At 40.7% G+C, this 144,179-nt stretch overlaps 2 protein-coding genes and 1 long non-coding RNA gene across 5 annotated transcripts in view; 2 read left to right on the forward strand and 1 right to left on the reverse strand.

Annotated features, from left to right (window-relative positions):
* The first annotated feature begins 1,143 nt into the window (after positions 1-1,143).
* Positions 1,144-117,710, forward strand: mark4a (MAP/microtubule affinity-regulating kinase 4a). 2 transcript variants are annotated; one of them, XM_062048334.1, is made up of 18 exons: positions 1,144-1,767; positions 56,748-56,945; positions 63,249-63,302; positions 77,891-77,939; positions 78,039-78,104; positions 80,234-80,304; positions 80,427-80,483; positions 89,589-89,825; positions 93,707-93,826; positions 96,111-96,210; positions 96,344-96,453; positions 98,161-98,347; positions 101,604-101,815; positions 102,121-102,224; positions 103,428-103,712; positions 105,429-105,511; positions 113,284-113,328; positions 113,419-113,629. In XM_062048334.1, the coding sequence occupies exons 1-18, from the start codon at positions 1,714-1,716 to the stop codon at positions 113,481-113,483; spliced, it is 2,097 nt and encodes a 698-aa protein (XP_061904318.1). In that variant the 5' UTR covers positions 1,144-1,713; the 3' UTR covers positions 113,484-113,629. The 2 variants fall into 2 exon arrangements, with proteins under 2 accessions (XP_061904318.1, XP_061904317.1); XM_062048333.1 differs by lacking the exon at positions 105,429-105,511 and having other exon boundaries at positions 113,419-117,710.
* Positions 29,499-32,271, forward strand: LOC133649768 (uncharacterized). Of its 2 annotated transcripts, XR_009826142.1 has the most exons (10): positions 29,521-29,565; positions 29,671-29,697; positions 29,816-30,006; positions 30,209-30,326; positions 30,480-30,571; positions 30,687-30,764; positions 30,854-30,928; positions 31,028-31,168; positions 31,372-31,442; positions 32,119-32,271. It is a non-coding gene; the product is annotated as an uncharacterized LOC133649768 (long non-coding RNA). The 2 variants fall into 2 exon arrangements; XR_009826141.1 differs by having other exon boundaries at positions 29,499-29,697.
* A 24,737-nt stretch (positions 117,711-142,447) lies between the features above and the next one.
* ckma (creatine kinase, muscle a) overlaps positions 142,448-144,179 on the reverse strand; it is a 10,172-nt gene continuing 8,440 nt past the window's right edge. The window contains exons 6-8 of the mRNA XM_062046426.1: positions 143,245-143,368; positions 142,981-143,170; positions 142,448-142,910 (exon numbers count right to left, since the gene is read on the reverse strand). Coding sequence (XP_061902410.1) covers positions 142,732-142,910; positions 142,981-143,170; positions 143,245-143,368 — 493 coding nt within the window. The 3' untranslated portion in view covers positions 142,448-142,731. The remainder of the gene's footprint in view (positions 142,911-142,980; positions 143,171-143,244; positions 143,369-144,179) is intronic.

Consider the following 144,179-nt stretch of genomic DNA (forward strand, 5'->3'; position numbering starts at 1 on the left):
TTAATGGGGGAGCAAATACAATTCGAGGGGTGGCCCTGTTTAGATAGATAGATAGATAGATAGATAGATAGATAGATAGATAGATAGATAGATAGATAGATAGATAGATAGATAGATAGATAGATAGATAGATAGATAGTACTTTATTGATACCTTCAGGAGGGTTCTCTCAGGAAAATTTAAATTCCAGCAGCAGTGTACAGAATTGAGATAGAATTTTTAAAAGTAAACAATGGAGCTATAAATGGTAATAAAATAGAAAATATAACAATAAGAATAAAAATCAAAAGTAACAATAAGAATACAAGTATAACAGTAAAAATAAGAATATAACAAGAGAAACTAGGCACTAGTGACCATGTTATCCCAGAGAGGAGTTGTACAGTCTGATGGCGTGTGGACAAAGGAGTTTTTTAGTCTATTAGTCCTGCACTTGGGATGAAGCAGTCTATCACTGAATAGGCTCCTCTGGCTACTGATAACGGTATGCAGAGGGTGACTGGCATCATTCATGATGCTCAGCATAGTTTTTCTACAGTCCTCTTCTCTGCCACCGTCACCAGTGAGTCCAGTTTTATTCCCGATCGTAGAGCTGGCCCGCCTGATCAGTTTCTCCTGTCTGGAGCTGTCCTTCTTAGCATTGTTCAATATTGCTAAATGTTACTAAATTGGCCCTAGTGTGTGAATGTGAGTGTGAATGTTGTCTGTCTATCTGTGGTGGCCCTGCGATGAGGTGGCGACTTGTCCAGGGTGTGCCCCGCCTTCCACCCGAATGCAGCTGAGATAGGCTCCAGCACCCGCTCGCAACCCAGAAAGGGACAAGCGGTAGAAAATGGATGGATGGATGGGTTATTCAAATAATTGTTGACCTTTTTTTGGCCTAAAAATCTGTAACATGTGTTTTATTTTGATTAAATTAAAGGAAAGTCACAAAATCATTCAACAATCTTGAACAAAAAAAAAGTCATTTAAAAGCTAATGGCAATTACTACAAAACTGTCCAGTAACATTTGAACAATTGTGTTCCCCGTCGAGATGTTCAACTTCAAGGTTACCGTTGACCGAGGGGCGGATGTGGTCGACTTAATAGGCTTTTAAGTCTAAATACCAAACCGGAAGTTCAGCCTGTGGTTGTCCTCGGTGATTTAACGGTGCTGCGCAACACAGCGACAGGAGAATACCGATTTCTGTCCACTTAGGCCTTTTTCTTTTCTTTTCTTTCTCTCGGCTGTGTTTCTCGTCAGCTGCTTGATTAAGTGGGGACCAAAAACAAACCTAAAACAATATTTTTTTCGTCCGAGATGACACCGTGTTTGTTCAGTGCGGTGAAATGAGGCAGGGGGCGGACAGTCGCCAAAGAGACGCTGGGCTCCGGCCAAACATTTCCGCATGTCCGATTTGCGTCGCATTGCATTTCATGCATCATCTTCTCTAGTCGTTATATTTATATATTTTTTCATCTGTGTGCAAAGTGCACGGTGGATGGAAGATGCAGCTGCTTTGAGGACAACCCCCCTCCTTTCCCCCTCCTCCTCCTCCTCCTCCTCGGTACATCCATCGCTGCCATGACAGGCGGAGGTCTGCGCCCCACCGCGGCTCGGCCGGCTGGAGAAGAGGCGGATTGATTCGGGCCGGTGGATCTGTCCTGCGGATGTCAAACGTGTGAAAACGTTGCTCGGCCACCGCGATTGTCACTCAGGGAAGAACGCCAACATGTCCTCTCGATCTGCATTACCGTCTGGTAACGACAGGAGCACCGGAGACCACGTAAGTGCGACTGCAGCCTGCATGTCATCATATTATATCTGCTGTGGATTTTTTTTGGCGTGCATGAACAAAACCGGCTAACCTTGAGAGTCCGCGCAGGGGATGGCGTGTGTGCATACAATAAAATGATGGCATATATGCGCAGAAAGAAAGTCTTAAAAGCAGCCGTCACGTCTTATTTAGAAGGCTGGATGCACATGTGTGATGTCATAATCACCCCCATTTTCCCCCCTCCCCCTTTTTTGCTGCTGCTTCCTCTGTCTGCATGCATGCCTTCTGCACTAATCGGATGGGTGTGGGACAAGTGCACAGGCCAAAACAAACGTATGGAGAATATCTGGCCTGTTCGTACTCTGAATCAGGGTGGGGGGGATTACTGCATGAAATGATGAGTGCAGTCCATTGCTGCGCAGCCTGCTTAGCGCCCAACCCCACAGCCAGTGGGTGTCAGACAGCGCCATACATTCATGCATATGAATATCTATCTATCTATCTATCTATCTATCTATCTATCTATCTATCTATCTATCTATCTATCTATCTATCTATCTATCTATCTATCTATCTATCTATCTATCTATCTATCTATCTTTCTATCTTTCTATCTATCTATCTATCTATCTATCTATCTATCTATCTATCTATCTATCTATCTATCTATCTATCTATCTATCTATCTATCTATCTATCTATCTATCTATCCATGATTACTTGTCTTATGACCTATAACTCGGCTCACTTATAAAAAGAGCGGCTCCCCGAATGGCTCCCTCAGATTAATTTGTTCATTAATCTCTCCAATTTTTTATATCTTAGTGCCACTTTTTATTGTAGTCCATTGCTTGGTGTTGGTGTCACTTTTTATGCAAATGACAGTTCATGATAATGAATCTTGTTGGCTTCGAGCCATATGAATGAAGTGCCACTTTTTTATTAGTCCATGACTTGGTGTTACACGGAAGTGATTTCCACCAGAAACAATGACGCTCGCCTGTATATGATCAATCAATCAAGCAATCAATGTTTATTTATATAGCACTAAATCACAAGTGTCTCAAAGGGCTGCACAAGCCACAACGACATCCTCGGTACAGAGCCCACATACGGGCAAGGAAAAACTCACCCCAGTGGGACGTCGATGTGAATGACTATGAGAAACCTTGGAGAGGACCGCATATGTGGGTAACCCCCCCCCCCCCCCCCCCCCTCTAGGGGAGACCGAAAGCAATGGATGTCGAGTGGATCTGACATAATATTGTGAAAGTCCAGTCCACAGTGGATCCAACACATCAGCGAGAGTCCAGTCCATAGTGGGGCCAGCAGGAAACCGTCCCAAGCGGAGACGGGTCAGCAGCGCAGAGATGTCCCCAACCGATGCACAGGCTAGCGGTCCACCCGGGGTCCTGACTCTGGACAGCACTTCATCCATGGCCACCGGACCTGTGCAACCCCCCCTCCAAGGAAGAGGGGAGCAGAGGAGAGAAGAAAAGAAACGGCAGATCAACTGGTCTAAAAAGGGGGTCTATTTAAAGGCTAGAGTATACAAATGAGTTTTAAGATGAGATTTAAATGCTTCTACTGAGGTAGCATCTCTAACTTTTACCGGGAGGGCATTCCATAGTACTGGAGCCCGAACAGAAAACGCTCTATAGCCCGCAGACTTTTTTTTGGCTCTGGGAATCACTAATAAACCGGAGTTCTTTGAACGCAGATTTCTTGTCGGGACATATGGTACAATACAATCGGCGAGATAAGCTGGAGCTAAACCGTGTAGTATTTTATACGTAAGTAACCCATACAGATGATCATTTGTGACAAAATCTGTTATTTAGTGTCAAACATTACTCACACTCACACAAAATGAAGTAAGTAAATTATATACAAATAAATTATACTCCCCCATTACTCTTATTCTATATTATTTTGAGATATGATGATAAATCTGATTTTGAAAACCAATTTTAGGAATATTCAAACCACAAGCACTTAGAACTAAAACTAAACTTTGCCTAGCTTAAAGGGAACCTATTATGCAAAACCAACTTTTATTACCTATTGGTACCTGTTTTTTTGTATTTAGGATGTGCACAAGTACCAAAATGTGAAATCAAACCATGGAGGCATCGCAGAGATATTTACAAAACAATCTTGCCTTCCTTCATACTTCGTTCAAACAAGCCGTTTGGAATTTGTCCCATTTGTGATGTTTTTGCCATGAGTGATGTCATCGGATATCTCCATATATGGTAACGGTTTACCCAAAGAGCTTTGCGCGAGTCCGCCATTGTAGTCCGACGTCAATAAGTCCCTTCTTTTTCTCTATCCTCTTGGCTCGTACAAGTGAAGAACATAATGACCACCACAAAACGGCGCAAGGCTTGAAGATGGTCTGTAAAACATAATCTATGGAAAATGTTGACCAAAGAACCACCATTACATGTTATGTAAACCAGGGGATCTAGACCTTTTGTTGTAAATGTATTTATTCCAGACATAAACCATAGACTTAAGTCAGGCTGATTAGAAAATAAGTACTAACCAAATATACTTCATCAGAAGATGAGACTCATGAAAAATAAATGGGCATAGATGTTGAGCTCAAATAAATAAACACAAATATTAATGAATATGTTTTTAATCTACACAGTCAATAAAATGAAAGTGCATATGAAAATACATCTTTACCACTTTACTCATAATTGTTTTGCTCATCTTAACTTTAGCTCCAGACTTCTTTTTGTTTGATATTGTCATTACTGCCACGAGTGGTTGAAAAGTGTATTACAACTATATACGGACCACAAAGGGGCGATTGCCGCCCAACAAAGGGCCCCGGCATTATGGTTTGAAACACTGATGTAGACCACAAGGAACTGTTTTAAATGTAGAAAAATATCGTAATATAACCCCCATTAAGGGGAACCGCACTTTATTTTTGCAATTTTGCCTATCGTTCACAATCCTTATGGAAAACCAGAACACATTTTTATGCATTCTAATTTCTAACACTAGGCTAGTTCTTGGTAGCTAGTAATGCAATCAATCAAAGTTTACTTATATAGGCCTTAATCGCAAATGTCTCAAAGGGCTGTTATACATCATTTACATTCTGTAACCTGTGTTGTAACCGAGCTGTAGCGACATTGTTATTGTAACTCTGAGGAACTGTTTTTCTAGCTTAGTAACACATCGCCTTGCTAACAGTGACAGTGGCAGTCTCACATTGGTACGACATCAGCAAGAGGAAAGCTGGCTTCTGCATCAGCACCTGATTCGCTTTCGACTTTGTAATGCACAACACAATGCGATAGGACATCAATCTGTACTGATTGAAAAACATGAACAATCATAATACGGTATCTGTAAAGTATTAGCCCACATTTCTTGTTTTGTTTGTACACAGCTAGTTTGACAGTGTATGTAGTTGTAGTTGTACTAGACAGTGTATGTAGTTGTAGTTGTACTAACAAGCATGATGTGCAGCAGGTATCAAGATCAATATTATAGTGATTCACTCGATGGACAGTTGTCCGTTTGGTCTAGCTGGCCGGGGACATTTTGTTCCAGTTGATTTTGGGTTCGTGGAAAAAGTTTTTACCACTGTAGGGTTTGTTAGAACAAGCAGTTCGTCTCTCGTTGTGGTTCCGTTTCCTTGAACAGTGTCATCCTCGTCAGATGCAATAATCTTTTCCATTGGTAATAACACTGTGTGCCACTCAGTGCAGCAGAAGCACTCCATTTCTGTCAGCTTAGCTTCCCAAGCTCCACATTTACAACCCCAAGTCATGCCGGTCTAGAAATATGGCTATAGAACATGCATCATTTGTGTTGAAATGTGTTTTTTAGTTTGACCTGTTTCACACGATTTTATATTATTTTGAAATATTATTTAGAATTTTTTTTTAAGGAAAATTCAAACCACAAGAACTAAAAAATAAAACTAATCTTTGCTTAGCTTAAAGTACCAGTAGAGTGTAAACACAATTTGCCTCTACATTGAAGCTATTATCATGTATGTCTGATGCATGACACTGAAAGACTTACAAAGGTTGCAAGTAAATCCAAAACCCAAAACCAGTGAAGTTGGCACATTGTGTATATCGTAAATAAAAACAGAATGCAATTATTTGCAAATCCTTTTCAACCTATATTCAATTGAATAGACTGCAAAGACAAGATACTTAACGTTCAAACTGGTTATTTTTTGTAAATATTATTTTTTTATTTTTCGTAAATATTAGCTCATTTGGAATTTGATATCTGCAACATGTATCAAAAAAGCTGGCACAAGTGGCAAACAATACTGAGAAAGTTGAGGAATGCTCATCAAACACTTATTTGGAATATCCCACAGGTGAACAGGCTAATTGGGAACAGGTGGGTGCCATGATTGGGTATAAAAGCAGCTTACATGTAATGCACAGTCATTCCAAAACAAGGATGGGGCGAGGGTCACCACTTTGTGAACAAATACGTGAGCAAATTGTCGAACAGTTTAAGAACAACATTTCTCAAAAACCTATTGCAAGGAATTTAGGGATTTCACCATCTATTGTCCGTAATGTCATCAAAAGGTTAGTAGAATCTGAAGAAATCACTGCACGTAAGCGGCAAGGCCAAAAACCAACATTGAATGCCCGTGACCGTCGATCCCTCAGGTGGTACTGCATGAAAAACCGACATCAGTGTGTAAAGGATATCACCACATGGGCTCAGGAACACTTCAGAAAACCACTGTCAGTAACTACAGTTTGTCGCTACATCTGTAAGTGCAAGTTAAAACTACTATGCAAAGCGAAAGCCATTTATCAACAACACCCAGAAACGCTGCCGGCTTTGCTGGGCCCGAGCTCATCTAAGATGGACTGATGCAAAAGGGAAAAGTGTTCTGTGGTCTGACGAGTCCACATTTCAAATTGTTTTTGGAAACTGTGGACGCCGTGACCTCTGGACCAAAGATGAAAAGAACCATCGGGACTGCTATAGGGGCAAAGTTCAAAACCAGCATCTGTGATGGTATGGGGGTGTATTAGTGCCCAAGGCATGGGTAACTTACACATCTGTGAAGGCACCATTAATGCTCAAAGGTACATACAGGTTTTGGAGTAACATATGTTGCCATCCAAGCAACGTCTTGTTCATGCTTATTTCAGCAAGACAATGCCAAGCCACGTGTTACAACAGCGTGGCTTCGTTGTAAAAGTGTGCGGGTACTAGACTGGCCTGCCTGTAGTCCAGACCTGTCTCCCATTGAAAATGTGTGGCGCATTATGAAGCGTAAAATACGACAACAGAGACCCCGGACTGTTGAACAACTTAAGCTGTACATCAAGCAGAAATGGGAAATAATTCCACCTGAAAAGCTTTAAAAAATGGTCTCCTCAGTTCCCAAACGTTTACTGAGTGTTGTAACAAGGAAATGCTATGTAACACAGTGGTAAAAATGCCCATGTGCCAACTTTTTTGCAATGTGTTCCTGCCATTAAATTTTAAGTTAATGGTTATTTGCAAAAAAAACTAAATAAGTTTCTCAGTTTGAACATTAAATATCTTGTCTTTGCAGTGTATTCAATTGAATGCAAGTTGAAAAGAATTTGCAAATCATTGTATTCTGTTTTTATTTTCTTACACCGGCGGTGAGGGATGCCGTCAAGCTGAAGAGGGAGTCCTATCGGGTTATTTTGGCTCATAGGACTCCTGAGGCAGCGGACAGGTACCGACAGGCCAAGCGGTGTGCGGCTTCAGCGGTCGCGGAGGCAAAAACTCGGACATGGGAGGAGTTCGGGGAAGCCATGGAAAACGACTTCCGGACGGCTTCGAAGCGATTCTGGACCACCATCCGCCGCCTCAGGAAGGGGAAGCAGTGCACTATCAACACCGTGTATGTTGAGGATGGTGTTCTGCTGACCTCGACTGCGGATGTTGTGGATCGGTGGAGGGAATACTTCGAAGACCTCCTCAATCCCACCAACACGTCTTCCTATGAGGAAGCAGTGCCTGGGGAATCTGTGGTGGGCTCTCCTATTTCTGGGGCTGAGGTTGCTGAGGTAGTTAAAAAGCTCCTCGGTGGCAAGGCCCCGGGGGTGGATGAGATCCGCCCGGAGTTCCTTAAGGCTCTGGATGCTGTGGGGCTGTCTTGGTTGACAAGACTCTGCAGCATCGCGTGGACATCGGGGGCGGTACCTCTGGATTGGCAGACTGGGGTGGTGGTTCCTCTCTTTAAGAAGGGGAACCGGAGGGTGTGTTCTAACTATCGTGGGATCACACTCCTCAGCCTTCCCGGTAAGGTCTATTCGGGTGTGCTGGAGAGGAGGTTACGCAGGATAGTCGAACCTCGGATTCAGGAGGACAGTGTGGTTTTTGTCCTGGTCGTGGAACTGTGGACCAGCTCTATACTCTCGGCAGGGTCCTTGAGGGTGCATGGGAGTTTGCCCAACCAGTCTACATGTGTTTTGTGGACTTGGAGAAGGCATTCGACCGTGTCCCTCGGGAAGTCCTGTGGGGAGTGCTCAGAGAGTATGGGGTATCGGACTGTCTGATTGTGGCGGTCCGCTCCCTGTATGATCAGTGCCAGAGTTTGGTCCGCATTGCCGGCAGTAAGTCCGACACGTTTCCAGTGAGGGTTGGACTCCGCCAAGGCTGCCCTTTGTCACCGATTCTGTTCATAACTTTTATGGACAGAATTTCTAGGCGCAGTCAAGGCGTTGAGGGGATCTGGTTTGGTGGCTGCAGGATTAGGTCTCTGCTTTTTGCAGATGATGGGGTCCTGATGGCTTCATCTGGCCAGGATCTTCAGCTCTCGCTGGATAGGTTCGCAGCTGAGTGTGAAGCGACTGGGATGAGAATCAGCACCTCCAAGACCGAGTCCATGGTTCTCACCCGGAAAAGGGTGGGGTGCCATCTCCGGGTTGCGGAGGAGACCCTGCCCCAAGTGGAGGAGTTCAAGTACCTTGGAGTCTTGTTCACGAGTGAGGGAAGAGTGGATCGTGAGATTGTCAGGCGGATCGGTGCGGCGTCTTCACTAATGCGGACGCTGTATCGATCCATTGTGGTGAAGAAGGAGCTGAGCCGGAAGGCAAAGCTCTCAATTTACCGGTCGATCTACGTTCCCATCCTCACCTATGGTCATGAGCTTTGGGTTATGACCGAAAGGACAAGATCACGGGTACAAGCGGCCAAAATGAGTTTCCTCCGCCAGGTGGCGGGGCTCTCCCTTAGAGATAGGGTGAGAAGCTCTGCCATCCGGGGGGGACTCAAAGTAAAGCCGCTGCTTCTCCACATCGAGAGGAGCTAGTTGAGGTGATTCGGGCATCTGGTCAGGATGCCACCCGAACGCCTCCCTAGGGAGGTGTTTAGGGCACGTCCGACCGGTAGGAGGCCACGGGGAAGACCCAGGACACGTTGGGAAGACTATGTCTCCCGGCTGGCCTGGAAACGCCTCGGGATCCCCCGGGAAGAGCTGGACGAAGTGGCTGGGGAGAGGGAAGTCTGGGTTTCCCTGCTTAGGCTGCTGCCCCCACCACCCGACCTCGGATAAGCGGAAGAAGATGGATGGATGGATGGATGTATTCTGTTTTTATTTACAATTTACGCAATGTGCCAACTTAATTGGTTTTGGGTTTTGTAGATATGACCGAAATAGTATCAATCTCATATAGATTCCCGAGCCATTTTAAGAGATAATGAGCTAGCCAGTTACGTGATCGCGTGGCGTAGAGGTAGGGACTGCACATCCCTTCCCAACCAACAACAATGCAAATCATGCAGAATTTGTGAGAGCCAACAACGATTACTTTGGAAAAATGATGATCCAGAAACGTATATTGTTGATGCTGAATATAAGGAGAATGATTTACTAGTTTTAGAAGCTCTGCTAAACAGATCCAGCTTTAGTGAAACACTAAGCATCATGTTGCAGTATTGCTAAGTGCTAAACAAGAAATACAAACTACGAACAAAATAAAACGATAGTGTACTGTACAATGTCTGCTCTTACTTCGATGACGACTGATAGGATGTCAATATTGTCCGTACTTTGGCTGCTACGTCAGCGTTCCTGTTCTGTCTCCCTGTTCATTGTTTGTCTAATAATGAACAGAATTGTGCTGTAAACCTGAATATATTAAGTATCTATCTTTTTATATCTTCCCATTTAGATGAATAATGAATCATGATGCACGCAAAGGGTTAACAAGGAAAAGTCTCCCAGCAGACACTGTCTTCAGTTGTGTGTGTTTGTCTCAATATCCATACATTGAATGTCACAGATGAACAACTTCTACATTTATGGCTAAATCCCTTATAATATCCAGATAAGAGACATGATTTGGGCATCTACATCGACTATATGATTTGCCTGAGAAGCTGGACAGGACAAAAAAACAAAAACACAAAAAAAACATTTTATTTTTTAATTATTTTTTTAAATTTGTGGCGGACGTAATTTTTCGTGGCGGGCCGCCACAAATAAATGAATGTGTGGGAAACACTGTGTTCCATAGTGATATTTCTAACAATAAACTGGCTTTATGCTTGAATGCAACATCTGATCTGATTAAGCAAGATGTCATTCAAATCCGAAATTGGCTGGTAATCACAAATTTTACCGTCATAAGACATCATTACAGGAATTTACACTGTATGAGTCAATCATACGGAAAGCGTTATTGTTTCTAGTGGAAATCTTTTCAGTTTAATACCAATATAATGCCCAAACTTTCTGCAGGGTGGGCCGGCTCTGGGGTTCCTGTTGTTGGCCAGCCTGGCTGCGTGGGGCAGGTGGCCCCTGGTTCCCTGGGCGCCACACCTGCTGTTTGTGGGTTGGGCTCTCTGGGTGACTGGGGTCGTACTCTGGCTCCCACACACACTGGGAGTCAAATATATTGTACATACAAATACACATATACTCACGTACACACCGTTATTCATACTACATACATAGGTACTAGGGGTGTGGGAAAAAATCAATTCAAATTTGCATCGCGATTCTCACGTTGTGCGATTCAGATTCGATTTTCATTTTTAAAAAATCGATTTTTTTTATTTTTTTGTAATTATTAAAAAAAAATAAAATAATTTTTTTTAAAACAATTTTTTTTTGATTAATCAATCCAAAAAAACAATACACAGCAATACCATAACAATGCAATCCAATTCCAAAACAGAACCCGACCCAGCAACACTCAGAACTGCAATAAACAGAGCAATTGAGAGGAGACACAAACACGACACAGAACAAACCAAAAATAGTGAAACAAAAATTAATATTATCAACAACAGTATCAATATTAGTTACAATTTCAACATAGCAGCGATTAAAAATAAAAAATCTCTCATTATCATTAGACATTTATAAAAACAAAACAAAAAAAGAATAAAAGTGTCACAGTGGCTTACACTTGCATCGCATCTCATAAGCTTGACAACACACTGTGCCCAATATTTTCACAAAGATAAAATAAGTCATATTTTTGGTTCATTTAATAGTTAAAACAAATTTACATTATTGCAATCAGTTGATAAAACATTGTCCTTTACAATTATAAAAGCTTTTTACAAAAATCTACTTCTCTGCTTGCATGTCAGCAGACTGGGGTAGATCCTGCTGAAATCCTATGTATTGAATGAATAGAGAATCCTTTTGAATCGGGAAAAAAATAGTTTTTGAATCGAGAATCGTGTTGAATTGAAGAAAAAAAAAATCGATTTTGAATCGAATCGTGACCCCAAGAATCGATATTGAATCGAATCGTGGGACACCCAAAGATTCACAGCCCTAATAGGTACCTACGCTCCCACATACATAAACAAATACAGTACATACCTACGTACTCAAAGTTCGTACATCCACACGCACATTCACTGTACAAACATACATATACACATACTGTACATATACATTCACTGTACAAACATACATATACACATACTGTACATATACATTCACTGTACAAACATACATATACACATACTGTACATATACTGTACATTCACTGTACAAACATACATATACACATACTGCACATATACATTCAATGTACAAACATACATATACAAGTACATATACATACATACACTCATGCACATAATCACGTTTCATCAAACATATATTAACGTTGTTGCCCTAGGGGAAACTGGGTAACACATGGCACACTGACAAAGCTTAACCTATTGTTACTATAACAATCTACAAGGTTAATATAGGTTGTTTCTCTTTCTTCCCCTCCATTTTTCTGCATTCTTTTGTTTCTCTAGTTATCATTACGTACGTGTATATGTATTGTTGCGTTTGAACAACTGTATTGTTGATAATAGAGGTAAATTATTGGTATTGTTCATTATCAATAGCGCTATTTCTATTGGTATTTGTATTGCTCCATTTGTATTGTAATAATGCTCATTGTCATTTCTGTATCATTATTTATTTCGCTAACTGCTTCTTTGCTATCACTTTAACGATCATATTCTTACATATCGTATTTGCTGATGTTGCTCTATTGTTGTTGTTGTTGTTAGTGTTGTGTTTGCTGTTGTTGTTTTTGTCTCTCTGTCTAATCCCCCTCTTGTACCCACAATTTCCCCCTCTGTCTTCCTTTTTTTCTCTTTCTATCCCCTCCTGCTCCGGCCCGGCTGCACCAAATGATACTATAAATACATTTAATAAAGTCAAATACAAATAAGGCAACAAGAGAAGTATCCTACACTTCTCTTTTGTAAAGTAAATCTGAACAGCCGATATGGGCATCTACATCAACTATACGATTTGCCTGAGAAGCTGGACAGGACAAAAAAAAAACAACAAAAAAAAAAAACAACGTAATTTTCTTTTCATTCGCATGCTGCTGTGGTGCAGCGGTGACATACAGAGTGTGTGTGTATAAATGTGTGTATAGAAATATACATATTACACACACACACACACACACACACACACACACACACACACACACATAAAAAAACACACATATATATACACATACAGTATATATATATTTATAATGTATATACGTATATATATATATATATATATATATATATATATATATATATATATATATATATATATATATATATATATATATATATATATATATATATATATATATATATATATATATATGTGTGTGTATGTATGAATATTAGGAGTATGTGAAAGTTCAACTCCTACCTTGTTTACTTCCGTGACGACCTCTTTCAAGCTTTGTAATCAATCAGAAATATCAAGCAGCTCGAAGTCAAACATAGATAACTGTGGAGTGTTTTGCATTTTTTCCATCATGCCTTGCAATGGATTTAAATGGGTGTAATTTTAAATTTTTATGCTGTTTGGACGTTATTATAAAAAACACCTTGCCCAGCCAGATTGTTATTTTAACTTGTACCGACTCAAATTGAAGACCCTGGCGGGCCGCACTAGGCCCATAGCCGTATTTGGGACACCCCAGACATAAACCAAAGCAAACCTAAACTCATTTGCACTCTTTTGTCTTATGTACTGTGATTTTTAAACAAATACTTTAATCCATCGTTCATCATTCTCAGTGACTAATTTTACTTTTAAGATAGGGAAACTTTTCCTGACTTTCCATAAATTTCATACACCAACATAAGATTAAATAATGCGTAAAAGGAATTGCAATGTACAGAACATATAATATATAAAATCTATCTATCGATATAATTTAATGTGCATTATCGATCATTCATAATGTCCTACTGGCAAACACTTCTTGCAAGAGCCCACCCCTATCTGTTTGTGAGCAAAGCTTTTAGCATACAGGATTGGTTAAGACATTGTGTGTGTGTGCGTGCGTGTGTGTGTGTTTACAAGGTGCACGATTGATTATAAATTCCGATCCAGTCTTTCCCTTAGTATAATCTGCCTTCATCTCTCCCCTATGACGTGATGATGACAGATAAGCAGCAGCGTAATTGTTGTTGCCCCACCCGACACAGGTGAGGCTTGGATAAACAAGTGCTCAGGCCTCCCACTCTGTAAAAAGTCCCCACTCTGCTTTGGATTTGCCACTGTGTGATTGTAGGGACAGGATTCGAAAATAGGCTCTATAGAAGAGGAATGACAATGCATGAAGGAAGGACTGTCTGAGGGTTTGCATTAAAGGCGACTGTGTTTGTAGAAGTGAGTGTGCATGCTTGTATTTGTGTGTATGAGTAGATAGCATGCTGGGCGAGTGGAAGTGTGATGCCTCAGGGCCTAAAACTGGCCAGGGACCACTGTGTCGGCATCTGCTCCATTTTTTACTATATAACCTCCTTTTATTTGTTTGTCTCTGTGCACCTCAACCACTTATCTCCCTGACATCCTGGTTCCTTTGCCTCCTGGTTTTAGCTTTTGTTTACCAGAGGATGCGTCTGACTGTAACACACAACAGTAGGCTTTACGTGTGTGATTCCCAAACCCCTTCCCTGTTCTTCTTGGTCTTACTGATTGTGTAAAAAAGAAAACTGCACTTTTTTAGAAATGTTGCCCATCGTCCACAATCCCAATGTACGACAAGAGCACACGTGTATTTACCTTTTTGTGCTTTCTAAATAATGAAAAACTGCTCAGGATTTCCCCTACATATACTTGATTGTGGCGGCCTGCCACGATAGAAAAGCCGCCACACCTTAAAAATTAGTTATTTTTTTGTTTTTACGGGAAAACACATTAAAGGCCTACTGAAATGAATTTTTTTTATTTAAACGGGGATAGCAGATCCATTCTATGTGTCATACTTGATCATTTCGCGATATTGCCATATTTTTGCGGAAAGGATTTGGTAGAGAACATCGACAATAAAGTTCACAACTTTTGGTTGCTGATAAAAAAAGCCTTGCCTGTACCGGAAGTAGCATGACGTCGCAGGTTGAAGGGCTCCTCACATTTCCCCATCACACCATCACACCACACCAGCAGCGAGAGCAATTCGGACCGAGAAAGCGACGATTACCTCATTAATTTGAGCGAGGATGAAAAAGATTTGTGGATGAGGAACGTGAGAGTGAAGGACTACAGTGCAGTGCAGGACGTATCTTTTTTCGCTCTGACCGTAACTTAGGTAAAAGGGCTCATTAGATTCCACACTTTCTGCTTTTTCTATTGTGGATCACGGATTTGTATTTTAAACCACCTCGGATACTATATCCTCTTGAAAATGAGAGTAGAGAACGCAAAATGGACATTCACAGTGACTTTTATCTCCACAACAATACATCGGTGAATCACTTTAGCTACGGAGCTAACGTGATAGCATCGTGCTTGAATGCAGATAGAAACAAAAGAAATAAGCCCCTGACTGGAAGGATAGACAGAAGATCAACAATACTACTATCAGGAGACACCGAATCAAACACTGGACCTGTAACCACACGGTTAATGCTGTACCGCCTGTCGAAGCCTAGCAATGCTGTTGCTAATGACGCCATTGAAGCTAACTTAGCTACGGGACCTCGTCAGAGCTATGATAAAAACATTAGCGCTCCACCTACGCCAGCCCTCATCTGCTCATCAACACCCGTGCTCACCTGCGTTCCAGCGATCGACGGCGCGATGAAGGACTTCACCCGATCATAGATGCGGTCGGCGGCTAGCGTCGGATAGCGCGTCTGCTATCCAAGTCAAAGTCCTCCTGGTTGTGTTGCTGTAGCCAGCCGCTAATAGATAATAAAGCTTTCTTCTTTTCAGTCTTCATTGTTCATTAAACAAATTGCAAAAGATTCACCAACACAGATGTCCAGAATACTGTGGAATTTTGCGATGAAAACCGAGCTTTTTGTATTGGATACAATGTGTCCGAATACTTCTGTTTCAGCGATTGACGTCACACGCATACGTCATCATACATAGACGTTTTCAACCGGAAGTTTAGCGGGAAATTTAAAATTGCACTTTATAAGTTAACCCGGCCGTATTGGCATGTGTTGCAATGTTAAGATTTTATCATTGATATATAAACAATCAGACTGCGTGGTCGGTATTAGTGGGTTTCAGTAGGCCTTTAAAGGCCTACTGAAATGAAATTTTTTTATTTAAACGGGGATAGCAGATCTATTCTATGTGTCATACTTGATCATTTCGCGATATTGCCATATTTTTGCTGAAAGGATTTAGTATAGAACAACGACGATAAAGATTGCAACTTTTGGTATCTGATAAAAAAAGGCTTGCCCCTACCGGAAGTAGCGTGACGTAGTCAGTTGAACATATACGCAAAGTTCCCTATTGTTTACAATGATGGCCGCATGAAGTGAGAGAGATTCGGACCGAGAAAGCGACGATTTCCCCATTAATTTGAGCGAGGATGAAGAAAGATTTGTGGATGAGTAAAGTGCAAGTGAAGGACTAGTGGGGAGTGGAAGCGATTCAGATAGGAAAGATGCTGTGAGAGCCGGGGGTGACCTGATATTCAGCTGGAAATTACTAAAACAGTAAATAAACACAAGACATATATATACTCTATTAGCCACAACACAACCAGGCTTATATTTAATATGCCACAAATTAATCCCACATAAAAACACCTAGGTGTTTGTTATGCTAGCTCCTAGCTACTAGCTACTAGCTCGAGCTAGTTATAGCTCGAGTGGGTAATATGGACGGGATCCCGTATATATAACCAGCCAATACAATTCAAACACCTGCACAACACACACACTCACTCAGCCCAAAGAACCGTTCACCTAACCCAAGGTTCATAAAGCTTATATATTTAACCAAAGTTACGTACATGACACGCACGTACGGGCAAGCAATCAAATGTTTGGAAGCGCGCGGGTGGGACCTGATATTCAGCTGGGAATGACTACAACAGTAAATAAACACAAGACATATATATACTCTATTAGCCACAACACAACCAGGCTTATATTTAATATGCCACAAATTAATCCCGCATAACAAACACCTAGCTCCTAGCTCCTAGCTACTAGCTCGAGCTAGTTATAGCAAGCGATCAAATGTTTGGAAGCGTACTCACGGTATTGCGTCTGCGTCTGTTAACGAAGTCAAAGTCCTCCTGGTAAGAGTCTCTGTTGTCCGAGTTCTTCGATCTTGACTGCATCTTTCGGGAATGTAAACAATGAAACACCGACTGTGTTGTGTTGCTGACGTCCCTCGCAAAATACTCCGCTTCGCACCGACTTTCTTCTTTGCTTGCTCAGCTTCTTTCTCCATAATGCAATGAACAAATTGCAACAGATTCACCAACACAGATGTCCAGAATACTGTGGAATAATGAGATGAAAACAGCTATTTCGTATTTGCTTCAATGGGGAAGCCATACCTGTGTTCTACTGGGTACGTCACGCGCATACGTCATCCTCAAAGGCGTTTTGAACCGGAAGTTCCCCGGGAAATTTAAAATTGCACTTTATAAGTTAACCCGGTCGTATTGGCATGTGTTGCAATGTTAAGATTTCATCATTGATATATAAACTATCAGACTGCGTGGTCGGTAGTAGTGGGTTTCAGTAGGCCTTTAAGTTCACATTTTGGAAGTATTTGCAATAATGGTAAATTGATTGTTTGACGCTTTTTTACCTTCAAGGCACTCAAAGCGCTTTGACACTATTTCCACATTCACCCATTCACACACACGGCGGGAGCTGCCATGCAAGGCGCTAACAATGACTCACCATGAGCAAGGGTGAAGTGTGTTGCTCAAGGACACAACGGCCGTGACTAAGGTGGCAGAAGCCGGGGATCAAACCAGGATCCCTTAGGTTGGCACGGCCTCTCTCCCAACCGAGCCACGCTGGTTGGGAGAGCCATAATATAAAAAATTAGTTACATGTGTACAGTATATTGATAAATATTGTAGTAAACACGCCCATAAACTACTTTACATAGTGCACCATTTACATCTGCATTTACTCTTCATATATATATATATATATTGTTGCGTTTGACCAGATGTTCCTCCAAGTGGGATGTAAAACGCTGGTCAGTCCCAAGTTCCTTAGATGACATATAAACTGAACTCAAATGTACCACCAAGCACAGGATAGGTATTTTGTAATTTATTGTCAAATATTTGAGAATAGAGACCGGCCTCGAACAACACATACGAATGCGTAGCCCAAGTTGATCTGACCACATCCCGGAATGCACTCTCCTCTTCAATATCCCCCCCCCCCGCCCTCACGGCCGCACAGATGCCCATTGTGTCCGTTATCTCAAGTCGGCCCGAGAAGGGAAGCAGGGAGGACTCCTCTTCTCTGCCTCCTACTTCAAGGCCGTCCACAGTGCAAGCACTTTGTCATGAGACGATCAAAACAATGAAAAGAGTACAAGATGGAACATTAGCTATTTAAAATATGACTATAGAAATATAGAAAGAAGTAACTCTTAATTATGGATAAATGTGGATATATGCATCCGTCAATTCCCCCTTCAAGATCTTCTAAAAAGATCTTTACCTCTAGTACAACACTTCTAAAGCACGCCCCACATTAAAGTAGGTGCTGTTTTTTTGTAAATTTTTTAACAAGCTAGCAATAAAATAAAAGCATAGCTACATGGGAGATGAATGGAGGGAGTTTATGTCAATGTCGTCATTGTCAGGGAAGGAAACTAGCAAATCTCGAAAGTCTTAAGGTCACCACTTTGCTAGACCCCCTTCAGAGACATAGCAAACCTAGAAACAGGGTGGGGTTGACCTTTGACAGCTCTAACAAAGATGCGGGTGCATGGGCGATAAAGCAACCGCATGAGGCTATAATGGCCAAGAAAACTTTAAAGGAGACTAGGGCAGACTTAATTATGTCAGTCCACCTGCCAAAGGTGGTCTAGAGCCAATCTTTAAATGGGTCAGAGACACCGGAAACTTCAGTAAGTTCCTTAGACAGGGCTTGGAGGCCTTCTAAGGCCTTCTGAACCAAGCCATTTATGTCAGTCAACTTAAAGGGGGCGAGATAAGTGTGGGGAAAGAACGTCCAGCAACACAGTCACCCAGGTTTTGGCTCTTAGCCATGCTAGTCATCCACCTGAGCCATAGGTTGCCTGCACCTGCTCCTAAGGTCAAAGCTACCAGGCCTTCGGTGGTGATGTCATTAGCACGCACAGATGTGAGAGCCTTTGAAACACCACCGAGGTGGGGTGGTACTTTGGATGCTACAGAGGGTGTAGAGGTAGTTAACGCCCTCTCAAGGACATTAATTTTAATAATTCCTTTAGAGTCTGTATCAGTCAGGTCAACCCCCAAAACAACATAAAAGGGACGATGGGAACCACTTACCAGAGTATGTTGTCTGCATCCGACACCAATGGTTCAGGGTTGAGTCGTTACAAATATAGAGGTTATTACCACGGTAATAGCTATTGTGTCCCCCGTAATTAATCACACTGCACAGGTCAAAAAAATAAGTCTTGCTATCCCCTTTGACCCAGTCTATTTAAAGTCCGCTGTATGTTCTAAGACATTTGTCAGTCACTGTCGTCAGGAAGGAAGAACTGAGACACAAAGCCAGTAGAACAAGCCCAAGCAGCAGTCTGTCAGGGAATACTAGTCGGGTGTAACATCCTGCCTTTCGTCTATCAAAATCAGAGTAATTTAGGTAACAAAACGGGGATAAACATCAAACTTTTCACTTAATGTAACGACACAAATAGGTATGCTGCAAACAAGCAAGAGAAATTGGATAACTTCGAGTATAAAGGCTGGTCTCAAATAAGGATATACAATATAGAAATTGAAAAGAGTAATATAGGTAGAAAATCTCTCTCTCAGCGTCGTCTTCTGGGCTGTAGGATTATGTGTGTGTAATTAAAGCCTCGCTCTTCTATGACCTAGAGGGGGAGAGGTTACTAGCACAATCACCCCTTATGTGTGTTACCTCGTTAACACACACACTAAAAATGAGTCGTTTTCTGCTCCCGTTCTTCTTCAGATGCCTCAGGCTCAAAAGGCGCTGCTAGAGGGTCGAGTGGGGCAGATGTAGTGGCGATGTCAGCAATGACATCCGCTGGTAATCTGTCAGGTTCTTCAGCAGGAGTGTAGAGGGAGAGGTGGTACCAGGTGTCCCTTTAACCAGCCAATTGAAGGGCGTGGGACGTCCGTTCCACGACCTTGAAGGGACCAGTCCACCTGGGCTCCGTCCACTTGCGTTTGATGACCTAGATCTTGACCCTCTCAGCGGGCGGAAGGGAATCTGGTTTGGCGGGCTGTCATCCTCGTATCTGTACAGAAGAACTGGCACATAAATTCTGCATTTTTTGTGTAAAATACCATTTTGGTTTTACGCTGAGTCCTCCTTCCATGGGGGGCTGCTGGTCCTGTGAATGGCTGACCTGTATGCAGCTCATAGGGTGAAAAACTCAAAGGGCGGTAAAACAGTTTTATTCACGGACCTTCGAATGATCATTAACGCTAATTGCAACATGTCAATCCAATTAAATTTGGTCTGTGCACAGATTTTAGCCAATTAGTTTTTAATGTTCTGGTCCATCCTTTCAACCTTACCTTGGGACTCAGGATGGTACCCCAAGCCTGTGTTCTAGTCCGAAAGCCTTTTCGACCAAGGCTAAGTGAGTATTTTTTTTTTTTTAATGGTTGCCGTTGTCTGACCTAATCTTTTTGGGGAAACCATGTCGGGGTACTAGGTCATTCACAAGTCATTTAATTACTGATATTGCATCCTCTTTTGAGGTTGTTGTTGCTTCCGGCCAACCACTGTGATTGTCAACACAAGTCAGTACGTACCTTTTCCCTTGTACCGTATTGATCATATCAGTGAAATCAAAGACTATACATGGTTCACCCTCACCTCCTCCATATTCTAAATTTGATTTACTAAACTATTATCGATGTGTAAAATCGCTATTTTGAAATTAAAATTAGTTATAACTTCTTACCCACGGGAAAAACGTTAAAACTATGGAATGTGTCAGAGTCGGATTTATTGTCGATTTTGTTTCAAGGAGTCTGTATCCACCCTCACTCACCCCCTTCTGTTTCTGAAAAAAGGACTGTGTTAGTAATACTATCAATTTCAGAAACATTTAAGAAAAAGGTCAACTAATAGCCAAGTAGCGGAGGACAAGTCATGTTTGAGGTCAATGATAGTCTCTTTAGCCTCTGTGGTCCACTGGGGGGTGTTGTTAGGGTAGGGGACCCCTTAGCAATATCACAAATAACTCAAACTCCACTAAATATGCTTATATTTTATATTGTCACAAATACTAGAAAAATACTACCCTTATGGCGGATGCTTTATCAATAGTATTTTGAAATTTTACCACACCTGGTGGCCCCAATAATTGATTAAGTCAAGCTCATGTTGTAGAAAGTCGAATGATGCGGACACATTTGTTACTGAATACTTTCTATCAGACTTCTGCCATGGCAACTTTGTGTATGTAATGAGCAACTATAATTATTTGATATGCTTAAATGTGTAATGTGTCGTTTTAGCTCAGCTGTTGTGTAGCTGCTAGCTCCTCGTAGCCTACAGGTGTCTAAAGTGCAGCCCATAGTTATGTGTTTAACACAACTATGTGCTAAACCTAAACAATTGAAAATGTGGTATTTGGGTGTCTGTGTAATGTTTGGCAGCTACGCCGTGTCTTATCATTGCACCTAAGTTATTTGGTTTTGTAGGCAAGACAGAGAGCAAGGGAACAATGTGGGACACTATTGTGTCCATCTTATACCATGCTAGCTGTTGCAAAGATAGGTCAACATGAGCAGCCACACCTTGAGTTCCAACATATATAAATAATCATAACATATGGCGAGTTGGGTGGCAGAACACACGGAAGCATCTCAGTCAGTCAGGGTTTTCACTGTTAGAGCAGTTGGATGTCAGCCATTCCTGTTGTTTCAGGCTGTGGTATGAGCTCATGGAGGAGCCTTGGTAGTGGTGTCGCAGCTTGGTGGTTGAGCCGTCAGGTAACACCAGGAAGGTTCCTTCTGTGCGATATTGAATGTCAGGGTACAGTCTGTAAAGGAGGTCATTACCAATCTGGCAGGGTGTGTGCAGGTCAATCACGAAGGGGTGCTTTAGTGTGTGTCCCGCAATCTGAACCGGAAGTGGTTTGGTGACAGGTAACCTTCTTGTGACCCCAGCGAAGCCTTCAACCTTTAAAGAGGAAGCACACAGTTTCTTTGGTACCTCTGCATTCAGAATCGAATGGGTGGCGCCAGTGTCAATCACGAACTGATAACATTGTCCGTTGACACTCATGTCTAGCAGGGGGCCAGTCTGTATCTCCTGCTGGGGCGCCTGCGGTGGGCGTCCTTTGCCACGCTTTTGTGTTCGTTTGTTGGCACTATGGAACATTTCCTGTTCGGAAATGTTCGGACAGTCACGACTCCAGTGACCAGGCTGGTCACAGCCGAAACAGTTTCCACCCCGGACTGGCTTTGAAGCACCGTGTTGTCCACCACCCGAGTCCAACCGTCTGGTCGCACGTCTGTTGAGGATTCTTTCCTCCACCTGTTGGAACTCAGAAGCAAGGTCACCCAGTGCTGAATATACCCTAGCTGATTTTTTACTAATTAGTTCTTTTGACCTTTTATCTTCAGCGATCTGTAAATTAAGGAGTTGTTTCCTTGTTGCTCTGTCATTAGCCCTATTTTGCATGGGATGAATAAAATGTCCTGCCATATATTGTTTTTGGCACCGTGTATATCAGGGTTAACTTTGTCCAAAGTGTTTGCCCAAAGGTTCCCTCCCGGAGGTACAGGTGGGAAAGCAAGGTCAACAATGGCTTGCATGTATGCATCGGCAAGAGACTTATATTGTAGTATGTCCAAAGTGTTAATGTCATGTGTCAAAAATGTCTGCCGGAGAAAATGGTCAGACGTGTACAAGGGGTTAATTTTCGGAGGCAGGATTAATCTTAGAGGGGCCGTGTTAATACCCCCTTCTCTTGTCACTGGAGTAGTAGTAGTCAAAGTCTGGGCGGGTCGTTTGAATTGTCTTGCGCATGTGCGGCAGGCAAAAGACCAATCAATCCATTCTGTCATATTTGTCTCATTAATCATCTGTTCTTTTGCTGCATTTCGTTTTTCCACGTAATCCCCGTTTACTTTTATCACACGCCAAACTCTGAAATTCTCGAGCACCAACCGTGCTCCTTTTTCTCTCGACCTGCCTATTCCATTTTCACCAGCGCACACACACACACACACACATGAGCACGCGCATCCAGCACATGTAAGCACTCACGCACACACACACACTCAGCAGCACACACACACACGAGCACGCGTAAGCACTCCCGCACACACACACTCACACTCAGCAGCACACTCTCTGCGTTTCACTTTACTATAAAACTTCCAGTTACTTTTTTTTTTGTTATTTTTATTTTATTTTACCAGACGTTTGAGTTCACGACTTTTCGAGTATTATAAACTCCCTCTTAACCCTTTCAAGGAACGTTGTCCTTTTTTTCTTTTTTTTTTCTTCCTCTACCTGCTAGTTCCATTGTCGACAACCGTCCATTCAATTGATCATTACACAGTAATGATTAATCATATTTTCCCCAGCTGCCATCACATTCTTGTCTGTCACACTCCTTGGCCATTGTGTCCATTTTTTTTTTCAGGGGCCTCGAACCCCTGAGGGCCTTTAACCCCCAAACCATACGGCGGCCTTTAACCCCGTACTTTTATCATACAATACGCAGCTAGAGCCTCTAACTCTAACCCGTGCAATTTATCGTACAATACGCAGCTAGAGCCTCTAACTCTAACCCGTGCAATTTATCGTACAATACGCAGCTAGAGGCTCTAACTCTAACCCGTTACTCTTTTAGGCGGCGACCAACTACCCAGGGTGAGCCACACCCGACTATTTGCTTACTCGTCAGTGAAGCAGCCCGTCACGGTAATCTTGACACAATGACGTGAGTGGTATTCACAACTTTTATGCAATGGTGGCTACGGCAAAATGCAACCAATCTATCAAAATGCAATCAATCAATCAGAATGCAATCAATCTATCAAAATCACCACTCTGTGTCTGGGGTACAATTCTGTGTTTGACTTACAGACCTCAGGACAGCCTCCTAATGCAGATTTTATCTAAAAAGAAAGGTTCTGCTTACCTTGAATTATGTTTTGGCCATGTGAGTCTGTCCAGAAGATTGCAAGAGAAGGTCCAATTGTCAGCGTGTCATCTCGGACGAAGCCCCCAAATTGTTGCGTTTGACCAGATGTTCCTCCAAGTGGGATGTAAAACGCTGGTCAGTCCCAAGTTCCTTAGATGACATATAAACTGAACTCAAATGTACCACCAAGCACAGGATAGGTATTTTGTAATTTATTGTCAAATATTTGAGAATAGAGACCAGCCTCGAACAACACATACGAATGCATAGCCCAAGTTGATCTGAAAACATCCCGGAATGCCCTCTCCTCTTCAATATCTACCCCCCCCCCCCCCCCCCCCCCGCCTTCACGGCCGCACATATGCCCATTGTGTCCGTTATCTCAAGTCGGCCCGAGAAGGGAAGCAGGGAGGACTCCTCTTCTCTGCCTCCTACTTCAAGGCCGTCCACAGTGCAAGCACTTTGTCATGAGACGATCAAAACAATGAAAAGAGTACAAGATGGAACATTAGCTATTTAAAATATGACTATAGAAATATAGAAAGAAGTAACTCTTAATTATGGATAAATGTGAATATATGCATCCGTCAATATACATTAGTTTAACCAATGTTTGAACAAATATAGGCCATTTTTCATTTTGTTGGCACAGTTGGAACGGATGTGACGTGTCGCGCTGTTATTGTGAACCCCGAAGTGCGTATGTGTGAGAGAAGGTACCGTGACAAGAAGCCATTGTGTCTTTTCTGCAGGGCGTCATCTGATTACAAACTCTCGGTTACCCAACAAGCTTGTTTACCTTTTTGGTTGACAGCACTGATCTCTTTTTTGTACAAACTACCTCTAGTTTGTATGACGTTAGTTCGCGACATGAACGACATCTTGCAGCACTTGGTCTTCACAGATATTAAAGGGGAACGGCACTTTTTGTGGAATTTTGCCTATTGTTCACAATCATTATGAGAGACAAGAACAATTTTTTTTTTTTTTTACGATTTTAAAGATGACAAACGATTGAAATATGCAGCTGATGGGAAATTTAAAACCCTCCATCAATGTTTTATGTACACACTGCAAGTCTATATATAATGTAGTAACAGACACGTTCATAACAACAGCGGTCCCCAACCTTTTTGTAGCTGGGGACCGGTCAACGCTTGAAAATTTGTCCCACGGACCGGGGGGGGGGGGGATTTTTTTATTTTTATTTTTTATTTTTTTCATAAAGAAATACAATCATGTGTGCTTACGGACTGTATCCCTGCAGACTGCATTGATCTATATTGATATATAATGTATATATTGTGTTTTTTATGTTGATTTAATTAAAAACAAAACAAAAAAAAAACGTTTTTTTTTTTTTTTCTTTTAATAAAATTTCTTGCAATCGGTCTGCGGCCCGGTGGTTGGGGACCACTGCATAACAATACGTAAAATGTTCAATATTTATTTATTTATTTATTTTGGTCATTTAAGCATTGCCAGAACTTTTTTCTTCAGCCCATTTATTTCCGTTTCAATAGCAGCGCATTTCCGACTTCTTGCAACAAATGTGTGTTCTTACTTCCGGAAGAAAACACGATTGTTTCCTAATCGTGCAGAACTCTGCTGCTCGGCTGCTAACACAGACCCGCAGACGTGAACACATCACCCCTATATTAGCGTCCCTTCACTGGCTCCCTGTGCATTACCAAATCAATTTTAAACTCCTTTTATTTGTTTTTAAATGTCTAAAAAACCTCGCGCCAACATATCTCTCCGACCTCCTTCAGCCTTACTGCCCCACCCGATCCCTAAGATCAGCCGATCAGCTGCTACTGACGGTCCCAGACACAAGGCTGAAGCTTAGAGGTGACAGAGCTTTCGCCGCTGCTGCTCCCAAGCTCTGGAACGACCTACCTCTGAGTGTTAGACAAGCCTCCTCTCTTCCTGTTTTTAAATCTCTCTTAAAAACATACTTTTATTCCATGGCTTTTAACACTGAGTGATATCCATCCTGCAATGGCGCCCCATAATACACCTGCTGTGAACCTGTTTTTATGTTTTATTTATTTAATTTATTTTTTATCGTGTTCTGTTTGTGTTGTGTTGTGTTTGCTCGGTTCTCGTACTATCTTTTAACCTGCCCATTGTACAGCACTTTGGCTACCCCTGTGGTAAATTTTAAATGTGCTTTATAAATAAAGTTGATTTGATTTGATTTGATCATGGCAGACTTGGTAACAGACAACAAAGATGATTATTTTTGGACAAATGAACATTTACAACCTTATACCTTTGAAGCTAAATATACTGCTGCTTATAGAAAAGAGTACGAAGCAAGCATGAGACGTTGGATCAGACGGAAGTAAATATGGAACTTGGAGTCAAGCTATTTCAACATAAATGGATTGCTTACCCATAATCAACAGGAAACGTCCTCGGCCAGCTGGACCAGTTCACTTAAAAGGGGAACTCTACTTTTTCTGGAATTTTGCCTATCGTTCACGATTATTATGAAAGACATGACGACAGATGGATTAAAAAAAAAAAATTGCATTCTAAATATTAAATAAACATAAATAAAAGTCTGCCTACAGCTCTTCTATTCAGCCCATAAAATCCGACAAATGACCATTCAAAAACCGCCAACAATACCCCCTTTACATTTTGTTACTTGAATATTAACCAAATATTAGTGATATTATTTAGAGCAGTCCTGTGATCGCTTTCGGGTGTGCCTATGTTTACATCATCGACTGATCAGCTGCTTTCTCACTTCTTTCATGCATCTCACCTGCACAGAACAAGTGTGAGTAGGTACTCCGACTTTGACAGCCATAAAGGACCTGGAACTAGCGAGAACGACACAAAAAGCGCTCATAAGAAAGTTTGTCGCTGCATCCGTCCATCCATTTTCTAACGCTTGTCCCTTTTGGGGTCGCAGGGGGTGCTGGAGCCTATCTCAGCTGTATTCGGGCGGAAGGCGGGGTACACCCTGGACAAGTCGCCACCTCATCGCAGGGCCAACACAGATAGACAGACAACATTCACACTCACATTCACACACTAGGGCCAATGCTGCAATACTAACTGATTACCTTAGTTTGATCTAAAGTTCTGTCAGAGTTTGTTTTGAGGGGCGCTGAACACACTGCTCTGACTATTATCACGTGTGACGTAATCTCTGCCCGTGCAATGCGCGCTACAGGCGGTCAAAACAAACACTGTTTTAATCTTCATTCATTCATGGTAACGTCCCACACAGCAGAAGACTGTTATACGGATCCGCCTTCAAGTCGCCCAACCCGCGTTACTGTCACATTCGTTTTGGCTCCGCCTAGAGGATACAGCTCCGCCTCTGAAAATTGTACGGTCAGACAGCTGATCCTGAGCGGACTTGTGTCTGATTCGCATACGCGGACGCGACAAACCAAACCGGCGCGCGCCGCCTAGTGTTAGCCGACCAATGTCTGCACCCGCAGACGTGGACGCGCCTACTAGCGTGTACGCGCATGAGCCAAGATCTCTGGACTTTCTTTGCTGGAACACGAACGTAAGTATAGATTTATTGATTTATTGCTACATTCGCAGTAAAGATCAGCCTTTGTGTTTCCATCATCATTTATGTATGATTGTAATGACGTTGTTTGATATTAGGACTAGCAGTAAAACTTTATATTCTGTAAAAAAAGGCTATTTTATTTCCAGCGCCGCCTCCCAGAATGCTTTGCATGGGGACGTGCGTCTGACGTCACGTATACAGAAAATTTAAAATGGCTGCACGCGGTAGGTGAGGCCCGAGCGAAGAAAAGTGGAAAAGAGTGTTATTCGTCAAAAAACCCACACAACGACGGTCATGTTTTCGCCGTGCTATTGTAAAATTGTCTTTTATCTGTGTTTTGTGTTCCGGGGGACCCCGACTCCAGAATGTGAAAGTTTCCCGCGTGAAGCCGGTGAGTAAAAAGTTCAATACAGTTAACTTAGGCCATCTTTTGTTAGACGCTGTGAATGTGTGTAGGTTACATGCTACGATATTCCACATATTTCCAACTGCTTGAAACGAAAGCGTATTACTTTATTGTCAGTGTTGTTTAGGCCCAGGTCGCTAACGTTACTGCGTTAGTTAACAACGTAACGTTAACGTAGTGGAAACAGCCGTTCTTTGCCATTAATATGAGTGTGTATTATTTCTTTCTTTGTTCTTTAGTGGAGCTCGAGATCCTGTTTACTGTGGACTAGCTGTGTGTGACGCCATGTTGTTTTTGTTTACATTAAAAAAAAAAGGTATGTCTATGTGTTTTTTGGCATAGTTAATTGTAGAAAAAAATATAAAATGAGGTGATGTGAGTGGGAAAAATTGCTGCACATATTAAGGATCCTTTTTCTTGATCTATATTTTTGTTATTTGCTGATGTATATATTTTATATGCTGTTTTTTATTTAATTAATTTATTAGAGACTATTTTATGCTTTATTTACCTTTTTTTATTATTATTATTTTATTTACTATTATTATTATTATTTCCACATGCAAGCATAAATAATTGATCATATTAGTACATTGTTTGATTGCTTTGCTTAATGCATTCCATAATTGAATTCCACATACTGATATACTGAAGGTCTTAAGTGTTGTACGTGCGTACAAATGTTTTAAATTACATTTCTCTCTAAGATTATTTTTCTCCTCTTTTTTTGAGAAGAATTGTTGTATATTCTTGGGTAGCAGGTTATAGTTTGCTTTGTTTATCATTTTAGCTGTTTGCAAATTCACTATGTCGTGGAATTTCAGTATCTTTGATTCAATAAATAAAGGATTTGTGTGTTCTCTATATCCAACATTATATATTATTCTAACTAATCTTTTTTGTAACACCGTTAATGAATGAAGTGTACTTTTGTAATTATTTCCCCATATTTCTACACAATAACTCAGATATGTAACACTAGTGAACAGTAGAGAATATGAGGTGATTTTTTTGTCTAGAACATGTTTTGCTTTATTCATTATTGACGTGTTTCTTGCTACTTTATGTTGTATATTTTTTACTTGAGATTTCCAGTTCAATTTATCATCAATCATTATACCTAGAAATTTGGTTTCATTTACTCTTTCAATTTCTATTCCGTCTATTTGTATTTGTGTTTGACTTTCTTTTCTACTGTTACCAAATAGCATTATTTTAGTTTTACTGAGATTCAAAGATAGTCTGTTTTTGTCAAACCATCTTTTTAATTTGTTAATTTCTTCTGTTATTATTTGTATTATCTTCTGTGTGTTCTCTCCTGAACAAAACGCTGTTGTATCATCCGCAACTAATACTAACTTTAAATCTTTTGTAACTTTACAAATGTCATTTATCTACACATTGAATAATTTAGGTCCTATATTGATCCCTGAGGTACACCACAGGATATATTTAGCGTTGTAGACGAAACCACCACATTAATATTAAAGATATGGTTAACATTCTTAGTGCTAAAGATATTCCCCTCTCCTTGTATCCCTTCTCCCAGCTCCACCGTCTCGCCGAGTGCCAGCAAGAGTCATGAGTACTTGTCAAATCGACTCCTCAACTGGAGATAACTTTCTAGTTAAAGACTGATCTCCAAAATAATATCTCAGCATCCAGTAACCATGGTTAACAGATCTCAACCATTGAATACCAATTTATCTCCCTTAGCACCTCACCATGGGGAAGGATGTATTCATATGCCTTCACCAGCACATGCATTAAACATGCAGAGAGTTACACAAGGTAGGGACTGATCTCTGTATACACTACACCCATAATTTCAAACCCTACTTTACGATTGAGCTGAAGTTCTGACTATTATGACCTGTACTTTTACCTTTCTTATAGTTCTTACCACCTTGGGGCACCATTCAGGTAAAATCTCAGCTCATCTTACTTGCTTATTTGTATACACAAACACCTGTGCATGCTTTTGTCCACATTGTTCCTTTGACGATGAATAAATACCCCTTTTCTTTCTTTCTACATTAAGGGTGCCTTTTCATCTGATTAAAGTTATAATGAACAGGGACATTGCGGTTGTCCCAAGTGGATGGTATGATGATAGGATGATTTTCTGGCCCAGCTATAAAAACACCGACAGAATTGAAAGGGCCGCTTTAAATGAGGAGCAGCATGAGCCAAACTGGCCAAGATTTGACGTTTCTGTTGTCCGAACTTGTGGTATGCAAATTCATAATCTTCTTGTTTAAAAATAACGTCATAGTTGCTTCTCTTTATGCTTGGAATAACCTATTGTGTCTATGTTCTGACCAGGTCTCTTGTAAGAGAGAGACCTGATTTATCATCATCAATAATAATAATATTATGTTCAGCTCTACAGCTAATTTGAAACTCATGTTCATTTTAACATATTCAATTTTAGACAACTACAAAGACGCATTAAAAATAATGCAACAATATGGAAAGGGATGCACTACCTCAGACCTGCAATCTGAGGCAGAGAATGAGGAGCTGCCAGAAAAAAGGATCAGGAAGCCAGTGTAAGTGTGTTCCGTCTTGTTTTTGTCATGTTTCTACAGTAATAGGAAGGTTATTTCCGGTGGCATTCAAAAATAGACCAGAGATGCTTGTACTATATGTATATTTGGCAATTTTGGTATCGCAATAATCCTAATGATATGGTTACCCAACAGCCATCGTCTCGGGGACTCAGATGATAGCAAAGAAGACCCGGGAAATAGTGACCTCACATCTCTGGGGTTGGCAAGCCAATTGCACAGGCAGAGTAAGGAATAATCTCTTAACATCGAAAACAACAAAACCACCACATTAATATTAAAGATATGGTTAACATTCTTAGTGCTAAAGATATTCCCCTCTCCTTGTATCCCTTCTCCCAGCTCCACCGTCTCGCCGAGTGCCAGCAAGAGTCATGAGTACTTGTCAACTCGACTCCTCAACTGGAGATAACTTTCTAGGTAAAGACTGATCTCCAAAATAATATCTCAGCATCCAGTAACCATGGTTAACAGATCTCAACCATTTAATACCAATTTATCTCCCTTAGCACCTCACCATGGGGAAGGACGCATTCATATGCCTTCACCAGCACCTGCATTAAACATGCAGAGAGTTACACAATGTAGGGACTGATCTCTGAAATATTAGTGTATAGATAGGCCCCTTGGGTATTACCAGTCATGGTTAACTGATGGCTCTCTCACAATGCCCACTTAACTAGGAACGGCAGTCCCTCCTCGACTCCCTCCACCCCCCTCACCAGCAGCCCTCAACATGTGGCAGACAGAGGAGCCTGGATCCAGCCTGGCCTACAGGCCAACATGGCGAGGGGGAAGAATGGCCGAAAACATTTTCTGCTCTGGTGAGCAATAACTGACAAATACCGGATGGTCATTCTGTGCCACAAATTTTGGAAAAAATTCAAATTCACAAGCAATCACATATTTTCTTCAAACTTTGTCAATAACTTTTGTCATTAACTAAGGTCAATAGCTAATGTCAGGATTATGAGTAATGAGGATAAACACTGAAACATGTTAATTTTATACTGCTGTTTGTCAACAGCGCCTGAGGTAATCCACATCCTTAGCCTACTGGAAACTATTAAGCACAACCAAGACCAGCTGATTGCGAAGGTAAACTTCTTAAGCCTTGAATAGGTCAATAATTCATAATGACATTGATTTTGATTCATTATTATTTTTTAAAGAAAGAAACAGCCTACATGGCAGCTTTGTGTGAATAGAGTAAACATTGCTACATTTTCTTGTTACATTTCACCTGTTTGCTCTTTAAATACCACTTTTAATGTTTTTTATTTATTTCCATCATATTTTTTAAAAATGTGCCCTGGGGCCATTAAAAAATGACCTGCAGGCCGCAAATGGCCCCCGGGCCGCACTTTGGACACCCCTGGCCTACACGAATACAAACATAGAATGATAGTACAAATATAATAAGAAAACAATGTCAACCTCCCAAAGTTGGGTTATGGATATTTATTTATGCCCCCCACCCCCAACCCCCCGCCGCCTTCATCCAACAGAGCCAAACAAGTACTCTGATCAAGGAACCAAATAACGATATTGTTTAAACATTTTGGATGTCTTGCACACCTATACCCTGATCACAAATTCATAGTTTACGCACCTTATTTTAACCACCTCCAGTAACTTTAAGTCATGCTTTTTTTTTCAAATGTAATCTCCTTAATACCTATCACATATTTTGTATTGTGTAAGCATACTTGGCTTTGGATGCTTCCTACCATAAACATAAACGTATCTGTCTTGTAATCTTGTTTGATTACAGGTGCTGTGAGTAAAAATGTGTTGACAAGGTCAGCCACGGACGCTGAGGTCACCAAACACGCCATCAGGTGGTTCAACTTGGCGGGGGATCGGGCAACGAGGAGACGAGTCCCGCTTCCACCTCCTCAGGAGGAATAGAGATGTATATGTATAAATAAACAACCTTTTCTTAGACTTCTTGTCATTCACCAGTTATTCATTTTCTGATATGTTAGCTGTGCATGGAGCAGCGTTTCCTTGAAGTTGTAGCCTAATAGATTAAATATGTTTATTTACTTTTTAAATATATATTATATATATTTACTTTATAGAGTGAATTGACCATTTTCTGTTTCTGCCTATTGACAATATTGTTAGTTTAAAAATACAAGGCAATGCATATGTAAGCCTATATTGCTGTAGTAGGGCTTAGTGAATTTAGTTTCCTATTTTATCCTACAGCAAGAACAGAAGGGATTTTGAAAATAAGATAAAGGGGTCCAAAACGGCCAGATGAGCCAGGGTTTTTATGAGTCCGTTGCTGTTCCGCGGCGGGAGGTTAGGCTTTGATCTTGGGTGCGGAGCGGATGCAGTGCGCCGTCACGGCGCACCCGCCGCGGAAATAAGGCTTTGATCATGGGTGCGGGGCGCATTCAGCGCGCCGCCACGGCGGATCCGCTACCTGCCGCCGTGGCGGATACGTTCCTGAGTGCAAATGGACGCCGATGCTGGTCCGTTTCGCGGTTCCGTTCCGGAAAGCGCGATACCTGCGCGGGGGATCCGCCGCGGAGTGTTTTTGCTGTGTGGGGTGATATAGTTGTTTTTATAAAGCAATCACTACCGCTTGTCCCTATCGGGTTCGCGGGTGGTACTGGAGCCTATTTCAGCTGCATTCGGGCGGAAGGTGGGGTACACCCTGGACAAGTCGCAGGGCCAACACAGTATGAATGCTCTCCATTGTTTCATTACAGCACGTCCGAAAAGCTAATTTAATCCTTGCTACTTTATGTTGTATATTTTTTACATTAGGTTTCCAGTTAATTTTATCATCTCTTATTACACCCAAAAATGTGTTTTCTTTTACCCTTTCAATGTCTACTCCGTCTATTTGTATTTGTGTTTGACTTTCCCTTCTACTGTCACCAAATAACATTATTTTAGTTTTACTGAGATTAAAGATAGTCTGTTTTTGTCAAACCATCTTTTTAATTTGTGCATTTCTTCTGTTATTATTTGCATTAGCTTCTGTGTGTTCTCTCCTGAACTAAACACAGTTGTATCATCTGCAAATGATACTAACTTCAAGTCCTTCGTAACTTTACAAATGTCATTTATGTAAAGATTGATTGTTTCGGTTCAATATTTGACTGTAATATTCTTTCCTTCGTGTTCGTACTATGCCAGGTAGCTTGTTCTTATACGTTTTGTACCTGTTTTTTGCTTTTGTAGATCTTTGTGTTATAAATGTTCTATATAATGTATTATTTTTGTTGCAAGCATTTTTCAGTCCTTCTGTCATCCATGGTTGATTGTTTTTTTTTGCTGCTTCTTACTAAGTTGTTTCAATGGACAGTATTTGTCATAAAGCATCTCCACCATTAGAGATGTCCGATAATATCGGCAGGCCGATATTATCGGTCGATAAATGCTTTAAAATGTAATATGGGAAATTATCGGTATCGGTTTCAAAAAGTAAAATTAATGACTTTTTAAAACGCCGCTGTACGGAGCGGTACACAGACGTAAGAAGAAGTACAAAGCAGATGCGTCTCCCAGTCAGCAGCAGTCCCCTCTCCCCTCTCCCACACACAACACAGGAGTTGACGACTGCAGCATGAGAGGTTTACTGGCGACGCTTGATGACCTCTTCAAACCACCGCGAGCGCAGTATAATAACAACAAGAGTGTGTTGTTGCCGGTGCTGTAGCCGTGGCTAACAAGCGAGCTCGCGGCTAACAAGCGAGCTCGCTCGGTGACTGACTAACGACACCGTGTCTATGGTTTGGGATTTTTTTAAAGTGTCTCTGACTGATAAAAAACTGGCAATTTGCAATGACTGCAACAAGTTGGTTATGCGAGGAGGAACCAAGACGTCTTCCTGTAATATGAGCAATTTGATCTCCCATCTCTTCAAGAATCCTAAGGAGATACACGATGAATACAAGCGGAAGATGAATGAAAAGCAAACATCGAAAAAAAGTAGTACCACACAGTTGTCGCTTATAGACTGCGCCGAGAAAAAACAAAAATACAACAAAAACCACCCCAGGGCGAAAACCCACGTTGTGGTCAGGGACAACGCACGCAGTATGGCAAAGGCTACGGTGGAGTTTGGATGGCGCACACTTTGCAGCTTGCAGTGAACGGAGGTGCCATGTCTCAACGCAGCATTTCAGAAGCTCTGGCTGACTGCTAGGCCACTTTAAGCACTTACCACTAGCTTGCAGCACATTTGTGTTACTCATATAAATACGTTAGAGCAGGGCAAATTAAGCCCAGTTTATAATTTCCTGTTATACAGTATGCCAGGCAGCCTTGCACTAAAGAAGGACTATGTTATTGTGTACTTTATTACTTTAGTAAACTCTGGACTGAAGCTGTGTGTCTTCATTGTTTTTGTAGCTGTTGTTTTGAGGCATATTTAAAAAAAAAAAAAGCACTTTGTGAAAGTCATAGTATTTCCCATAGTTGTAGTGGGTATCAGGATTATCTCAGGGAGAGCATGTCCCAAATTCCAAGCTGCTGTTTTGAGGCATGTTAAAAAAAAAAGCACTTTGTGACTTCAATAATAAATATGGCAGTGCCATGTTGGCCCTTTTTTCCATAACTTGAGTTGATTCATTTTGGAAAACCTTGTTACATTGTTTAATGCATACAGCGGGGCATCACAACAGAATAAGCCATAATAATGTGTTAATTCCACAACTGTATATATATATATATATATATATATATATATATATATATATATATATATATATATATATATATATATATATATATATATATATATATATATATATATATATATATATATATATATATATATATATATATATATATATATATATATATATATATATATATGTATATCGGTTGACATCGGAATCAGTAATTAAGAGTTGGACAATATCGGAATATCGGATATCGGCAAAAAAGCCATTATCGGACATCTCTAATCTCCATCCATCCATCCATTGTCTACCGCTTGTCCCAGTTCGGGGTCGCAGTTATCTCAGCTGCTTCGGGCGGAAGGCGGGGTACACCCTGGACAAGTCGCCACACGCATCATCTACATCATTTTCACTGTATACATTGTCCTAACTTTGATTTCTCAGATAATTTTGAAAGCTGTCATACTTTGTTCTGTACATATTCTTCGAAACGTCTTTTTGTCATCAAATTTCCTCTTGTAGTTTCGGTCATAGATTATGAAAACTGGCAGATGATCACTGATGTCGGATATTAGCAGACCACTTGTGGTATTATTATCAAAATCATTAGTAAAAATATTATCAATAAGTGTGGCGCTGTGTCCTGAGATCCTGCTTGGCCTTGTGATTTTAGGATATAAACTCAGGCTATACATTGTGTCAATAAATTAATCTATTAAATTGTGTTTGTTTGGGTTCAAGAGGTCAATGTTGAAGTCTCCACATAAGAAAATTATTTTTTGACTAATTTCAGTAAAAGTTGCCTTAATCCAGTTCTCAAACATATAAATGTTTGATTTAAGTGATCTATACAACTGATAAGTACGTTTTGTATGTATGGTTATACATTCTAAGATGTTATCAATAGCTAATGGCATATTTTTAACAATTTGTTGTTTAAATTCTTTATCACGTACACAGCTACTCCCCCTCCGTTCTTGTTGGTTCTGTTGATATAAGTTAATTTATATCCTTCCAGGTCAAAATCCATTCCTTTTTTAGCATCAATCCATGTTTCTGAGATAGCGTTAACTTTGAAGGGTTTGTTGAATTGTTCCAAAAAATGCTTCACGTTGTTGTTGTTTCCTGAAGAAGGAGCTGAGCCGGAAGGCAAAACTGTTAATTTACCTGTCAATCTACGTTCCCATCCTCACCTGTGGTCATGAGATTTAGGTTATGACCGAAAGGGCAAGATCACGGGTACAAACGGCCGAAATTTGTTTCCTCCGTCGGGTGGCGGGGCTCTCCCTTAGAGATAGGATGAGAAGCTCTGTCATCCGGTAGGAGCTCAAAGTAAAGCCGCTGCTCCTCCACATCGAGAGGAGCCAGATGAGGTGGTTCGGCCATCTGGTCATGATGCCACCCAGACGCCTTAGGGCACGTCCGACCGGGAGGAGGCCACGGGGAAGACCCAGGACACGTTAGGAAGACTATGTCTCCCGGCTGGCCTGGGAACGCCTTGGGATCCCCCGAGGAGCTGGACGAAGTGGCTGCGGAGAGGGAAGTCTGGGGTTGCCTGCTTAGGCTGCTGCCCCCGCGACCCGACCTCAGATAAGCAAAAGAAAATGGATGGTTGTTGTAGTTTGTATACGAACTTCTGCTGTTTAAATGAACAATTGACAGTTTGTTGTCGATTTTAATGTTTCCGTTCTATTGTTCGTCTGTATAATAAAAACAATTATTCCTGGTATGAAAGAAAAAATTGTATCTGGATCTATATCCTTATCTAATTCCGGAATATTGTGTTCTACGCTGCTGAAGGTTTTCAGTTCCATATATTCCTGTTCACCAATCATTTGTGTTGCTCTATAAATGTCTGTAAGTGTAGATAATTGTGCACCTATGTAAAGATCTACCTGTTTAATAATCCCTCAGAGCATTGTAATTTTGTAGTTGAATGTCAATGTTTGTTTTCCGTCAGACTCCATTGTTGTTGTTGTTACTGGGAGTTCTGATATTCGTCCAGATCCGTGATGTCTTTGACGACTAGTATTCTTGCTTGAGGACCTCTATTTAGATTTTTGTAGATTTTGCAGTTGGTACTTCAAGTTCCTTGAATTTTCCCCCATTTCCTCAAATCGCGTGCTTTCTCTGCAGTTTCAGCATTGCGTTTAGTGAGGTGCTCGTTCATGTATACATCTGTGCCCTTCAGCTTTTTTCCCTGTGTCAGCAATGCCATTTTGGATTTCCTGTTGCAAGCTTAATGATGATGACTGGCGGTGTTGTTGCTTCTTCTATTCAGTGAAATGCACATTTCAATGGTGTTAATATCGACCTCAATTCCCTTTGATTGCAGAAAGTTGACCACTTGTTGCTTTGTTGAAGCAGCGTCCATGTCATCTGGTTCTCCTCAACTGTGTCTTGTCAACTGCTCTTGCATAGGATCAAGGATTGATGTGTAGCCCTGCAATGATGATGTAATTCTGTTGTGTAAACTGATTCACTTCCTCTTTGATGTTTTCCAAAACACTGATATTCCCCAGATTGGTGATATCTTGTTGTTGTCTGGCATTTGTCACATATGCATGTACACTAGATGGCAGTGTTGCCCTGTTTGAGAGTGTCACAACATTGATGTTTACGGCAGACGACCTGCTTTACGGTAGGACAAAAAACGTGACTGTTGTTGTTGTGTGATGTTGCCGCACTGAGTGGACGTTCATGAAAACTGCCTACAATAAACCCACCTAGAGAAACAAAGAACTAGCCCTCGATCATTCACATGGTGTCAGAAGTGGTCCGTGAGTCACGAAGTTCAATTTAAGACGGAAATAGACGACATGGCGAAGTTTAATCCCCCAGCAAGTTTTGCCTTTGACAAGCCGACGGAATGGCTCGACTGGAGACAGCGCTTTGAGCGATACAGACTCGCGACGAAACTCAACAATGAGGATGGTGACGTGCAGGTGAGCTGCCTGATTTATGCAATGGGCAACGTAGCAGAAAATCGTTCACCTTTGCCGAAGACGGACATAGAAACAACTTTGACCGCGTGGTGAAAAAGTTCGACGAGTATTTTTTCCCGAGGAGGAATATTATCCATGAGAGAGCATGTTTTCACCAGCGTGTCCAGCGGCCTGGGGAGAAGGCAGAGTGTTTTATCAGATCCCTGTACGATCTGTCAGAGCACTGTGAGTTCGGTGCCTGCCGGGATGAAAATATCCGCGACCGTATTGTTGTCGGGATAATTGACAAGGAGCTCTCACGCAGGCTACAGCTAATGGCGGACCTAACGCTCGCACAGACAATACAGACCGTCAGGCAGTCAGAGGAGGTTGCGGCACAAGTAAACCTGCAGGGAGACAAGATGGGATCAGTACAGGAGGTGCGTTACAAACAACAACATCACACAACAACAACAGTCACGTTTTTTGGAAACAACAAGGCAAGACAAAAGACAGAAAATGGGGGAATGAAAATAAATGTGGAAAATGCGGGAAAGCTGAGCATGGCAGAGAGGGAAAATGCCCTGCAAGAAAAGCTACTTGCCATAACTGCCATAAAATCGGACATTGGGCCAGATTGTGTTGCAACAGCAACAATTCAGTGAATGAAGTCACAGAAAGTGGGCATGTTGAACAGACATCCTATTTCTTAGGTTCAGTGTGCTGTGGAGATGAGAAAGAACAGTGGACTGTTCAACTACAGGTGGATTCCATCCCAATGGAATTTAAAATTGACACAGGAGCTGATGTCAGTGTATTAAGTGAGGATGCGTTTCACACACTCACCCCACTGAGAGCACTGGAACCTGCTGACATTCCTCTGGACAGCCCGGGAGGTGAACTGTTGTGTCTGGGCCGATTTAAAGCAACAGTTAGCTACAAAGGGAAGGATTACCCCTTAAAAGCATACGTAGTGTGCGGCAGTAGTGTCAACAATCTACTCAGCCGGTCCCTTTCAGTAAGAATGAACTTGGTGCGACGAGTCGACGAAGTGACACACACCACCACACCACCACAGGACATCAGCAAGCTTACGGTGAGCATGGCACACTAAACACTGAACCAGTTAGAATACAGCTGAAAGATGGTGCCCAACCGTATGCCGTTCATTCCGCACGACGTGTGCCCTTCCCAATTTTACAAAAAGTCAAAGATGAACTACACAGGATGGAGTATAACGGCATCATAGAGCCAGTAACACAGCCAACTGAATGGTGTGCACCAATGGTACCTGTTCTGAAGAAGAACACTGGCAAAGCCAGGATATGTGTGGACTTGAAACGGCTTAACGATTCAGTCAAAAGAGAGCGTTATATTTTACCTACCTCGGATGAGATCACGGCCAAGCTCAGTGGAGCAACGGTGTTCTCCTCTCTTGATGCTGCAAGTGGGTTCTGGCAGATCCCGCTGCACTCAGACAGCTGCAAGCTAACAACTTTTATTACACCGTTTGGCAGATACTGTTTTAAGAGATTACCATTCGGGATCACAAGTGCACCGGAAATCTTCCAGAGAAAAATGCTGGAGACGCTGCAAGGGCTGGAAGGTGTTAAAGTTTTTATGGACGACATCCTGGTCTATGGGACTCCGATGGAACAGCATGACATTAGACTTGAAAATGTTAGGATCCGCTGCTCGGATCACAGTTTGTTTACTTTTTAGTGTCACGTGTGTTTTCAGCACCTTGTTATTTGCTGAAATAAATCATTTTCCTACCTGCACGCTGTGTCCGAAGCCGTCTGCATTCCTGGGAGAACACCTCGCACCACGATGCGACCAGGTCGTTACAGTAGGAAGCCAGCAAGAAAAGGTTCTCCCGCAGCGAGCATGATGGAGGAGATGGCCGAAGGTACGTGGGATGTGTTGCGAGCGATGGAAGCCGAGACGCTTCGCTATTCGACGGAGGAGAGGTCGAATCTCATGTGGGGTGCTGGAGGCTCTCTTGTCCCCATCGACTCCCTCTGGTCGGAAGACATCGCCGCTACACCGCAGTACCGGGCGCGCCGGCAAAGACGGAAGCCGGCCAGAAGGTCCTTCCGTCGCCGTCAAGACGCGCCGCTCCCGCAAGCTCCTCCCCCGGACCGAAGCGCGCTACATGCTGCCCAAGCTTCCCCTCAGATGTTTGGCAACCCTATCGATCACTTCGCCAAACACTTTTCCGACTGGGCTGTCAGTCACCTGGACAGCAGCGACAATGACGTCATTCCGTTGACGCCCCCTAATGACGCGCTTTCTGAAGACGCGCCCCCGTCCTTTTCTGATGACGTCATAATTCAAGATTATTTTTGTCCATCTTCTACTCCTTTTTGTCAGCCACTTCCTAAGGACTTTAATTCTAAAATAAAACATTATCAGGACATTTTTTTACAAACCCGCTCACCAGGTTTGTCAATGTCCTCCAGGACTCAATTTCCACCCCCAGTGTCTATTGCCCCGCCCACTACACAGACTTTTTTCCCTTGTGCTCCCACCCAATCTCAAGTGGGGGGTGAGAATAGACATTTTGGACATTTTAAAGGGGAGGAGTATACCCCCCTCCTGACCTCCCTCCACCCACCCTTGAAGACGGTTCCAAACCGCAAGGAGCGCGTCTGGTATCCGCTTCTTGAGGAGGGGGCTAGTGCTGGGAGCTGTGCTAGTGGGGTGGCACAACGACGCTCTGCTAAGCCGCAACCTCCTGCCCGGCCACCGCCACCAGTTTTTCGGCGTGCTAAGCCGCAACCTCCTGCCCGGCCACCGCCACCAGTTTTTCAGCGTGTTAAGCCGCAACCTCCTGCCCGGCCACCGCCACCAGTCCTTCGGCGTGCTAAGCCGCAACCAGTACCTGCACCTCGGCTGGTTCTCGCACCAGTACCTGCACCACGACTGGTTCTCGCACCAGTACCTGCACCACGGCTGGTTGCCACACCAGTACCTGCACCATGACTGGTTCTCGCACCAGTACCTGCACCACGACTGGTTCTCGCACCAGTACCTGCACCACGACTGGTTCTCACACCAGTACCTGCACCACGGCTGGTTCTCGCACCAGCACCTGTACCACGACTGGTTCTCGCACCAGCACCGGCTGCCACGACAGCGACTCCGGCTGCCACGACAGCGACTCCGGCTGCCACGACAGCGACTCCGGCTGCCACGACAGCGACGACGACGCCACCTCCTGCTCCGGCTGCCACAGCAACGACGACGACGCCGCCTCCTGCTTCCACGGCGACGGTGACTCTTCCTGCTGCCACGGCGACATTTGCTCTCTCCTCGTCTCCGGTGGGCCTTCCCAGGGCGCCGCCACCTTCCTCGCCCTTATCGTCGTCTCTGCGACCTCGAGTGGTCCGGCTGCGCAAGCGGAAAGCAGGTCCCCGCATGCAGCCCTCGAGGTCAGTGAAGGGACGCCAGTGGCGCAAACAGCAGCGACATCCAAGACTTTGTTGCAGGACTCAGAGGCTGCTGAACTTCTGGCGCCACTCACGCCCACCTTCTCGGCGGCCACGAATGTGGCCTTTCCGTGGTCGCCCGCCTCGCCAGCGGCGGCGGCGTTCCATTCGCCGCCGCCACCTGACCCTTCCCCGGTGGATTCGGGGACACGTGGCCTGGCGACCCACCACCAAGTCCTCCCTCCGCCCGCCCTTGACTCGTGAACTATTGCTTGTTTTTTTTGGGTTCCAGTTGTTTTTTTGTTTTCAAGGGACATCTGGAATCTGTCCTTTTAGGGGGGGGTACTGTTAGGATCTGCTGCTCGGATCACAGTTTGTTTACTTTTTAGTGTCACATGTGTTTTCAGCACCTTGTTTTTGTTTCTGTTGCCATGACGGCAGATTGTGCTCACCTGCCTCTGTTAGCGTTCGGGACGCGCACCTGTGGCCCGAGCGCTAATCAGAGGGCTATTTAGTCTTTTCCCGGGCCTCACTCGGCCTGGCTTGCTAATTTGCTTTTACGCAACAGCTAACGACCACTTAGATCCCTGCTAGCTTTCAGGCTATGCTATTTTGCTTGCTAGCTCCCACGCTAGTCGCTTTGTTTTTTTTCTTCCGTGCTATGAGCACGTTTTTGTTTTTTTCCTGTCTGATTTATTTGCTGAAATAAATAATTTTCCTACCTGCACGCTGTGTCCGAAGCCGTCTGCATTCCTGGGAGAACACCTCGCACCACGATGCGACCAGGTCGTTACAGAAAAGGTACTTCAACGTGTTGAATCAGCAGGCCTGAAGCTTAATAAAGACAAATGCTCCCTCAGACAAAGCCAACAACGTTTTTTGGGACACCTCATCGATCAGTCAGGGGTCAGACCCGACCCTGACAAAGTTGAGGCCATTCGACAGCTGGCCCCACCAAGAAATGTCCAGGAGCTTAAAAGAGTTCTGGGCATGGTGAACTACCTGGGGAGGTATGTTCCTAGCCTATCTACAATAGGTCAACCATTATATGAGCTTTTGAAAAGCAAGAACATCTGGACCTGGAGCCACACACAGCAGGCAGCATTTGAGAACATTAAGGAGATGCTGACCACAGCACCGGTTCTTTCCTTCTACGATGTTGATAAGCCCACAGCTGTGTCTGCCGACGCCAGTAGTTACGGCCTGGGGGGCGTACTGCTCCAACTCTACGGAGAGGAGTGGAAGCCAGTAGCCTACTGCTCCAGACGTCTCACTGAAGCCGAAACACGTTACGCCCAGATCGAGAAAGAGTGTCTGGCTGGTGTATGGGCCTGTGAAAAATTTGACAAGTATGTTTGCGGCTTGGATCAGTTCAGGCTTGAGACCGATCACAAACCATTAGTACCGCTTGTCAACAATAGAAGTCTGGACAATGTTCCTTTAAGATGTCAGCGGTTACTGATGAGACTCCTGAGGTACAAACCGGTAGCAGAATATGTGCCAGGGAAAACTCTTGTAGTTGCAGATGCCCTGTCTCGTAGCCCACAAAGGCACACAAAAGGAGAGACTGACACTCAGGATGATGTGGCGTGCTACGTAGCCACAGTGATGCAGGGCATCCCAGCATCTCCAACCAGAATGGAGAGCATCAGGACAGCAACAATGGCCGACAGCCAGCTGCAGGCTGTCATCAAACTAATCAGGTCAGGATGGCCAGAACACATTGCTAATGTCCCACCGTGTGCCAGAGACTTTCTAAAAGTGAAAAATGAACTATCAGAAGCTGATGGCTTGGTTACACGAGGAAACAGAATTGTTATTCCAAAGTTATTAAGAGCAGATATTTTGCAGAAAATACACGATGGACATCAAGGGCTCACAAAGTGCAGAGAAAGGGCCAAAACGTCGGTGTGGTGGCCAGGACTCTCTGTCGGACTTAAGAACATTGTAGAGTCGTGCAGGACCTGTCAGGAGTTGGCACGACAACTGGACTTCAGACACATTACGTCTAGTCCTCACCACCCTCAAGCAAACGGACATGCAGAAAGAGCAGTGCAGACAGGACGATCCACTGGTAGCTCTCATGTGCTATCGTTCGACTCCCTGCACTACCACAGGAGTTAGCCCAGCAGAACTGCTGATGGGGAGGAAGATCCGAACAACTCTCCCTACGCTCGAGAAAAATCTGCAACCTAAATGGCCCAACAGAAAGACTGTCAAGCAAAAGGATGCTAAAGAGAAGACTAAACAAGCCTTCTATTACAATCGCCGTCATGGCGCCAGACATCTTCCTTCTCTACAGCCGGGAGATAATGTCTACATCAAGCTTGACAACGAAAAATCTTGGAAGACGCCAGCAGTTGTCTCAAAAGAAAGTATTACTCCGAGATCTTATGTCGTCAATACACAGGGAGGAGCAGTGCTGCGGCGTAACAGACTTCATCTTCGGGCACAACCAATCCCCGAGCCGGAAAAGACTACCCCACCTGTGCTCACCAATGAGAGTGGTGGGATGATTTCTCAATCACTGTGTGCCACCATTACAGAGGATAGCTGCCCAAATCCAAGTGAGCTGGCAACCCCAACACAAACACCAGGACATGTTTTGACCAGGTCTGGCCGTGTCAGTAAGCCAGCCGCTAAACTGGACTTGTAGAGAAAAGTGTTTTGGGTGTTTCACATTGGACAATGGGGTGAAAAAAAACAAAACACCTATGGCCTTTGGGGGGGGGAGAAGAAGAAGAGAGATGACACAATCATCTGTTTACTTTGAGAATGCACATTGAGTTATGTTTTACGGAACATTTGTGTAACAGTTATGTACATACTTGCCAACCTTGAGACCTCCAAAATCGGGAGGTGGGGGGGCGCCTTGGTTGGGGGTGGGGGGGGGCGTGGTTGGGGGCGTGGTTAAGAGGAGAGTATATTTACAGCTAGAATTCACCAACTCAAGTATTTCATATATATATATATATATATATATATATATATATATAAATACTTGACTTTCAGTGAATTCTAGCTATATATATATATATATATATATATATATATATATATATATATATATATATATATATATATATATATATATATATATACATATAAATAAAGTGTTCATTTATTTACACATATACACACACACACACAACACTCATCCACTCATTGTTGTACTTGAAAGTACAATGCTTTGTTAAGGGTTGAATTGTCCATCCTCTTTCTATTCTCTGTCACTATTTTTCTAACCATGCTGAACACCCTCTCTGATGATGCATTGCTGTGTGGCACGCACAAAAGTGCTTTCATCAAATGCACGAGAGTGTGGAATCTTCCATCTCTCCCTAGCATGGCCCAAAACCGGTCAATCCTTGCTTCCTGGGGAAGATCTTCCCTGGCAAGCAATTGGTACTCCAGTGCTTGTACCCGGAGGCTAGTCAGGTCCAATCGCAGCTGCGGCAGATTTTTTTTTGGGGGGGCGTGGCCTCCAGCTCCGGCTGAATAGCGGGAGTTTGTCGGGAGAAAATCTCTGTCGGGAGGTTGTCGGGAGAGGTGCTGAATATCGGGATTCTCCCGCTAAAAACGGGAGGGTTGGCAAGTATGGTTATGTAGCTTCTGTAAATTTTGATAAGAGTAATTGCTTCCTTTTTTTATTGCGACAAAGGAAGTACACTTTGAGTTATTTGCAACTAAGACCTATTTTTACAGATTTTAATTTAATGTTACATAGCCCACTTGCGGTTTGAAAGTATTAGACAATGATGTGGCATCACAATTGTAATATTGTTCATTTCAATTGAGCTATTATTACCTGTTAAGATACACTTTGCAGTTATTTGATATAACTTGAAAAGGAGGGAGATGTCACATATGCATGTACACTAGATGGCAGTGTTGCCCTGTTTGAGAGTGTCACAACATTGATGTTTACGGCAGACGACCTGCTTTACGGTAGGACAAAAAACGTGACTGTTGTTCTTGTGTGATGTTGCCGCACTGAGTGGACGTTCATGAAAACTGCCTACAATAAACCCACCTAGAGAAACAAAGAACTAGCCCTCGATCATTCACAGCATTGAGCTGTTGCCTCAATGCAGCCATTTCCTCCCCGAAGGTCTTCAAATTAGTGTTATTTAGTTGCAACCGTTGCCGCAATACTTCTATCTCCATTTTAATGTTCTCCACAACACTGCTGTTGTCCCAATGGGTGTTGTCTTGCTGTTTGTCATTCGACTGTTGGCGCAATGTTGCATTCTCCTCTTTCAGCTTCTCCACCTCCTGTTTTAATACTTTGTTGTCTTTGCAGATAATCTTATTTTTTTCTCTGAACCTTCTAAATCCCATCATGTCTTTACGATATGTTTTGATAATCTGTTCTTGGATGTCTGCAACATCTTTTTGTACACCGCTAATCATCTTTTCCTGGAGATTGTCGACATTGCTTTGTGTCTTATTTGTATGGTTTTGTAGAGTTCTTACTAACTCTTTTAAGTCTGGTTCCACTTCTGGTAACGGTTTATTGCCCCGTTGACGGCTTCTTGTTGTGCTCATGGTTGCTCGGCAACGAAGTGAAGCCATTGGTGTTGTTAGCTTCTGCGGCAAGCGGCAGCTCTAAGGTGGGTTTTTTTTGTGTGTTTTTTTAACATATTTTGCACAGGCCAGAGCTGTGTCAGCTTTTCCTGTACATCAATTGTGTGGTCAAAAACGTTTAAAATATGTCCAGCTCCTTCGGTTTTGTTGTTTAGCTTTGAGTTGCTACATTATTTGTATGTAAATAAAAGGCAGTCATACTAGCATCTTGCTTCCTCAAAAAGAAAAGAGTATATGTGAGGATGATGATGATGTGTTAAAACGTTTTTTTTTACACAAGTTTGTCTGTTTATAGATAGCTTGTTAAGAAAGACTCTCAGAGAGCATTCCTTAGATGTCCGATAGGCCTACGCTTTAAATGCTCCCGCATCACAGACGTACTGCCATGAAAATTAAGCCTTTATTACAGTGAAATGTTTTCATACTTTACATGTTTTCACCCACGGTGTTGTTACCAGTGGCTGCAGGTATTTTTGTTTTCCTATTGTGGCTGGTCACCGGTCACGCTGACTCAAGCATGTGCATTTCTGTCCGGAAAAAACAAGAGCCATGATATATTGTCGACATAAATTTGTCCATAACAAATTTTATTGTTGATTCTTGTTGACAATGTTGACGGTTCGTTGCATCCCTATTCTCAACAGGTGGGCACAAGCCCACGTTTAGTACAAATATGCAAAGATAATATTGTTGCTTTTTTTTTCGGAATGTTTTTTTTTTCTTGCATGCCTCCTGCATGGGCTGGGGGCTGTGGGTGGGCTCTTTGCTCTTTGTACTCACAGCACACACACCTATAGGACTTTGAAGGATCGACCTGCGGGGAGGCTTTACAGGGGGATGAGGATGCCTTTATGAGGCTCCAGTCCTCCGACTTGTCCCCTGCTCGTCCATCCCTTAATTTTTTTAGACACATACATTTGACAAGAGTTGTCAAAAATACATCAAATGCCCCCACCCAACAAGTACAAATAAAAATAAATAAATTAAATAAATTAAAATAATAATAATGATAATAATAAAAATAAAGTAAAAATAAATCACATACAGATATTCACATAAAACCACAGGTAGCTGCATTACTGAATGGTCTTAGACATATACAGCAACCAATAAGCACACAAAAAGCTAATCAACCACCCACATTTCAATTGTGTTTCAATCAGGGTTATTTTGGAAAGTATTAAATTAGCAGGAGCCTGTTGACACCGATCACATAACCAGTGTTGGGTTAGTTACTGAAAACCAGTAACTAGTTACAATTACTAGTTACTTAATTTCAAAAGTAACTCAGTTACTAACTCAGTTACTTACACCAAAAAGTAATGCGTTACTGTGAAAAGTAACTATTTAGTTACATATTTTTTTCTTCTTTTTTTTTTAAAGCTCCCATTAATGCCCTTTTAGCCTTCATTTCAGTACTGTTATTGCACTGGAGAATAATACAATCTGTTGATCAACTTGACATGCATTTTTATTTTCCTTTTAACATAATTAATGAAAAACAGTGCAACATAAAAAGGCATTTCTCCTTTCTTTAAACTTGGACCAATGACCATTAATAAAAAAACAACTGAAAGTGCAACATAAGAAGGCACATCATCTTCCTTGAAACATAGATAGTGAAATAAAGCCTGACATCTGGAGTGATGCTGCTGTCTTCCACACTTGGAGTCATGGATTGTAAAATCCTTGTTTTCAGTGGCAGGATCATTGACACAGATGGTGAAGTTTCAGTGCTCAGTAGAGATGTAACACTTTTGAGGGGTTGAAGCACCTGGAGGACCTCCTCTGCCACTCTCACATCATCAGACAGGTTGATGATGTCTTTGACATTTGTCTGCAGGGTGTTGTGGGTCAATGCAGAGTACAGGTATATAGCTGCCTGCTGCTCCAACATATCATAAGTGGAGTTCCACCTCGTTGGGACATCATGTATGAGCTTTATGAGTAGGCAGCTTTAGCATTTCTTGCTTTGTCTTAAGCACATGAGCAGCTGTTGTGCTTTGGTGGAAGTAGGTAACCTCCTTCCTGATCCTCCCAAGGAGGCACTCCATCCTATTGACTGAGATGTGATGCCAAATTCATTACATGCACTACCTGTGGTCCCAGTCCTGTCTCATTCACTGCAAGTATTTGATTTTTGGCATTGTCACGTGACTTGGATATTTTTATCCTCCATTCCTCCACTGCTTGTGTCAGTACCTGCGCAAGGGGACTCTCGTAGAGGGGGCGTGTCTTCTCATCTGCCAGTCTGCTGTGATGAAGTGAGCGCTTATCGTCACATAGTTCCCCAGGACGTCCACCCTTCTGTCATGAGCGCAACAGATGATGCTCGGAATAGTTAATCCACAACTTTTTTCTTCTCCTGCTCATAAAGATCTGGCAAAATCTTATCGCTGAAGTGGGTGCGCGACGGGATGTCGTAACGTGGCTCAAGCACGTTCAGCATGTGTTTAAAAGCCTCGTTTTGCACAACGGAGTCTGCACCTATAAACACACCGATTAAATGGCGCGGGGCGTTCAAGCTCCTCCGTTACTCCGCTCGCCATGACCACGCTGTGTGTGGACTGAATGTGCGGACACCTTTTTTTTTGTTTCATATATCAAACCGCGGATCACGTGTGTGCCGAACCGAAGACACGCCTTCCCTCCCCCCACCACCCTCCTCCCCACACCCAGACACACACACATGCCTCTTTTTTTCTCTCCGGCGTGTGACAGAGGAAGATTCAGAAGAAAGACACCGCAGCGCTTCTGTTTCTAGCCGATACTACTAAAAATAACGTAAAGTAACGCAGTAACGCATCATGTAGTAACGGTAACTGAGTTACTGAATATAAAAAAATAACACGTTAGATTACTAGTTACCGGCGAAACTAACGCCGTTACAGTAACGCGTTACTTTGCGTTAGTCCCAACACTGCACATAACACAGATATGCCATCATATATCTTTGCTAATCAGACCTTGGTATGATAAGTACGATGTATCAGCTTGCATTGAATAAGGCTGTGTCTGGCACAAATGCAATACGTATGAACTCTACTTAAGATCTCTGTCCAGCTACCCCCAGACAGACTCATACCCAAATCCCCCTCCCCAAGTGACTTTATTAAAGTCAGAGCCTTAGGGCCTAAAAGAAGAATTTGGTTATAAGTAGGTGTAATTGATTCTTTTTAAATTGGATGTGGTGTCAAAATCAGATCTAAAACTGTATCAGTCAGTAATTCTGGAAACCTAGGGAAAGCATTGCGAACAAAACTGAGAATCTGTAGATATCTAAAAAAGTGTTGCTTACGGAGCGAGAAATGTATTACAAAGTTGCTGAAAAGAGGCAAAAGTGTTGCCAATATATAAATCTTAATGTTGTTGATCCCCAGACTTGACCATCTTAAAAAAGCAATACCTATAAGAGAGGAAGGGAAAGCATGATTAGCATTGATGGGTGCCAAACTGAAAATAGTCTGGAAACCAAATTAGCACTTAAACTGAACCCAAATCCTAAATGAGGTTTTAACGATTGGATCTTTTGTAAAAGCGGAAGTAGAAAAATGAATGGGAGAGTGAATGAGAGCCCTAAGAGGTAGTGGTTTAGTTGAGTGAGCCTCCATAATCAGCCATAACAGAGGGAGATCAAATGATTCATGTTGCAGCCAATATTTAAGAATTCTAATGTTGGTCGCCCAGTAGTAAGACCTAAAGTTTGTTAGTGCCAGTCCTTCTGACGTTTTGGGTCTCTGCAAATATTGTTTACATAACCTGTGAGTCTTTTTATTCCAAATGAAGTCTAAAATCTGACTATTTATTTTACGAAAGAAGGACTGAGGCAGAACAAGTGGTATACGCTGAAACAGATAGAAAAATTGCGGAAGACTGCGTGGGAACCCTCGCAGTCACGGGGAGGACATGCAAACTCCACACAGAAAGATCCCGAGCCACACACGTCCAAAAGCTTGGAGAGTACTTAAGGCAGCCGGGACGGAGACAGAGATGTCCTAGACATTAAGAAGGAGGTTATATGCGTAGACAAAGATGTTCACTTGCACATTGTGTCTAATATACCTGTAATAAGTGGTAAGGCGCAAAGCGCTATTGATAGAGGCTCAATGGCAAGAGCAAAAAGCAATGGGCTGAGAGGACAGCCCTGCCCCATAGAACGATTAAGGCAAAAGTATTGGGATTACACATTATCTGTCCTGACCGAGGCCACCGGGACGACTAGAGAAGCTTAATCAATTAAATAAAATTATTACCGAAGGCGAATCTCTCTAGGACATAAAATAGATAGTTCCACTCCGTCCTGTCAAAAGCCTTTTCCGATTTTAGTGATATAAGTGTTGGAAGCAGGCCTTGAAAAGACATTGAAAGTTAAAAAAGGCGTGCCTATTTGGAATGAACCCGGTTTGATCTGCATTAATAATAGAAGGGAGAATACTATCAAAACGTAAAGCTAGCAGTTTAGACAATAATTTATAATCCACATTCAACAGGATAATAGGATGATGAAGCGCACGAAGACGGATCTTTGTCTTTTTAAAGAGGAGAGTAATTGACGCTTGATTTAGCGTTTGTGGAAGGCGACCAGATTTAAATTATTCATTGTACATATCCAATAAAGGGGCAAGCTTTTGCGCCTCCTCGACCGGCGTAAGGTTTGTGGGATGCGGTTTCTGTGGCCTGCCAATCACGTGCCGGGGATTTCGTTGATGGTGTGAGGGTGAGGCTATGTCTGTGGGCGGAGTTTTCTGCCTGGGGGATATCACGGCCGAGGGGGCAGTGGGGTGGCTTCTGTCTCTTTTGGAGTGGTGGTGGGGGACCCTCAGGTATATGCGGCCGGGCAATGGGTGGAATGGCTGGACGGAGTTGTTGTGGCTGGGGTCATTTTTGTTCTAGTTTTCTTTAGTGTATTGGGTGTTGTTCTGGCTTCTTGGCAAGAGCAAAAAGCAATGGTTTGTAACATTTTGGAGATTTTCTTTTGTATATTTCTGTGTATTGGGTGGTCGCTTCCGGTTAGTGTGACGTCATGCGAGTTCGCCTTCTGTTGGTTGGTGTCCGTGTCCATCTATTTCAGTTTTACGCTGTAGGGTTTGTATCAATGGCTTAGTGCAGTGGTTCTCAACCTTTTTTCAGTGATGTACCCCCTGTGAATTTTTTTTTAATTCAAATACCCCCTAATCAGAGCAAAGCATTTTTGGTTGAAAAAAAGAGATAAAGAAGTAAAATACAGCACTATGTCATCAGTTTCTGATTTATTAAATTGTATAACAGTGCAAAATATTGCTCATTTGTAGTGGTCTTTCTTGAACTATTTGGAAAAAAATATATAAAAATAACTAAAAACGTGTTGAAAAATAAACAGGTGATTCAATTATAAATAAAGATTTCTACACAGAAGTAATCATCAACTTAAAGTGCCCTATTTGGGGAATGTCAAAAATGTCCTCTCCTGTTGTTCTCCCCTCTAATGTTTTACAAAAAAGTATGTGCTCATAAATATCATCAGTATCGATGTATCTGACAAAACCTACAAGTTGTGCATTTCCACTAATATCTGTGGATTCATCCAGATGGAGGGGAAATGAGTCGCTAAGTTTTCCAAGAACTTGCTCAACAATGTATTTTCCCATTTTATCTACTCTACGGCAAACAGAGTCATTTGATAAAGGCACATTCTTTATTTTCTCGGCTGCGTTTTTATCCAGTATTGTCTCGGCCAGCACTGCAGTGGCTGGAATTATCAGCTCTTCAGCGATAGTGAACGGCTTTTTGGCTTTAGCAACAAGCAAAGACGATAAGAAGCCTCCAGGGCCAATGTTCCCTCTAATGGTTCATGTGTGTGAGCAAACGCACAAACTCCCTAAGCATTCAGTGGAGCACATGTGAGCAACATCAGATGTGCACACTGTGGCCACACCAGCATCATACTGTCCCAAACCTGACATCATAACAATTTAAATGTTTTATTAAAATTATTTTGTGATATAAGTGATTTTGCCCTCTTACAATGACAATAACAAAAAAACATGTTTTTCATGACCTATGTGCTAGTATTGTATGTCTGGCTGCGGGTCCTGCCTTTAAAAGAAATGTTACCCCTTTCAGAGATTACATTTAGTTCCTGTAACTTTCTGTCTGTAAAATACATCTTTTTATTAGCATTTATGAAATCTAGTGACAATATTTCATGAATACCGGTAATATCCTTAGATTAACATTATTAATAAATGGCAGTAAAATAAGCACACACCTGATTGAGGAGTCAGAGTGTTACAACCTGGCATTTACACATTGTGTGGCGTTGGGGTTGTCCGACTTTTTTTGTGGCCATAAACGCAGCACTGGCTAAGTGCCATGAGTGCGTGTGTTGGTGCAGGTGAGCGAGCCAGTGGCTTCTGTTGAAACGACGGATGACAAAATCGGTTTAAGCCTGGTTTGTATGGCAGAAAATGACCAGTTTTTATAGATAAAAGTTTTTTTTACTCATGTTTTTGGTATGGTTACAAACAGTTGTGTTCAATAAAGTGATTGATGGAATTCCTGTCCGTAAAGTGTCTCGACAGACGATAATTGAACTGTGTTGACAAAGATTGTTTTATTCATTGGGGCCACTCTTGTTGTCACGTGTCACTCACAGAGTTGCATTGCAAAATCATACAGAATAAATTGTAATGTGTTTATTTTGTTTAAAGTTCAGATGGGATTTTTGATTTCCTGCGCAGCATTAATTTGCTGCGCGCAGAGGACGCGTGAGCGGTGTGCAATTGCGCAGGCGCGCACCTTAGAGGGAACGTTGTCCAGGGCTTTGGCTGATGTTGTGAAAGCTTTCCGCATCGTGTCTTGAGATGACCTGAATTTATTTAGTCTTCTCTTAAAAAAATCAGGTGGCTTACCGACATGGAAAGCGTGTTTTGTCCGGAGATGCCGCTGAAGATGCGCGGCCGCTTCATGCCGCTGTTCGCTAACATTTCTCCACAGAAAAAACACAATGCCTTAGGGGGTTTACAACTCGAAGCCGTAAATCCCATTAACACATATTCTTCGGAATACTGTCTGAATTTTGCCGGCTCAGGTTTGGCCTTCTTTGGCACATGTTCCTCCTTGTTTTCAGCTGCATTACTGCTACGCTTTAACCAAGCCTCCATTGTTTTCTACATCGATAATTGATTGACAGTTGGTGCCGTGTGGCACCGCCAGGTAGGATCAAACCATTATGGCATGGGCCATGGGGGAAACTCTGGGTTTATGGTAATGAATGGAATAGCCTACTTGATTTGATGTTCAGTTTATGAACTTACATTCATATTTTGTTGAAGTATTATTCAATAAATATATTTATAAAGGATTTTTTAATTGTTGCTACTTTTAGAATATTTAAAAAAAATCTCACGTACCCCTTGGCATACCTTTAAGTACCCCCAGGGGTACGCGTACCCCCATTTGAGAACCACTGGCTTAATGCATTCTTTTTGTATGGTGTGGGTGCTGTGGTTCGGTTGTATGGGCGGGTTTGGATTGGGGAGTGGCATTTCTTGGTGGGAGGTGGCGTAAATATCTCTTGTTTTCATGTTGTTGTTTGGGCTAGTTAGCGGGCTGGCACTAGTTGGTCTCCATGGTTTTGTTGGCATGTGGTTGTCGGTCGCAGTTTTCGGCCCTTTTGATTTGGTATGGTAGTGCTGGCCGTCAGGCGCCCGCCACCGTTCCTGGGGCTGGTGCGGGCGGGTGGCCTCTATTGTGGTCCGTGGCGGCGCATGCACTTGGCGGTGAAGTGAATTATATTTATATAGCGCTTTTCTCTAGTGACTCAAAGCGCTTTAAATTGAAACCCATTATCTAAATTACATTTTAAACCAGTGTGGGTGGCACTGGGAGCAGGTGGGTGAAGTATCTTGCCCAAGAACGCAACGGCAGTGACTAGGATGGCGGAAGCGAGGATCGAATCTGGAACCCTCAAGTTGCTGGCACGGTCACTCTACCAACCAAGCAAGAAGCCCCAACTTCACTTCACTTCATTTCACTTCACAGTGTGGAGAATAGACGTATTTTGGCTTAAAAACTAACGATAAAGGTGAAGCTTTAAACATTGAAACGTGGCTATACAAGAGGTGCTTTAGAACATGGTTAGCTATCTGGGGGCTAATGTCCATCCACAGTCGGCAGTGTTGTAGCTACTTCTAAATCACTAACCCTCACCTTCATGGCGACAAATAATGTTTTTCTTATAAGTATCATCTCTGCAGGACGAGGAATAGCTAAACATGCTTCACTACACACCGTAGGAGGATACAATAGCGAACCACTAACTGCAAGCTATCACTTCTGAACGTTAACAAATGCCATGTGTTGAACTACATAGTCATCGACTGTAACAAGTACAAGTACAAGAGCCATATGTAGGCGATACTACGATGATTACATCAATATTTTTTATCGTCACAAAATATTCATAATTTGTTATTGTTTATAAACTCAGGAAATACGTCACTGGACACAGGATAACTTTAAATGCTGGCTTTTGAACTTTGCACCTCTAACAATCCGGATGGTTCTTTTCCTCTTTGGTCCGGAGGACACGACATCCACATTTTCCCAAAACAATTTGAAATGTGGACTCGGCAGACCACAGAACACTTTTACACTTTACATCAGTCCATCTTAGATGAGCATGGGCCCAGCGAAGCCGGCAGCGTTTCTGGGTGTTGTTGATAAATGGCTTTTGCTTTGCATAGTAGAGTTTTAACTTGCATTTACAGATGTAGCGACCAACTGTAGTTACCGACAGTGGTTTTCTGAAGTGTTCCTGAGCCCACGTGGTGATATCCTTTACACACTGATATCGGTTTATGATGCAATTCCGCCTGAGGGATCGAAGGTCCGTAATATCATCGCTTACGTGCAGTGATTTCTCCAGATTCTCTGAACCTTTTGATGATATTACGGACCGTAGATGGTGAAATCCCTAAATTCCTTGTAATAGCTTGTTGACAAATGTTGTTCTTAAACTGTTGGACAATTTGCTCAGGCATTTGTTCACAGAGTGGTGACCCTCGCCCCATCCTTGTTTGTGAATTACTGAGCATTTCATGGAAGCTGGTTTTATACCCCATCATGGCACCCACCTGTTCCCAATTCTCCTGTTCACCTGTGGGATGTTCCAAATACATGTTTGATGAGGATTCCTCAACTTTCTCAGTCTTTTTTGCCACTTGTGCCAGCTTTTTTGAAACATATTGTGGGCATCAAATTCCAAATGAGCTAATATTTGCAAAAAATAATAAACTTTTCCAGTTCGAACGTTAAGTATCTTGTCTTTGCAGTCTATTCAATTGACTGTAGGTTGAAAATGATTTGTAAATCATTGTATTTTGTTTTTATTTGCAATTTACACAACGTGCCAACTTCACTGGTTTTGGGGTTTGTCAATAAACATGTGCTCTTGGGGCACCCCTAGTGGCCGTGGGGCCCTAAGCAGCCGCTTAGTTCGCTTATTCCTTGGGCCGGCTCTGCCAGTGGCTGCAGCCATTTTTGTTTTCCTATTGTGGCTGGTGACTGGTGAGGCTTACATTCATTCATTTTAGTCTGGAAAAAACACGTGCGATGATATATTGTCAACATATAAATTTGTCGACATCACATTTTATTGTCGATCTTTGTTGCCATTGTCAGCAGATTGTTACACCCCCATTTGCAACGCGGGTCGCGTCCCCACATTAAGTACATCAATTCAAAAATAATATCAAACTTATTTTTTCTGAAGCTTTTTTTGGGAGGCTTTTAAAATCACTCATGCTAATCGCTAGCGCATTTATAGGATTTTCAATGTAAATTAGCATAAATCTAGCACATTAGTTTAAATTTTGCTTATGTTGAACAAATGGATAAATCATTTTGTATCTCATGTAAGTTGTAATAGAGACACTTTAGTTCACTTTTACTGTTCTTCTTCAAAGTGAAGGCTCTGAGATGAAAAGGAACTGGAATCCTGTCTGCTGAGCTAGCAAGTAGAGGCCAAATGTCAACTGTCGGACGTGTTTTTTGTATATTTTGCTGCTTTGTATCGGAATGTTTTCTATGTCAATATATGTTGTTTTATCAGCTGTAATTTTATTGTTTTTAGTAGTTTAATTTGTTTTCTCCCATCTTTATTGTATGTTACTGTAAGTGTTGTCAAATTAAGGATTTCAGGTGATGCACCCAAATATTCCTTGTGAATAATGCATCGTGCACACTGTCCATAAACCACATTTTTTAAAATATTTTTTTAAATAGCGGGAGCAGAATGAAAAAGCTTTATAAGCACTTAATGTTAAAATGTTTTTACAAAACATTGGCCCGAGTGTGTGAATGTGAGTGTGAATGTTGTCTGTCTTTGTTGGCCCTGTGATGAGGTGGCGACTTGTCCAGGGCGTACCCTGCCTTCTGCCCGGGTGCAGCTGGGATAGCCTCCAGCACCCCCGCCACCCTGAGAGAGACAAGCGTTAGAAAATGGATGGATGGATGAATGTTCCTGAAATGTTCATTCAACTTGTTTTGTGCTGTAACACTGTGTTATGTAGTACTATCTCAAACTCAAACTGCATTGTCTTTTCAATTGATACAACTATTTAACAAATTTTAATTAAAAATATTCCCGCAATTTGGGTTGTAGCTTATTATCAATGGGCTAAACCAACTACTGGATAACAGGGATCATTAGGACTCTTTAGGAGCTGGTGGCCCTGGAGGTCCGTGTTCAACTGGCTGCTTTATGTGACATTGTTATTGGCGAAGTGTGACCCTTGTCTTTCTTTAAAGCCCACTCTTTCATTTTTTTTGCAGCATGTGTTGCTGGGGGCCAGCCGTGCAGACAAGGCTACAAGTCAGTCCAGTCGTTCTCTCGGCGCTCGGTGCAGGAACTCAATCGCCTCCTGCTCTGACGAGCAGCCACACATCGGCAACTATCGTTTACTCAAGACCATCGGCAAAGGAAACTTTGCCAAGGTCAAGTTGGCACGCCACATCCTGACGGGCAAAGAGGTAAGACACCCAGTTTAGGAAGAAATATTATTTGCAGTCATGTAAGTGGTAATATGTGATACAAGAAAGTCCATAATTTAGTCCGCATTTCTTTTAATCCGTATTGCAAGAACTAATTATGAATCCCTTTAGCCTTTGTCCAGTCAGTGTAACAATTACTGCATTTTCCGGACTAAAAGCAACACTCACAACATTTTTGAAGACAAAAATATTTTATATGGTAAGAGCAATATAACGGTACGTTGTGAAATGAGATACAGTAGTTACATAGAAAGATTTTGTAAATGTTTATTTACATACCTTAATTGTTTCCAAACGGTGCCTTTAACACGGCAGTAAAACAGATTATCAAACGAAACAGAAAAATCATTGATATCATTATTCATCCTTTATGAGGTAGAAGACATTCCCTTTTTAAATTAGGTTCAAGATTTTTATCAGGATTCCTCTTCCTTGTACTTTGTAAACACTTCAACTTTGAACCGTTTTTAAATTGGATAATTTTAGTACATTGTTTTATTGTTTTATTTCTTTGCTTAAAGGCCTACTGAAATGATTTTTTTTTTTATTTAAACGGGGATAGCAGATCCATTCTATGTGTCATACTTGATCATTTCGCGATATTGCCATATTTTTGCTGAACGGATTTAGTAGAGAACAACGACGATAAAGGTCGCAACTTTTGGTCGCTGATAAAAAAAAGCCTTGCCTATACCGGAAGTAGCGTGACGTCACCGGAGGAAGGACTCCTCACATTTTCCCATTGTTTACAATGCAGCAAGAGAGATTCGGGACCGAGAAAGCGACGATTACCCCATTAATTTGAGCGAGGATGAAAGATTCCTGGATGAGGAAAGTGAGAGTGAAGGACTACAGTGCAGTGCAGGACGTATCTTTTTTTGCTCTGACCGTAACTTAGTTACAAGGGTTCATTGGATTCCACACTTTCTCCTTTTTCTATTGTGGATCACGGATTTGTATTTTACACCACCTCGGATACTATATCTTCTTGAAAATGAGAGTCGAGAACGCAAAATGGACATTCACAGTGACTTTTATCTCCACGACAATACATCGGCGAAGCTCTTTAGCTACTGAGCTAACGTGATAACATCGGGCTCAAATGCAGATAGAAACAAAATAAATAAATCCCTGACTGGAAGGATAGACAGAAGATCAACAATACTTTAAACCATGGACATGTAAATACACGGTTAATAATTCCCAGCTTGGCGAAGCTTAACAATGCTGTTGCTAACGACGCCATTGAAGCTAACTTAGCAACGGGACCTCACAGAGCTATGATAAAAACATTAGCACTCCACCTACGCCAGCCCTCATCTGCTCATCAACACCCGTGCTCACCTGCGTTCCAGCGATCGACGGAAGGACGAAGGACTTCACCCGATCATCCGTGCGGTCGGCGGCTAGCGTCGGCTAGCGCGTCTGCTATCCAAGTCAAAGTCCTCCTGGTTGTGTTGCTACAGCCAGGCGCTAATACACCGATCCCACCTACAACTTTCTTCTTTGCAGTCTTCATTGTTCATTAAACAAATTGCAAAAGATTCACCAACATAGATGTCCAGAATACTGTGGAATTTTGCGATGAAAACAGAGATTTTTTGTATTGGATTCAATGGGGTACCAATACTTCCGTTTCAACGATTGACGTCACGCGCATACGTCATCATATATAGACGTTTTCAACCGGAAGTTTAGCGGGAAATTTAAAATTGCACTTTATAAGTTAACCCGGCCGTATTGGCATGTGTTGAAATGTTAAGGTTTCATCATTGATATATAAACTATCAGACTGCGTGGTCGGTAGTAGTGGGTTTCAGTAGGCCTGTAATCCATTCCATAATCAAGCCATTAGCGAACAATCCATAGATTAGCCGCACCTTTGTATGAACAGCAGCGTTCAAAGCTTGGGAAAAAGTAGCGATTTATAGTTCGGAATATATGATAATCATCAAAGCATGAATATACATATTTATAAACAGAATTTTTACTTATCTCAATGTAACATCTTTCATTAGGGGTGTAACGGTACGCCATTGTCACAGTTCGGTATGGTTTACAGCGGGTACAATAAGGGAACAAAATGCAAAACATAATCCTACTACATAGCTTTTGTGTAAACAGCTTTCACAGTGTTTAGTATTTATTAAGGATGTAATGGTATGAACATTATGTGACCAGAAATATCACGGTTTTTATTATTATCACGATATTGTTGAATGTGTTCAAAAAGTAATAGGTAATGACGTATACAGTGTCTTGTATTCATGTTAGCGCTTAATACAGCTAGCGATTAGTGGCGCTATTTTCCAGTTTGTGATTAGTGGCACTAGTCGCCAGCGCTAATTGGCGGCACTAGCTGCTAGCTAATAATTAATGGTGCCAGCTGCTAGCTATCGATCAGCGTGTTAGGAAATGAAGCAGTATCAACTTTCTGTGAGTTCATTGACTTGCGGTTATCAACCATGCCTTTACGGTAATATTAAGTTAAAAAGGTAATCTTAGCAGCGCTAGTATTCATAAATACTGCAAACTTCTGGAAGGTAATTCTCCAATATATAACATTCTCAAATGAAATAAAAAATAATATAAATAATGTTAAAAACGTAAATATAGCACACAGTAAAATTAAAAGATGTGCGGACAACTTTATGCATTGTTTACATTAAAGATGCTGAAAGCAATCAAATGTAGGTCAATATATGCTATTTTTTCTGAACAAAACATCCATATCTTAGATTTGTAATATCAACTGTAATATTTTATAATATATCTAAATCATAATGAAGTAATGTCATTTTCAGAAATGTTTCAGAAAATGCCAAGGGCCAATAAAATCGGGACGCACTTTGACACCTGTGGTTAACAAAGATTATATTTGGTACAACAGTAACAGTTTGAAGAGTGTGAACAATTATTGTATTTTTTGTAAATAAGAGATATTGGTTGAAGTGCAGCATTAATTATTACAACTTCTAACCCAATTTTCCATCTCCACTAAACAGTGGCCGCACACTGCTTTTATCTTACACACTTGTCTTTGATGGTATAGTTTACCGGAAAGGCCAAGTGTTCCTAAACAGCAGATTGTAACGACAAAATAGTTTTTTAAAGTTCTGGTTTCTCCTTAGCACTATCGTTAAAAAAAAAAAAAGTTGTGCTACAATCTGTTTACAAGGTAGACGTGATAAACACATCTTTCACAAAGGCTACGTTCAATTTCTTTTTGCGGCCATCTGTTTTGGACATTTATCGCTGTATGATGACGTATAGGTTGAATAACCATGACCTGATTGTTCAGAAAATTGCATCAGATAGTATATATATACATACGAAAGAGACCTGGGTCAAACTGGAAAAATGTGGAATTGTTCTGTTTACTTTGACATGAAAAAACAGGCACAGGTCACATACAGGAAAAAAAAATCTGAATTGCTTGTATACCGTCATGTGACTTCTTCCCCGAAGTGAAAACCAGTGGTGGTCAACCAAGCCAAGATGGCTGATGTATACAGCAAGCAGCGCGCAAATTATCTGAGTACAAAAGAGGCTTAAATATTCCTGCAAAACGCAGATACGCGCAAAAAAATCCAACTATGCAATGGAATACATCTCTCTACTTTTTCAAAAAGTATAGGAATTACGTCAGTCGCAATCCCAGACATATCAAACTATTATGCTCCAGGCGCCATTGTACGCAACAAAACAGATGAAAACATGGAAAAACATGGATGTCTACAACTTCTTTGTGTGTGACTGGGTCAAGGAAATTGGTATAAAGACTTTCCAAGATAAATATGCATCGTTTTTGCTTGGGTAAGGTTGCATTTCATGATTTAACTTTGCGTCTACTGCCATGTTTGTTCCTGTTCCATGCGCCGTCTACGAGTAGCGTGTTTTTCCACATCTTTATAATATTATAAATATAAATGTCAACATTGTGTATGTGCTGAAAGCTTCATTTATGATTGCTGCCTTTAGTAAAAGCTTAACTCTTTTAGGTTTTGCTCACATTTGCTTTCTTTTATTTAGACTCGCCGAGTTGGTGCTTTTCGAAACACTTGTAGCAGACATGTGTTTAAGAAATACAAATAATATCAAGATAATACTTAAATGGGAAATAATAAAAATGTTAAAAGTATATCAAACAAACCTTTAACAAAGTGATCACTGCAAACTCCTGCATTCTTCGACTTGGACACTCGAGTCCGACTCGAGTGTGAGCTGAATTCTTTTCTCATCCTTGTTTCGTAAAATCTTGCACTCTTCCGCCCTTTTTGATAGCCTCTAGAGCAGACCTGGGCATTGTCCGGCCCTTTGCGCATCCCTGTCCGGCCCGCGTGAGGCCAATCATAAATTACAAAATACATTTCAAAAAGTATCTATGTCGAGTGTGCAATACAAAGGTGCTGCTTTTGTTTTGAAAAGCGTTATTTGTATTACTTCCGTGTGGACGTATGCGCGTGTGCAATTGTGAGTGAATTGAACGGTGCAATCACAAATTACAAAATAAAGTTTAAAAAACATCTATGTCGTGCGCGCAATACAACTGTGCTGCTTTTATTTTGAAATGTGTTATTTATCCCGTATGTCCGGGGGGAACCTGTGAGTGAAGGTGCATAGAGACAAGTGATGAGACGCTAAAAAAGAAAAGTTGATGACGAATGGCGTGTTTTCAACAAGACATGGACTGCCAAGTATTTCTTTACATAAATTAATGGTAAAGCCGTGTGCTTAATGTGTGGTACACAGGTTGCTGTGTTTAAAGAATATCATTTTAATCGCCACTACACGATGAAACACGAGGGAAAATACCGGAATGTGTCTGATGAAGCGCGAGCAAGGGAGGCCGATGCGTTGATGGTACAACTGCAAACCCAACAAGGACTTTTTGCCATATTTCACACCCCCAGAGATGCAGCTGTCAGGGCAAGTTTCGTCATTTCTCACAAAAGCGCCACAAAAAGTAAGGCGTTTTCTGACGGAGAGTTTATTAAGGAGTGCTTATTGGACTTTGTTGCGCTGTATGCCCGGAGACATGGACTGTTTTTCGCTAACTTTGGATGAGAGCTGCGATGTACGTGACACCGCCCAGCTGCTCTTCTTCTTACGTGGGATAACTGCAGACTTTCAAATCACGGAGTAGCTGGCAGCCATGCAGTCAATTAAAGAGACAACCACAGGTAATGACTTGTTCACAGAGGTAAATGCGTGTTAGGACATGTTAGGACTGAAATGGGACAAGCTGGCAGGTGTGACAATCCAATCCACTTTATTTATATAGCACATTTAAACAACAAAATGTTTCCAAAGTGCTGCACAACAATATTACAAACAATATTCAAATATTATCCTTAGCTCCACCAATGACTGAATAAAAAGAAAAAACAATTACATATAAAACCAATATAAAAAACAATATAAAATAAATATGATTAAAAACTATTTTTAACAACAGATGGTTGTCCAAATCTGACGGGGAAAAATGTTGGATAATGCTGGATAAAGTGACCATCAAAAGCAATCTGCTTTTGTATAAAGTTAAGTTAGGTTAAATTAAATTATTATTATTATTATTAATTATTATTATTATTATCATCATTATTATTTATGTTACGGTATATCAAAAATAATATTGAGCAAAATTTAAATGAAATATTGTCGTGTGGCCCTCCAGCAGTGCTCGGGTTGCTTATGCGGCCCCCGGTGAAAATTAATTGCCCACCCCTGCTCTAGAGGAACTCTGAATAAACGCTTATTCTTTTAACGGTTTAAACGAATCGTACAGCCGAAAAAAACACAAGCATAGGGCATTTTGTCTTCGAGAAAGGCTAAATGGCACCGAGTACCTATTGAGAACAGAGCTAGCTTTACCCCCGCACATATTTAATGGGCGGGGAAGTGAGGCCAACGTGACGTCCTTAAAATCCAAGCAATCGACCAGCAGTGTGAACATATTGCCTTACTTTGTATTGTGTGAGAAATCAGTGCTCCTCTATAGTAAACCAAATGGTCTGTACCAAAAAATATAATTACAAATACCTGTACATTCCTAATTTTATTATAGTTTGTTTCATGCTTTTCATAGTTGTTTCAACTTAAAACTGAATTATAGAAGAATGACCATAACACTTAAAAATGCAGTAAAACATGCTTCTAGCCTTCAAATGAATGACATAACTAAAGTCAGGCAATAAAAGCAGGTGTTTGCACACAGGGACAGAGGGATGATTATATCATGTTACTTATGTCCTAATCAAACATCTGTTTCATTTTTTCCAGGTTGCAATAAAAATCATAGACAAAACTCAGTTGAATCCAACCAGCCTACAGAAGGTGAGTGTTTGAACAGTTTTAACTTTAGAAATGAATGCAAGACCTTCTCAAATTTGGTTTAAATCACTAGATTCATGCATCAATCAGTTTTTTTCGAAAAGTAAACCAGCCCGAATAAGCCTTAAAGGTTACAGAAATCCAAGGAATGTGGGGATCTAGAACTCCTAAACTTTTCCCTTTACTTCTTTGCAAATAAACTACAATACATTTTAAAGTAGATCAATCCCAACTAATTAGATAATTTATGGTTAGATGTTGAACAATCATTCAGCTAGGGGATCCCAATTTCTAATTCGCCCTTTATTAGGGGGACAGCGTGGCGAAGTTGGTAGAGTGGGTTGCTGGTTACTGGGGTTCAATCCCCACGTTGTGTCCTTGGGCAAGACACTTCACCCTTGCTCCTGATGGGTGCTGGTTAGCGCCTTGCATGGCAGCTCCCGCCATCAGTGTGTGAATGTGTGTGTGAATGGGTGAATGTGGAAATACTGTCAAAGCGCTTTGAGTACCTTGAAGGTAGAAAAGCGCTATACAAGTATAACCCATTTATGACCCATTAGAAGATTGTTTTTTTTAAAACACAACTGCTTTAAAAATAATAATATTCACACTCTCTTAAAAGCTTGGTAGGATTTTTTGAAAATAACTGGGTCTCTGCTCACTCCCTGCCAGTCTACGCCTATTTTAAACAATCCTGATTTTCTGCTCAACAAGAAACCATTGAATTTTCCAACATGGCATGTTAAGGGAGTTAGATACCTTGAAGATATCAATGGAAACTGTTTTACCTATTTTAAAGACCTAATAACACAGTATGCAATTAATTCTTACAAATTCCTAGAATACATACAGGTCAAATCTGTAATCAGTGCAGTATTCAACAAAACAACATGGGAAAGTAATCCCACTACTGTTAAATTCTTCAAAATCTCTGCCCTAAACCTTTAGCAAAATTATAAGGTGGGACTGGGAGCGGTTGCTTAGGGTGGGGGGCTTGTCGCTGTCGGGCAGCGGTCTGCCCGTGCCCCTCTGGTGCCGGGTCTCCTTGGGCTTTCTCCTTCCTCTGGGGCGTGGAGCGGGGTCTGACCTCGGCCGTCCTGCGCTGCGGCTGTGCGGGCTCGGCTGGCGGTTGGGGGAGGCCGCCTGCCATGTGGGGGCCCTGGCGGTGCCTCTCAACTGCCCTGCAGTGCTCCCTCTCTTGTGGAATTGTTTTGTGTTTTTTTATCTGTATGTGTGTATGTGTGTGTGTGTGTGTGTGTGTGTGTGTGTGTGTGTGTGTGTGTGTGTGTGTGTGTGTGTGTGTGTGTGTGTGTGTGTGTGTGTGTGTGTGTGTGTGTGTGTGTGTGTGTGTGTGTGTGTGTGTATGCGTGTGTGTGTGTGCGTGTGTGTGTGTGTGTGTGTGTGTGTGTGGGTGTGTGTGCGTGTGTGTGTACTGAACAAAAATATAAATGCAACACTTTTGTTTTTGCTCCCATTTTTCATGAGTTGAACTCAAAGATCTAAAACGTTTACTATATACACAAGGCCTATTCCTCTCAAATATTGTTCACAAATCTGTCTAAATCTGTGTTAATGAGCACTTCTTCTTTGCCAAGATAATCCATCCCACCTCATAGGTGTGGCATATCAAGATGATGATTCATCAGCATGATTATTGCATAGGTGTGCCTCAGGCTGCACACAATAAAAGGCCACTCTGAAATGTGCAGTTTTTCTTTACTGGGGATCTGTGAGGGTCAGAAAAAAAAGTCAGTATCTGGTGTGACCACTATTTACCTCACGTAATGCAACACATCTTCTTCGCATTGAGTTAAACAGGTTGTTGATTGTGGCCTGTGGAAAGTTGGTCCACTCCTCTTCAATGGCTGTGCAAAGTTGCCGGATATTGGCAGGAACTGGAACACGCTGTCGTATACGCCGATCCACAACATCCCAAACATGCTCAATGGGTGACATGTCCGGTGAGTATGCTAGCCATTCAAGAACTACGATGTTTTCAGCTTCCAGGAATTCTGTACAGACCCTTGCAACATGGGGCCGGGCATTGTCATGCTGCAACATGATATGATGGTCTTGGGTGAATGGCACACAACTATGGGCCTCAGGATCTCGTCACGGTATCTCTGTGCATTCCAAATGCTATCAATAAAATGCATCATCCATAACATACGCCTGCCCGTACCATGACCCCACCCCCACCATGGGCAATTCGATTCACAACGTTGACATCAGCAAACCGCTCTCCCACACGACGTCACACACGCTGTCTGCCATCTACCTTGAACAGTGAAAACCGGGATTCATCCGTGAAGAGAACACCTCTCCAATATACCAGACGGCATTGAATGTGAGCATTTGCCCACTCAAGTCGGTTACGACGACGAACTGCAGTCAGGTCGAGACCCCGGTGAGGACGACGAACATGCAGATGAGCTTCCCTGAGATGGTTTCTCACAGTTTGTGCAGAAATTCTTTGGTTATGCAAACCAATTGTTGTAGCAGCTGTCCGGGGGGCTGGTCTCAGACAATCATGGAGGTGCACCTGCTGGATGTGGAGGTCCTGAGCTGATGTAGTTACACGTGGTCTGTGGTTGTGAGGCCGGTTAGATGTACTGCCAAATTCTCTGAAACACCTTTGGGGACGGCTTATGGTAGAGAAATTAACATTTAATTCATTGGCAAACGCTCTGGTGGACAATCCTGCTGTCTGCATGCCAACTGCACGCTCCCTCAAAACTTGCAACATCTGTGGCATTGTGCTGTGTGATAAAACTTCACATTTCAGAGTGGCCTTTTATTGTGGGCAGCCTAAGGCACACCTATGCAATAATCATGCTGTTCAATCAACATCTTGATGTGCTACACCTGTTAGGTGTGATCGATTATCTTGGCAAAGACGAAATGCTCACTAACACAGATTTATACAGATCTGTGAACAATATTTGAGAGGAATAGGTCTTTTGTGTATATAGTATAAGTTTTAGATCTTTGAATTCAACTCATGGAAAACGGGAGCAAAAACAAAAGTGCTGTGTTTATATTTTGATCAGTGTATGTACATGTATAAATGTATATGGGTGTGTATGGGTATGAATTTGTATGTGTGTATGCATGTAAATACAGTATATACTGTATGTATATATATATATATAAAGTATATATATGTGTATATGTATATGTATGAATGTATTTGTGTTTGTGTATGTATGTACATGCAGTATGTGTTTTTACAGTATGTGTGTATGTGCATTAGGGTTGTCTATGAATGTTCTCATTCATCCAGGTCATTGTAATTTAGGGCCTTCAATCGATCACAACTGGACTGTTTGGTTTGTGTTGGAAGATGTTGTGCCTCTCATCCGAGTAGGCTTCATCAGTTTGTGCTCATAGAGTTAGATTTGTCAGATATAGTCTGCATTAGGGTTAGGTGATAAAGTACCGCGGTACTAATGATTTAAAAACGGTACTATACTGCTTTTGAAAAATACATCGACATGATGATGAGTGACAATGCTGGCACACAAGCCACGGCGCATGTTAGTCAACAAATGCACACGCACTGTCACACAGCACTTGTAAGCAGAAACAATGTGAAGACAGAAGAGGGAGAATGGACGTATTTTAGCTTTAAACTTAACGATAAAGGTGAAGATATGCTCTGTAAGCATTGCTTTAAAACATATGTAGCTAGCAAGGGGCTAATGTCACTACATAGTGTTTTAGCTAATCCTCGCCACCATGGCGACAAATAAACTTAAGATTCTTACAAATATCATGTCTATGAAGGTTCTCATTCATCCAAGTGATTGTAATCTAAAGGGCAGTCAATCGATCGCAACTGGACTGCTTGGTTTGTCTTGGAAGAGGTTTCGCCTCTCATCCGAGTAGGCTTCATCAGTTCATCGGTATCATCCCTGCAGGACGAGGAATAGCTAAAGATGCATCACTACACACCGTAGGAGGATACAATAGCTCGCTGCTAACAGCAAGCTAGCGCTCTTTAATGTCAACAAAATGGTGGGTCTACACAGATATTGATTGTAACGATATCAAGTACAAGACTCGTATCTAGTCGATACTACGTTTGTACAATGATTACATCGAGATTTTTTTATCACCACAAAATCTTTTGTCCTTTTTTGCATTTTTATTATGTTTATAAACTCAGGAAATACGTCCCTGGACACACGAGGACTTTAAATATACAGGTAGACTCAAAACAGTGTCTGCAAAACGGTTTAGTTTTTTTAAAACACATTGCCAGTGCTAATCGATTATATTTGCATCTCCTCCTCAGTATTGTGTGTGTTCTAATAATCACCATTAATTGTGCATGTACACAAAGACTGACGCAAAATAAATTGCGCTCTTTATTTTCCTCATTCAAGTAACACAATCGTCTGCGCACAAGCTTAGTAGATCAGCTTGAGTGCTATCAAGTTTGCACATGTTTTAATACATGCAAACCTTTAGTAGATCAGGCCTTTAGCATTTTGAAACGGTCGTATTGTTATTTATATGCCAAAGAATATATTGTGATATATAGTTAGCACAAAAGGTGACAATGTGTGTTGCAATGGCAATTTTAAGCCACTTCACCCATCTCTACACAGCAGTTGACAATCATTGATTTAAAACAAATCTTTATCATAATTGTTTTTGTGCTGGTGTACAATTGCCTTTGTATTGTCATCCCTCGCATGTGTTCTCTCTAGATATGTTATGTATGACAATGTATGTTAGGTAATTTGAAGACTCTACACTGACTGTACGGCGTGTGATTGCCTGGCAATCAGTCTAGGGTGCAATGTCGCATTATTTGTGAGCTTTGAGGGATCTAATATGAGAGCTATTTTGGGAGAAAGTAATGGTGTTTGTCAGGTGCGAGGGACTGGTAGCAAGCGGGAGCAGGAGACTTCTGTTTCAGACGTCATCTATCGTCCCTCTCTTGGCAAATCACTGCCCTGAGACGTGTGGTGTGACTCATGTGGGTAACGGTGGTCAGCCGTTCCGCCCCCTTGCACACATTTTTGTTTATGACAAAGGGCCGTAGAGCATGTTTGAATCTCACCAGGGTCTTTCAAAAAGCTGCAGTCAGCATGTTGACTTTTGAATCTGAAAAGCGCTTCGCATGAATGTTGAAGGCACATGTATGGTTTATTGCAAAAAAATAAAGACAACTTGAGCATGGCACAAAAACACTCAGGAATCAGGAAGTAAACACAGTCATCAACCTTTCCACAGTATGTTGATCAACTCATCAAGTCCTGGTCCATTTTGTTCAAGAAAACAGCAACATAATCGCTGTCTACTTATAGAGGATTAAACATGTACAATGTAAGCTTTAAAATAAATGCATGTCAGTATTTCCTGAATTCGACCACAGAAACTAACAAAATGCACCCATTTATTATTGTTGTCTATTGTGAGCTACCAGAATGTACAAAAACGTTATTGTCATTTTAGTCGAGACGCATAACAAAATTATAACAGATAAGACCACCAAATATCATTTGAAGATTCAAAACCTAAATTCCTTGTGGTTAGAGTGTCCGCCCTGAGATCGGTAGGTTGTGAGTTCAAACCCTGGCCGAGTCATACCAAAGACTATAAAAATGGGACCCATTACCTCCCTGCTTGGCACTCAGCATCAACGGTTGGAATTGGGGGTTAAATCACCAAAATGATTCCCGAGCGCTGCCACCGCTGCTGCTCACTGCTCCCCTCACCTCCCAGGGGGTGAACATGGAGATGGGTCAAATGCAGAGGGTAATTTCACCACACCTAGTGTGTGTGTGACTATCAGTGGTACTTTAACTTTAACTTTTTAGGCACAAATGAAGGAAAACCATGTTAACAAACTGCCGTAAATGAAAAAAAAGCCTTAATTATCATAACTAGGTTTGCATGATGAATTTTTAACAGATAATTGTTGGCCAATATGAGGAATTATGACATCAAACCGATAAATCTGATAACGCAACAAATAAAAATGCTGCATCAAGATGAGATTACCTGTACTGTTGGTGTGAGCAAATCAAATGCTCCTTTGTCCTACCTGCCGTTAACTTGCCTGAGCTCACTGTAAACAAACAGTGCGTTGATCGTCCAGGACTTCTTCACGGTTTCAGAGGAATATATTTGACTTTCTATTTTCCCAAAAATTTCTGCGAACATATCAAACCTTGTCAGCCACATGAAATACCAGCATTGCTACAACGGTGTTTTGAAAGCTTCTAAAGATGTCTACTTTGCTAAAGAAGCTGCCCCAAAGCCACCTGCAAAGTAAAGTGTGCACAAACTACTGTGAAATTAAATTTAAAAAGTAATACATATGAATAAGTCATCGGTATCAGTCTTGATAAGCAGGAATCTATCCATATTGTTATCGTCTTGAAAAAAATATTGTACATCCCAGATTATGACTAGGGATGGGCAAATTGGGCAAAAATCTATATTGCAATCAGGGTTTCCCCTAAATTACCAGCCATAGGTGCCGATCCCCTGGGTGCTTCGGGGCCCGAGCACCCTCGGACAATGCCGAGCACCCACGTGGGATTGAAGGAAAATTTCATTCTGTATAATAATTTTTAAAAAATCAATCTTATTGTTGTTACTTTTGTGGCGAGATGTATATAATAGGAATAAAGTAATAAGATACCAAGAAATTAGCATGTATGATGTTCTCCAAACGTTTAGAAGCAATTTTTCGTTCTAATGTCTTTGTCGGAGGGGAAGAATTACAGTTTATGGATGAGTTTCAGTACTTGGGGGTTAATCTGGACTTTTACCTATAATTTAAGACGCACATTAAAAAAAGGATCGAACAGGCTAAACTATAACTTAAATCATTTTAAGCAAATTCGATCATCATTATCTAAAAGTGCTGCTTTTATGTTTTTACATGCAATGATACTTTCACATATGAACTACTGCATAAGTAACTGGTCACAGGACTGTCATTTCTGAAACTTGTTGAATTTATGTCTCAAAGAGCATTACAAATATTAGATAAGAAACCATTTTTATATCCCCATTGTAATATCCTTCAAAAGTATAAACTTAAGTTAGAAAAATCTCCAAAACTTTAAAATGTCCTGTTTGATTACAGTCTTACATGGGTTAGCGCCACCTAACTAAAATATTTTATCAGACAAAAAAAAGTAGTGAGTCTCCTATTATAAGAACCAGACCCACTGCTGGAGGGAACTGTGAGACATCTCTTAGGTGTTCCACTTTTGGACAAAATGTGATTTCTTTTAAAGGGAGTACACTGTGGAATACTTAACCACTCTGTCAAGGAACGTTCCAGTTTGTAAGTTTGAAAGGTAATTGGAAATTGTGGCTCAGGACGAATCAGAATTGTTACCATGTTCAAATATGTCAATACATCCATACTTACATAGTAAAAGTTATGTACTCTTATTTTTTGCCAAATTTCATGCATAGATACACTTAAATATGCTTTTTTTGTTGAAATGTTCTATGCATAAACATCTTTTAATGCTAACTACTTGTGCAATAGGGCTACGTGCAAAAATACCAGCACTTTAACTTCCATCCATCCATTTTCTACCGCTTATATGTAACAATTTAGCACATTTGCACTTTAGCACTGCGGCACTTTTCCATGCACTTTAACTTTTATGGTGACTTTATTCTTGATTTATCCTGAGCTGAGGTCATGCAGCAACTTACTGTTTTATATGGGTCTCCATTTTATCTTGTTTTTATCATTACATCTGAGTCTGTGAATTTTATTGTACTGTATATATCCATCCATCCATTTTCTACCACTTATTCCCTTCGGGGTCGCGGGGGGCACTGGAGCCTATCTCAGCTACAATCGGGCGGAAGGCGGGGTACACCCTGGACAAGTCGCCACCTCATCGCAGGACACTGTATATATATATATATATATATATATATATATATATATATATATATATATATATATATATATATACACACAAACATAATTAACGCATTGTATGTATATGTATATATATATATATATATATATATATATATATATATATATATATATATATATATATATATATATATATATATATATATATATACACAGTATATATGTATGTATACATGTATATATACATGTATGTATATATGTATATATATATATATATATATATATATATATATATATATATATGTATATGTATATATATATATATATATATATATATATGTATATGTATGTATGTATGTATGTATGTATGTATGTATACATATACACAAACATAGTTGACGCAGGGGTAGATCTTACTTTGGTTTTGGCTGAGACCAGGGATTTTGGGCTTGAAAAGGTTGGTGACCACTGTCCTACGCCATACACTACACACCGTAGGTGATAATGATACTTATAAGAAATGTACTCTTTTTGCCGCCACAGAGGCAAGGGTTAATTAGCTTCTATATTGCTAGCGAGGACCCTACATTGCCTTGGGGAAGCAGCTTTGTACTGTGGAGGGATGTTAGCCACTAGTGTCTGCTTGTCGCAATATGCATTATGATGACGATAGTATTAAAGTCTCTATCATAGAATAAATGTATAAAATTGATATCGTATGTACCGCGCAACCCGATTTATGGCCCATTTTCTTTATGTCTCTGGCCAAAGTCACAAGTAAAGAATGGCTATTTTCGGTTTCTGTTATGTTGACAACCACTTATGTAGATGTCAGTCAGGGGCGTCTACACGAACGGGGTCCACTGTATTGCCATCTGGAGACATCCAACTGATCACATGCACAGAAATTAGATTATCCAGTCAAAAGCTGCCCTGCTCGGCCATGTGTGGCCTTATGCGACTGAATCAGTCAGGTAACCGTAATGTGCTCATGTGGTGAATAAAAGCTCCAAGAGAGATGAAGCATTCAGACAAACCATCCAATTAACCCATATTTGCCCTTCATGCTGCTTATATGCGCATATGGGCCAAAGTGTCTTACTTGCTGAACCGTAAGTCTGTCACTTTTTTTATTTGGTCCACTTGGTCCGCATGAGCTTCTCTGCTTGGGGCAAAAAGTGAAGAGACAACAGAAGAAATCAATCAGGAATGAAAGGTCATATTTGTATGTGTGTAAGTTGTTTTAACATACCATTTTAAATGCAATGTTTCCCTTCTATTATATTAGGTAGGTTGGATTTTATTTTTTGATATTAATAATTGTGTTAGTATTGATCCATTGTTTGTAATGATATTATACTACTATTATAAGTTATATTACTATTGAAATACTGTGTTAATATTATGGATGAAACAATGTGAAAATTTCATATCAAGTTTATCATAACCAAAATTACCCTGGTTATCATTATTCAATTCAATTCAATTTAGTCAGGATATCCTCCTGAGATGCAGCATCTCGTTTTCAAGGGGGTCCTAACACAAATACAATAAAATATAATACGCTGTATTGTTGAATGTGCTCAAAAAGTACTAACCCCTCATTTCTACAGGATGCGAAACGGCAGCGAAACGTCATTACCACGGCGGCGGACTCATTCGTTTTATTCAAGTCAATGCGACGTTCAGCATCCCTGCGCTAAATATACGCAGAGCTTCTATATTTGGCTGTCGCCGCAACAAATCCGTTCAACTTAGCTAAAATCTTCTTGTGTTGGACAGGAAATCATGCACAAAAACATGAATCATCCGGTTTACTTTCAAAATAGAGATATATTCGAGGTAGATTGTATTTTACACTTTGAAACGTCCTAATGGGCGGGGACGGACATGAAGTCAACTTGTCAAAGGTTTTTAGAGTCGAGTCAAGTCGAGTCAGTGCCGTCACAGACGTACCAGCCTGTGGGTATTGATGGACAGCAAAGCTCGGGATGTGCTGCTGTGTTTACTTTATGAATGATCTTTATTGTCATTGTGCATTGTGCATGTAGTGTTTACTTTATCATGTGATGATGCGCGGATTCAAGAGACCTCGTAAAAGTCTGCGCTAAATTGCTGCACGGCGAAGCCGCAACAGAATGGTGGTGGGGATTGCCAGAAGGCAAATATTTGTGTGGTTCCGTGGCGGCTACTTTTTGCTGCCATTCCACATCTTGTGAAATCAGGGGTTTTACACCCATTGAAATCTTTTGACCAAGTTTTTTTCTTTCAAGTAATAAAAATAGATAGATAGTTAGAAAACCTACTGTTTTGCATGTTTTGTGTTTCTTATGTTTCACTGTAGGCCTGGGCGATATGGCCTAAAATGTACATTTCCGATTTTTTCCGATGTTTTTGCTTTTTTTTTAAAGAAACCATTGAATACAAATTACAGAGATAATTTAAAATACGTTTTTGTTTAAGTTAAAAAGTACCAATGATTGTCACACACTCTAGGTGTGGTGAAATTATTCTCTGCATTTGACCCATCACCCTTGATCACCCCCTGGGAGGTGAGGGGAGCAGTGAGCAGCAGCGGTGGCCGCGCCCGGGAACCATTGTTGGTTATTTAACCCCCAATTCCAACCCTTGATGCTGAGTGTCAAGCAGGGAGGTAATGGGTCCCATTTTTATAGTCTTTGGTATGATTATTTGATCAAGAACTAGTAGTTTGAAATGACACTGCATACAATGCATCATATTCTTAACACAATTCTAATTTGAATACATTTGTTCTTTTTAGACCAAATAAAAATGTTACTTTTTGTGGAATAATTTTCATATAACTAAATTAAGAGCTTCCTCAGGGAAGTAATACTGCAGTCTTGAATAAAATACTTGTGTTGAAAAAATGTAGCATTGCACATTGCATGCAAATAAATAAGGAAAACATTGAGAAGACTATAGTTTGTTTCAGTAAGTGGTTAAACGTAGCGTTTTTCATTCACACATCTTGGCGGTGTGCTTTAGTGATCGCTCTACGCATTGTGCTTCTTCCTCATCATACATGGTATCGTCCTACATACCTAGTGTAAATGACTCCACCACAGTAGGCTGATGTTTAACCTGTAGTTTGTTTATTGTTGTGTTCTCGTTCGCCTCGTAAACAGCTGTATTTTCCGCACTCGACTGTAAGCTTTAGTTTCAAATGCTGGAATAAGTTTGTTGTGCCGCTGCCTTTTTTAAATAAACTTCGTAGCGTGCAGTCATTTGATCCACGCTGTTTACCGCAAAACCAAAGTACGGACAACACTTTTTCAGGGCTGCCAAGTTTCAGAAAATGACAAGAGTGAGACATTAGTGTCATGATACGTTCGAAAATGTTTGCCCTATTTTAACATCGATTTGTACCTTTAGACTGATGTCCTCACCTCCCGCGTCTTTCATGAACTTATCTCTATTATATTTCCTACACTGTATTAATTCTCTATATTTTATATTTGCTTATAATAATCATACAGCCCTTTGTTATGTTTCCCTATTCATTTCAAAGAGCTATTTAGATAATTATGTCATAACCTCAGTCTAGTAACGATATATCATACTTGCCAACCTTGAGACCTCCAATATGGGGAGGTGGTGGGGGGGGGGCGTGGTTGGGGCGTGGCTAAGGGCGTGGTTAAGAGGAGAGTATATTTACAGCTAGAATTCACCAAATCAAGTATTTCACATATATATATATATATGTATGAAATACTTGACTTTCAGTGAATTCTAGCTATATATATATTTTTTTTTTTTAATTTTATTTTATTATACATATAAATAAAAGACATACTTGAATTTCAGTGTTCTGCAGGCTATCCAGTAGGTGGCAGTATTGTCCTATTTAAGAGTGTCACAACATTGCTGTTTACGGCAGACAAACTGCTTTACGGTAGACTAAACGTGACTGCTGTTGTTGTGTGTTGTTACCGCGCTGGGAGGACGTTAATGAAACTGCCTAACAATAAACCCACATAAGAAAACAAGAACTCTCTCTCCTTGTTGTGCACTCTACTCTCTAAAAGCCGTAGATGTTATGACGTCATTGGGCAGGCAAGCTGCTGGGAAAGCGGACGTGAGAACGGCTGTCCCCACTCAGGTCCGCATTGAGCTGGAGGGGGCGTGGCCTCCAGCTCCGGCTGAATACCGGGAGTTTGTCGGGAGAAAATCTCTGCCGGGAGGTTGTCGGGAGAGGCGCTGAATAACGGGATTCTCCCGCTAAAAACGGGAGGGTTGGCAAGTATGCGATATATTCCTCTTTTCTAGTTCTATTATCTCCTTATTACTCCCACACTCCTCTAGACTTTGCTTACCTTTTTTTTCTTTATTCCAATTATCTTGCCATTTTGTTATTGTCTTTACCACACATTTACCACACTTCCAGCTTTATTCCTTATAAAGATTTTCTGAACTATTTCCTGCCTTGTTTTTGAAAGCTATGTTGTGTTATGCTAATTAAACGCACTGCTGCAAATCGAGCACACAACTTTTTTTAACTTTATTTTCCTCTGTTCAATTAACTGCAATGTAAATTGCTATTAATTATGTCATAAAACCGGTAACTTGTCACTTATTATATTATTCAAAACTACATTTTCTTTTGGAATAACTGCTGAAGCTCTTACTTTATCATTTATAATTTTAGATGCATCTGTATATATTTTTACATATTCTGATAACTTTTTCTATGTGGACCAACTCAAGTCCTAGTACACCACGTTAACAAACTTTGTCGTATGTTCAAAAATTCTTTATTATCGGCAAATAAAAGTGTGAGCAATGGTTGTTTGGGTTTTGATTTCAGATGACACTTTTTTTTTTTTGACACCTGCTTATGTCAGCGTCAGTCAGCCTGTCCGAGGGGCGTTCTACTGTAGCAGGTTTCTTTCTTTACATGCTGTTCGGTAAGAAAAAAAATGGAACAGTAATTCATGAAGAAGAAAAATGGGTGGTATTTTGTAAGCAAAAGCTACAGATGGCTAAGTCAAGCTCTATTATCACGAGAGGGATTTCTTAGAAATGGCAGGAGCAGGTTACATCGTTCTCCACTTATGTCGGAAGAGACTGTACATGTGTCCCATTTTAATTATAGCCAGGGATTGCATAATGCTCGTCTTTTCCTGTTAGTCTTCATATATACAGTACCACATACTGTATTTGTTCTCATCAGTGTCCTGGAAACACAGTGCAGGTGATGTCTCAGCACTACATGTCCCAAGATTCACTTTGCGCACAGCTGGTGGAGGCTGAGAAAGATCATGAGCTTAATACCCAGGTTGCTATGGCAACAGTGAAGTTGGCCTTTGCTGGAAGAGAAGATGGCTAGAGATGAAGTAAGGAGAATGGAGGGAGATACGAGAGGGAAAACAAGATAAGGGGAGAAGTGTGAAAAGAATGTAAAAAAAACTAAACATTAATTTAATCATCCAGTGTATTCTAAGAAAATGAAAAATAGTATTGGAGCAGGAATATCACACACAGTGAAGAATTGTTTTTTCTCCTCCGTTTAACTGTTGATTCATTACATCTGGGACGGCGTGGCGAAGTTGGGAGAGTGGCCGTGCCAGCAACCTGAGGGTTCCTTGTTCGATCCCCACCTTCTACCAACCTAGTCACGTCCGTTGTGTCCTTGGGCAAGACACTTCACCCTTGCTCCTGATGGGTCGTGGTTAGGGCCTTGCATGGCAGCTCCAGCCATCAGTGTGTGAATGTGTGTGTGAATGTGGAAATAGTGTCAACGCGCTTTGAGTACCTTGAAGGTAGAAAAGCGCTATACAAGTATAACTAATTTTACCATTTTTTATCTGTGTAATGATGTTCCTTTTTTAAATAAGGAGATTATGTTGTTTAACCACAATTCATAATCTAACAACTACGTTGTTTTATGTTTCCTTGTTCTTCCTTTACATGTTGATATTATTATACTGTACGCTAATCAGCTTTACTGGTTCATAACAGGATGTGTACCACAAGTCAAATTCGGTAGGGCAGTGTTTTTTAACCATTGTTTGGCTAGACACATTGGGACATAAGTACAACAGGAAGACACTTACATGCAATACAGAATTCAGTAGAAGTGGGAAGAACTGTAAGGGGGAATACAAAAGAGGAAGGAATCATGTCACGTATTTGATTAGGACAAACCAGACTAAATAAGAAATTGCACCTAATATGTAAACACCCAATAGGATTATGTGACAGCTGCAATGAGATAGAGTCAGTGAGACATGCAATCATTCATTGTTGGAAATACATTACAGAAGGGAGAAAACTAAGAGAGGACGTTAGAAGTCATTCACATAAGGAGGTTACTCTCAAAGTGGTACTAAGCAGCTAACAAAACATTTTAGTGAAGTTTCTAGAAGAGATGTGCTTATGGAATATAATTTAGTATGGGAAGGTATATATGTATGTATATATGTATGTGGGGGAGGGAACTCTGGTTCACACTTCAATACAGGAGGTGCCAGTAATGCACCTTTAACATTGAGTGCCCTGCCATAAAACAAAAAGAAGAAGAAGAATAGCCACCTAGAGGGCCGCCAGAAAATATCTGTATGCGCTGCAGCAGTACTCAGTTGTATTACCCTTTTCCACCACTTGTGGCAGTATTGACAATCGCAAACAAACAAGCGGTTGCAGTAAGTATCGTGGATCAAATTATCATTATTAACGTTTTGTTTGTTCTTCACAGCTATTTCGAGAGGTACGAATAATGAAAGGCTTGAATCACCCCAACATAGGTAAGAATCAAACAGTCCATTCAGACTACAGACTATTGGTAATGTGCCCATAATCTATCTTTGCCTATTCATTTGAATGTGCTTCTTTTTGGCCTACAGTGCAGCTGTTCGAGGTGATTGAGACGGATAAAACTCTTTACCTTATCATGGAATACGCCAGCGGAGGTGAGTACCTCAACCATCATGTCCACAAATGCTGCTAAATGTTTGGATGATCATTCAAAATAGAGAATTCCAGAAAAATGTTCCGTGTGTTTGCCAGCTTTCTCATCTATCTACCCACACTTTTTGGTGAAATTTCATAATAATTACACTGCGTGGTGAGGTGAATTTTAGATACTGTGTGTTTGCGGCTCTCTTTGGGGGTTGGGCTTGGACAGCATGTAATGTAGGCCTTGACTAAAAGTGGTGAAAACACGCCTTAAAAAAAAGACGCCACTCGTTTTACCGCTACGTAATCACCCCGAGCTGCTTGGTGGCTGTTATTATTGTTATTACACATAATACGCTATAATAAGCGAACATCACATTACTAATAAACAACATTCTAAACATGGCTAATGTTAATTCTGAAAGTAAGTTTGTTGTCTAATCATTCAAGAAATGTAGTAAATTGTAGTGAAATCTGATTGCTGCTAGGCTGACATCGTAGTTTACTAGTTACAGCTGCCATAGGTAGCTCGTATAACAAGCGATTTTAAAACTCCATCTATCCTTTATTTTCTATCGCTTAACACTTCCGGGGTCGGGGTACTTTGTGAACTCCTCTTTAGGCTATATGTACATAAATGGCACAGTCTTCTTGTGACATCAAGAGGCATATATTTATCCTCCCATGTGTTGTCCAACTACAGTACTATGATTTCATAAACATTTTATTATATCAACCTGTTCCTGACCACCCCAAAAAAAACACCTGCAAAGTTTGGATGATGACTGTTAAGCGTAGCGATGACTGATGACTGATGAAATGTAACTCTTAACCGTCTCCGTTCCATGCTGCGCCAGACCCAAATTAATCCTACAATCTTTTGCTCTACGAACAATACCCGCTTTTTACTACGCGAGGGTACATTTTCCCAGTCACATCTTCGTATGAGCTCATTTTGGAGTTGATACAAGATAAGACAAGGATATAACAATTGCTGTTATAATAATAAGGGAACTCTCCTGAAGGAATCAATAAAGTACTATCTATCTATCTATCTATCTATAAAACGTGATTGGTATTACTGTGTAAAATTAGAAATATCGTAAAACCCCGATTAATTACCGCACTTGGAAAAACTCAGGTTGATAAAGTATTGCTCATTTCCTGGAGAAGCAGCTAGCACGCTAATCGCTAGTTGGCTTCGATGCTAACATGAAAACAAGACACATTAATGTATTTCTCCACAACAAACAACACCTATTTTTGCTTTTGTTATTAAAAAACACTATGAAACCTTTACACCTTAAAACGGAAGAAGATAAACACATTTTAATACGCACATTACGCAAATACTTAAATTATTTAAGAAATTTCAGAGCCTTTAACATATATTAGCAATTTATCATTTCAAACCGGCAAATTCCCAGACAAAATAAAATGGCCAAAGTTGTTTCAAATTATAAGACTGGAGACAAACACTAATTTATGAATTATACACCTGTTTCTTTACTGCCACAATGTTCAAAAATCATCAAAAAATTATTCAACAACAGATTGGACAAATTCATTTATAGATGTGGAACACTTGCAGAGAACCAATACGGATACAGAGCTAATATTTCAACATTAATGGCTTTAATCTAAATAACAGAGGAAATAAACAATGCAATAGATGATAAACAGATTGCAGCAGCATTATTTATGGATCTAACAAAAGTATTTGAAACAATTAATCTTACTATCTTAATTAATGCCTTAGAACGTTATGGAATCAGAGGATTGGTTTTGAACTGGAAAAGAAGTTACTTGACCAACAGGAAGCAATTTGTGAAAATAGGTGAAAGTATGTCAACAGCGCTGGAGATATCCTGCGGCCTACACCAGAGATCAATACCGGGACAAAGATTGTTCAACGTTTATACAAACGACATTTGTATAATTGCCGCTTTGGAAATATTTGTTGTATTCTGGTTTGCGTGAAAACACAGTGATTGCAGTAATAATTCTCTGTCAACAAATCGAAAGATAAGACCGTGTCTTTCGCCACCTTTGCACAAACATTTATCATATTTCTCTTCTTCAAAAGATGGCTCCGTCAAATGAATTACTTTTTTAAAAACTGTCCTGTTTTTCACAATCGCAGGTGAAGTGTTTGACTACCTCGTTTCGCATGGAAGAATGAAGGAGGTTGAAGCCAGAGCCAAATTTCGACAGGTATTAAAATAAAATCTTAATATTTCTTGTCATATATATATATATATATATATATATTATATATATATATTTTTTTTTTTAAATATATAATTAGATGTTGTTCTGTCTCTTTGTGTTCACAGATAGTTTCTGCTGTCCACTATTGCCACACAAAGAATATTGTCCACAGAGATTTGAAGGTAAGAAAGATAAGAAGATGTTTTGGGCTTCTTTCAGAAAGAGAAGATTAAGGCTAGTTCAAATTATAATCTCAGATTACTCTTAATCAGTGTGTGTGTGTGTTTTTGTGTTTGTGTTTGTGTGTGTGCGTGTGTTTGTGTGTGTGTGTGTGTGTGTGTGCGTGTGTGTGTGTGCGTGCATGTGCCAAAAGAACCGAAAGGACCGTGCATGTGCAAAAAGGACCGCATGGCTTCTTAATCACGCAGTTTGGAGAATTTAAAAACAGGCAAATCCTCGCATGTGTTTTTAAAAGATTACCGGTAGTTAGGATATAGCACATGCATTAGTCATGTGTGAATGTACAATCAAAGGTTTGTTTTTGAGAAAAAAAGCATCACCCTTTGATGTGAATTCAAATCAATTTAATGTGTGCTTAACCCCTCAAAGACAGGACAATTTTAAAGTACCAATATAATGGAAAAAAAGTGACCTCTATATTGAAGCGGAATCCCCCTCAACCCCGGGGCCCCCCTTTAGGATAAGGCAGCCCTGCCTGTAATGTAAATTTTTGCTCACAATCTAAAGCATAACAATTAGCCAAGAGACAGCTAAAATACATTTTTTAGAAAGCCAATATTAAACTTCTCTAGGAGGGCAGCAACTATTGAATATTATAGTAATCGGATATTTTACTGAAAATTCCTTCGATTAAGCAAGTTACCGATAAAACATTTTTGTTTGGTTAAAGAGCAATTATAAATACACAAGAAAAAAGAGGACATTTAGTAATGAATGACCTCGTTAAAACCAAATATGTTGTAGGTACACAAATGAGTCAGAGCTCATCCATGTGCAGATTTATATATTTGCGTGTGTTCCTTCACTTGAAAAACAGTATCCAATGTACAAATCCTAACATATTTTAACATAAATCACATTCTTTTGGATCATCATTACACCAGAGCAGACCTGGGTGATTATTTTGGGGGCCGCATTGAGAGAAAAAAAAAAAGTGTTCTGGGGCAGGTGTGTAAAAAATTATGTATTAGGGCTGTCAAACGATTCAAATATCTAATCGCGATTAATCGCATTTGGTTCATAGATAATTCTAAATTAATTGCAATTAATCACAGATAGGTATATTTTTTCATCATTAATAAGTGTACCCTAGACAGATAATTTTGGGTGGGTCTGCTATACCAGCTGTAATCTGTGATATTTCTACCTGGATAAATGCTTCTGATATTATGTACATTACAAGTTGTACAAGTTAATGGCCTTCATATTGCTGCATGAAAATGTTTTAACCTTCTCTATTAATTAATAACATTTAATATTGAGCTTGCCAATCATTCTGTAATTGAAGACCCGACCAAAACATCTTCTAAAAGAATTTACACAATATTTCAGTCAGCCAGAAAAATCCCTCCCACCCCACCTGTCCTCATATTCCTCAACTGATGTACCAGTATGTCTTTAGGTGCAAATATCACAGAATAACATTACAAAACATCTCTGACAAAGCATGATCGTAATGTACGACATCTTAAACTGCCAAAATACCTGTGGCAATGGAGGCGTGGTTAAGGGCTTGGTCAATATGACATCATAGCATGATTTGCTATGATGCATATATTCTTTAAAAAGGCAAAAAAAATTGGAATATACATTAAAATAAAATTTAGTATTAACATAAATATTTTTTTCTACATAATATAGTTATGTTGTATTTTTAAATTGTTGCTGCTTATTGTACAATGTACTTTGTTGAGAATATTTTAGAGATTTCTCCAATCCTTTTAGTCACTCTGTCTTTAATAAAAAGGACTGGCAACAAATCTAGCATCTATTTCTGATGTTATTGGAGACTGTGTTTAAAGACACTGTTTAGATACTGTTGCGCCATGTCTGTGACAAAAAGCGAGAACCTGACGTCACACTTGCTTTGCGTTGCTGGGAGCCTTTCTCTTATTAAACACCGCCAGTGTCATCTTAAACTGGGAAGATCGATGTCCGGGGTATATCTCGAATATATTAAAGTACGTCCACAGCGCAGACATGCTGCCTCCACTTCACTCCATGACTTAGGTCATCGTAGCATCGGTTTCGGTGTTCCGGTGATTAAAGTATGTATTTTTCTTGCCAAATTTTTGGTGCATCATTAGTCAATAGTGCGCAAGAATAAACTACTGTATATATATCCATTCATACTGTAACTACCTGCTGGTGTTAATGTGTATGTTAAAGTGTTATGATGGTAATTTTTCCCATGGTCTATGAACTCACCGAAGAATGAACAAGTGTTGTGTGTCTACAAGTGAAGGACAGAGGCAAATGTGTGTGCATGGAGGAAATACTTGTTGGAATTATGCCTGTTCTTATCTTAAAAATGGCAATAAAAGCTAAAAAGAAAGTCAGACTTTGTTTTCTCCTGGACGCTTCAATACATTATATTACTTTATTTTGCTAGGTGTGGCGGCTAATATGAAGCCGTACATTAAGGAAAAACCCTAATTGTAGTTAAACTGGATGTATAGCGTAGCGCTTTTATTTTGAAGCCGGAAAATTGTGTCATTGATTTGAGAAAGTGTCTTGACATGTTTTGATGTCGGATCGACTGTTTGCTATAAAAAAGTATCCTTTCGACATCCTGACGACCGTCTTTCATTTCTGTTGAACTTTTATGTCGTCTTACTTACTAAAGCAGTCACAGTAACAACTAAATGTTATGTTATCACTGCACCTTAATACTAATCTGAACACAGAAGTGAAGCATCACCCACCTCTGAACGACGTGCGCAGCAGGCGTTTGCTGCGAAGATGTTGTCTCTTCTCATGGCGAAAAATAGTCCTTTCTTGTTGGGAGAACAATTTGCGTTGGCTCTGAACCTGATATTTCCATAACGTAGACTTTATTTTATCCATTTCTGCTCGCTTGTGGCTCATCAGTAGCAAGTGAACTGCGGCCAGGTCCCCCCCACCACGGCAAAATGCAAATCCTAAACCAGGAATACAGATTCTGCATTTCTACAAAATACAAAATCTGGCAAGACACCAACGCACTGCGGGCAATTATTTCCTTTTTTTTTTTTTTTTTTTTTTTTTTTTTCAATAAAAGCGTGTTTGTCCTTTTTGTGTTGAGCTGTTTAAAAAGCATAGTGTTTAAAACACATTTCATTAAAACAAATTAATTGTCCAGTCATGGTGTTAAAACCTGAAAATTATCTGTCAAGGGTGCACTTGTTTTATGAGGAAAAATCTATCTGCTATTATCGCGATTAATTGTAAGTTAACTATGAACAAATGCGATTAATTGTGATTAAACATCATTTGACAGCCCTGATTAGGTGGCGACTTGTCCAGAGTGTACCCTACCTACCCCCCGAGTGCAGCTGGTATAGGCTCCAGCTCCCCCGTGACCCCAAAAGGGCCAAACGGTAGAAAATGGATGGATGGATAGATATGCTTGGGTCCCTTTTTTCAGGAACATTAATTTTAAAAAAAAACACAAGAATGTCTGATAGAATGCTAAAAACACTATTACAGACCACCTCAAAAAACAGAATGGATTTTTTTTATTTTTCTATTGAATGAGACACCCAGAATGTACATGAAAATAAAGAATGTGGGATTTACAATATTAACTCTGAACGATAAAACACTGAATATCAACATTATATGAAAATACAACAAACACAGCAAAATATGAACGCCAAGGGTAAAAAACACAGACAATCTGATATGATATCACTTTTCTGCAGAACTTTGTTGTAAAAATCTGCTTCCGCGTCTGGCCTCGACACCCGCGTTTCAGGCTGCATGTATGGATGTATTATTGTTGCAAAATAATTTGCAAACGCATATCTCAATCTGTGCGCGTGTTATCCAATTCACATGTCTATGTACAAATGTGTGTGTCTGTATATCAATCTCTGTGTGTAATCAGATCTTAAAAGTGTGTCTTTTAAGTTTTCTGTCCGTATTAAGATTTGTTTATGTGTAAAAAATATCTCTGTCTGTATTTCGATTGGCATGAGAGTAAAAAAAAAAAAAATGTGTGTGTGCGTTTTTAGACATGTTTGAAGCAGAAAACCTCTATTGGCTGTCTTTTTACACGTTACTTTTGCAACACTTCTGCCGTGATCGAGTTGTAAGTCTGTACAGCGATTTGAAGGTTTAAAAATGATTTTTCTGTAACTCCCCCTTGCCTGTCCTATACCCTCCACTAGTCGGCGCCTTGCAGCCACTCACACTCACACTGTTGGCATTGATGCTAAAAACAATGAACTTTCCATCACTTGCTGTAAAAAATGTCATGTTTTAGCAGTAACTTAGTGGTCAGAAGTATTTTTGTACTCCAATAAGCAGAGGTGTGGACTTGAGTCACATGACTTGGACTCAAGTCAGACTCGAGTCATGAATTTGATGACTTTAGACTTGACTTGACAAAATGTAAAGAGACTTGCAACTCGACTTGGACTTTAACATCAATGACTTGTGACTTCACTTGGACTTGGGCCTTTTGACTTGACATGACTCGCTACTTTCCCTAAAACCCAACGATTAAAAAGTTATTTAGGAGCGCTCCGTATCTTCCATTGTGTACGTGGATGTGTCTGTCAGCGTGTGTGTGTCTGTCAGAATGTGTGTCTATCAGTGTGTGTGCTCTCAGTACAACAGCCAATCAAATTAGATCCACGTTGTTTTCATCCCACAGCATTCATCCAATCAAATTGCAGAACAACCAATGAAGAATATTATTGCTCTCAAACAACGCGCCAGTGAGGAAAAAAGACGCCAAAGATAGTTTCGTTCGGGTATTAAAACTACGACTTGGTCAACAAAAAACGAATTGCAACAACTTCCAACTTTGTTCGACATTTGAATTTGCAAACAGAACGGTAAATTTTGAATGTAAGCTAAAGTTTATTGGCTAAGTAACGTAACCTTTTTTGCTGTGTAGTTAAATCAGTGAGGCTGTAAACTCACTGCTAACGTTATAACCATAGACATCTTTTAAGTAGACGCAGCATCGAGCACTACTGCCTACTGGCGCTGACGAGACGCGGGGGCGCCATCTTGGAGTGGTGATCCGCTCCACTCAGTGCAATTCATTTGGCAGGAGCAATGAACTGTCAACGCATTTAATTAATCTTACCTCACTGAATACCACTGATTTTCACACGTTTTTTTGTCATACTTGTAGCTATGATTAAGGACACATGTTTTGACGTCTTTTATTATTCATAGTTTGCTTAACAGTAATAGAATATTCTTATACGCTATTAGTGACCAGATGTCAGAGATCAAAACTGGGAATATAATCCCAGAGAAGCGGGAAAAAACGGTCAGCTATTTTTAAGTTTAAGAAAAAATATGATTAGGTTATATAAACATGCAAATATTATAAATAAACAATGTATGAATACATTAGATATCTATATATCTTAGGGACCTATAGACTGTGTCTCTGTTGCTGCAGCAGCAGAGAGTTTATTCTGTCTTGTCACTTTGTATTGATATTTTGTATTACATTCTTCCCTTAAATGATCATGTTTACAGTGATTGTTTTATAAGTATTTTTTATGTATGTCGCTTTGGATAAAAGCGTCTGCCAAATACTTAACCATTAAACATATATAAACACCTGAAGGTCTCACTGGATTCAGAATAAAACCAAATTCTGTTTTATCCAACAATGTTAGTACCGTATTTCCCGCACTATAAGGCGCACCGGATTATAAAGCGCACCTTCAATGAATGACATATTTTAAAACTTTGTTCATATATAAGGCGCACCACATTATAAGGCGCATAGAATAGACGCTACAGTAGAGGCTGGGGTTACGTTATGCATCCATTACATGGAGCTGCGCTAAAGGGAATGTCAACAAAACAAATGGTGATTGTACTGACACTTCTACTTGCTGCTCTCTGTTCAACAACCCACTGTTCGAGTTTGTCAACCAACTGTAGCCATCTCGCTTTGTTCCCTCTGAAACTCTGTTTAGTCTTCTTTACTTGGCGCAGGTCATCATGTTGCTTCCTCCACTTCCGCACCATTCGTTAATGTTAAATTCTCTCGCTGCTGCTCTATTCCCGTGTTCTACTGCGTGACTGAGCGCCTTGAGTTTAAACTCTGCGTCGTAAGCGTGTCTCTTAATAGGAGCCATTTTCTGGTCTTTACATAAAGTTTAGGTCTCACAACTACGGGAATTAATTTTCCCCCATAGAAGAAGAAGTTCTTCTTTTACGGGGGAAAATGAATTCCTGTAGTTGCGAGACCTAAACTGTAGAAGAAGAAGTTTTTCTTCTAGGGTAATCAGCCGCCGACTTCATTTTCCCCCGTAGACACTTCTTCTTCTACGGTAAGCAGCCGTAGAAGGGGGAAAATTAAGTTGGCGTAGTTACCGTAGTTGCGAGACCTGTTGTGGCTCAATATTGGTCCATATATAAGGCTCACCGGATTATAAGGCGCACTGTCAGCTTTTGAGGAAATTAGAGGTTTTTAGGTGCGCCTTACAGTGCGGACAATACGGTATTTGAATATTGTTACTTGAAGACTTATTCCTGGTTACAATTATACTGTTAGGAAAGTATTGTCTTATACTTTGCCTAAAATGAGAACACATCATAATCAGTGGAACCTGGTGAATTTTGTTTTAGGTGGGGCTGAAAGTTTGTCAACCAAACCCATGTAGGGGCGTCATCCTCCCCCAGAAGATTTATTTGTGATTTTCACATACAAATATTGATGATCTTTGCTCCTTCTCAACTCTGTGGTAATATTATTTTCACAAAATACAACCAAAAGTATGTTAATGTTAAATCTTACTTGTGAAAAGTAATCCCCCGATTCCTATTTTCAACAGTCCACTCGTTTGAGCAGAAAAATGCTGAACACCAGCCCGGCATCTTTGATTTCTACCTGTCAACTGTCAGTTTAGGCTGCGCGCCGGCCCCTCATCACCACTTCAAGATGGCAGACGAATTGCTCACGTCACAGCAGCCAATGCTGCGTCTACTTATAAGATGTCTATGGTTATAACGTCATTGCAAACACTACAATCTGTTGCGTCCACTGCAGTTCCCTACCTTCTTCATACTTTTTGTCAAGTGATTTTTTTAAGCAGGGTTGCATGAGGTACCTATACATAACGTTACGTTAGTCAATGTATCACACACAGTAACGTAACGTTAGACAGCGGTCAGCAGCACCGCTTATTTTAGCCACCTACAAAAAGACAAACATAGATAAATAAAGGTCAGTTAAAATGTATACTATATTAAGAATATGTGTACATATTGCATAGGGCCCTGACATCTAAAAAGTACAACTCTGTTCATTGTTATGTTCATGTATTTATTATGTTTTTCATTTGTACGCACACATAAACACACATACAGTATGAGATGAGATCAATGAGATAAGGTAAGAACAGGATAGAAACTGCTGTGGAACTAGTTACAATACAATATGCCATGGAAATACAATGTTAACACTTTTGTGCAAATAAGTACAGTTGTATTTGTTTTTTCAAATGTGTTTATTCTGTAAAGGAATGAGTTAAATGTTTAAAATGACTGGTTAATAGTGCTATTATGAAGTGCAATGTCAGCACTATTTTTTTCCCTGCAATTTCAAATGCACTTGTTTTAATAAATAAATACAGCGTTTTAAAAGCAAACACAATCTGTGTAAATATATTAGTCTGTGGTTAAAAAGACTTGAAAGGACTCGAAACTCAAAATGCAGGACTTGGGACTTGACTTGAGACTTTCCAGTCTTGCCTTTGGACTTGACTCTGGACTTGCCTGTTTTGACTCGGGACTTGACTCGAGACTTGAGGGCAAAGACTTGAGACTTACTTGTGACTTGCAAAACAATGACTTGGTCCTACCTCTGCCAATAAGTTATCATTAGTTATGTAGCAGCCAAAATTATTGCATTTGCTCCGTCGGAGGGTGGGGCTCTTCCCCATGGCTTATTACCAGTCCAACATGACTAAAACCTCTCCAGGGAGGCATCCTGACCAAATGACCGAACCACTTCATCTGGCTCCTCTCAACTTAATTCCTCCCGAATGGCAGCGCTTCTCACAATCGCCCTATCTCTACAAATGGACGAAAACCAGGTTAACAAACTGCCGTATGTTAAAAAAAAATCCTTCTCTGGTCAAAATCACAACTAAATTTGCAAGCAATGCTAAAGGAAATGAAGACTCACCTATTTCACCTTTAAAGCAATCTTAAAAAAAACACACGCCGACAATGCTCCATTTACATGCTGTGACCTGCAAATTATAATGTATAGCGATATTGTTATTGTAGGAGCTAACACAGAAGAACTACTGCATAGTGATACAAGGCCTTGCTAACAGGGCCTCAGCCTACTACTAATAGCCAAGAGGCATGCTAGTTACTGGAATTACTGCTGCTGCTAAATCACCTTTGAGTTTGGAAAAGTTTGAAACTAATGAATTCCATACGCTACTCGCTACAAATCCGGGGCGACTGAATCAATGGGCATACTCAACTCGCTGACAATGCTAGGAAGATGTTTGCATTTTTTATCTGAGGATTATGCTAAATTTACCAGCTAATTGGGAAGCGTGTATCTTGTGCCGAAAGATACAACCATCCCATCAGTAGACATCCCAGTGAGAGCGGACATTTAAGTGACTGTTTTGTTGGAATTTTGTTGTCTAGTGCTACATGATGGTTTAGTGTTTCGCAAAACCAGCAGTATGCTAACAAATTCTTAATCATTGTCCATTCTCTTTATGTATGTGGTCAGAATCATAAGTAAATGTGCCAGGAATGACTAATTTCTGCAATGTCAACAACCCCTTATGTCGAGGTGATTCAGGCTATTCAAGGAATGTCGACTTAAACGGGTTCCACTGTATCTGTTTTAGCCAACCCCTCCTCCTTCCCATATGGCTCAACGTGCTTCCTTTTTTTTCCTCCATTACAATTCCCGTTCTGTCTTCTCTCTTAATCTGATTCCACTTTCCCCTCCCTCATCCTATTATCTTCTCTTTGTTGTTCCCTGAGCATTGCCATTCTCGAGCCTTTCTCCTCTCCCACTCCTAACTCCTCTTCCTCTGCATCAATTTACACAGGCGGAGAACCTCCTGCTGGATGCCGACGCCAATATCAAGATTGCCGATTTCGGTTTCAGCAATGAGTTCACTCTGGGCAACAAGCTGGACACGTTCTGTGGCTCACCGCCCTACGCTGCCCCCGAGCTTTTTCAGGGGAAGAAGTATGACGGACCGGAGGTGGATGTGTGGAGTCTCGGAGTTATCCTGTACACGCTGGTCAGCGGCTCCCTGCCTTTTGATGGCCAGAACCTAAAGGCAAGTGGATGGGGAGGGGCGACTGTGGGTCGATCTGTATAGACAAGGGGTAGAATTATGGGTGTAAAGCAAAAGCGGTAACGACAGTAAGGATTTTGTAAGTTTACCCCCTTTTAGTTTTTAGTTTAGTCTTTATTTGAAGGGACAATGCACAGAAACATTAAGCTCAAAAACAGATATGTTCTGTACCAGATTATAGCTAAATAGCTAATTTCCATCTGCAGTCCCTGGCTACCTAAATTAAAGGGATACACAAATCATGCGATAAAATTATAACAATAAAATCATACTATAGCATGTTATCAAATTAAGAAAACTCATAAAATGTCCTTTCATTGACACATACTTATTATTCAATGCAACCACACCTCATTTACATTATAACACAGACAATACATGCTCTTGTTCACATCTGTCATCATTTGTAGAACACAACCATGATTTTAACAGACCCACCTCACAGTTTACAAAAAAATGCTCTCATGGATAAATATAATACACAAGATAAGAGTAGTGCATTATTTTTGTGGTAGGTTTTTGTGCTATACAGAGTTAGGAATAGACTCGTTGGGCAATCATAAAATGGGTATGGGACCTTTAGGGGCACTTTCTTCCCAAAAGTATATCACAAAGGAATTCAGGCCTATCTATTTTTACTGAAAAAAGGCCATGGACTCAGGAAAGGACTTACCCTTAAAAGTCACGGTACCCCAAAAGGTCCCTAATGTACACAAAGAGTCTGAGAGCCAGGCCAGGGCACCTTTGGGTGCATTCACGTAACCCCATTTATCATTAGGGCCACTTCAGACTTCGTAGATATTTAGAAAATCTAATTGATTAGGGTTAGGGTTGAGGGAAAAATAGAAAAAAACGACCTTCTAACCCAACTGTGAGAGAGAAATATAAATTAAAAAACACAAAAAATGTGTCCATGTAAACAATGGATTTGTAATTTCAATCAACCAAGGTTTAGATCAGAGTGGAGAAATGTTGCACACATAAACACAGCTGTATTGACTATGACTTGAAACGACTCGAAAATATTGAGACTTCACTCAACTTGTCTTGACTTTATACTTGGGATTAAAGACCTGAGACTCACATAAGACTTGCAAAAACACTGATTTACTCACGCATGCGGGTTTCTGCTACTGGTATGATGAGAGCTAAACGCAATTTTTAAGTTGGAAAGACAGCTGATTGATGTGAGAGTGGAATGATTAGACAGCGATGAACCAATAAGGATGTTAGTTAGTTTACCAGAAAATCCCTCATATCTTTAAAATAACTTTACACATCAAGGTGATTTCCTCAGGCTGCAGATTAGGCCCCATACTGCCTGAGAGTTCCTTACGGTGCGTTGCCACCAGTTTTGGTTGCACTAGCAACCAGACACAATGTCTATCCACTCCTCTGCTGGATGCACAGTAAAAACTTCCTAATAAAAAGCTTGCTGTTAGTCTTAGGTTTATAGCAATAAATCTTTAAATAATCCTTAAAGCTCTTGGCTTCAAGCCGTCATCTTCCCAGGCAATGAATCACGTAGCAGCAGAGGGGGAAGAAAATGTGGAAAAACTCTCCTTTTCTCAGCGCTTTTACTTTGTTACTCAGTATTTTATTTTGATGTTCTTGTGTGGTTGCGCTTGTGTGTGTGTTTGTGTACGTGCGTATATACAGTATATATATATATATATATATATATATATATATATATATATATATATATATATATATATATATATATATATATATATATATATATATATATATATATATTGTATATATATATATATATATATATATATATATATATATATATATATATATATATATATTGTATATATATATATATATATATATATATATATATATATATATATATATATATATACATATATATATACACATACATATATATATATATATATATATTTTTTTTTTTATATATATATATACATAGTCATTTTATTATTTATTTTGATATTTTTTATTAATTTGTTAATTAATTTACATTTTATTGTCATTATTTTCACAATTGAACAAAGCCTAAACCAAAGATCAGCGCCTCCAGGACAGATACATGGGTTTTTTTTGTGATTCTTGAATTTGCGGTAGCTTAATCAGAAAGTTTTGGAAAAAGTTGGAATTTTTTTGGAGGGGGGCCATACTTTTTTCAATAACATTGAATCAAATTGTGATTTTATGAATTTTTTAATCAATGTTTTAGCTGTTCCTTGTAAGCTTAACCTAAAAAAGCATACGATTTCAACAAAAATTGAAAAACTAATACTGTATAGATGTTTTACTCGTTGTTTACTGCACAGATTTAAAAGTAGACACTCGATGGCAATAAAAGCACATACTCAGAGATCGTTGTCAAAGTATTGTACTGTTTTAATTATAACTAATAATAGTAGTAATTCATTATAATTACAGAAACCCAACCCAAGGCTTCCTTATCACAGACATTTTTAAGACATGTTTAAGTTTATTTTACATTTGAAAAGTGTTTCTCCATCTTTAATATTAATTTATGTGCCAACATATTTACCCTCGCACGTAAAGAGCATTTGAAAATGATATATTGCATTGAAAACGATATATTGCGGTAATTTTTGTTGGTAAATGAGAAACGATGACAGATTATCATTGTACTTCAACATCTCAAACATGTAAATGTGGCCTCTTTGTGAGGTCATCATTACAAATGACAATATTTTCTTAATTGCCTTACCCTTGTTAAATAAAGTCCAGATAAATATATAATTGTATGTAAACTAGGGACTCACGACGCCGGTGTATTGCCAAATGTTTACATACTACATTACCCAGAAGGCTTAGCGATTTATATAGGAATAGGAACCAGATCTGAGCTGTGCGGGAGGTCAACAGTTATGCCGTTTGAACAATAAAGAGTTGATATATTGTTACATGTTGTTGTTAATGCTTCATCTACACAAGAAACACACTTACGTTTTGGTTAGACAGTTAACCTGTGCATGTGAGTGCCACTCAGAGACAAATTTGATTGCCGAAATTATGCTGATTTGCCAAAATATGTGGGCATAGTTGCGAGGCCGTGCATAATTTGCAGGTATTGGTTGAATTTGCGTGAATTGGCACGATTGCAACATTGTGATTTCCTGGAGGGACTGAAAGATGACTCATATAAGTAACAGGACTGAAAATAACAGGAATGAGTGTTTAGCATAGAATTAGCAACGACATGAAATATAGCCACATGGCATTTACGCTTATAGCATGTTGACACTGAGCACATTTAAGTGATCAAGAAAAGTATATTATAAATAAACAAAATATATCATATATTAATTTAAATAATAGGACTGTGATTATAATTCAGCCCCACACACTTGTCATAGTTGAAATATCATCAAATATACAGAAAACTAAATGAGTGAAGTTACTTTTGGCCTTTCAATGATCCTGTGGACTATGTGACTTGTGGAATATTGCACATTTTTCTGAGGGGGTAAAGTGTTTGGGTAACAGGACTGAGTGAAAACCCAAGAACATGACTGAAGTGGAATTTTAACTAATGTGTTTTGTGTTTTTGTTGTTAAAAACTGTAGGTAACACAAATATGGAAAAAATATATAACATTTCTAAAAGATTTACCGTAGATATTATATTTCTTGGTAAAGTCAAATTTTAGGAAACAGAGACAGGCAAAAGATGCAATTTTTACAATTTGCATTAAGATCAATGTTACTGAGATTGTGCTTAATATTTTTTTGTTATTTACAGTAAAATTTATTGTGCATTTATACATTTTATTACATGGTAGAAAATCAATGGAAATGTCCATTTATGTCCCACTGAAGCTTGAAAATGTTCAGCATGTGTAACTTGGCCAACAGGAGCTGAGGGAGCGTGTGCTGAGGGGAAAGTACCGTGTGCCCTTTTACATGTCCACAGACTGTGAAGGCATCCTTCGCCGATTCCTGGTGCTCAATCCCTCCAAACGCTGCACCCTAGAGGTGAGGAAGACCCCAAATAGACAGTAGACAGTCTGTCTCGTGTATGATTCAAACCAAGCTGACATTATTCTACTCAGTATTCTTGCAAAGTGTATACTGTTTATCAAAGTGTACATTTTTAAATGGCTTTTTTCATTGTCTATCCATCCATCTTCTGCCGCTTATCTGAGGTTGGGTCGTGGGGGCAGCAGCCTAAGCAGAGAAGCCCAGACTACCTTCTCCCAAGCCCCTTTGTCTAGGACCTCCCAGGGGATCCCAAGGCACTCCCAGGCCAGCTGGGAGACATAGTCTGCCCAGCGTGTCCTGGGTCTTCCCCGTAGCCTCGTACCGGCCTGACGTGCCCTAAACACCTCCACAAAGAGGCGTCAGGGGGGCATCCTGACCAGATGCCTGAACCAACTCATGTGGCCCCTCTCAATGTGGAAGAGCAGTGGCTTTACTCTTAATTCCTGCAGCCACCAAACCAAATCACCGCAACACCCTGACTGCGCCTACAAATTATGTCCATAAAAGTTATAAGCAGAATCAGTGAAAAAGGGCAGCCTTGGCGGAGTCCATCCGTCCCTGGAAAGGGTCAGACTTACTGCCGACAATGCGGACCAAGCTCTGACACTGATCATATTTTTAGCGGACTGCCACAATCAGATGGTTAGGAACCCCATACTCTCTGAGCACTCCCCACAGGAATTCCCGGGGGACACAGTATAATGCCTTCTCCAAGTCTACAATGTACATGTAGACCGGTTTGGAAAACTCCCATGCAACCTCGAGGACCCTGCCGAGAGTAAAGAGGTGGTCTACAGTTCCACGGCCAAGACGAAAACCACACTGTTGCTCCTGAATCCATGGTTCGACTATCCGGCATAGCCGCTTCTTTAGTACACCTGAATAGACCTTACCGGGAGGGCTGAGGATTGTGATCCCATGATAGTTGAAGCACACGCTCCGGTTCCCCTTCTTAAATAGAGGAACCACCACCCCGGTCTGCAAATCCAGAGGCACTTCCCCCAATGTTTCATCAACCAAGACAGCCCAACAGCATCCAAAGTCTTAAGGAACTCCGGGCGGATCTCATGCACCCCTTGGGGCAAAACCACAGAGGAGCTCTTTAAATACCTTGGCAACCTCTGCCTCAGAAATGGGAGAGCCCAAAACAGATTCTCCAGGCACTGCTTCTTCATAGGAAGACGCGCAGGTGGGATTGAGGAGGTCCTCGAAGTATTTCCCCCACCGATCCCCAACATCCCTAATTGAGGTCAGCAGCACACTATACCCACCATACATGGTGTTGACGGTGGTGTTGACGTGGATGGTGGTCCAGAATCGTTTCGAAGCCGTCCGGAAGTTGGTTTCCATGGCTTTACCAAACTCTTCTAATGTTCAGGTTTTTGCCTCTTCGGCCGCCAAAGCCACACCCCCCATGAGCTAAAAGGACCCTATAGGACTCCTTCTTCAGCTTGATGGCATCGAACACCAGCGGGTTCTGGGAATACCGCCACAACAGGCACCAACCACCTTGTGACCCCAGCTCCGATCGGCTGGCTTGACAATAGAGGCATGGAACATGGTCCACTCGGACTCAATGTCCAGCACCTCCCTCGTGACATGTTTGAAGTTCTTATGGAGGTGGGAATTGAAACTCTCTCTGACAGGAGACTGTCCTAGACCCTCCCAGCAGACCCTCACAATGCGTTTGGGTCTGCCAGATCTGACCGGAATCCTCCCCCACCATCAGAGCCAACTCACCACAAGGTGGTAATTGGTTGGAAGCTTCAGATCGGACTGCCAAGGGCCCTGCCATCGGCTGCCACCCAGCTCACAAAGCACCCGACCTCTATACACCCTCCTATGAGTGGTGAGCCCATTAGAGGGGGGACCTGGTCATTCGGCTCCACCTCAAGGCCTGGCTCAAGAGGGGGGCCCCGATGGTCCGTATCCGGGCGAGGGAATTCTGGATCCTTGTTTGTGTCTTTTCATAGAAGTCTTTAAAGTGCTCTTTGTCTGGTCCCCCATTTAGGATCTATTTGTCTTGGGAGGGCATAGAAGCCCCAAGGACAACATAGCTCCTAGGATCATTGGGACACTCAAACTCCTCTACCACGATAAGGTGGCAGCTCATTGTATTTTGCTTCATTATTCTTTTCTTTTTTTTTAGCTGTGCTTCAATTATTATTGTCCTTTACACTGTATTGCTGCTACTTGAGCATTAACTACCCTGAGAGAACGCTTAAGGGATCAATTCCGTTCTATCTAATCAAATCCAATCTACTCTACGTCTTTACAGCAAGTCATGAAGGACAAGTGGATAAATTCAGGGTATGAGGGTGAGGACCTAAAGCCCCATATAGAACCCGTTGAGGACTACAGCGACGCCGCCCGCATCGGTGAGTCAACCGGGCCAGTGTCAATGTGGCTTCTATGGCGGCTGTACTGGGGATTGTATTGCTGACAGAACATAATCAATGTTGTCTCCACCCAAGATGATTTATAAGTCTTTGTACTGTTTGTGTGCCTTAGAGGTGATGGTCGGCATGGGCTTCACCCCTGAGGAAATCAAGGACTCTCTGCTCAATCAGAAATACAATGAAGTCACAGCCACATACTTACTGCTGGGCCGCAAAGGCGATGTGAGTTGTATACATTTACACCCCAAAAATGATTCTTATACTATATATGTCCTCTCCAGTGGACAATTTGCTTTTCTCCTGTTAGAGTTACCATTTTGGAAAAAAATAGCCCTGTTATGCAAACCACAAATGTCCACTAAAAGGGTGCTGGGGAGTGATTCATGTCAGTTTTTCAGGTGATCTGATCATCTGCAGAGGTGGGTAATAACTAGGGCTGCAGCTATTGATTATTTTAATAATCGTGTAATCTATTTAATAACTTGTTTGATTAATCTAGTAATAGTAGTAAACACTCTTTATATATTCAATGCGTATTTTAGGAAAACTAGTTAACATTAACAACAAATGTTCTTCGAACCATAACCTTCATGTTTTATTTCTGATAAATTCACTTTTTAACATATGTGCATTAATAAAAATATATGTGCTGTTTGCCACCACACAAATAACGACTCACCACTCATGTGAGCTCTATTACAGCGACTGTGTGGAAACTTTGTCCTTGGATTTAAAGTTTGTTTTATACATTTTTATTAGTTACACTTATTAAAGGATTAATTAAAGCAACATCATATACATCTATATAATGTAAATCTATAAATAACAGGGCTAATGTCAGCTAGTACATTAAAAACATATACAACTTGCTACAACATGTTATGTTTAGTTGGAAGTGGAATTCATGTCACTATTTACAGCGTGCAGTATAAGTGTGGTGATGTTACTGCCAGGCTCTGTTTGATTGGTGAAATGGAGTCAAACATCACTGATTCTTATGTTGGATTGGTGAAACAGAGTCATTTGACAATGCTCACTGGAAGAGGTCTCTAAAACGAGCCAAAATCATGTGTCTTTGCCGTCGACAAGTCGCCACCTCATCGCAAGAAGAGGATAAAAAATTAAGGACATTAAAAATAAAACATTTTTAAAACATAATATCTATGGATAAGTCTGAAGCTACTGAAAGATTTGAAGCTCTTAAAGTTTAAAAAATAAATCATATAAGACTTATTTATAACACTTATGAGTTAATGATAATAGTAAGTTGTTTTTTTTTACCAAAATAAAAAATACTGTACTTATCTTAAATCGTTATGTATATGATAGGTCCAAAGTTGTTGAAAAATTTAAAGCGTTGAAATTTTAAAAATATATACGTATAGCGCTTTTTGGAGTGCGTCCGTTTTTCATCGCTTGGGAGGCTCAACATAGTTTTAAATTAGGTATACTCAAGGGTTAAGTAAATATAATGGATTAAATGTGTGTGTGCATAGCTTGGCAGAGGGGTCGTTACTGCTATCTTGTCGGTTGCAAAAAAGAAAATTAAGTCGTTCTGCAAGGTAAGGCTGTCATCTTTTCCACGAGTGAAGTCAGTCTGCATCACAGACGCCGCCGGTGGTCATACAGCCGTTTAGCTGGTTAGGTTACTACTACTACTACTGGTTAGGTTACAGTGACTGATATAAGTATTTGATCCCTTGCTGATGCCCCCTTACAAAGAAACCAACAACTATCATTGTTTTGTTACTGTAGGTTGAGAAGTCGTGTCCAAACTTTACACGAGTAAACTGTTTTGCTTCCACATTTTTTTTTTGCCAACTTTTTTTGTTGTTATTATTATCATGAGATCCCACACAAAAATCTCAGAATTGATTTTGGTCATTCAAGGACCTTTCTTTCAAATGTATGTATTTCACATCATTTAAGGAGGGCAGCGAGGCCCGTTCAGCCAGTACGCTGTCCTTGGCAAGAGTGAGACCCAGTCCTATTACCAACGGAACCAACAAACACTCTTCAACAACTGGCTCCTCATCCTCTTCCACATCCTCCTCACATAGCAAGACACAGCGCAGTGCCTCCACTTACCACCGGCAGCGACGACATAGCGACTTCTGTGAGTATCTACTCTTAAAGGCCTACTGAAATGAAATTGTCTTATTTAAACGGGGATAGCATGTCCATTCTATGTGTCATACTTGATCATTTCGCGATATTGCCATATTTTTGCTGAAAGGATTTAGTAGAGAACATCGACGATAAAGTTTGCAACTTTTGGTCGCTGATTAAAAAAGCCTTGCCTGTACCGGAAGTAGCGTGACGTCACCGGTTGTGGAGCGCCTCACATCTGCACATTGTTTACAATCATGGCCACCAGCAGCGAGAGCGATTCGGTCCGAGAAAGCGACGATTACCCCATTAATTTGAGCGAGGATGAAAGATTCGTGGATGAGGAAAGTGAGAGTGAAGGATAAGAGGGCAGTGGAAGCGATTCAGATAGGCAAGATGCTGTGAGAGGCGGGTGGGACCTGATATTCAGCTGGGAATGACTAAAACAGTAAATAAACACAAGACATATATATACTCTATTAGCCACAACACAACCAGGCTTATATTTAATATGCCACAAAATTAATCCGCATAACAAACACCTCCCCCCTCCCGTCTATATAACCCACCAATACAAATCAAACACCCGCACAACACACTCAATCCCACAGCCCAAAGTACCGTTCACCTCCGTAAAGTTCATACAGCACATATATTTCCCCAAAGTTACGTACGTGACATGCGCATAGCGGCACGCACGTACGGGCAAGCGATCAAATGTTTGGAAGCCAAAGCTGCGTACTCACGGTAGCGCGTCTGCTATCCAACTCAAAGTCCTCCTGGTTGTGTTGCTGTAGCCAGCCGCTAATACACCGATCCCACCTACAGCTTTCTTCTTTGCTGTCTTCATTGTTCATTAAACAAATTGCAAAAGATTCACCAACACAGATGTCCAGAATACTGTGGAATTTTGCGATGAAAACAGACAACTTAATAGCTGGCCACAATGGTGTCCCAAAATGTCCGCACAATCCGTGACATCACGCGCAAACGTCATCATACCGAGACGTTTTCAGCAGAATATTTTGCGGGAAATTTAAAATTGCACTTTACTAATCTAACCCGGCCGTATTGGCATGTGTTGCAATGTTAAGATTTCATCATTGATATATAAACTATCAGACTGCGTGGTCGGTAGTAGTGGGTTTCAGTAGGCCTTTAACCTCCTACTTTTAAAGTCTTACAGTTACTCTGTCCACTTTTTGAATGATTTGGTTTTCAACTAAAATGTTCTTCAAAATGTTGTCATTCATATGTATTTCATAATGTTTTCTGCATGTGAAACTATAATTGTTCTCTATAAATGTGTTTGTTGTTCATATTTTTGGTGTACGGAATGGATAAATAGAATTTACATATTTTCTTATGGGGAAAAATAGCTATGTTTTCCCACAATATGATTTTGGACCTTTCGGAACAGAATACCAACAAAAATCAAGGTACCACTGTAATACTGTTCACATAGAATATTGCTTTTTTTTGTTGTTGTGCTTATCGCTTTAATAGCATCCCTGTGAGACAAAATGGTCTACCAAACACAAAATCACTGATTTATGATACAATAGAACCCACTTATGTTGACAACCAGTCTATGTAGCTATGTGGTTTTATTGATGAAAAATGCCTGTTTAAGTTGATGTCAACATACATGGTTGACCACATTTGTCGATACCAAATTCGAGACCAAAGGCGTTATTTTGTATGAAAAATGGGTCCGTTTATGTCAGCATATGTTGTTGTATTTTTCACTTTATCATCATCGTTGACAACAGTGACATAACTGCTCGCTAGTTACACAGCATTAAACCCTGCAAATTCAGTAAGGACGTTCTGTTCAGTCCAAAATAAACGTAATAACCGTATAAATGTTCATATATTCCCATTTAGATGAAGAATGACTCATTAACCTGAATTCTATCACAAAAATGCATCCATTTATAATTGTTTATAGATTGTTAGCTACTGGAAGAAAGTTTTACTGTCACTGTGGTCCAGACATACAACACAAATATCACAAAATTATTACAGCAGCTCTGTTAGATAAGAATATAAAAGTATCAATTTATGTCCATCATCCAGTCCAAGGGTCATCAACATTAACTGCTTCCTCTGTAACTATTCCCCTCACAAAGCTCTAACTAGCCTTACTATCAACATTTTTACAGGTGTCTTAATATATCAATAAAACAGGTATCAAAATATATCGGCTTACATCTATTCTAAAATCTTTGAGTCGCACGACGGCAATTACTGGCATATTCCAGGACAGGAACTAAAACACTAAACACAGGCAAACACAGGCAAACACCAACAAACGCAAAATAAGGCACGGCCTGTTATAACCAGCCGTGACAAATATAAGCACTCTGATTCAAGCAGGCCTGCAGCTGGACAGCCAGTTAACATCTAAATGGCATCCAATAAACACACTAGGTTGGTCATTTCTTGTATTTTAGCCAAGTAATTTAGAAAATGTAAACATGGTAGGAGCTAGCAGCTACACAACAGCTAAGCAGACAATTCCACACAAGCTACACACACAAAATAAGTGTCCTAAATTGAACAATATTGCAGCCTCAAACACAAAATGTGTCAGTACAAACACGCATCAAATATTTATAGTTGCATATTACTTGTAGATAAAAAGCCTCCAAAGCAGAAGCTTATCAGAAAGTATCCAGTAACAAACGTGTTCGCATCATTCAACTTACTGCATCTACTACTGTATGCTAAATTAATTATTGTGGCCACAAGGTGTTGCCAAAAAAAACTATTACCACTCCTCTTCAACTTAATTAGGGATGGCATGAGTTCCAGACTGTTCATAATAAATAGGTTAGTGCTATTCATACCTACAATTGGTCTTTGTTTGACTAATTTCTCTTGATTAAGCCATTAAGCCATTAAGATGTTATGGTTTGTAAAGCCCTTTGAGTCTTTAAGAGCTATATGAATAAATTGTGCTTGTGGTTGATTGACTTTCTAACATTCTACACTACAAAATCATACAAATATGTCTGATTCGTGTGGATACCGTATTGGATCAATATCAGTATTGGCCAATTGTCAGGACCCCAGTAGTCGTATCATATCAGAAGTAACATCCCTAGTAATTTTCCCTACTTTGAGATGTATCAATATTACAACATTGTTATATTTTATGTTGCCTGGACTCCTTTTATAAGCAACTGTAGGCTGCTGATGCAGAATACTCCTTATATGCGTCCCTGTATGTCTGTGCACTGCTGTCCTCCACAACAAAGGCGGCCCCTCCATGCCCGTCATGCACCCCAAACGGAGCCCCACGAGCACAGGCGAGAGAGAGCTGCGAGAGGGACGAATGCCTTCACGTAAAGCTAGTTGCAGCGTGATGGGAAGCCACAGCCTCCCTCCGTCCAGCCCGATGGTCAGCAGCGCCAACAACCCCAACAAGTCAGAGATCCCAGACCGCCGCAAAGACATGACCGCCACCACAGTAAGTATTTTTTTGTTTCTTTTTTAATTAAACACAGTAAATTTTATACCATAGGATGCAATAAGTATGTGCCCCCATGCAAGGGTATAAACAGTTTATAAGTTCATGGTTAGCTTATTTTAATAGATTCCCAAATAGATAACAAAATTCGTACAAGCGACACACTAACTACTCTAAATTATATCCGAGTATTGTGTGTTAAGAAGATATGCTATTATAGGATAAAATAAAGTCCACTACAAAAAATGTGTAATGTATATCGTTACTTGGCACGTGTGACCGAGTATTTGCTTCTCACTTTAAAGAACAACATCCCTGGAAGTGCCATGACCCGCCGGAATACATACGTTTGCACGGATCGTTCAGGTGCTGACAGACACTCTCTCCTGCAGAATGGCAAAGACAACAGGTAACACTTTGTTGGTGGTCTTTCAATCTTAATCTTAGTTTGCACTGTCATTAGGGATGGGTACCGAATTCGGTACTTTTATAGGTACTGACCAAATTCCGTTGGTACTACAGGGTGCCGTTTCACCTAAAATTGAAAGGTACCGTATTTTTGTACCTTCCTTGCACGTGGCATCACGTCCGGTTGCAGATTTGGCACCGGTTCAAGCACTTGGCGTGAAAACCATAGTTATATCTATGGGGGAAACAGGCAATCAAGATCTCAGAGCGGACTCGGTCAAAATGTCTTAGCTTAATGTTAAAATGTTCCATGCCAACAAAGCAAGACGGTGCTTGAAAGTAGAGTAAGGCTATATTTATTAAAATGTGCTAGCTCGATGCTAATTAAATTGAATATGCCATACACATGCTAACTATTAGCATGTTTAGGAAATTTCAACACCTCCAAATGTGGTAATCCAATCTGTAACTAGGATGTATGTTACAACAGCTTCTATGTAATAAGCAGGGGTTGGGCATTTTTTGGGGATCTGGGCGATTCCGGTTCCTCCTTTTAATTCTGGTTCCCAACAATTATTGATTCTCGATTCTGATTTGTTTAAGAGACAAGGTAAAACATGTACTATGTTCACAGGGCTATTTTCAACCAGTATACAAATGTCAATCCTTTCAACTTGAATATATGTTAAGAAGTTTCTTTCCACAGGAGTACACATTCACAAAGTTTTGCTTATTTGTGAAAATATCATACAACATTTACAAACATCCTGTTGTTTATGTGTTAGTGTTAAGGATGTTCCAATCAGGGTTTTATGCTGCCGATTCCGATCATCCCTAAATGAAATTGGCCAATATTGATCACATGTATGAACTGTACATTTCAATATTTATATTATTTTACATAAATATTAATATTATTATATTTATAGTTATTGCTATTGACAGTATAACAATATCAACACAATATTTAAACTAGTTTCTTTTTTTCTTTTATTACACACAATTGTTTGATCAAAACAAAGTCAATAGTACATAATAACTGAACAAAAACAAAATATTACACAAATCTGATTCAACTGTGAAAATCCTTAGTTGAAGACAGCCCTAGCGTTAGCGCAGGTGATTAATAACAAAAATAAGCATATTAATCATGTACGAACACAGCTAATTCCCACAATTTGTGCTTTCTCTTAATTAACTGCAGCTCTTTGAGCCACCGCTTGCCTGCAGCCTCTCCCTCCACACTCAGCATTTCCGGGGCCGGAGCTGCATCTTCCTCCTCTTCTTCAGACCGGTGCCGCCTGACCCGGGGTTCCACAATCCGCAGTACCTTTCACGGGGGGCAGCTGAGGGACCGTGGCCCTCCCATCTACTCGGCTCCGCCCACTTCACCCACCCTGTCCCACCATGATGCCAGCCCGTTGCCCCATGCTCGCACCAGGGCGACGTCCAACCTCTTCACCAAGCTGACCTCCAAACTCACTCGCAGGTAGCTTGCGTGGTGACATCATGACGACATAGACTCTTGACGTGTTTGACATGATTTTATCTTCTAAAAACCAATACTGTATTTAATGTCTAGTGTTGATATATTTTCACATGCGATCAGTCCGGGAATATCACATCGAGATATTTAAAATCAATGAAGTTCTGTTTTACGAAGGTTACATAAGTTCCTGTTAAACAGCATAAAACCTACAAAAATCTGGTTCTAATTTAGTAAGCTAAATATTTTTAACCAAAGAGAAACTATGTCTATTTTCTCATCTTATTCTCTGCTCTCTGAAACAGTAATGAATTTTATTTTGTGCTAAACTACTTTGATTATGCAGTGATGAAGTAAGTAAAAAGGGGTTCAAATAAATAAAGAACAAAAGAAATTGGTTTTATCATTTTAATTAAATAAAAGGTATGTAGTTACATAAATAAATATAAATTAATTAATAAAGAAAGTACATCAAATTAAAAAAAAAAAAAGAAGTAAAAACTGACAGAAACATTGTCTGATATACAGGGTATGCCTAAAGTCTGGACATACACACAATATACATACATTACATAAAAGATAATTATTAGAAAATATTAATACTAATGTATTATTTGAAGATATAGTCATCCATCGCCACATCAAGCTTTGTAATTTGCGGCTTCACTCTATCACAATTTTTTAAAGCATATTCTGAGTATATTTGGCCTAAATTTAGCATTTTCAAGTTAAATGAAATAATTAAATGAACTTAGAATATCAATACTACAGTAGCATTGCCCATTACATGAGACCAAACCAATCAAGAGTGCGCTGTTCATGTATTGTGGCCACAGATTGGCTAAGCCAAAGGCAGCATTGAGTCCAAACTTTTTGGGTATAAAGGTGTGATTGTTATTTTATGTCTTGAGTGCTCTCATAATGTTAAAAACTGGATTTAGAAGGGTGTTTTTTATACTATAGCAATTAAAAGATTAGATTTCTATTTTAATAATTCCTACTTCACAGAAATTATTTTACCACGGTCTGGCCCAGAACCAATTAAACGGATGAACCAGGGGTTTACTGTATTTAAAATTTAAAATAAATACATTTTAAAATAAATACAATCACTTCAAATGAAATATATTAAAATTAATAACAAAATGTTTTTGTTATTTCATACTGCGTATTTGAATTACCGGTATGTGTGACTTTCATAATAATTTTGTTATATACGCATTTTTGCGGACATGTCCAGACTTGATTTATGTGTTAACAATTTCAGAGTTCCTGAATCTTTCACTGAAAAATAACACATTTGTCAGTTATTTAAAATGAATTTGGAGGTTTGTTCCAAATGTAACTTTGTAATATTACCATGCAACAGTGTGAAAGGGTCTTCTGTTCAACTTGAGTTCAAGCGTTCTCAATGCTTATTAGAATGTTTATTCATATTGTAAGTGCGTCTGTGGCCTGGGATTATTGTCTGTTCCCCTCTTCCTCGCAGTCGTCATAATCACATATGACTAATCTAATCAAACCTCAGCTTTATCCTTGCCACTCAGCTCCTGTGCCACGCTCTCCTCCACAACTTGCTCTCCGGCAATTCAATTATTGCTCTTGTATCTCCTGACACCCACCCCCATCCCCCCACGCCCAACCACCACTCTTACCCCATATTCCCTTTCTTTCTTCTCCATTGTATCTTATTCTGCTGTCCTACTGTCATGGCACCAGGGTCAACCTTGACCCGTCCAAGCGCCAGGGCTCAAACAAATCAGTGTCGGGTTGCACTCTACCCCAAGGATCAAAAACCGTTAGTAAGTTCCAGTGTGTCTTATTTCTTGTGTGCCTGCGATGCTTCATCATCTGCTTGGTCACACGGGAGTTACGTCAGTCTGTGAACACTTGACTTCTTTTCATCCGTCTGTCTACTAATTTTTGCTCCTCTTTATGATTTTATTTATTATATTATTTCTGTCCTTTTTTTGCACACTTTTGGTTTCAAGCATGTTTTAAGTTCCTTATGTGTATTGTTGTCGACTGTCAAGACAATGCCAATATGAGTTTTCACACTTCTATCATTCAATTTCTACATGTCTACTCTGGTATCACTGAACACTTAAAGGGAATTTTGCCTAAAACAATCATTATGAAAGACATGACGATAGATGTTAATTTTTTTAAAATTCTAAATATTGAATAAATGCGATCAAAAGTCCGCTTAAATTGAGCCTAGGGGAGCAGCTTAATTCTTCCTATAAGCCCCTAAAAAACATCCAAACGTCTCCATTAAGGTTTTATATACATGATGTAAGTCTATATGTAGTGTAGTAACGGGCAAATTTATAATAACATCTATTTTGGGGTATTTGTATCATTTTAAGCATACGCGGCGCATTGATTTAAAAAACGCATCACAAAGTTAGCTCTTTTTTTTTCTTCATCACTAATTATTACTCACTGGAGACTTCATGAGAGCCAACAAACTTAATTAAACATCACTTACTGTATAAAGTCTGCTGTTATAAGGATGTTGACTGCTAGGATGTTCATATATTCCCATTTAGATGAAGAATGACTCAATCCTCGTAAAGAAACAATGAGTATGGGGGGGACCAAGCTTCTTTTTGTGTCGTTCTCGCCAGTTCCGGGTCCTAAATAGCTGTCAAAGTTGACCAACTTGTCGGAGTATGTCCTCAGTCATCTACTTTCCAGGTGATTTATGAACAACAATAAACTTCCAAGGAGCAGGGAGGCGAGGAAATAGCAGACCACTCGATGATGTAAACATAGGGACAAACGGTAGTCATCACGTCGCCGCTAAAAATAGTTTGTCTGCGTTAATGCTTATAATAACAATATCACTAATACTTGATCAATATTCAAGTCTCGAAATGTAAATGGAGTATTGTTGGCATGATTTCAATGGCTATTTATCTGAGTATAATGAGCGTAATACAGGATTGATTGATTGATTGAGACTTTTATTAGAAGGTTGCACAGTGAAGTACATATTCCGTACAATTGACCACTAAATGGTAACACCCGAATAAGTTTTTCAACTTGTTTAAGTCGGGGTCCACTTAAATTGATTCATGATACAGATATATACTATCATATATACTATCATCATAATACAGTCATCACATAAGATAATCACATTGAATTATTTACATTATTTACAATCAGGGGTGTGGAGGGGGGCGGGGGGGGTATGGACATCAAGTAGTGGACATAGAGAGAGAGAGAGAGAGAGAGAGAGAGAGAGAGAGAGAGAGAGGGAGAGAGAGAGAGCGAGAGAGAGAGAGAGAGAGAGAGAGAGAGAGAGAGAGAGATCAGAAGGCATAAGAAAAAGAAAAAGTATCTGCATTTGATTGTTTACATTTGATTATTAGCAATCTGGAGAGGGTGTTAGTTTAGGGTTGTAGCTGCCCGGAGGCGAACCTCCACTGCGGTTCTGAAGGAGGACAGAGATGCCCTTTCCCCTATACCTGTTGGGAGCGCATTCCACATTGATGTGGCATAGAAAGAGAATGAGTTAAGACCTTTGTTAGTTCGGAATCTGGGTCCAACGTGGTTAGTGGAGCACCCCCTGGTGTTGTGGTTATGGCGGTCATTTACGCCAAGGAAGTAGTTCGACATGTACTTCGGTATCAGGGAGGTGTAGCGGATTTTATAGACTAGGCTCAGTGCAAGTTGTTTAACTCTGTCCTCCACCTTGAGCCAGCCCACTTTAGAGAAGTGGGTAGGAGTGAGGTGGGATCTGGGGTGGAGGTCTAGAAGTAACCTGACTAGCTTGTTCTGAGATGTTTGGAGTTTAGATTTGAGGGTTTTGGAGGTGCTAGGGTACCAGGAGGTGCATGCGTAATCGAAAAAGGGTTGAACGAGAGTTCCCGCCAGAATCCTCAAGGTGCTTTTGTTGACCAGAGAGGAAATTCTGTAGAGAAATCTCGTTCGTTGGTTAACCTTTTTGATTACCTTGGTTGCCATTTTATCACAGGAAGGGTTAGCCTCTAGAATGGAACCTAGGTAGGTGACCTCATCTTTCCTGGTGATAACAATGTCACCTACTTTTATGGTGAAGTCATTGACTTTCTTAAGTTTGATGTGGGACCCAAACAGGATGGATTCTGTTTTACCCAAGTGTATGGATAGCTTGTTGTCAGCGAGCCAGGTGCAAGTTCTACAGAGCTCAGCACTGAGGATTTTCTCCACCTGTGACTTGTCCTTGCCGGATACCAGCAAGGCAGAGTCATCCGCAAACAAAAACAATTCACAGTCGCATGCCGATGACATGTCGTTTATGTATATTAGGAACAGTAAAGGTCCCAATATACTGCCTTGGGGGACTCCACAGCTCACAGAGAGGGGGGGGGGGACACGGTGCCGTTCACCTCTACCACCTGCTCCCTCCCCTCCAAGTAAGATTGCATCCAGCTCCATGAGGTTTTGTTAAATCCGATTGCTCTGAGCTTATCCAACAGTATAGCGTGGTTAACGGTGTCAAAGGCCTTCTGAAGGTCCAGCATGACCATGCCGCAGTATTTGCCCGCGTCCACATCATGTTTGATGTGGTCGGTCAGATAGAGAAGGCATGTGTCAGTGGAGTGGTTAGTTCTGAAGCCGGATTGGAATTTGTACATGAGTTTATTAGTGGCAAGGTAACTATCGACCTGTTCATAAACTATTTCCTCCATTACTTTCGAAACGGAACTGAGAATAGAAACAGGTCGGTAGTTGCCAGGTTCCAATTTGCTTCCTTTTTTAAAGAGGGGAGTTACTCTTGCTATCTTAAAATCTTTTGGTACTTGGCCTTGTGTAATTGATAGGTTTATTATGTGCGTGATGATCGGGGCAATGATAGAGGCAGAGTCCCTGAGGAATCTGGAGGGAATATTATCAAGGCCGGTGGCCTTGTTAGGGTGGAGCGCGCTCAAATTTTTAAACACCTCATCAGCTGTGACCATTTCTAATTTGAAATCATCGGTGGATACTCCTAGCTTTCTGTAGAAGGCTTTAATGTGTTCTACACCAAAGCGACCAGAGTGGTGGGACAGCTTGTTGACAAGAGTTGCGGCTATGCTGGTGAAAAAGATGTTAAGTCTGCTAGCTACCTCCATTTTGTCTGTAATGAGGGAGTCACCCTCCTTGATGCTGATGTTGGTGAGTCTTGTTTTAAGTTTCTGGCTGCAACAAGGAAGCTGGTTGTTGAGAATTTTCCAGAGCTCACGTGGCTTATTTGTGTTTTCCTCTATTTTGTCGTTAATGTAATTTTTTTTTAAGGATTTAGTCAGGTTGGTTGACTTATTTCTTAATTTATTGCATTGCTTTTTGAGAGTTGAAAGGAGTAATTTGAGGTTGATATTATTGGGTTGTTTATCTACTTCTGTTTTACATTTTTGGTATTCAGAGTATTTCCTGTCTCTGTCTTTTATGGCAGCTAATAGGTCCGGATTCATCCATGGTTCCGAGCGGGCTTTGATCCTGACTGTTTTCACGGGAGCCATGTCATTTAGTATCTTTAGGAACGCCGTTTTGAAGCGATCCCAAGCAACATCGACCAGGTTGCTCGCGAGCACAGGGGACCAGTCCCACTCATCTAATTTTAAATTGAAATTGTCATTGGAGTATTTTTTGAGGGATCTGGATTGGGCTGTTATGTGGCCATTGGCTTTAGGTTTAGCTATTTTACGGGTGCAGAAGGTTAGATAGTGGTCGCTAAGACCACAGATCATGACCCCACTATTTTTTATTTTAGGCCGGTCTGAATTGAGAATGAGATCTATGGTTGATTGGGTGGAATCACACACCCTTGTGGGTAGCGCTATTAGCTGGGAAAGGCCGAGCAGATTACAAAACTTGCTGAAGGATCTGAAGACAGGCGCATCTTTGCGTTGAATATCTGTGTTCAGATCCCCAGTTATAATTTTCTCCATGTTGTCTGTCCCTGCCAAGCATTCTTCCAAAGCCCCATAGAAATCACTCTGATTAGGGGGTCTATAAACAGTCCCTATTAGTACCGGCTTAGCGTTTTTAAATTTGATTTCCGCCCACACAGATTCCAGGTCATTGTGGTTAAGATCAGTGCGAGTTATGTATTTAATATCCTGGTGAATATACATACAAACGCCCCCACCGTGTTTATTCCTATCCTTTCTGATAACCGAAAAGTTTTGTATTTCTATCTCTGAGTCAGAAATACTTTGATCAAATTTGGTTTCAGAGAAACACAAGATTTGTACCTTCGTGTTGAGGAACATTTCTCTGATTTGGTCAAGTTTGGCTCCAGAGAGGCTGTTCACATTAAGGTGGATGATGTGTAGTCCACTGGAACCAAAAAGAGCATCAGAGTCCGCTGTGTTGTGGTACTGACCAGAAAAATTGTTGGTTAGTATTGCTGTTGAAGTTGAAGAGCAAGGAGAGAGAAGAGAGAGAGAGAGAGGCATATTGATCGTCCTCCAGGTGAAGGGGGAGGGAGAGGGAGGGGGAGGGGCGGAGTTGGAGAGGGGGAGAGGGGGAGGCCAGGTAGGGTTGCTGGGGGTGGGGTTGGGTTTCCTTTTGGCGGGCTTTTTTGAAGAGAAAGAGAATAACGAAAATGTTTGTGTAAAGGCGCCTCTAAATCCTGTGTATGCCGCGTCCTCGACCGTCTGGGACCGGGGAGAGGCCGCGTGGACCCCCGCCATCTCGTGCAGTTCCCCGCAATCACCGATGTCTGGGTCGCCGTCCACCGCAGCCGCCGCGTCTTTCACCGCCGCTGAGTCGCTGCCTTCTCCGATGACCGGGTCGTCCTCCACCGCCGCCGCCGAGCCTCCGACCGTGTCGATGAACGGGGCGAAGTCCTCCGCCGAGCCGCCGATCACTGGAGCACATGTGAGCTTGAGCTGAGATGAGCCGGTAGCCGAGTTAGCTTCGATGGCGACGCTAGCAGTAGCATTGCTAGTCTTCGCCAGTCGGGACAACATTAACCGTGTTGTTGCAGGTCCAGGGTTGAGTTCAGTGTCTCCTGATAGTAGAAGTAATAGTAGTATTATTGACTTTCTGTCTATCCTTCCAGTCAGGGGCATGTTTCTTCTGCCTCGATGTGCAGACAAGCATGATGCTAACACGTTAGCTCCAAAGCCAAGGTGCTTCGCTGATGTATTGTCGTGGAGATAAAAGTCACTGTGTATGTCCATTTCGCGTTCTTGACTCTCATTTTCAAGAGGGTAGAGTATCCGAGGAGGTTTAAAATATAAATCCGTGATCCACAGTAGAAAAAGGAGGAAGTGTGGGATAATCCGAGCAGTTGTTTGGATTCCCGATCGGGAGCGAAAGAGAGTGCGACCGCTCATCTCTGCGTCCATTGGTTCCGCTGTAAGAGGACTTTTTTGTACGTTTATTTAATATTTAGAGTGCATTAAAAAAATCCATCTGTTGTCATGTCTTTCATAATGATTGTAAACGATAAGCAAAATTCCAAAAAAGGTGCAGTTACCCTTTAACATATAATACTGGGCAAAAAGAAAACCTGTGACGGCCTTGGCTAGGTTTTTGGACTCCGACGCAGACACAAGAGTTGTGTGGTGCAAAAACAATGTACAAGATAAATTGAAAAAATACTGAAGGCTACAACAGAAAGGTCGATCTCTAAGAATAAAGTAGAACAAATGGAAAGAAAAGGCTACAAAAGGAAGCCAAGCTTAATGATAATAATAAATATTAAAGCTGAGAGCAACCTGAAAGTTAACGCGAATTAGTGAGAACACCAGTATCTTGAGTTTAAAAGAAACCAAGCAGAATTTTCTCATTCAAGTTTCGTGTTGCTTAGGTGAGTCATCCAAGGCCCCACCCATATCTTATCGCACCAAATCCTTTGCAATTCATTATTGGCCATCTGTTTAGTATCTCTGATCTGATCTAGTTTCCAAACAACGGACCAATACAGAGGATGCATCACTACAGACGATCAAATCTTCCCTCATTCATGAACAAGACCCCAAGTTACTTTAACTACTCCATCCGAGGCAGGATTCCATCCCCAACCAAGGGAAGACATCCCTTTTCCAGGTGAGCACCATGAACTCGGACTTGGAAGTGCTGATTTTCATCCCAATTGCGTCACACTCCACTGCGAACCGATCCAGTGAGAGCTGAGGATCAGGGCCCGATGAAGCAAGCAGAACCACATCATCTGCAGAAGCCCAATCCTGCAGCCACCACACCGGATTCCCTCAACGCCTTGACTGTGCCCAGAAATCCTGCCCAGAAAAGTTGTGAACAGCATCGTGACAAAAGGCAGCCCTGGCGAAGTCCACTAGAAGTCACTAGTCACTAGAAACGGATCCAACTTACTGCTAGCAATGCTCTGATGCTGGCAATACAGGGAAAATCAGGTGGTCCCGGAGCACTCCCCACAACATTTCCAGAGGGACAAAATGCCTTTGAGTCCAAAAACACATGTAGACTGGTTGTGCAAACCCTCATGCACCCACGAGGACCTTGCCGAGAGTATACATAGAGCTTGTCTACAGTTCCACGACCAGGATGAAAACCTCACTGCTCCTCCTAAAGTCAAAGTACAAGTATCCCGCGGATCCCCCTCTCCAGTACTTCTGTCGATAGACTTTATCAGGAAGGCTGAATAGTGTAATCCCTAATAGTTGAAACACAATCTTCCGGTCCCCCTCCTTAAAAAGGGAAATCTGCCAGTCCAGAGGCACCGCTCCCGATGTTCACTCGATGTTGTCAACCATGAAAGCCCAACAGTATCTAGAACCTTAAGGAATTCCAGGCGGTTCTCATCTACTCGAGGCCCCAGCCACCAATAAGCATTTTGACTACCTCGGAGAACTCTCTGTAGAGGTGGGAGGTATTGAAAGTATTCCTTCCACCTCTCCACAACATCCCAAGTCAAGGTCAGCAGCACACCATTACCATCTCCACATTGTTGACATTGCTCGGCTTCCCCCTCCTGAGACGGCGGATGGTGGTGCTGAGTCTTTTCGAAAGTGTACTGAAGTTGTTTTTCATGGCTTCTCCAAACTCCTCCCACTTGGTTTGGGAACCACCAACGCCTCACACTGCTTGGCCTGTCGATACCTGTCAGCTGCCTCCGGAGTCTAATGGGCTAAAAAGACCCGATAGGACTATTTCTTCAGCTGATTACGAATACATTTGAACAAAACAGACATCTTGGCTTTTGTTTATAGAAGACGAAGTAAATTAGTGCACTATCAAAAAACATATTTCAGTATAAATGAGTTACGTTTTTTTTTTTCCAATGTACCACAGGCCAATAAAAAGCTAGCTGGACCACAATTGAGGCCCAGCCCTGGTCTACCTTGTGTTCACTGTTGCCAGAGAGTTTTCATGTGGTCAATGGCTTTACAGTCACTAAATGTGTATTATCTATTACAATTGCAATGTGCACGGTGTACAACACAGAGCCATCAATGCATGCTTTAGTTTGAAGTGAGGTAGGCTTGAAGGTGACTGTTGTGCATACTGTATATCCTGCTTGTTGTGGGTGCTGTTGCTTGTTTGGTACGTTGTATAATCTGAACAACTTGCTGCTTTTTGGAATACTGCTAATATCGTCTCTGTCCTTCAGGGTCACAAATGAATCTGAGGGAATCAGGAGATTTGCGGTCACAAGGTCAGTGCCTTTCACAGCTGGAGGTCTTGTGACCGTACATCACAGTCGCAGCCAGATTTTTCAACGGTTTCCATTTGTCTACCTCCCCAGTTGCCATCTACCTGGGTATCAAAAAGCGCCCGAGTCCCGGGCCGTCGGACGTGGCTGGGATCTGAGAGGAAGTGGGCGACGGGACCCTGCGGAGGTGGTACTTGCTCTGCGGGAGGCAGCGCTCGGATGTGGCTGCCAGGTACACCACGCCGGCCCTTTTCTGCTGTCCTGCACCCATGGCGCGGCGGGGGGCTGCGTGGCTTTCGAGGCGGAGGTGTGCCACCTTTCCACGGGCGCCTCCGGGACTTCTAACGGTGTGCGCTACACGCGACTCTGGGGGGCACCTCTAGCTTTTCGGGACGTCGCCACTCAAATATCCAAGGATCTTGAACTTTAAACGGAGGGTGTATGTGTGCGTGTGCGTGTGTGAGTGTTTGTGTCTGTGTGATTGTGAAAAGGCAAGGGGGTTGGACAATTTTGAAATAGTGGCGCAGACGGGGCAAGGGGCTGGACCCAAAAGAAAAGACTTACTGTCTCGTTCACCACGAACCCACACACAGACGCGCACACAGACCAGACCCTTAAAGACACACAAACACACACACTGAGGCGCCCCTCCAACCCTATTCGCCCCCGCACCACCCCCTTCATCACCTAGTTACCCTACAAAGCTCAGCCATCCTCGCTGAGACGCTTTCACCCACTGGACCTGGATCTGACTGAATCTAGTTAAATATTTTTTACTACTACTCTAGCCATAATAATAATATTTTGATTTTTTTAAATTTATTGCTCTGATGGTTGTTTTTATCCGCTGTTATTTTTAATAGTGAAGAAAAACATTCATTTCTTGTGTTGACCTGACTATACCATACACTCTTTTTTTTAACCCATAAGAACCGAGACCCATTTGTGCTTCAAGTAAAAGTATATTTGAAATATGCCACATAACAAGTGGAACATGACACATTTGTGTACTTTGTGTTGACGCAAATAACATTTATCATTTATTTACAGCTTAAGACGACCAACTCATCAAGTCCTTGGCCACCATGTTTTTCTTATTATCAAAAAGTCGACATACAGTGTTCCCTCACCACGCTGCGGTTAACTAACTACGGTCTCAGTGCATTGCGTATTATAAAATTGTAAATAGGTATTTTTATATTTTTATTGTATTATTTTACGGCGCCAGCTCAAGCTATCTTGCCCACGTGAAATCGTACACGGCGCATTATTGTCTGATGGAGACCGACCACAGCACTGTGTTCTGTATATCCTCACACTACTGGCTGATGGCGACCAACCATAGCACTGTGTTGGATTCTGATTGGCTCAGTAACTGTTGCATCAATCTCCTCCGTTAGCAGTGTTGCTTCGTCGTGCTTTTGTGAAATTTCACTGAAAAATGTTTTTTGTTTCCCTTCGATGTCGCCCAAGCTTTGGCCAGCTTGGCTGCCATTGGCCTAAATTAGGTTTAATGGATCAATCTTCAATTCCTTACATAAAGGAGAAAAAAAGACACGCAAGGACGACAGCAGTCAGTCTGTCTTATAGCAAGACTGCAATGAGGGTGTTAAATTAAGGCCATTATTCATTCATCATCAGCTAACTATCATCGACCTTTACCGGTGACTTCCATAGAGAATGTCTATGTTAAAATCGTGTCGGTTAAAAAGTGGTAAAAATGGTGTGGCAAAGGGTATTTACAGTGTGAGAAAGATTTGTAAGAGGGTGTGTAAGGGTTTATGAAGACCTAAAATGCAAACAGTATTAATATCAATCATGGCATCTTCTATTTTGCATAAATTGACCTACCACATGGAGGTCTGGAACGTAACTCCCGCTATAATCAAGGGAACACTGTACATGGTTTGACCGCTTTTTGTCAACATAAAATTTTAGCTCTAAAGTAGAGATGTCCGATAATATCGGCCTGCCGATATTATCGGCCGATAAATGCTTTAAAATGTAATATCGGAAATTATCGGTATCGTTTTTTTTATAATCGGTATCGTTTTTTTTTTGTTTTTTTTGTTTTTTATTAAATCAACATAAAAAACACAAGATACACTTACAATTAGTGCACCAACCCAAAAAAAACTCCCTCCCCCATTTACACTCATTCACACAAAAGGGTTGTTTATTTCTGTTATTAATATTCTGGTTCCTACATTTTATATCAACATATATCAATACAGTCTGCAAGGGATACAGTCCGTAAGCACACATGATTGTGCATGCTGCTGGTCCACTAATAGTACTAACCTTTAACAGTTAATTTTACTAATTTTCATTAATTACTAGTTTCTATGTAACTGTTTTTATATTGTTTTACTTTCTTTTGTATTCAAGAAATTTTTTTTAATTTATTTATCTTATTTTATTTTATTTTAAAAAACAACAACCTTATCTTCACCATACCTGGTTGTCCAAATTAGGCATAATAATGTGTTAATTCCACGACTGTATATATCGATATCGGTTGATATCGGTATCGGTAATTAAAGAGTTGGACAATATCGGAATATCGGATATCGGCAAAAAGCCATTATCGGACATCCCTACTCTAAAGGGTTCATTTTTTTAAATAAATGGGTCATTTATTGTCGCTATTTGTTGTAGTATTGATGCCATCATTAAGCAGTGTGAAATAACTACTCTGTAGTTTACACAGCGCTAAAAAGTGCACACCGTGACTTCCTATAATTACTAATAATTATTTTAGATTGTTAGCTCCCGAAAGAAATATTTGCACACGTACAAAACCGTTATTCTCATTGTAGTCAAAGAGTACAAAAAATTACTACAGCACTTCTGTTAAAATATCTGAAAATGCAAGAATCTTGATAAAAATATGCACAAAGGGAAGAAAACCATGTCAAAAAGGTTTAAAAATCCTTTATTATTGCCCATCTCATTATGTGTCTGGACAAAGTCACGCGTAATTGTGAACGCAATTGCTAGTTTTGGTTTCAGTCAGAAGCCAGTCTGCGGAGCGTCAACATAATCGGGTGCCACTGTATCAACTCAAAATAATTTGAACAGCAAAATGTATTGACTGTCTTATTAGCATTTTTGCTTTCCATTGCATATTTTCCTAGCTTGTTTTATAACAATTTATTGGGTAAATATTGTAAGAAAAGTTGAATTGTAATATTTGACACCCTATTAAAGCGTTGTTAATTGGCTTTAAAGTGATCTTTAATGGCAAAAAGTAGGTTTTTGGAAATAAGATAGTAGAGTGAGCTTAGTCGAGCACAATGCTGCGTAGAGTGCATTTAAGGACATTTAAAGTGTTGGTGACATGGGCTCTTATGGGTTAAAATATTCATGTCTGTCCATCTTTACATATACACCATTCTATTTTTCATTCACTTTTACGGTAGACATGACATGTAGGGATGTGGAGCTGACCATGTGTCGGAAAGTCATCAGGGTTGCATTGTTTTGCTGAGTTAGTCTACATCGCTCTGTACGTCAGTGACTACTGCACTGGATTAAGGTCAATGGGAGCAGGGTTGACCGGTCAAAGACTAACTAACACTAAATGAGTCTGTGACATCTTCGGCTTAACGAACTGGCGTGTGCGCTTTAGCCGATTGGTCCATGTAGAAAATACATGAAACGAACCCAAAAGGGTAGTGTGAGTGCAGTTTATTGTAGGACATATCACAATGCATTACATGCATAAGTTCATATCCACCTTTAAGGGAACACAAAAGCTTGAAATATTCGAACACTGGCCGCGGACTTGTTTTTGTTGAATGGATGTCGTTTAGCTGAAAAGGGCAGAGAAAAATTGGCAGCCATGTGTTAAATAGTATACGCTTTTATCATTAGTGGTACAAGTTTCAAAAAAATCTATTCATAACCTTCTCAATTTTTTCGAAAAGGAGTAGGAAGGAGCAAAGCTGATTTAATCCTACCCAATTTTCCATACCTCAGCAATTTACTGATAGACTGTGTATGCAAAGGCCGTGAATGTGGGATAAATACATTTACAAATAAGTAAGTAGGCCATTTCACCGAATCGGTGCCATTAGCTTGTTGTAATGGTCTCAAAACAAATGTGAATTTCTGGGATTTTTCCACTCTAAAAATCTACTCAAAACAACTTTTATTGGACCTTTGACGTGGTTCCGAAGCCGACGATGGCTCATTTAAGGGGTCATGTTATGATAGTTTTTTAGGTTCACATAACATGTAATGGTGGTTCTTTAGTCAAAATTCTGCATAGATCATGGTTTACAGATCATCTTCCAACTGCTGTCTGACTGTCCTTTAAAGGAGCCATATGTAATAATGTGACCAGAAATGGTACGGTAATCATGGTCAAAATTCTGTAGTACCCTCCCAGATACGCAGCCAAATACAGCTCGATCGACTGGGCTACTCCAAAGAACTTCAAACTTCCACTGCCTCTTACTAGGGGTTGAGGTGCTGGGACCATAATAGCTGAATAGACAAGCGTTTTGTCAATAACAAATCTTTAACTAACAACACATTTTACACAGAAATTAGGCTATTTTCAGGAAGAAGTATGTCATGTATGTGTACAATATCACAACAAATGGCACTCATATGGTTATTGTCAGTACTATCAGAAAACAAAGACTAAAACAAACTACAACCAACGCTAGCAATGGTTATACTGATGAAGATAAGTACAGCATGCTTAGCAGCCTAATGTACGCCCAAAACTAAAGAGGAGACATTTTACCAAGGTATGCCTATAGCCTACACAAATGATCAACTATTTTATCATGTGATTAGGCTGTCTCCATACGTTTCACATTGCCATGATGACTGTCATGCTAATGTTGGAACCCATTTCCTCAGCGTATCAGCATATTGAAAACTAAATAGGCACTGACACTACCCATATCCAAATAGGTTTTATTTGTCGAAAAGATATTTGCCCTGTCAGTTCGAACACACATCGACATACAGGCTAACGGGCATATATTTCCCCCGTTAGCTTATATGTGGATGTGTCATTGACCGGGCCAGCATGCTAAGCATTACACTAGGAGCTAAGCACCGTCACACTATGCATTCGTTGCACGAACATACTAGCTTTGTTAGACAAGATCATAGACTGTATTGAACAATATAGTTTTCATACCAAATGTCCATTTCCAAGTAATAAGAAAACATAAATGCTTGACTTACCTATCAAGGAGGAAATTGGATGCCTTTTAAATGTACTAAGGTCTGACATGTTTAGTAACTTTACCAGTGGCAGTAGCCAGATGAAGGTGGCGGTGCGTAACTGGCAACCTGGATGTGACACACTCACAGACCTTCTAATTGGTCAAACGGTAGAGGACGGGACATCGAAATGAAAACAATAACAAGATTTCAGGGCTGTAAATCTAATTGTGAAATGAGCATATTCCGGCTGAACTATACTGTTACCAGTTATAGAGGTATTCAAAAAGAACATGATTTATTAATGCCCTTTGACATATCATGGCCATTTAATGAAATTATTACACATGGCACCTTTAAGCAACAAGACTGAAAGTAACAGGATTAAGTTTTTAGCAAATACATGAAATGCCACATGGCATTTTTGTTACTGGAATGTTGACAATAAAGCACAGTTAAGTGATTTAATCAACATTATAAATAACACAAATGTCAAGACTGTGCTGAAATTTTAAACCCTTACTTCTGTGGTCTACAGAGGATCTAATGATGTAACGTCCTGTGGACCATGTGACTTGTGGAACATTCCACATTATTCAGAGGTAGCAATGGTTTAGAGTAATAGGACTGGTTGAAAACATAGCTAAAGTGTTCTAAAACCAACTTTTTTTTCTTTTTTGATAGATATATATATATATATATATATATATATATATATATATATATATATATATATATATATATATATATATATATATATATATATATATATATATATATATATATATATATATATATATATATACACACATTTGTATATATGTATATTTAAGAACATACATTTAGTAGTAACACATATATGTAAAAGGAAGCATGGGACAGGCAACAAATGTGATTTTACCAGCGTTCAAGGTAGTCTATATGAAACTGATTTAATTGTATTTATTAAATATGCAGGATACGTTGCTAGATAAAGACAAGCATTTTAAAGTTTATTTTACCAAGCATTGATACATTTTATTTCCTGGCATCGATTCAATGGAATGGCCCGCATACAAAAATGGTATTATTAAATAATAGATCAATACAATTAATTAACAATAATATTTACATAAATACATATAAATGAATAGCTACATTAATGATAAATTACAAATATAAATGTGTGAATAATGTATATTGTATAATAGAAAAATTATAATTGAAATTTTATCAAGAAGTACTAGGATCCATGGTTTCGGCAATAATTTTGAAATATAAAAAACATGATTTTTTTACATTTTATAACTCTTTAGTGTCTTTTCCAGCCAAAATATATTAATTCTGTTTATCTTAAATGAAAAAATTTAATAATTTATTTATAAAATGAATAACCTTAGTCCTAACTGTTCATAAAAAAAAATCAGGGGTGTCCAAACTTTTTCCATTGAAGGCTGGACTGCACTGTATTTGTTTACCGAGTAGACACCATTAACATTTCCTGTTTGAAATATCTGATTCGGGATGCGTGTGCCCTTACACCCACATTTTTAATGAATTCATTTGATGTTTTCAATATGCCGAGAGCCAATAAAAAAGTAGGTCCCGAGGCCGCTCTTTGGACACCCATGATTTCCCAAGTGTTGGATGGCTGGTTGTTATCGCGCTTCTCCAACCCTCATCTCTTCTTGAAAAGTAGTGTAGCCCCTCATTGGTTCGAATGTTACCCTGGGCAGCGAAGGATGCAGCACCGAGGTCGTGCAAACGTTGCTAATGGGGGTTGCCCGTCGTGCCGCACGCAGCTTGACTTCACCTCTAGTGCAGTGGTTCTCAAACTTTTTTCACCAAGTACCATCTCAGAAAACACATGGCTCTCCAAGTACCACCATAATGACCTACATTAGGATACAGTAGCGTTGTAGGCCTAAATATTCATTAAAAACAAGGCAGAGGTTTTGTATTTAATATGTCGGCCACTGTAACATTACGCACAGTTTGAACAGTAACACTGTGTGTGAATATTTAATTAAGTGATTCTTTGGCATACCCGCGTGCCACAGTTTGAGAATCACTGTTCTAGTGCATTGTAGCACTTGTGTGCAACTCTTTGCCGTACACCTCAGTCGTTAGCAAACATGTGAACGAGCCAAGTAGCAAAAACCCATCAGAGTACACAGAAAAAAACACAACCTTCTTCTTCTTCTACTACTTGTGGCACACTATATAAAGCTGTCTGTCCTTTATTGATAACTGTGCTGTTGGCTGTTAAGGGAGAGAACTCTGGAATGACACGATGAAGGCAGTGTGGACGTTTTTTTGTGTGTTCTTATTCTTGTTAGTCCAGTTGCCTTTAAAGTGAACTACCAACCCAGCGCCTTCACGCACGCACACACACACACACACACACACACACACACACACACACACACACACACACAATATATATATATATATATATATATATATATATATATATATATATATATATGTATATATATATATTCATGAACAAAAAGAGAGACAAAGAACCGTGACTGCTTTCTATTCTCCCCTTCCTGTTTTTAGCGAATACCGTACTGTGATATTTACGTAGGCTGCAGAGGTCATGTTGTTTGGCTGTTGAATTACTGTTAATACTATTTCTGAACTGGCCATTTTCACCTTCAAAAAACACCCATCACCCCCCTCACTCCCTGTATATGTTAATTTAATTTTACTGCCTACCAAATCACCAACTCAACAGGATGTCCCTAAAGCTACAACACAGTTGGAAAAATGCAGATACAGTTATTACAAAAATGTATATATTTTTTAAATTTACATTTTGAAAATTACTTAATCAAATGTATTATTTAATGCATTATTTATTTACCCTTTATGTGTAAAATGCACCTATAATCGTAATCAAGGGTCGGCAACCTTTATTATAAAAAACCTAAATGTTCCTTCTTTTTTCAGACATATTTATAGTACCATAACTTTACCGCGGGGGGACACGTCTCTCGCGCACGCACAAATCCACCAGCTCGCCATTCCTTGCTTTACTTGCTCACCGGCCAGGACACATACACGGCCTCACAGAAAGAATAGAACTGTTGAAAAAGGATCAACACAAGCCTCTGCGGGTTGCCGACGTCTGTCATGGATACGAGAAAAAGTTTATATTAATACAATAATAATTAATGAATACAAAAATGTATATATATATGCTTTGTAATTAAGGACTATATATATATATATATATATATATATATATATATATATATATATATATATATATATATATATATATATATATATATATATATATATACATATATGATGTTGTATATTAATTTTAATTATATTTATAAAATTTAAAATGTCCAAAAATTATATCAATGAATGTTTATATATATATATATATATATATATATATATATATATATATATATATATATATATATATATATATATATATATATATATATATATATATATATATATATATATATATATATATATATATATAATATACATTATGTCAGGACAAGACACAAGAGGCTGTTTCATCCCTACAAGCCTGTTTCGCAGGTTTCCCTGCTCTTCAAATCCCCTGAAGAGCAGGGAAACCTGCAAAACAGGCTTCATTTTTCCTAACCTAACGTATATATATGTATATATATATATATATATATATATATATATATATATATATATATATATATATATATATATATATATATATATATATATACTACAGTTCAAAAGTTTGGGGTCACCCAAACAATTTTGTGGAATAGCCTTCATTTCTACTAAGAACAAGAACAGAATGTCGAGTTTCAGATGAAAGTTCTCTTTTTCTGGCCATTTTGAGCGTTTAATTGACCCCACAAATGTGATGCTCCAGAAACTCAATCTGCTCAAAGGAAGGTCAGTTTTGTAGCTTCCGTTACGAGCTAAACTGTTTTCAGATGTGTGAACATGATTGCACAAGGGTTTTCTAATCATCAATTAGCCTTCTGAGCCAATGAGCAAACACATTGTACCATTAGAACACTGGAGTGATAGTTGCTGGAAATGGGCCTCTATACACCTATGTAGATATTGCACCAAAAACCAGACATTTGCAGCTAGAATAGTCATTTACCACATTAGCAATGTATAGAGTGTATTTCTTTAAAGTTAAGACTAGTTTAAAGTTATCTTCATTGAAAAGTATAGTGCTTTTCCTTCAAAAATAAGGACATTTCAATGTGACCCCAAATTTTTGAACGGTAGTGTATATATATATAAATATGTATGTATGTATGTATATACACACACACATCTATCCATTTTCTACCGATTGTCCCTTTTGGGGTCGCGGGGGTTGCTGGAGCCTATCCCATAGTATACATTTTAAGTAAAATGTAATAATTAAACAAATATAAATTCTAAATATGTACAATAACATACTGTTATGTATTTATTTATTATTTTTGTTTAAAAAAATCTTATATTATATATATATATATATATATATATATATATATATATATATATATATATATATATATATATATATATATATATATATATATATATATGTATATATATATATATATATATATATATATATATATATATATATATATATATATATATATATATATATATATATATATATATATATATATATATATATATATATGCATAATATGAATTTAGAAATGATCGATTTTATGTTGTTGTTGTTTTTTTATTAAATATTTGGTCAATATAGGCATTTATGACTGTGTCCAGACTTTAGGGACAACCTGCTTATTTACCAGGGATGCCACTGCCTGCCACCTTCACGTTCAATCATTTGGTAGGCTTTCCGAAACTTTCTGTTGGACCCTGTTTACTTGCTGTACAGGGAGCCATTATCGGCCATCATTTTCTTTCTTGCGTTGCTTGTGCTGTTTCAGCCGGTGGGACTGAGAATGGCTGTGACCTCCTAAGCGGGGCAGCAGACGCCAGTGTGGACACTGAGAGTCTGTTCCTGCCCGCCCTAGCTGGGCGTCCATTCATTGTGGTGTATATTATTAACATATAGACCTCAATGCACTTTGCTTTGACTTGAATCAGCACCTTCCAGTGTGCCATTATGGAGTACCCACAACTTGCCACTGGAGGGCGCCAATGTCTTAAATGTGAAACACTACAAATTGTGGATATTTGCACAGGTACTTTAATTTATTTTTTAAAATATCATTAAAACAGGATTTATATCAGTCAAGGGTTGGCTGTATATACAATTTATGAATATAGTATATATCTTAGAGCTCAAGTTTTATTTATAGCTAGAGCAAAAGAGGGTCAAACTCATTTCTGTCAGTGATGTTGGGAGAAATGACTTGCAAGCCTGCATGACGTCAGTGTTTGGTTTCAAAGGGCGAAATGAGATGTGATGCACAGCTAAGTTTGGTAGATTTGTCAAACTTAAATCAATACCAATTGAAACCAGTGATCAAGTTTTGTGTGTGACTCAGTGACCTCATGTTTAAATGTTGCTTTGATTTGACAAATGGACACACATACAGTAAGCAGCTCAAACATCACTCATGATGGAGTTTTTGATAACAATTCAACCCATAAGAACACGGAACCTTTGAAAGTAAAATGGCTGACTAAGTGGAACATATAGCAGACATTTCTGATGTTTTTTGTTTTTGTTTTTGTTTTTACTCATTATATCGAAAATATGTGATGTTACATTGAGAAGGACTCAGCTTGACTTTGTTGTGCTTATTGTGACAACTACTGTTCGTCACATCAGGCTTTCCGTAGCAATCTCAAGGCTAACAGCTCAATTTCCCAGCTTGTTTTATATGAATTGTTTGAAGGAATTTAGTAAGAACAGTGGAATTGTTATATTTAACATTATTAAATCATTAGAGTTGTTAAATGGATTTAAAATTAGCTTTGATGGCAAAAAAAATAAGCTTTCTTACCTGACACAACGCTACACGATGGGATTGGGCTGTGCGGTGAATTATTTTATGCATTTTACAAAAATATGCATTTGCCTACGAATGTACGTGGAGGGTTGAAGGTCTCCTCTCTGCAGCTGGGACTGCTGCGGGAGGCTACCGTCAACCTGACCGCTGTTCGTTGCGGACATTGACTGCAGAGTGATACGGGCTTTCAAGTCTCAAAAACGTTCGAAAAAGTGCATTTGTCACTAGTCGCTTTGGAGAAAAAAAAAAGTTGCTTAAGAAGAGCTTGAAAGTCGCCAGATTTAGCATGAAAATCGGTAAGTTACCATCACTGTTTCAGTTAATTCCTACCCTCTCGTTCTCATATATTTCGCCTATTTAAACATTAATGAAAACAACGCAACACTCGGGAAGCATAGACATAACACATCCTGTACTGTAAAATCAGGCCTCCAAAATAAAAGCACGCCAGTTAAATAACACAATTGCACCACATACAATGTCTCTCACTCTCCCCTATTTCCGTATTTTTACATGGATACTGACAGGCATGCATACAGCCCATCTTGGCAAATGCCTTCTCCGATGATTTCAGATCAACATTTGCATCTGTCTGTCTTTCATTGCCATTGTTCACTCAGAAGGAAGGACGCCAACAAGGTAATAGGTCAACGACAGTTGTCGGTGCTGAAGGGGTGACGCTCCAGGAAACAGCGCCCACAGTGTGTTGGTACTATTACTAAAAACAGTGAACTTGCGCAGAGCATCAGAAACTACATGTGCTCAAGCTAAGGAGCTGTGCAAGGAGGAGACAACAGTGCATGCGCGAAAATCAGGAGGACAGCACTTAAACACCAAAATAAACACAAGTCACAATGAAAGGCTAAAACAGACTTTAAATGTGACGGAAGCCACAAACCAAGATCATGTCCAGCAGGGTCACACCTGTGGGGAAAAAAACCCAATACTCAAAATGCTGCAAAGAAGAAAAAGAAGTAGCACACGGTTGAAGAGGAAACTGAATAATTTTATTGTGGATGCCGTGCGTAAAGAGAACAAAGATAAAGAAGAGTGCATAGTGCCATTGACAGTCAACCAAACTATAATTCCATTCAAACTACACACGGGAGCATTGTGGATATGAATGTCAAGCCAATATTGGAATTACGAGCATGTCATTGACTGAACCTTGTAAAAATTGTTTTTATCTTCTCATCGCAACCTGCCAATGATCATGACTCATTCATGAAGGAATACAGTGACTGTTTTAAAGAACTTGACAAGAGGAGGAAAATGTCCCAACAGTGGTTCATCCATGCAGAAAAATGCTGTTCAAACAGGAACACTCAAAGAGGAGTAATAAAGAAAATAAACAAACCTACATCATCATGGGTCAGCTTGCTGGTCACCGTGGAAAACTGAGAACCTGTTTGGATCCATGGGACTTTAACAAAGCAATAGAGAGGGAGCACTTTAAACTACCAACAAGAGAAGAGATCATGGAACAGTTTGTCAGCACTAGGTGGTTCAGTAAACTGGATGCATCGTCAGACTTCTGGCAAATGAAATTAGACGAGGAGAGCTCAAAACTTTGTACTTTCAACACGCCAGAGGGAAGGTATAACGGTTCTTGCGCCTGTTAAATGAATTCTGTCAGCACCAGAAGTATACCACAAGAAAATGCACATGATTTTTGAACACATGTCTGGAGTATAAACCACGATAGAGGACATCATTGTATGGGGGTCCGGTCGTGAAGAACATGACAAAAGATTGAGACGGGTGCAGGACCTGAAATGGCAAGTAAACTTGAAGTTAAATAAAGACAAGTGCCAGTTTGAAGTAATATAATTGATATTTGTGGGACTTGTAGTATCTGAAGCAGGGATTAGTCCTTACCCAAAGAAAACAGCAGTCATTGAGAACATAGAGAAACCAAAAACAAGGATGGTGTCAGAAGGTTTCAAGGTATGGTCATGAATCTTGCAAAATAAATACCTCAACTGTCAACAAAGTCAGCAACACTCAGGTGTCTCCTATGAGAAAAAAATTAATGGACATGGTCACATGAACAGGAAGACTGCTTTAAAAATCTGAAAAGAATACTCACCAAGGATCCTGTGCTGAAGTTCTACGACCCAGAAAAGACCACTCGTATATCAGCCTCACAATAAGGGACTAGGAGCAGTGTTTCTACAGATGCATGACAAAGAATGGAAGCCTGTCGCCTATGCGTCCAGAGCATAAACCTCAGCTGAGACAAGGTCTGCTCAAATAGAGAAGAATATTTTAGACAGTGCCTACGAATGCGAAAGATTCCATCAATATGTATTGTTTATGGCCGAGCATTTGAGATGGAAACAGATCATAACCCCCTGGTGTCAATCATGTCAAAGCCACTCAACGACTGTCCTATGAGGATACAAAGCATGATGAAACAACTCCAAAAAATATGACGTGAATATGATCTAAGCACCAGGCAAGTACATGTTTGCTGCGGACACGCTTTATCGTGCAGAAAATAAAAATGAAAGAGCTGACGAAATGAAAAAGGCTGAAATGCAGGCTGATGTGGACATGATAGTGTCATCCCTACCAGTTTGAAAAGAAAGAACAGACAAGATCAAAAAAGCGACTGATGCAAACCAGACAATGAAAACACTAAAAGAGGTCTGGACAAAGAGAAAACATGTCCAGTTGCAACACAGGACTACTGGATGTGTAGAACAGTACTAACTGTTGTGGAGAGAATCATATTGAAAGGGAAAAAGAATGTCATTCCACCCAGGATGAGAAAATAAATGTCACAAAAGATGCATGAAGGGCAAACGGCAGGCACACAAAGTGATGCATTGGCCACAAATAAACACAGACATCAACCATACTACAGCTTCGTGGGAGCTGTGTTTGACGTTTAGACCCAAACAGCACAACTGATGCCACACCCTGTTCCCAAATATCCATACAACAAAGTCAGAGTTGAATTGACGATCTAGCTCCATCCTATCTTGCTGACTGTAGTGTACCATATGTTCCGGCCAGAAATCTTCGTTTAAAGAACTGCGGCTTGTTAGTGATTCTCAAAGCCCCAAAAAACATTTAGGTCCCAGCTTAAAACTAATTTTTATACTCTAGCCTTACCTATTTTTTAGACAAGTTGATCTGCCGTCTCCCTTTTCTGCTCTGCCTCCCTCTTCTGCGTGGAGAGGTTATCACTACGGATCAGCCTCCACGGAGGACGCGCTAGCTGTTCCAAGTTGGGACCCGAGATGGACCACTCCTCTGTGCATCAGCTGGTGACGTCTCTGCGCTGCTGACTTGACTACATACAAGATGATCCCCTGCTGGACTCCTAATGGACTGGACTCTCACATTATTAACCTATCCACTCGGCATTCATTGCACCAGTCACCCAGGGGCGGGGGTTTCTCATTTTTTGCACATTATGAAGTCGGGACCCGGGGTGGACCACACCTTATGCATCAGTCGGTGACGTCTCGGCGCCCCGACTTGTCTACATGCAACAGGATCCCCTGCTGGCCTCACTATGGACTGGACTCTCACATTATTAACCGTATCCACTCGGCATCCATTGCACCGGTCACCCAGGGGCGGGGGTTTCCCATTGAGTTTTTTCTTGCCCTAATGTGGCTTGTGCAGCCCTTTGAGACATTTGTGATTAAGGGCTATATAAGTAAACTTTGATTGATGATTGATTGATTGTTTGAATGCAATGGGAAAACTCTTATTGTCCCAACAGACTACTACTCCAACTATCCAGAAGTGTCAACATTACAATCCACTACCAGCAAAGCTGTCATTGCCTTTCTGAAAACAGTATTTGCAAGACAGGGAGTCCCGAATGAACTGTTTTCTGACAATGGACCACAGTTTTCCAGTTGCAAATTTAAAGAATTGGCAAAAGACTGCAGTTTTTACCACAAAGGGTCCAGTCGAAACTACTCCAGGTGCGGAGAGCTCTGTTAGGATCATAAAAGGACTCGTGAAAAAAGCTCAAGAATGAAAAGAGTTTGAGAGTTTGTTGATCTACAGGAGTGCATCACCGCAAAATGGCCTGTCACCTGCTCAGATGTTGATTGGACATCGCATATGCACTAACCTGCCTGTGCTCGATACCCTTCTGGAACCGAAGGGGCAGTAAAGGTGACACACACAAAATAAAAGGAGAAAGACAAACAGAAAAAATGGCCTGACAAATGGCAAAACACCTTCGATACCTGCAACCAGGGGACAGAGTTCACCTTCTGGACTACAAGACGTGGACACAGCCAGGACTGGTAGAGCAGGAAGTTGCACCAAGATGGAGACAGATCAGAGCACAGCGTTGAAGAGAAATTGCGTGGACATTTGTCTACAAGCTAACAGGTCAGAGGACGCCACACGGCCACCTGAGGTGACGGATGCGAAAACAGGTAATGAGGACTGTCAAAGTTTCGAGAAAACAACTGACTTTGGTAAAACTGCGCCAAGGTCACCAGCAGTAAAAATCAGACAGAGCAGGATGGTTAAACCCCCTGAGAGACTCATAGGGACTTGCTGGAAAAGTATTGACTCTTGGGGTGAATAAAAATAAAGAGGGGTGAACAAGAAATAAATAAACAACAACATAATACAGTTGTGTGGCAGTACACACTTAGTTGGTACGGAATATTTTGTGCAAGAAAAATATGTTTTTTTGTTTATAACAAAGCTGTAAGAAATTAAAACAAATGTTGATTTGTTAAATTTAATGAAGCAATAATTTGAATTGCAAAAGTTTAAAAAGAAAATGTTGCCCTTAAAAAGGAAGAGTGTTGTGTTGGTAATTGTTGAGTAATACGCTGCCCAGAAGGCTTAGCGTCAGAGCAGACCGGAAGCCAAAAGGGTTACTAGCGGCGTTACAAACTAGCCTAGGTGTGTTTGTGTGCTGAGTCAAAAATAAGCAGTTCCTGTGATGCTGAAAGTTGGTAACAGTGGTCACATGACTGTCACATGACAACTAGTCCACACGTTTTGTCACATTTGAGGTGTTCTAATGGGTTAAATTGGAAATCAACTGACACCCATCCTTTCAGTATAAAAGCCCTGTGTTACAGTCAAGCCATAAAAATCTATTCCAACAACTGACAAGTAAGAATCGTTTTGTGTAAAACAAGTCACTCTTAGTATAGGATGGATGGACATTGGAGGTGTAATCTACGAACATTCTGGGTTTTTTTGTTTTGTTTACCTAAGTTTGAGAAAATGTTTGCTCTACCTAAAACATTGTGTTGATTGTTTGGTTTAGATGGATGCTACAGTATTTTGATCTCCGAGGGCTCAGTATTAAACAAGCACCGTTGTTTTTGAGACAGATTTTGGAGAGAAAAAAATTGTTGATGTTATATGCAAAAAAGACATTTGAGTAGCCTAATTTTCACTAATGTGCTTTTTGATTTCCTCCCCAACTGAAACCAAGTGTTAACTGAGCTTGATGGTTGTGGTATCGCCAGGAGAACATGGAGCTGAAGACTAATAAAATTCACTTATGTTGGCATTCTTCTTTCTTTCTTTCTTTTAAGGTTATCTTTTATTCCTCTTTGAATGCGTAGGCCGTCTGTGTTAGTATGCAGTAAAATGGCAGAAATGCTTTTGGACAGAACTTTAGAAAATCATGTAAAAGGAAAACAGTGGTCCCTCGGCCCCAGGTTGCTTGTTTTTTTGGTATAGGACCTGTCAATCAGAACAACAATTTGGTTTACGAGCCTTGCCACCACTGATTGGCATATAACAGGTGTGTCAGGCTTGTTTTTATTATTGAGGGCACAATTATTGGCTGCCCCAAGCGGTCCGATTGTAACAGTGAATATATATAAATACAAACGTTCAATAGCCTTGTTACACAATTTGCATTGGCAACTGTTTTTGATTATTATATTTTTTACCAACAGATTGATGGATAACTTGCTTTGAAATCATAGATCAAGGTGACGGACAGATATTTAAGTATACATGTTTGGTAATCAACAAAAACAAAATGCTTGGAACATCTTTTTGCCTGTTCAGAGAATATTCAAGTGTAGAAAATGTGCAATTGCATGCAGGACATTTTTGTGTCAAAACTGAAAGAACAAATACATTTAACCATAAAATAATGTGGCAGATCACATAATATGATGTTGCGGACTATATAAGATATTGTGGCAGACCACATAAAATAATGTGGCAGACCACATGTAATGTGCTTACAGTGGATTGGTGAAAAAGAGTCATGTGGCGGAAGAAGTCTCTCTAACAAGCCAAATTCATATGTATTTGCATGCAGTAATCAATAGATTAAAAAATAAATGTAATGGCGATGTAAATATGAAACTCAATGTAACGAAGTAAAAGTAGTGTTTTTTTTCTCAGAAAAATACTCAAGTAAAAGTAAAAAGTATGTTGCGCTGAAACTACTCTAAAAAGTAGAATTTAAGCCAATAATTTGCTGCACATTTGAGAAACTGCAACAAAGGTATCAATCCTATTATTGCTAGTATTGTTCTAATAACTATACCCAGATTGGTATCAGTATTTACACCCACCCCTGTTAAAGAAAGAAATGACCAAGTGTGTATAGCAGGGGTGGGCAATTCATTTTTACCGGGGGCCGCATGAGCAACCCGAGCACTGCTGGAGGGCCACATCGACAATATTTCAATTAAATGTTGCTCAATATTATTTTTGATATATACCGTAAGATAAATAATAATAATAATAATAATTAATAATAATAGTAATACTTCAACATAGTGTGTGTAACAGCATTCCATGACTAATATAAATAAATTAACATTAATAATAAATGACAGTAAAATAAGCACACGTATGACTGAGGAGTCGAAGTGTAACTTTGTGTGGTGTTTGAGTTGTCCGACTTTTTGTGTGGCCATAAACGCACCAGTGGTTTAGTGCTATGCGTGTTGGTGACAGATGACAAGTTGGTTTTGGCCTTGTTTGTACGGCAGAAAATGACTAGTTTTTCGAGATAGAAGTGTTTTACTTATGTTTTTGGTGTGTTATGGCCGAATATAAACAGTTTTGCTCAATAAAGTGATCGATATAATTCCTGGCCTCGAAGCATCTCGATAGACGTTACAATAATTGAACGGTGTTCAATTGAACGGTGTTGACGAACACCGTTAGGGCCGCTTGTTGTCACTGTCACTCAAAGTTGCATTGCAAAATTACATAGAATAAATATGTTTATTTTGTTTAGAATTCAGATGGGATTTGATTTGGTGCGCGGCATATATTTGCTGCGCGCAGCAGACGCTTGAGCAGTGCGCAATTGCGCAGGCACGCACCTTAGAGGGAACGTTGCATGGCAGTCCATGTCTTGTTGGAAACACGCCATTCTTCATCAACTTTTCTCTTTTTAGCGTCTCGGGTGTAAACCGTGCATCACTTGTCGCTGCATGTGCACCTTCACTCGCAGGTTACACACGGACACACGCCCATAAATAATACTTTTCAAAATAAAAGCAGCACAGTTGTATTGCGCGCACGACATAGATGTTTTTTCAACTTTATTTTGTAATTAATGATTGCAGCTGTTCACATTCACTCACAATCACGCACACGCATACGTCCACACGGAAGTAATACAAATAACGATTTTCAAAACAAAAGCAGCACCGTTGTATTGCACACTCGACATAGATACTTTTTAAAATGTATTTTGTAATTTATAATTGGCCTCACGCGGGCCGGACAGGGACGCACAAAGGGCCGGATGCGGCCCGCGGGCCGCAGAATGCCCAGGTCTGGTGTATAGCTAGCTCAATTGGCGAAGCAGTTGGAGCGTATCATTGCTATTTTGCACCATACTGAAGCATAATGAGTCGATAAGGCCAGCTAAGAACGCTAAAGTATTATCTAAACATTCAGCCATGAAAATATGGAGAAGCTGCTGATTGTGTTTTTGACGGTGAAGCAGCTCAAAAAAGAAACCGTAGAAGTCCACTATCCAGGGTTAATGCTGTACATTATTATTACATTACTTCATAAAACTTCTTAGTTATTTTTACTACATTCTGTTGTATTGATTGTCATATAATATTTGTTTCCTACAAGTTTGTTAGTTTTTTGTACAATTTGTGGTGTTTTGGGGGACCCTCCACAGATTAATTTGATTTCAGTTCATTTAAATGGGGAACACTGATTGGAGATACCATTTTTTTTGTGTTACCTGTTTTATGACAGAACCAGTTAAAGTTTCGGTACCACTCAGACTTCATTTCCAAAAGTTAGTTTTGCTTTACTTTTACTTTTCTTTGTGGGGTTTTGTGCCACAATGATGCAATCATGCTCTATTAGAGTGGTAGCTCAGTTTTCGTACAACCCACTTTTCGGATTTCAATGGGGGTTATTGGCCGCCAAACGTATGATAGCTTTATGCATTCACACACATCACCAACATTTGGGAACCAGAACGAGGTGATGGAAGAAAGATACCAAATATATTACCGTATTTTCCGCACTATAAGGCACACCTAAAAACCTCCAATTTCCTCAAAAACTGACAGTGCGCCTTATAATCCGGTGCGCCTTATATATGGACCAATATTGAGCCACAACAGGTCTCGCAACTACGGTAACTACGCCGACTTCATGTTCCCCCTTTTACGGCTGCTTACCGTAGAAGAAGAAGCGCTTCTTCTTCTACGGGGCAAAATGAAGTCCGCGGCTGCTTACCGTAGAAGAAGAACTTCTTCTTCTACAGTTTAGGTCTCGCAACTACAAGACTTCATTTTCCCCCGTAGAAGAAGAAGCTCTTCTTCTACGGGGGTAAATGAAGTCCCGTAGTTGCGAGACCTAAACTTTATGTAAAGACCCAAAAATGGCTCCAATTAAGAGACACGCTTACGACGCAGAGTTTAAACTCACACCCATCAGTCACGCAGTAGAACACGGGAATAGAGCAGCAGCAAGAGAATTTAACATTAACGAATCAACGGTGCGGAAGTGGAGGAAGCAACATGATGACCTGCGCCAAGTAAAGAAGACTAAACAGAGTTTCAGAGGGAACAAAGCGAGATGGTTACAGTTGGAGGACAAACTCGAACAGTGGGTTGTTGAACAGAGAGCATCAAGTAGAATGTCAGTACAATCACTATTTGTTTTGTTGACATTCCCTTTAGCACAGCTCCATCTAATGGATGCATAACGTAACCCCAGCCTCTACTTTAGCGTCTATTCTATGCGCCTTATAATGCGGTGCGCCTTATATATGAACAAAGTTTTAAAATAGGCCATTCATTGAAGGTGCGCCTTATAATCCGGTGCGCCTTATAGTGCGGAAAATATGGTACATCTAATGTGGCAACACCAGACAAAGTTATGTTGAAGTTTCACTTTTGCATTTCATATTACATAACTGTGGTGCGTTCAAGGACTCTTGATTAAAGTTTGAAACAGTGAAAGTTTTTTGAGACCCGGACAAGGGTTGTCCGCAGAGACAAGAGGGAAGGTGGACTCAAAAAACAGAAAAGTCTTCAATATAGTTCAAAATGTATAACAACAGGTGATGGGGCAAAAACGCACATCATAAAATGTCTTCTACAAACTGGAACCTGAGAAGGTCCGCGAGGGCTAAGACCTACTGGGCATAGGAAAAGTCCACACAGAAAAATACACTCCACCTCAGGGGAGGATAGAAAAAACATACAGAGGTTAGGCTTAGATAAAAGGCGAAAAACATACTAGGACGAGGAGGTCAAACTAAGCGTGAGCCGTGGGAGAACAAGAAACATTAACCAGAAAGGCACAGCTGTCCGTGCCAAGTAGTAGTAGTAGCCCATGGAACTGATTAGCTGCAAGTGTGCCCAGATGGTCTGCCCCTCGCCGAGGAAGAAGGAACTTAAGAGAGGGAAAAAAACACAAGAGAGAAACTGCAGTGACAAAACAATAAGGAAGGCAGGAGAACAATAACACACGATGGACCCCACCTGGCCTCTCTGGAAAAAATGTTATCAAAAACGGATAATAATGTTGGGTCTAGAACAAGGGAACAAGGAACCCAGGATCGATCCTCGGGGCCGTAACATTCCCAGTCGACCAGATACTGGAGTGAAATGGAAAAATGCTTGAAGCAGAGCTGACTAGTGTATTATGGGAGTACTCAATCCAAGGGGGGTTGAATGTCTGGGAGGCCGGCTGCTGGTGGCCTCAAGATCTTGATTGGCGCGCTCAGCCTGACCATTGGCCTGCAGGTGGTATCCTGAGGAAAGGCTGGGCGTTGCCCCCAAAAACCTACAGAAAGCCTTCTAAACAGCAGACGAAAATTGCAGTTCTCTATCCGAAACCACATTCACAAGGATTTCATATGGCCAGAAAATCAGGCGTACCAGCAACTTCGCAGTTTTGAGCGAACAAGACAAATTGGGGAGAGCGATGCAATGGACCATCCTGGAAAAACAGTCCACCTAAGTCAATATAACTGTGTTGCCATTGGATGGTGGAAGTCCTGTGACAAAGTCCAATGCCACATGGGACCATGGGTGGGAGGAGATGGGAAGTGGGCGGACAGCTGGTGCCCGATGAGACACATGTGGCACAAGCAGACACAAACTCCTTACCGTCAGACCTGAAGGTAGACCAAAAGAAGCGCTGGGATAGAAGAAAGGATGTGCGAGTAATCCCCGAGTGGAAAGCAACCTTGGAGCTGTGGGCCCAGTTCAGGACGTCCAGAAGAAGCTCTGGGACCACAAACAAACGCCCCGTAGGACAATTCTTGGGAGAGGAAAAGTTATTGAAGGCCTCCGTCACACGACCTTCAATGTCCCACTGTACCGATCCCAGCACCCGTGACGTAGGGATGATGGTCTCTGCCTGAACATCTTCCGAGGGACAGGAGCAGATTGTAGACAAAGCGTCCAGTTAGCCATTTGTGGAAGGTTATGGTGACGTCAAATCTGGTGAAGAATAGTGATCACATACATACCTGTCTTGGGTTAAGCCGTTGAGCGGTGCGAATTTGGGCCAAGTTTTTGCGGTCCGTAAACACAACAAAAGGAATCTTTGAGCCCTCCAGCCAGTGCCTCCATTCTTTAAAAACCAAAACAATGGTGAGTAGTTCCCTATTGCCAATGTCATAATTGCATTCCGCTGCAGTCAGGTGACGGGAGAAGAAGGCGCAAGGTTGCAGTTTCTGGTCTGTGGTGGAGCGCATGGAGAGGACTGCCAAAATTGAGAAGAAGAAGAATTAGGGTGTGCAACAACCGGTGCAGATGTTAACAACAACACGTCTTTGAAAGGAAGACGGGGCCTGTAGGGTCAACGAAAAGGGAAGCTTTGTGTAACCCAACAAAAATTACAGATAAAACGGCAATAGAAGGTTACAAACCCTAAGAACCTTTGATGGTGCTTTCTAAAATTGGGAGTGAGCCAATTAAAGTACCAATGAATGTCATACACACACTAGGTGTGGCGAAATCGGCCCCTGGGAGGTGAGGGGAGCAGTGAGCAGCAGCGGTGGCCGCGCCCGGGAATCATTTTTGGTGATTTAACCCCCAATTCCAACCCTTGATGCTGAGGGCCAAGCAGGGAGGTAATGGGTCCCATTTTTATAGTCTTTGGTACGACTCGGCCGGGGTTTGAACTCACAACCTACCAATCTCACTCTAACCACTAGGCCACTGAGTAGGTTGGTAATGGACCACCGCCTGGATTTTAGCTGAATCTGCTCGGAGTTCACCCTTTTCCTTAATAAACCTCAAAAAAGGAACGGATTCTAAATGGAAAAAATGCATTTCTACGCCTTAACAAAAAGACAGTTTTCAAGAAAAAGTTGAAGGACTAATCTAACATGTTTAGTCCTTCAACATGGCAAGAAAACAAAAATATCATCCAAAAAAACACCACAAAGCGGTCCAGCATGTCCCGCAGGATGTCATTGATGAGGCTTTGAAACACGGCAGGTGAGTTGATGAGACCAAACTGTTACGTTGTCGCTGGCGAGGAGGCATGATTATGCCGATTGTTCTTCCGGTGAGGACAGCAGGAACTCCAGAGACAGCGTGCAGGTAGGACAAATGATTTATTTGCATAAATCATACACGAAAACAGAAACGAACAAAACAAGCGAACACAAGGAGAGCGTGCCTAGCACAGGGAAAGCTAACGGAATAGCACACACAGGGAAGGCATAAGGCAACGCTTAGCTTACGGACACAAGGTATGAACGTGACAGTTGCGTAAAGCAAACAAAAGCACCAGGCTGAGTGACGGGAAAAAGCAGGACTAAATAGCTCTCTGATTAGTGCCCGGGAACAGGTGTGAGTCCCGAACACTAATCAGATGCAGGCGAAAACAATCAGTACCCATGACAACACAAAACAGCGGTGCTGAAACATAACTTAAACCACAAGTGACTCAAAACCCAAAATAAACTATGATCCAACACCAGATCATAACACAAACGGCATAAAAAGATATCCAAAATGCCCTACTGGTATGTTGAATACGGTCTTCCATTTATCTCCTTCCTTAATTTCAACCAGATGATAGGTCTAGGTAGTTTAGAAACAGGTATGGAAAAATGCAATAACTGATTCATCAATAAAATTATCATCGGCCCCTGAGTCAATGAGAGACCTAATGTTAAATTATTGATTAATAGCGCAGGCAAGCATACCTGAGAGTTGAACTCGAGACAACATTTGACCTGTAGCAGACTAGTGGTCTGTCACTTGAGATCTGAATCGAGGAGAGTGAGTAGCTTGAGTGCGACGGCTGGCAGGGTGAAGAGGGCAGCGTGCGATGAGATGCTCAACCGCGCCACAATACAAACACAGCAGCAAACAATGCCCCACGCTTCTCATCGGTCGTGAGATGATTACCTCCAAAGCGGCACAGATTCCTCATCCAATGATATCAGCAAGGAATCAACTTTGAGTATCAGTTCGATGTACGAACATTGGGGCCACTCCCACTGTAAGCCGGGGTGCCTAGTGCCGGCTGTCAGAGTCTCCCTCTCCCCCAGTCAAGAAGATGATTTCCACTGCCAGGGCGACAAACTCGTTGAGGCTGCCTGGGGCCTTTAGTGGGATCATCTGCTTCCGGACTCGATCAGCAAGGGAGAAGACATTCACTGATGCGGAAGTGGGTTAACCGCTCTGGGCAGCAAGCTTTCTGAACTCAATGGCGAAATCTGTGATGTTCCGCTGTCCTTGTTGCAGTTAAAGCATTGACCGTGCTGCATCTCGTTCTGGCAATTCGCGCTGAAAAATGTCCTCCGTGGCCTTGGCGAAAACGGAGAATAGGCGCACAAAAGAGATCAACGTCCCCACTCTGCTGAAGCCTAAGCAGCCGCCCGGCCGTTCATTTAGGCCATGACAAAAGCCACACAAGCTCCTTCAGTGCAAAAAGCAGGATGATGGCAGATAAGGGTAGCCGGCTGCCTCTTCTCCTTGTATCCCTCCTCTAAAACGTGTTTTCCTTCACGTTTGCTTCAGCTTGTGACCCCGTAGTAACTCCAAAGGCATGTTGTAAGGGGCGAGAAATGCAGTGGCAGGCTCCAAGTGAAGGTGGCGTAGCTCCAACAAAAAATCCCGGGAGTTGGTGAGGCCTCAAGGAGCGGTAGTAATAGGCTGCATTGGATTGGTTGCAAACAATGTCTCTTTACGGGACATCAACACGTGGTTATGAGCGACACTAAGGCCATGTATAACACTATTGATATCCACATACCATTGGATCAAAAACAATTAAAAGAAACAGTAGAAAAAAACGGTTTAAAACGATTTTAAAACCACATGTACCAAAGAGCCATGTCCAGGAGTCGTCTTTCTGATATTTGGTCTGGAACAGAGTACTTTAGTGTTTACCTTTCATTAACTAAATATGCGGTAGAATGCGTTCAACTTTTGTTCAGAATCAGCTTCTTTCACGACAGCTGATGCAACTTTTTTGTCATTGATAATGGTAGCGTCACAGAGCATTAAACAATGTTGTAGCCGAGTGTCTATTTACTTCAATGGGGGAGCGTGGAATGGGTTGTTCCACTGCAGCAAAACATGACAATCATTGGATAAATATTCGGCTCCACGGACGCCGAGCATTTCTGAAAGTGAATGAGAAGTAGGCTCAGCCTCGGCTGTTCTGGATGATGATTGGATGATCTGTCTGAGAGTAAAGCCCTTTTTTGATTGACAAAAAATGAGCGAATCAGCGATCTTGAAATATGAACCACTGCCAGGATATTTTTCAAGTTTCATTCCGTTGTTCCGCGTTGATACGGAAAGTTATACAATCCTGTAAGTAACCTTTTTTTGGTAAAATCGAGAACCTTTATGTATTTTATCTGTTATTGCAGACAGTACTCATGTCTAGGGAGTAGCTGAAAATAAATGTTCATCTACCTGAAAGACCAGCAGCTTAAGGCCTGTCTTACATACCAAAGCAGAAACAGTGGCAGCTTTGCAGAGTGGGTGTGTGTCTCGTCTCTGCTCTGACGAAAAGGAAATGGACTTCATTGTCATTGCACTTAAAAGTACGACAAAATGTGTTTTCAGTACAAGCTGTCCAAGAGCAGAAATTCAGTAGACAGGGTTTCGCCTGAGAGGAAAGGCTCACAGCATCACCGCTGTCATGTCATACTTTCATGTCTCCAACCATCCAAAAAAGTTGTTGGGTTTGTCGTGAAGTGTATTTCTGGTTTTGCCATCCTCGTCCGGACAGAAGGATGTCACGGCAGTGTGGCTGAATCGAAAGAGACGTCGGAGACGCTTTACTGAACCAAAAGTTGCTTTATTACAAGCGAGCGTCATTACACAGGGCTGCAGTACCCAGGAGGAGCCTAGGTCAAAAAAGTGAAGGACTCCTCTCTGGAGAAGCCAAACCTTTAGTTTTTATATTCCTCCTTTCTGTCTCTGAGTGTGTGTGCTAAGTCAGGAGCGCATCCTGACCACAAAAGGAGATGTTAGCGTGTAAGTGTCTGGAAAACAACTGCTTTAAGTCATAACTCAAATGTTGGCTTTGAGCTAGACAGGTAGTCTCCTCTCAAGGATATAGCTATCACTTTTGCATTCCAAAGTCCCAATTAGGGCCTCTTTTATACTAGAAGTGATCCAATTCACCTGCGAATATTAAACTAAGGGGCCTTATCTTATCTTATCATGTGCTCAAACTGAAATACCACTATTTACTTAAACTTGAAAGTTTGGTTTCTCCAAGGTGAATATAAACATTCACCATATGTTGAACATAATATGATTCAATTAATTCACTTCAGTCGCTAGTTGGTTTTGAGAAAGAAAGTCACGAAGAGGAGTTGGAAAGATACTCAATTTAGCAAGAAAGTCGCCAAGTTGAACACAATGCCATGAGGTGTGTATCAATCAATCAATCAATGTTTATTTATATAGCCCTAAATCACAAGTGTCTCAAAGGGCTGCACAAGCCACAACGACATCCTCGGTTGAGAGCCCACATAAGGGCAAGGAAAAACTCACAACCCAGTGGGATGTCAATATGAATGACTATGAGAAACCTTGGAGAGGACCACAGATGTGGGTGTATGAAACATAAACACGCAAAGACCCGCCTTTGGTTGCTTCTGACTGTGTGATGCCTTCAGTGGTTGGTAAGGCACAATCATTTATGGATTGTTCTGTGATTGGTTCTTTCGGTAAGTTAATCAGAACTACTGTCTGCGATGTTGCTCTTCCGTTGTCGGTCACAAACGACAACAGTAGTCTTGTGTTGTGTCATTACAGAAGTTTTGCAAGATGAGAGCGGCCATATTTTGTAACAGATCTACAATCAACAGATTCATGACTTTCCAACCGGACATCGACCGATCCCTGTTACATATAGATCGATCCAGAGGCTCAAATAAAATTATTGATATCTCTAAAGTATCGGTTATCGGTTCGAATATCGGTTTGTACATATTAATTTTTACACCCTTAATGTACAGATAGATTAGGGCTTAACGCATTAATGCATGTGAATAATACAAATGTATTATCGCGTTACCAAATATGAATGATGATTAATCACTTCCGGGTTAAGGCTTAACCCGCTTTGTGACACAGTCTGTGATCACGGTGAGAGGCGGCCAATTTCGCTTCAAAGCAGAACTTTGGATAAAACTAAGGTAACTTGTTGGTATTGCAGCAACAAACAATTTTATTATCGGCGCACATCAAGTTTAAAATACCATCTTAAAGCAAAAAATCATGTACTCGAAAATGGTGCCAACAGTGTTGCCAATCCTCTTGGCGACTTCTTATGTAAACAGTTACTAGCGACAAATCTAATGACTTTTCCCGAGGATATTGGAGACTTTATTATGTCTTGGAGACTTTTTTTTTTCTTTGGAGACTGAGGTGAAAGCAAGCAACAGTCACCCGCCTCAGCGAGCAGTGATGGCTGCTGCCGGTGTTTTGGCAACATGCTACCATGAATGCTAGCTACGTTGACAACAAGCAGAGGAGAACAAAGTTTACTGTTTAAATGTTGTCAACAAAAGTAGCACAGTTAAGTTACATATGCCTTTGCTAAACGGGCAGCCACCGCATGCAGGACATCTAACATCTGTGAAGACCAAGTCCTGCAAGAAGATGTCATTCGTATCACCACAGATGATCTGTCGTACAATACTTTGGAGAGGCACAATTACAGCAAGGATAAACCAAGTGTGCTACAAAAACAAGAGCATAAAGATGCAACTACAGACTGAATGTGAATTCATTTTGATTCCTGGAGAACGTTGGACATCTGTAAGTAATCACAACGAGCTGGGGTCGCATTGTACCAAAAAGAGATCAGCATTGTCATCTGAAAAACTAAAACAAACTTGTTTGTTTCAACTACTGTTTAAACTAAAGAAGAATAAATGGTGCACTATGTTAAGTTGTTTATGAGAGCGTTTGCTACATTATCGATTAGTAACCGTACCTTGTTTGCAAGATTATTGCAAACTGCAAAGACTTTCAAAATGTGCACTTAATTGTTACTACACTTATTTTTCACCAAGTTTTAAGCAAATCAATGACTTTCAGTTCAGTAAAACATTTTTAAAAATGTTCCAGTATGACATTCTGACTAGCAAATTGTATTTGTACCCAAATATTGGGGTATTTTCTTCAACAGATTTTATATATGCAAGCAAATAATAACCCATGATTAATCACAGGTTTACAGTGTGAATAATCTGATTTAAAAAATGAATCACTTGACAGGCATCGGGTGTGGCGGGATGGCTGCCCGGAACTGTAGGCTGGCGAATTACCACAGGATACCAGTGCCCACTTATCAACCAAGACCAGAGGTCTGGCTGTTGTCTTGGGACTTATCAATGGCTGGCTCTTCTAAAGAGCTTTCTCTCAGGTGAATCAAGATCACCAAGATCATCAGCCATGCAGGAGTTGAACTCCAGCTGCCTCCATCCATCAAGCGACATACGGTGGTTGACATCTCCAACCTCAAGCCAGTTACCACCAGTTCACTTTGCTTTTCTCCACGCCTCCTCCTCCTCAGCGAATGATCGATGGCCATTTTAGGCTCCAGAAGGTGGGGCAGTGAAGTTCAGTATGTGGTCGACCGGGAAGGGCACAGTTCTGGGGAACCCTTATGGGCCTCCAGCTCCTGTATCCTCGATCAGTCCTTTCTGAGTGACTTCCACTCTCTCCATCTTAAAAAAAACAGTTGGCCCGCCAAGGGTCGTCTTTTGGAGCGGGGGGTGGTACTGTCATGATCTGGCAGTCAGCCTGTTTACTTTTTGTTGCAGTGCCGGGTTTTTCGGGCTACGCAGCGGAGCCACCTTCGCACACACCTGCTACCCATTTCCTCCTGACTACTTAAGCTCTCCAGTCCATTCACTTGGTGCCAGTTGATTCCTGATGCTTCACCCTTCCAGTTGTGTTGTAAGGCCGATCGTGACACTAGTATTGGTTCAAATGTAATCCTGAAGGCAAGTTTTGATACAATAGATCAGTACTGATATTTTTAACACATCAAAATAAAAATCCAAAACAGGTGAATTTGTTTCATGGGTCACTTTTTATTGAGCGTAAACAGTTTTCATAATCGTTACTTTTACAACAAAAAGTGGGTGTTTCCCAATTTGTTAGGCGAGCCTAGCACAGTGCATGTTGATCCCAGGATGTTACCAATCAACACAAGAAAACTTGAAAAGAGAGGACGAAGAAAAAAGAGGTGAGCAGAGTCAAGAGTCTCTTGATGAGCTGCTGTTTCCTCTGCGCGCCCACCAGTTGTCTGGATCCTACATGAGATGTTCACGATGGGGGAAAAAAAACAGAATTGCTTCTCTTTACTTCTGGGCAGGGATCATGCTGTCAATGACTTCTCCCTTCTCCAGCTTCTTCTCCATCTCCACCATCAGCTTGACACCGTCAACCACCAGCTGGACTTGCTCCACCTCGGAAGAGCCCAGACGATCGGCGTTGGAGATGTCGAATATGCCGCCCACGGAGGCCGTGTCCACGCCACCTTGAGAGGACGAGAGCGAAAATTTGGTCAAAAACTTCACAGAAAAAACAGAAACAAGCGAAGGACATACCTTGGCCACGCTTCTGCAGGCGCAGTCTGGTGAGGATCTCATCAAACTTGGCGTGTGTGCTCAGCTTGGGCAGCTTGACGTGGACGCCGCCTCGCAGGCCAGTGCCCAGGTTTGAGGGGCAGGTCAGGACGTAGCCCAGATGCTCGTTCCACATGAAGCCATGGTTGTGCTTCTTGAAGATCTCCTCAATCTGCCGACAAATCAAACATCAGAGGATGCCTACAGTCTGCTTTTGCTGCTCCTTAGCAAGTCTTATCGTTGTACCTTCTGAAGACCAACGCAGAAACGCTTGAAGACCTCCCTCATGTTGCCGCCTTTCTGCATGGAGATGACACGCAGGTGATCCTCCTCATTGACCCACACCAGGAAGGTCTTGTTGTCGTTGTGCCTGGATGGAGTTGTAAGAAGGACTGTGTTGGGTACTTCTTTTATTAGCATGCTATGCTGTACTGTAGGTGACATTTCATTATGGATCAAATATCTGCAAATAAATCATCTGATAGCCCAAAAATTAGAGAGGACCTAAAATGGAACCTTGAGGAACACCACTAGTATAACTAAAGAAGTTGAACACATGACTACTGACTGCATCGAAGCAAACAAGCTAAGGCAACCCCGTAGTTACATAAATCACATTACGAAAAAAAGTGTAACTGCAAAAAAGGAGAGGACTTAAAGGGCTGCCTTACAGAACGAGGGACGACTGTACATACTTTTAATATTTTGTAGTCTGAAATGTTAAAAAAGGCTTAATGAAGTAAAAAAAAATTTAGGACACCTTGTGGCCACAATAATTTGCTTTTATGACGCGGAAACATTTGTTACTGGAAACGTTCTCATACACTCTGCCCTGTAGACTGTGTGCGCAAGTATTATGCAACTATAATCATTTGATACTACAAATGTGTTTTAGACTGCAATATTGTTCAATTAGGAACAGTTTTGTCTAGCTTGTCTAAGCTGTTGTGTAGCTGCTGGCTCTTAGTAGCCTATAGCCCAGTGTTTTTCAACCTTTTTTGAGCCAAGGCACATTTTTTGCGTTGAAAAAATCCGGAGGCACACCACCAGCAGAAATCTTTAAAAAAACGAAACTCAGTTGACAGTAAAAAGTCGTTGTCGCAATTGTCGGATATTAATTCAAACCATAACCATAACCAACCATGCATCACTATAGCACTTGTCTCAAAGTAGGTCTACTG

The sequence above is a fragment of the Entelurus aequoreus genome, linkage group LG05 (genome assembly GCF_033978785.1).
Source record: "Entelurus aequoreus isolate RoL-2023_Sb linkage group LG05, RoL_Eaeq_v1.1, whole genome shotgun sequence".
In the NCBI taxonomy this organism is placed as follows: Eukaryota; Metazoa; Chordata; class Actinopteri; order Syngnathiformes; family Syngnathidae; genus Entelurus; species Entelurus aequoreus.

What these genes read in the sequence shown, in the direction of transcription:
- mark4a (XM_062048333.1), top strand. Translation starts at nt 1,714, where the DNA reads ATGTCCTCTCGATCTGCATTACCGTCTGGTAACGACAGGAGCACCGGA. An exon ending in GCGACGACATAGCGACTTCT is followed by an intron (nt 98,348 to 101,603) that starts GTGAGTATCTAC and finishes TCCACAACAAAG; the next exon opens with GCGGCCCCTCCATGCCCGTC. An exon ending in ACCTCCAAACTCACTCGCAG is followed by an intron (nt 103,713 to 113,283) that starts GTAGCTTGCGTG and finishes TCTGTCCTTCAG; the next exon opens with GGTCACAAATGAATCTGAGG.